Source organism: Polyodon spathula, chromosome 4, assembly GCF_017654505.1.
Source record: "Polyodon spathula isolate WHYD16114869_AA chromosome 4, ASM1765450v1, whole genome shotgun sequence".
NCBI lineage: Eukaryota > Metazoa > Chordata > Actinopteri > Acipenseriformes > Polyodontidae > Polyodon > Polyodon spathula.
Window position 1 is genome coordinate 21,085,392 of NC_054537.1, and position 144,179 is coordinate 21,229,570.

The following is a 144,179-nucleotide window of genomic DNA, read 5'->3' on the forward strand; positions in this document are numbered from 1 at the left end:
CATAACAAAGTCACAACTATACGTATAGTTTATATAACGTTGTGTTGGGTGCTGCTTAAGCAAGGAATTTCAATCCCACGAGATTCTGGTTTGCTCTAGTCTAAAGCAGCACAACTGTTTTAAGGGCTTAAGGGCACACGCTTGCATAATTTTCTAAAATTTTTCAATAGAAGCTCAAGAGCTGCTGTGTTAATTCTGTGTGTGTGTTATATATATATATATATATATATATATATATATATATATATATATATATATATATATAGTATATATATACATATCAATTGTGTGTATGAGCGCAGTTGTACAAGTGAGTGATAGACGCTGTCTGTGAGAGTGTGAGGTAGACTGGAATTTAGAACAGAATTTATTATTTTGTTTAGCTTTGGCATGGTCCTTAATTGTTTATTTGTCCTGTGCTAATAAACGGCTGAATTTGAGCACAAAGCTACTGCCTGTGTGGAGCCTGCTTTCATTTTAAACGCAACGTTACAATGTGTTATTTTAAAAATTCTGCTGTTTACTAGGGGTCGGAGGGCACAGGAAAAACAAAATACTTTTTGTTAATAATTTTTGGGTGCAGCAAAAAAAGTTTGGAAACCCCTGGTTTAGAGAGATGCAGGTATGTCCAATGGTATTTCCAGGACCCGTGGGCTCCTCTGCCTGCCCAGACTGCACCCCAACCTAAGTTGGATGTATCTGTCATCACCACCTGATGGCTGTGGATCACCCCCATCCTTACACCTTCGCGCATGTGACAGGTCTGCCTCCACCAGCGCATGGCTTCCCAGCATACACGTGGCACGGTCAGCCGACGGTGTCTGTCGCATTTGTAATGTAGCCAGAAGGCATTGAGCCACTCTTGAAGTGGGCACGTAAGGAGTAACCCCAGCTGTAGGGCTGATGAAGCCACAGCCATCAGACCAAGCAACTTTTGACAACACCAGAGACACTATAGATCCCTGTTGAAACAGGGATATTGTGGCAAAGTGGCTGGTAAGGGGAACAGGTGTAGCAGTGATGCGGTGCAGGAGTGACAGGCAGACAATGGTAATCCAGTGAAAAGTGCTTTATTTCTTTTCCAGGTCTGGTGATCGAAAAATAAACAAATCCCCGGCGATACACAACAATGAGTAACGCACGGGGATAACAATAAACAGGGCACAGTCCCGAACAAAACAAACAGATGGTCACCAGTCCTGGGTGAGTGCAGTCGTGATGGTGGTCAGTGCAAACACAGATAGTGTGGTGTGCAGGGGTGCTCCGGACAGTGCTGACCCTCGGCGACAGCTCTGGAGTAGTGCTTTAACTGTCTGGTGGTGAAAAACACTTTTTAACAACGAGAGCTCCTCTCTCAATCCTTCACTCTCCAAACGTTAACCCAAACGAAGGAAAAGATCAGCGTTACCCTGGCCCCTATATGTAATCCTGCATGATAACTAGGTAAACGGTTGCAGCTGCCTTATTACTTGCAGCTGCCCCTCGTTTACCTTTCAAGTCAATACGGTCTTACAACAGAGTCTCACTTCTTTCCAGGCTGACCCACTTCCCTGACCCGGAAACGAACTGTCAGGCCAGCCCTTCCAGATACTTCTCCTCTCGTTCTTTAGCACCCTCACAGGCCGGGAGGAAGATTTATCAGCAGAACTCATTGTATTTCTGTCACAGATATACTCTTCTGAATGGCAGCCACTCTGTCACCTGACAGGTAGGCCCGCATTGTGAGGGAGTCCAGCCGGAGTCCCAGGTAAACCCTATATTGCACTGGAACTAACTGGCTTTTGGAATCGGTGAGGGTGAGACCCAGACTCGACAGATGCTCCATCACAATAGCCATGTGGGCCACTGCTCCTTTCTGTGACTGGGAACAGATCAACCAGTCATCCAGGTAATTCAACACCCTGATCCCTTGTAGCTTTAAGGGGGCCAGGATGGCATCCACACACTTTGAAAACATGTGGGGGGCTAAGGGAGGCCGAATGGCAGCTCGGAAAACTTGAAGATGCATCCCAAGGGCACTGAACGTCTAAGCACCAATGGTGCCGAAGCACTGAGGCACAGACACTGTGATCCACCGAAGGCACTGAAGCACCAAGGGCTCACGCACTAAGGGTACTAGGGGCACTGAAGCACCGCAGGCACCAAGGCATGGAGCGTTTAAGCACCAAAGGCGACGAAGCACTAACGGCACCAAGCACCAAGGGCACTAGCACCAGTACTGGGTGGGTGCTTAGCCTTAACCGTGTGCAGTCACACAACCTGGGGTAACGCATAGCATACGCCAGGGTGGATACACAGGCTCAAGTGGCTGTGGTTAGACACAGGAAAGCAGTACAGAAAAGCACTGTGCTCCACCAAGGTGCAGGACGGGCAATGATTTGGACTGTGTGCAGCCACACACAACCAGAGCAGTGCATAGCATACGCCGGGATAGAGCACAGGCTGAAGATCTGCAGTAGCAAAGAGAGAATGTACCGCTTGTGACTTTTTTAATTAACTGCAAGAGCAGTTAAGAATAAAACACACACACATACACATACAACAGTCACCATGCCAGGCAGGAGAACTGAATTTTTTTTTTGTTTGTTTTGTTTTTTGTTTTTAGCCAAGTGCACTGAGCAGGTGGGCAATAACAGGAGAAAAACACACACACACACAATAGCAGATGCTGCGGACCTAGAAAGCAGACTACAATAGCAAAGCGATGCAGGCTGTTGAAAAGAGAAAAAAAAAATATTCATAGTTAAGTCTACAAATGCCGAGTTCCTGATTCCAAAGAAGTGGCAAGCCAACTTTCAGCAACGTAATATTGCAGGGGAACTACCAGAAAAACTAGAGTGAGAGCTCTTTCACACACTCAATCACAGCAAATGGAAAGGTTAGTATACTTGCCTGATTGTGAGAAGCAAAAGAGGAAGTGAGCTCTGAGCTCCGTGGAGTGACTTTGTTCCCTCGGGAGGCGGGACAGAGGACATCACTCCCTGGAGGGGCCTTTCGGCAGCTCTGACATAAAACGCTCAGTAAATGCTGTGGCAGGCATATCCCAAAAGTATTGGTTGGTGGTCGTCTTCGAATTGAAAGGGAAAGCAGCTCTTATTAATGTGGAAAAAAGCTTCGCTTTTAAATGGAAGCCTTCCATTGAGACATTTTTCTAGAGCCTTTTAATTGTAAATGTGGCATAAAATAAGTTCTTTCGGGTATGAGGTTCCAATATTTTCACCTCACCTACAGGTTACACAATTGACACCTTATGGAAGTATCTGCTTTCGAATGGAAGTCATTGAGATCCACAGTAACGTAACTGCTTTGCAAACCAATCGTAATATCTCTGTTATTTAAATGATTTAATTAATTCATTGATTTAATGCATTTTATTTGTATGCTTTCTCATAACGAAGTATACATTCGTGACTTAAATGTAATACATCTGTAGAAAATAGTTACCTGCTCGGCGAAAAAAAAAAAAAGGGGGGGGGGGGGGGGGGGGGGGGGGGGGGGGGGGTTACTATTTTGTGTTTTGCAAAGATCTGCATCTTCTATAATGGCTCAATGAGGAAATAAAAAAGTGCAGAATTACCAGAATGGTATTACAAACTTTAAAATGTCGTGGAGCTCTGTCTGTTTCTCGTGCACACACGCACAACGCACCTGCAAACTAACATCAAACACAAAAGTTTGATTCGTTTCTAGTCCTTATAAACGATAAATATTGCTAGATTCTTGGGGGATTGTATTTACTGCCACATAAAAACGGTGAAGAAATTATACATTATAACGTGTTACATTAATAATATATATTTATTTTTTTTAGCCTGGCCAAGTTGAGCAGAATGAAACGCTGCCTAATAATGTCTAATCTCTTAAGAAAACCGAGTTTCATGTCATAGTCATACCGAAGACTTTGCTAACACATAGATCTTGGTATCTAAGTTATCGCACCCATACAGATGTTTTTACATTTTCGGGGATCAAAGGGATGCTTTACCTGGGAGAGGAAAGCGTGTTGACATTGGAATTCCAAGAGTGAATAAATGGAATTAATGATGGGGCAAGGCGGTAGGCAGCTGCGCTGCTTTCATTGGATAGTGTTTGTGGCGCTTTACAGCTGAAGTATTGTGAGTGCATTTGTACTCTGGAAGAGAGATAAGAGACTGTAACAGACAGAAACACAGCGCACGTAAACGTAGTACGATAGAGATCTGGAATCTAAAAGAACACCAGCTTCGTATTGGATTACATATAATCTATACATATTTAAGTAATATTAAAAAAAAAAAAAATGGATGCTGCAATCTTACAAATCTTCATAGATGATTTTGATCCCAACTGCAGCCTAAATAATGCCTGGCAGGACAATTTCTTTGAAAGTGCATCTTTTTCCTTTGTGGATTTTGATGGTAAGAGCTGAAACTGAAGCTGTTTTTTTTCTGTATAATCTCTATTGTCGAGAATAGGGTTATAAAGGCATATTCAAGAATATCAACATGCTCTCGTTTTCTTGTATTTTCAAGGTCTATATTGTAATGCCACGACTGATCAGATAGGAACTTGCTGGCCAAAGAGTAATGTGGGTCAACTGGTTGAACGACCGTGCCCAGAGTTTTTCAATGGGGTTAAATACAACAGCACCAGTAAGTACATCACCTTGCTTTATTTCCTGATGCTATTCATAAAAAAAGCCTGATTTATATTTATTTATTTTAAATACACAGTTTCTACTTTTGTAGGATGAGGTGTATCAGAAATGCAGTACCCTGGTACTTTTTTTGCTCAGCAATAGCTAACATCATGCAACTTTTAAAAGTAACCTGACACAAGTTCTCTATGTTCACAGTGACATCTTTCGTAAATCAGTGTATTTACTGAATTGGACAAAATCACCCTGAAATTGAAACTTTAGTCGTACATTATTCTGTGTTTCCTTTATTATGACTTGCAAAATGTTGAAGTGTTTATTGGATTTGGATCTGTTGGTGGGACAGAAGCAGTACATGTTTATTACTCTAGTAGTGGTACTCGAATTATATATTTTTAACAGCAGTCCAAAAACCAATATGCATATGATTTTGTAAAACACAGTTTAAGTCATTGCGTAGGCTCTACTTTTTTTTTCCCTGAAAGTGTACGATATGCAGTAAATTTCCAGAAAATAAATAAGCATACATAGAGAGGATACAGTGGTTAACGTTATCTACATGTAAGTAATAACCTTCCCAAATTAAAAGTTGTCTACACAGTAATTCGAGAAATATCATAAGGGGTGTATCTTCAAATAGTTTAATCCAGTATTTAATTGATTCATTTTCTTAATGTATCTTAAACACTCTCCTGTTGTTAATTATGGGTTAATTAAAGACTGCTGTAAACGTATTGAAAATATAGACCATGACATTTTTTTTAAAAAACAAAAAATGTTATTCATTCATTGTATACTGTAGTGTATTTTATTTTTAGAATCATATAACCCCACTACTGTATCTACAATTACTGCAGCTTTTCCATTAGAGCATCTACACAGTTTAAGTTAATTCATTTTGACGACGAAATCCATATTCAGTAATGTCAGGATTGCATATCCAAACTGTTTGCCAAGTAGCACATTTAAAGCAGCTGTTGAAAAAATTAAACTACTTCAAGGAAAGCTACTTAGGTGATGAGACAATGAACATGTATAACAGATGAACATGAATATGTCACATTTGTTAATAGTGGAAAATATTATAAAGCTTTCTTGCTGTGGTTAATTTTCAGTTTTTGTAAGACTATTGATTTTGTAATGTTGATCTGTCATTTTGAACTCATTGATTTTTTTGCAGAATCATTTTTTAAAATTATTTTTATTTAAATAACTTACAAAGTAATGTTTATTTTGTTTACACCTGCTTTTATTTTGTATCTGTTCAGCTTGATTAATGTTTAATTCTTAAGTATTTGCTTTCACAGTGTAGATGATTTGTACCTGAGAAAACTCGCTCATTATAATATATATATATATATATATATATATATATATATATATATATATATATATATATATATATATATATATATATATATATAGTAAATGTTTAACACAATGCTGTTGTAGCTGGTCGATCAAGAAAACCACTTCCAGACAGATGTTTGCGAAACCAGTCCAGGTAACAGTCTTGTGTCTCCCGGATATACAGTAACTTGATTTTGCCTTTTCCAATTATACAAACAGGAATATGAATGGATATTCTTGCACGTTTGAAGCTGCCAAAGTAACTCACTGACTACGCGCTTATAGTTTTCCCAACCAGTTTCAAGCTTCAGTTTTTCCAGGTGGATTTAATATGCTATGTATTGCTAAAAGCTTGCATAGTATACTTTTTTATGTTTAATTTTATTCTAACAGCTTATCTTAATCAGTGCTTCATATATTAATTACATGGCTTTTTCAATAATTTATTTACAAAGGGCTAGATTCTCAAAGTATTTTACTCCTAAGAATCTAAATAATTTATCCAATAATTGAGTTTAGGAAATCTTTTTTTGTTGCTGTAATGGTCAGTGCTGTATGATGCACTGCAATAAGAACTCTGACCTCTGCTGGTGAGCTGGTGTTAAAAGCGTTATCTTTGCTGGTGCAAAAGATCTTGTCTGTTTTGTGCAGTGGTTAAGATGTTCACTTATGGTGTGTGGGGTTGCCGGTTTGCTCTCTGTCAATGCTCTGTTACACCTTTGAAGACAGTTAAATTGTTAAAATATTGGTTGTAAGAATAGGGGGCTGTTTTAGCTAATTCACAGGCTGTAGTCTTGTGAAATGTTGCAAGCAAAGCAGGTTTAAACAGGTTTAAAATGCATATGTGCAAATGAACAACAATGGTTCATCAGGATTCTCTGCTTTTGCAGTTATAAGAGAAAGTGACTGTATTTCTATTGACTCACTGCACTTGAAAACAATGGGGATGTAGGACAAACCAGTGGTATTGGCTACTCACTCACTTATTCACTCATTTGTTAAAATTATTTATTTTTTTTAAATAAAACAATATATTATATATATATATATATATATATATATATATATATATATATATATATATATATATATATATATATATATAATATAGATGTCTTTATATTAGAGAGATGAAATTGACAGTATAATCAAAAAATAATTAAGTCAGGCATAATCAAATAGCTTAGTGTGTAGTCGTAATCTGTAGCCTTGCGTTTACACTAAGGAGAACGACCGGACTCCTTAAAGAATACCAAATGAGTTACTTCATGAGTGAGCTTTTCAGCACCACCCGAGTTAATTACTTATGCGTTTAACTCAGGATTCCTGACTTGACCTTAATTATTTTGCTACACTTTCATCTGGGATTTTTAGTGGTCTGAGTATGTGGCGTCAATTTCATAACTAAATGGATTTTTGTTTCACACATGACAGGTCCCCTGAACTCTTTTTACATAAACAAAAGAAAAAACAGCCCATCTAATCTAAACACTGCCACTGTTTAAATAATTAATAAAGGTCCAAATTATAAAACTACAACATATAACAGTGTATGTATAGGATTTCTGGTTTCAATATTTCCAAATAGCGTTTGGCAAACTTCAGAAAAACCTTAGCTTACCACCATTAAGATCATAGCATTGAATCCTTGGAAAGTATTTTAAAACAATGATGCCTCTCTCTTACTATAATTATAGTTGTTCTAATTATAGTGTATTTAATATGAGTGAGCAGGAAGGTTAGTATTACAAATAAATAAGTAAATATATATGTATTTCACAGTGCATTCTTATTACAAGACCGCTGGGGATCTGATCATGTTTTCTTAAGTGGCTGTTTCTGCAGGTAATACTGAAACAGCATCAGTTAAGAAGCCTGAGTGATTGACAGACATGATGGTGAGTTTGTGATTGCTCTGTAGTACAGCCACGAGTGATTCTGCCTACCAATTTTAACCCACTATTATCCTCAGAGGCAAATAAAACATGAAAAAGATATTCCAATGAGATATTTCTCAAAAACAGATATAAAAAGTGTATGTTATTTGTTATAATGTTGTTCAAATTTAATTCTAGTGTAAAACATGCAGTCAGAAAAAAGGGTGCAGTGCAAATAAATATACAGCAAGCAGATTTATTCACAGATTTCATGTGTATATGAGACTTGAAAATCACTGCCACATTATTTTCTTTGTGTTAATGAAACAGACTGAGTGGTTGCTAGCTCAACAAAAACAAACAAGTGCTTAGTGACCTTACCATAAAGAAATAATCTGGTCCCAAGGTATTTAGATAAATGAGGTTATCCGGTTTTGCATGTCTAAATTTAGCTAAAAATACTTGAGAAAATGTTTCCCTGCCTTGCCTTCACGTGTGTTTCTTAAAGACTGCCTAATTAAAAACACAAATGCATGTTTTTTTTTTTTTAAATCTGCACAGCTTAAAATATTTTGTTTAAATTCTGTTATGTGAAAAAAAAAATCTTATATGATCCCCAATGTACACCTTTTGAATGCGTAGCAACCAAAGCAATGATATTGACTTAAATTATCTATCTGCCTATGGATTAGACTCAATATATTCTGTTTGTATAATACTGTAAATAATAAACTTTGGCAGTGCCAAAAATGGGTTACACTTTAAAAGAGAGTAAAGTGCTCTATTAACCTAATGTATGTAATAATAACAAGTTACTGTGTGTGTGTGTGTGTGTGTGTGTGTGTGTGTGTGTGTGTGTGTGTGTGTGTGTGTGTGTGTGTGTGTGTGTGTGTGTTTGTATGCGCCATGTGTCCCCGTGGGTGTCTATTAAGACATATTAAGCTCATAAAATGTGATGGCTCATTAGAATAAATCAGCATCTTTGTGATGGTAAAAGATTACTTATATAGGTCAAAAGGGTGTTGGACAAGAAGAAAAAAGAGGCATTATTGTGATTTCAACAAATGCTGCATGGTGAACTAACTACCCTGGATTTGAAAAGACATTGATTTGGTGTATCACTACTTTTATCTTCATTGGTGCATGGGCATATTTTTATGTCCTTGTTTATTAGAGGAACAGCTTTTGCCGTCAGGTTACATCACTCGTCATGAACATGTAGTTGTTGATTTATTTTATGACCCAGAAAGACTATGAGTCTTTTTGGATAAGTCTCTACTAGCTTTGCACAGTAGGATGGTGACATTTTTGCCCATTCTTCACGGGAAAATTGCTCCATTTCTGATAAGTTTGTTGGGGATCATCGATGGACTGCAATATTCAAGTCTCGTCATAAATTTTCGATTGGTTTCAAGTCAGGGCTTTGACTGGGCCACTCAAGAACATTAATTCTCATGTTCAACCACTCCAATGTGGCTTTGTGCTTCGGGTCATTGTCCTACTGAAAGTGAATTTCCTCCCCAGTTTCAGTGTCTTGGCTAACTCAAACAGGTTTTCTTCGCCTGTACTTTGCTCCATCCTCTATCCTGACAAGGTTCTCAGTCCCTGCTGAAGAGAAGCATCCCCATAACATGATGCTGCCACCACCATGCTTAACAGTTGGGATAGTGTTTACTGGGTGATGTGCAGTGTTGGGCTCATGCCAGATGTAAAGCTTGGAATTTAGACCGAAAAGTTCAATTTTTGTCCCGTCTGACCAAAAAACCTTTTTCCACATGTCTGCAGTATCATCTACATGATTTTTCGCAAACTCCATACGTGCTTTACCGGCTTATTGTTAATTTGAGAACAGACTCCCATCTCAGACACAGAACTTTGCAGATCTCTGAAGGTCATTGTTGGCTTCCGAGTGACATCCCAAACCAGTTTCCTGCGCTCAGTATGGGAGGGCGACTTGATCTGAGTAGTGTCTTTATGATATGATGCATCTTCTACTTCTTAATGATGGACTTTACTATGCTGAGAGGGATAACCAGCGCCTTTGAAATGTTCTTGTACCCTTCTCCTGCTCTGTGTCTCTCTACCACTTTTTCCCTGACTTGTTTCGAAAGCTTCTTGGTCTTCATGGTTGCTTTGTTGGATCATCGTTTGAGTTGCAGCTTGAAAGTCTTTATATACCTGAGGGAAATTATCTAAACGTTAAACCACTTTGAGTACAGACAGGCTGAAACCATTTCACAAATTGTGTGACCTTTCAAACAAATCATTTGCACTTGAGCTGATTTATGGCTGCAGTAGCAAAGGGGTTGAATACTTATGCAACTGAGATGAATCTGTTTTTCTCTGTAAATCTTACTTATTTATATCGTATATGCATTTTTTTAACTTTATCAATGTGGAGTAGTTTGTGTAGATTCTACACGTAAAGTCTAATTTGAAAGCATCGTGGAGTACGCTCAGGTGCCAACAAAATGAAAACTTTTCAGGGGGGTGAATATTCATTGTGTGTGTGTGTGTGTGTGTGTGTGTGTATGTATGTATGTATGTATGTATGTATGTATGTATGTATGTATATATATATATATATATATATATATATATATATATATATATATATATATATATATATATATATATAATATATGGGGATTGAAATATAACTCTAGTAAATAGCTGATTAAATAATAGCCTCTGCTTGTATCAGTATCACTAACACACCTTAAGCAGTGGGTATCATAAGTTACCAGTTAGTTAATAAGCTTAGCTCAATGTAGAGACATGATCAAGTGCTTTGGATGCAGTGAAATAACTGAATAAGTTAACTACACTATTGGTAAAAGCAAACATATAATGCAATTGTTTGCCATCATTTGATTTCTGATAGTTCAAAGTAAACAACAGCATTCTTTTAAAGCAGGTTGGTCTGGTGTATTTTGACTTGATACATTATGTTGAGACAAAACTCTTGTGATCCCATAAACCCGTTCAGTTGTCAAGGGATAATCAACTTAATACTAATGAAGAGTAATGAGCATACATATTAAACAACATCACTCCACATGAGCACGTGCAATGACACAATGAAAATGCATTGAAAATGCTGGTTTATGTCAATACTCTAATTTTGTAAAGCACATCCCTATACTAGTAAGTTCACTTCTGAGAGGAATGCCAAGCATTAGGCACCAGTGCAAAATTACATTTCTGGGGACTAAAGGATTTGTCCAATATGTCTATTTTACTGTATGCAAGGCAATGGTAAATGATACAAGATGAAGGTAAAATGAAGTTAGTTGGTAGATTATACTGTATGTGTTTAAATTAACAGTTTCTGCCTATTTAAGCTACATGTTAGGGACATTGTCAGCAAGCAATAACATGTCATTTGCACCAGACTTAACTTGTTTTACAAAAAAGCAATAATCCTAAACACATTGTCTCAATTTGTGAGATATATTTAGTAAAAACAAGCATGGTGCGGTGGAGGTAATGGTGAGGTCACCACTAACATATTACATTTACAGCCTTAGTAAAAAGCTATTAAATACTGCTCACATTCTGAAAACGTATAACCATCATATTATTTAGAAATCTGGTTTTAAGAATATTTATATTTGCAATGCATCCCAGGCATTTAGTGTTGGCACTGTGTTGGCCATGAGTGTCCACTCATGGTACTGTGTAACAATGACTGGTTGTGTTCCAGAACTATGTTTTAAAATGTTATGGTCTGACAATAACAATGTGTAGACTGCATGGTTTAGCAATGGTGCCATGGCCTGGCACAGGTTGAGAAATGGGTAATAAATCAGTGTTAATAGTTTGTGATTCTGAAGAGAGCAAATTATACACTTTTAGACTTAGAATATAATTTTAGTAAATGGTCAAACATATTTAACATTTTATTACAAGCTAGATTATTTTCATGATACTTAAGCAGTAACTTTATGGCTAGTGCAGTTGATAACCACCTTGTTTTATTCATTTAAAATTAAATACAGTAGACAGGCATTTTGAAAGTCCAGTTCAATGTCAGTTTCGTTCTGTGGCCAATTAGCCTTTGAGATGTACTGAGGCTTAACAAGGGATTGTTATTTCTAGATCTAAATGCTAGTTACTTTGGCTACTGTTGCAGCAGCTGTTGATTGAGTGATTCATACTATCTTTGCAAAGCTATTTAGTCTGCCAGAATCAATCAGGAGGGATTGATCATTTTAAACAAAGTCTCATTTTGGCTGAGGTTTAAAAAACTTAGTTCAGAATTATTTTTATTCTATACACGTCCACCAGAAACAGACATGTTTATAGTATAAGTATAACAGTTTGAATAATAAAATATTCAGTTGGGTTACATTGTCATCCAAGTTTTCAGAGGGTATTGTACAGCATGTTGGCCATATTAAAAAGTTAAAGTTTGTTACGTTTGGGACTGTTGATATTTGCCTTAATACTAAATACAGTGGTAGCCTTAAAGTACAAAAAAATAATTCCAGGAAATCCTACCTTATATGTTAAAAAATACAAACATTATTGAAAAGGTGAGAGGTGCTTTAAATCATATTTTTCATTTACTACCTATTTTATATAGTTTCTTAAGGAAAAAGACATGACAAATATATTTTAAAAACCTTTTATTAACACAGACATTTTAAACTCGTACTATCTATAAGTTGAAACTGTTAGGGTTGTATTCTGGTCACAGTGCGAGAGCAAGTGTGAACGGTGCAAAGACATAAAAAAAAAAAAAATACTGCATTGAAATGGTATTCTGAAGACATGTTTTGCTCCGCTATAGAGCGACTGCCCCATCATTAAAATATTCATCAAAGCGATTCTGATGACAGTGCAATGGGGTCCCAAATAGACAATTGATCACTGTGTTAAGACCCGCTGAAACCAGGTTTATTTAGCGGTACAATCAGGAACTTTAACAATTGAACACACTATAAAAAGCAAAGTAGTCCTAAGTAACAACTGTGTGTGTTTTGACTGACATAGAAAGAGGAAATCGAAGAAGGAAAAGTAAAAGAAAAGAATGACTGGGATGAGTGAGGGGTATTTTTCGCTGGCGTACTCCATCGCTAAATTCTTGTAGTTCACATTTAGAGGATGCCACAATGATAAATAATTTGCTTTATTTATGTATTCATTTAAGATTGAGTAAATTAGTTTGGTATGTAACTACTCACAAACCACCATTTCCAACATCCTTAAATTTACAGTTTAGTGGTACTGTAGAGCTACAACTAGGGTACTACAAAAAAACAAAAGAATCCATAATTAAAAATAAATACATACATAAATAAACAATAAATCGGCAATCCTGATGGAGTACTGTTGGACAACCTAAAAAAAAAAAACCAAAAAACTGCTGCACTTTCAAGTGAGCCCAAACAAGCCCACATCGTGCAGCTTGTCCTGGTAAAACAAAAAACACACAACAATTGAGGTAGTTTGTAAATAGATTCCAGTGATTACAAGTTGAAAAGGCTACACTTTGGATTTATTTTTTGAGTAGTTAGAATTGCTTGTGTTCTCTTGAGCTTGTTTCAACAAGTTATTTACAGCTTTCAAAACGTTTATGTGGACATATCTTTTTTTTTTTTTTTTTTTTTTGTAAAACTTCAAACGAGACAATCAAAAAATGAAATAATTTGACAGATGATAAATTTGCAAAGGCTACTGCATTCAGTCTCAAATATATCAATAAATAGATTTTAAACAATTTTATTTACAGTTAATAATAATAATAATAATAATAATAATAATAATAATAATAATAATAATAATAATAATAATAATAATAGCATCTGTAATAAAACAAATTTAAATTAGATGGATGTAGTATTTGTATCAATTTAATATGTGATTAAAATCACTAGGGGGTGCCACTTTAACCTACCTTTGAAATTACAAGTGTTCAATATGTGCGCCTGTATGATCCAGAATGAATTGCATTCGTGTGACAACGAACATTATGGCAGCATTACGCATCTCCGTTCCCCTTCGTCCTGTCTTCTCCTCCTCTGCTCTCTCGTACCTGTCCTTCTCCCAACTCTCTGTTGACTCAGCTACCTCAACCCTTTTCTTGTCCCTCACCTCCTGCCTCAACTCCCTTTGCCCTCTCACCCCTCAACCTGCTCGCCTCTCCAGCCACAGCCCTGGCTCTCCTCCGTGCTCCCCTTGGCTCGTACCGAACTGTGCACTGCTGAAAAGAAATGGAAGAAAGCCAATCTCCCTGCTGCCTTGGAGCTCTATCACTCACTCCTCGCTTCCTTCTCTTCTAAATTTACCTCTACTTCCACTCTAACATTCAGTCTTCCACTAGTAATCCCAGTAAACTTTTCTCTACCTTTTCCTTCCTCCTTAGCCCTTCCCCTCTTCCACCTTCCTCCTTCCTTCATCTCTGCTGATGACTTTGCCTCCTTCTCCTCCAAAATCACATATCTGCAAACGCTTCACTACCTCGCCTCCTTCCCCATGCACACCCTGTCCTCCACTCACTCACACCGAATCACCTTCTGCAACATTGTTAATACCTTTTAGAATTCTGAATGCTTGAATCAGGTCACTATGTAGTCTTCTTTGCCCAAGACTGAATAGATTCAATTATTTTAGCCTGTTTGCATTTGACATGCCTTTTAAACCCAGAATAATTCTGGTCGCTCCTCTTTGCACTCTTTCTAGAGCAGCAATTTCCTTTTTGTAGCAAGGTGACCAGAACTGCACACAATATTCTAGATGAGGTCTTACTAATGCATTGTACAGTTTTAACATTACTTCCCTTGATTTAAATTCAACACTTTTCACAATATATCCGAGCATCTTGTTGGCCTTTTATATAGCTTCCCCACAACTCCTAGGTCTTTTTCATAGATTACTTCTTCAATTTCAGTATCTCCCATATAATATTTATAGTGCACATTTGTATTGCCTGTGTGCAGTACCTTACACTTTTCTCTATTAAATGTCATTTGCCATGTGTCTGCCCAGTTCCGAATTTTGTCTAGATCATTTTGAATGAACTTTGCTGCTTGTTGTTTAGGAGTGGAGGTGGAGGGTGTTTGCAGTTCATACACAAATAGAATTGTACAAACTATTTGTTAAGGAAGACATTTATGGTCATGCAAAATCAATTTAAAAACAAACAAAAAAAATAAAATAAACATTTGCATTGCATGTGAATAAATACTAACATTGTTCTGCCTAAGGCAAGCAAAGATGTTACATTTCAAAGAAAGGTTAAACTGTTTAGTGAAAGAATCTATTCTGCATACTTTTCTTAATACATACAGCGGTTGATAGGATTTTTTAAATTGAGTTCATAGCAGCAGTATTGAGGAACTGAGAGTTATTTGAACACCCTTGAGAAAACCTTTCTAATTTTATCTTCAGGTTTCCCTAGGGATGAAACATGTTAGTTCCACATTATGGGTCATTAACTATTTTTTTTTCTTCTAAGTTAGATGAGTAGATCTGTTGAGATACAGGCTTCTGAATTGCATGAAGACATGTACAGAGTAGATCTGTTGTGGAAACAGAATGCGTCACGTAAAGTTTTTGTAATTGCAACAAATAGCGTGGATGGAGGGCATTTACAAACTGACATACCATAGTATTAAAATATAATCCCTGCTGCAATGCGACAGATTGGTGTTAACTCGTTTTAAATCCATCTCAGTTGGGATTGTTTTCTCCATATGTATTGAACACAATATTTGCTGGTTTGTAGGTGGAATAGTGTATAATTGGTACCTTTGAATAAATAATTATTTCTATCGAAATATATGCAAAGGGTTTTAATGGGCAAATTGTCTCAGGGGTTTGACTGCTAAAACTGAATGGTGGACCAATTTTGGCAGTCACTATTGCATAAACCCTTTTCTTTAGGGTAAAAAAAATATATTTCCCACTTTATTATTATTATTATTATTATTATTATTATTATTATATTATTATTATTATTATTATTATTATTATTATTGTTGTTGTTATTTAGCAGACCCTTTTACCCAAAGTGACTTACAGAGACTATGGGTTGAACTATACATCACAACTGCTGCTGCAGAGTCACGTACAATATAACCTCAGTTTTACAACTCATCTGAGACACATGTTTCCACTTTAAAAATATGCACTGTAGGCTTATAAAAGCCAACCTCTAATTGTTTGGTGTTACGTGGTGGTGCTGATTAAAAAAAAACAGTCAACCATGTGTCTTCCAATTTAGCTCATTACCTGTATTGGTCACTGTATCAAGAAATAGTTTACTGTGATCACAGTCATGTCTGTCAAGCCGTCATTTAGCCAGAATATAGGGGTGAGACGGGTCCTGTAGTTAAAAGAAATTAAAGCACCAAAGAAGAACTGACAGGCTTTTAGAAATTATTAATGAAGGGTTTTGCATGTATATGTAATGGCTTAATAAAGCATTCCATTACCATAGAATCATCATCTTAGCATCAAATAACAACGTTCACTTTAAAATGTACATGTACACAGATGTAATTTGGGAATAAATCACAGACTTGCCAAAATCCACATTTGCTGTACCTTGTTTAATCAAAGTTGTGGCACACTATTCATGGAGGTTTTTATATCTCCACATTGATCCCATCCCTTATCTTACCTGTGGATTTTAATCTTCTCTGCACTAAAATGCCAAGTTGCAGTAACCTGAAAGGCACATAACTCATGTGAATGATATCTGTGAAAATAAGAGTGGATTATTCTATTTTTTGTGGCTTGTCCTTAATTGGCATGGATAGGAGAGCATACACTGTAGAGTTAACAATGTATGGAGTGGAGCCGTTCAGAAGCCCTGGTTTGTCATTTTTATTAATGTGCTTTACCATACCTCGCTACTTTACAATGCTTAACTGTTCATTACCATTCTTGTGCTATGGTTTATTACACTTTGCTATGTTTTTACTATGGTCAACTTGTATGTGTACCTATGTTATTACATTGTTGAGCATGTCTCATAATTTAAAGGACTACTGAAAACACTTCAACTCAACCACTTTAACCCAATGTACATGGTGTCTGAGGATTTTCAGTATTTATGAATTTTTAGATTTATTTTAGGTAAAACTATAGCTGTGCTTTCTTTTTTTTATTATTATTAATGATTACTGAGAAGATTCAACTAGCTATTGATACTAATATATACAGTAAGTCAATTAAACGACCTGTTTCATACAATTTACTGTGAAAACCCCAGAATGTAAGGGAGGCATTATTACATTATTGTTGTGTTAATATGGGTCAAAGGTTGCATTCATCTGGCAACATGCCAAAAAAAATGCTATTAGGGTTTTTTAAAGTGCAACTACTTTGTGGGTTTTGCTTAATTCTGCTGCGATTTGGCTTCATCTGAAATGGTTCCACAGATAACAGGTACATGTGAAAATACGATGTATCTTTGATGCCTTGTCTAGTTCCTAGTATTGATTTTGTATAAAAGCTGCAGAGGGTAATCACCTCTGATGATGAAGGACACTTAGACTTTAGAATGAGGGGAAATTTGGCAAGATTATATTCGGTAAGGAAAGAAGAGAAACAGAAGGATACTAGTAAGCTGTTGTATAATTCACTGTCAGTTATATCATACGAGTAGACCAATGTGGTCTATTTATTTGGAACAGGTCATGCTATACTAAAAAGGAAAGGGAAGTTGTTTTTTAGAATGTTAGATAGTACCTTGGTGATATGATTCCATAATAATACATCTAAACCAGCTGTAAATGTCAAGCATTTTCCAGAAAAACCTGTAGTCCACAAATAGGTTTTCCTTATCAGGTAGAATTCTTGTTTCACCTTACTAGTGAAGAAGTGTATTACGTACTATTTCTAAACGTGAAGTGCAGTTTAATCCCTAATTGTTTGGCAATTGTCTACTTTTTATTTATTTATTTATTTTATTTATTATTTAAACTTTGCCATTAGCCACCCACTAAAATTCACATTTACTATAATGTTTATGCCATAATTGTAAGACTTGCTATACAAATAAAAAAATAAAAAAAATCACCTACAAACAATTTTATTTAGTTATTCTCTTATGATAGAGAATATGAAAAATTGTTTTCAGGAAATGTATACAGTAGGTTTGTTGTATTTTAAAGAGCTGGCTTTCAGAGGAAATGTAATTTTCAGAACGTCATCGGTTTGAATGGGAAGATGTGAATAAGCATATTACTAAGGAGGATCTAATTGACATCACAGAGTGTTACCCTTTCCATACAACTGGAATAATGGTAGATCAACCCCTGATGAAACCCTGTGATTGCCATTTACTTCATTCATAAATGTACTGTTTTTCACAATTATGTTTTCAAAGCAGGATGATTGTGCATTATTTAGGTTGTGCTAGTACCAGACTGTTAACTCAAGTTTCTGGTGTAATTTGCAAACACACACACACCTCAAGTGAGAGTCTTAACCACTATACACAAGAGCAATATTTTTTTTTTCATTTTAGGCCTCTTCACTCTTCAACATCCTTCTTTTCAATATCAATTATTAAATGGTTAAGACGACAGAGACATTGCTCAAAAAGAGGCTGGCGTATTTGTTTAATCTGAACTTTGTTAATATAGCCACAAAGTAACAACACATTTTAAAAATATCAATTAATAAGAACCAGTAAAAATATTTATCATTGGAATAGAAATCATAACGAAATGTTTTTTTCCTTAATCTGTTAAGGTATGTTATTTGTTGAGTGTGAATTATCAGAAAACGAGAGGACAGTCTTTCTAAAACATTTTTAGAAGTATAATAAACCAATTAATATTGATAAAGATGGACCATAATTAGGCCTTGTGACAGTGATGGCTGGTGGATGACATCAGACCAGGGAAATAAAACCACAAACAGGCAGTACTGCGGTTTGAATGGGTGCTGTGGCGCGTTTATTTCGTTTTTAAATAAAAAGGTTTAACAAAATTAAAGGACACGTGGGCCAAAACAGACAACTAATAATTCTCACAACTGTGTGGCTGAGTGTCCTGCCCCTTTTGTGTTTATTAGTGTTTTATGTTGTATGTAGTGTGTTAATGTTGGTGTTTTTGTATAAAATACACAGGATATAAATATGGGTTACGTGGGTGTTTAAAATGTAAATGTAAATGTTTCTTTTCAGTTATTTTTTTCTTTACCTCCTCACTCCCATTTTCGGCTCCTAGACAGTCCCCCCCTGAACATGGAAAGCTGCAGGATTTTATACCGATGACCATCTCCAGATTAGCAAGAAATTAATCAATTAATTAATCTGGAGATGGTCACCTTCTGTATAGGGTTTCTAATGTTTGCGTGGTCAACAGCAACTCTGTTTCTAATTAAGTCGCTGTCGATTTTCTCATTTTCACGAGATGTCTGGCAGAGACAAACTGCTAACAATCACCCCTGCCAGACCATATCCACAACAAACATTTTCAAATAACACAAAATACATTTAAACCATATATACCAAAACATACTCATTTTAAATAAACATAAAACACTGCAGTACTTGCAATGCATTTCCTTTTAAAATAATAATAATAATAATAATAATAATAATAATAATAATAATAATAATAATAATAATAATAATAATAATAATCAGCACAAGACATTTAAATATGCAGGGCTTTGCCCCGTCTCATTTATGCAGGGGTTCTCCTCTGCACTGCCACAGACCTAATGTCATGGTTTGACATGACAATAAAAGTTTAGTTTTTTTAAATAATTGCCCACTTTTAAAAAGGCAAGTGCATTTTTTTTTTCTAGAAAGAGAAAGGCAATAATAGTATTTTATTTGGTTGAGGAGAAGTTCAATAAAAGTGTGTCATCTTGTTAATGTAAACATAATAATAAATTAATTGAAAAGGCTAGATTTCCTATTGACTCCTATTGATGTCAATGTTGGCATCACTGTGAGCAGATTATGTGTGGCCATGGTATCCTTTGTCCCTATTTGACACCGCCTGGTGTCAGACATTTGCTAATAAGTAAGCCTTTGTTTTCTGTATTAGAGAGTTTGTCTGTCTGATGCCCCAATGTTTTTTTGTTTTTCCAGCAGAAAACATTTGGTGGGCTACATTGAAATGTCTCCTATGTCCAGACAATAACTTTACTGTGACCTGACTCTGCACTATAAAATAATCTGAAGGGACTAACAGTTGAGAACAAATGTATCAGTTGGAGAACAACCATTTTTAAAACATACATATATTCTCTTTAGGATAGAAACCTGAAGATACATCAAATATTAATACAGCAGTGTACTGAGGTTTGCCTTGACCATTCCAAAATAGTGAAATCAGGCAACAAGAACAATACTACCAGAGACTAGTAGGTCGTCCATCTTATTCACAGATTTCTTTGTTTTTCAAGGACACCCAGAGGGGCACTAGATTCTTACTATTTGAAAGCAATTGACTTCAAGTGTTTCCCAGCAATCAGATTGTTCCTGGTTTTGAGGTATGTAAATAGTTTTATACTAACATATGTACAGTATTTCCATTCGTAAGCAAGTCTCACTGTGTGCAGTGAGCTGGAGAAGACATTATCAGTGTGACGAGGCAGGACCGTCTGTCTACCCTGCTATACATGTGTTCAAAATAAAGATAATCATTGATGAACTACAGGGTGTAAATTAAGTCACAGGAAATTGGCAAACAATCAAACCCATGTTTTTTGTGCTGTCATCTGTAAGCAGTAGGTGCTGCACACTATTTTGCATGGTTGAATTTAGGGTTGGGCATGTACAATTATTTATTCAAATAATTAATTAATAGAAAATTAATCATTGTCTAATCTATCTTGTATTGCAACAAATATAAATGGTCTGAACAGACCCATGAACTACAATAAGCCTGCCATTGCAGTCCAATGTATTACTATAAATACATCATAATTTCTTCCTTGGGCTCTAAATTACTCAGGTGTTCTTAAAAGTGCAGGTTTGATACCAATACTGTATTGTACCTTTGCACTTACTAAAACTATATTTAATTATTCAATTTAATTAATACAAAAGACTACAAACTAGAGGTATTTTACAAAATAATTATTCTTAAACCGATGTGGTTAATAATATTAACAAGCAAACCGATACCAAACTGAACATGACCGAGATTGCAGCCAGTAAAGTTTTCTAAAATTACAGTCTAATTTGAAAAAATAACATTTTAAAAATAGCTTTGTTTGGGTTGCATTTTACCAGTCAGATTCACAATTTGCAATACAACCCTGAGCTACATGAACAGCACTGGGGCAATAATATCCACCTACGATACAAGCATGTATCCACATACCTGCAGAGAGAGGGCCAACTGCAAGCCTCGGGCTCTGTTGACTGCGAGACTGAGAGTATGCCTTGCACAAGCAGCAAAAGTACTGATAAATCCCAACTAACTGTTATTACAGCTTGCTGCAACGAACCTAACGGTTGAAATGCTTGCTAAAAGATACATTGACCATCAGCTTAATTATCAGGGTTAAGTAAATAAAAAATAAAACAAAATGACATTTTACAATCACTCATTTTATCACCAAACTCCTCAATAATCAATCAATCAATCAATCAATCTTTATTTTATATAGTGCCTTTCATAGTGGAACACCATCACACTGTAAATACAGGAAAATCCATAATACTTCATATAGAGAAATGCATAAAACATAATATACAGTGGAAAGTACATAATACATGATAGTAGCATAATACATGAAAATAATACACTAAATACAGTGGAAAGTGCATAATACATGAAATAGTGCAATACAGTGAAAAGTGCAGAATACGTACTAGTAACAGTACGTGAAATAATAGAAGCAGCTAATAACAGATATCAGGCTAAATGAGCATGGAAAGCAAGAAAGAACAGGTGGTAATGCCATCCAAGTCATTATTTTATTACTATAACATCTCAAAAAGCTCTGCAAATGTCTGTGATATTCTTTGAGCGCTGGATGTGGAAGCAGCTATCTTGTTTTTTTATGTCCGTGTTAGGTCTGTGGTGCAGGGCCTCTGTGTATTGCTCAGATCCGCCCCTTTTTTCTTCGGCTTCTCTTGGCTTATTGGTCTCACTCGGCCATTGAAAGGTTTTCTCGGCTTTTTCCAGAGGAAAAAAATGATTAGAGACCTGTGCTTGACGTCTTTTTGATGATGTCAGACAGGGTTCGACATCGGACCGGAAAGAAAAAAAAAATTGTAATGTCGGACCTGGTCTGCCATAGGACCGCAAAGGGTTAATCATGGTAATTGATTTCGCAAGTGCTAGGTGTATTGAGCCAGTAGATGTCAATCCAATAGCATAACGCTGAGCAAATTGCGGTCTGTGGACATCACTATTAGAAAGGAATGTAGGTCAGCCGCCCAATCCAAAGGTGCCACATAGGAAGGTAGGAGAGAGGAGGAACAGAACGGAAGTGTTTTGAATGGAACTGTAATTGTATACCTTATTATTCAAAACAGAAAGTTAAAAGAAGAAAGAAGGATGTAAAGTTACTTACAATAAAAGCAAGAGGGAACTGAGCCATGTTGTTTTTGTTGATTGTTGTTGAGGTTATTGAATAGCAGTAGCTGCTGTTGGGGGTCTAGTCGCAGGAAGTCATGTCAAGTGTGACAAAAATATAATGATTCTTGGTGGTAAATCTCCCTCCCGGCCTGTGAGGGTGCTAAGTATTGGGAACATAGTACCCTCGACTGGTTGGCCTGACAATTCATTCTCTGGGTTAAGGAAGTTGGTCATCTTGAAAGGGGGCAGAGCTTCGGTGCACTAACTCAACGACCTGGAAGGGAAACGATTTTGCAGCTGTGGATTGGAGGAGCAGCTGCAATCGTTTACCAAGGGGTCACGTGTGACTGTACAAGTAGGGGTCAAAGCGACATAATCTGTTCCTTTGTTTTGGTTAAAAAACAACCCGGAAGAACCTGTGTTTACTGATTGTGAAATATATCGTGAGTGTTTTGTTTGTTGTTATTAATATACTGTTATATTATTATCTAGATGGCTAACATGATCCAGAGCTGTCGCCAAAGGCCAGCACTAAACCTGGATTAACATCACTGCACTTTGTTGTCATGAAAGAACTGTATTCACTACGAGAAGTAGAGCACGCACTGTGGACTGGTGTTGGTGTTTGTGTATGTGTTACGTGTGGGTGAACTGAAACAGGACTGTCATTATTTTGGTGGGAAACCCACGGATTATAAATAAGCAATACACGCCGATGTATTGCTTCATTAACATTATTGTTTACTGCTGTTAGCCATCAGGCATTGGATTATACAATTAAACCTTCATTGCACCTGGATTATCGTTGTTTGTCTGATTATTGATCACCTGCACCTGCACACTGTTAACCACTTTGTCACATGGAGCAATATGCTTTATTAAATGAACAACTGTCTTTAGAAGACAAAACCAGGAATGAATTCAAAGATAATTCGGCATCTGTCTGCTGCAGCTGTGCACTTCGCCAACTACCCGGCAACAGTCCATAATATATATATATATATATATATATATATATATATATATATATATATATATATATATATATATATATATAACAAAATCCGTTACCGTATACTTATGTATTCCACGAAATAAAACTTCCCGTCGTTGTCAGAAACAATTAGTGTCAATTAAGGGCCATCACTGGTCTTAGTAAATTTATTTTGTTAGTTAAAACTTTCTCGTCAAAACTAGAAAGAGTGTCTAAAGAGTGGAGAGTACATTACTCAATGAACCAAAACTGTATCTGGATTGCTGGGTAAAATTATATAATTAAATACTTCAGGGTCTGGTTATAGGTTTAACTGGTTCAAGTAAACAATTTAGAACAGGGTTAGAACAAAGACCAGAAGTGGAGGGTCCAGCTTTGGCCACCCCTGGTATAGTTGATGTGAATGTGATTTGTTTGTGGTTTCTTGTGGCACACAGTACACACGACTGGTGCTTATTTATCAGAAAGAATCAAGACTTAAAACCTTATCATACTTCAGAGTCTATGTCATGAAACTCTGTTATGAATTTTCTTCTTATTCCCTCACTTTTCAACAAGGTCTCAATGGGGTTGGCTGTCAAACCACCTACAGTATGTAGGTATTCCTCTGGCTGGGAGAAGTAGATTATATTTACCAGATGATCTTTCTAAAGCAGACATGTATGTTCTGAAAGGTGTGGTACAATACCCGAAAATAATCTTAATGTTTTCAAATAAAAGTAGCTGATGCAAATGTAATTTTAGATGGTGGATTGTGCCGGTCGCCAGCTTATTTTGAAAACCCTGATTAGCTTATCCCATCCAACTATTCAAATGATGCTGACTTCAACAAACAGGCATATTGCCATTATATTATGGGGTGTAGAAAGATAACATTTGCGCAGGGTATAACAAAATCAGAATCTGTATATGTAACCTTGTTCTGACCGAAAAGTGGAGCGGTTATTGATTCTGTACCAACACCCACATATGGCACAACATACTACAAAAGAGTATTATTTACAATATTTGTCAGCAGACCCGGTGCATATTGGAGACTGGTGATTATTTGAGACTGGCGTTTATATTAGATAACTAGCTTCACATGCTTCATGTGGTCATTGAATAGCTGCTAACACACAACAATGTAATCATTCCAGCAACTTTGCTAAAAGGTTGTATGTCAGTGGAAACTAAGTAACAGTTTTGTTTTATAATAAAATTACATTGTATTGTACACACTTGTTTATATACACTGGTTAACAAGGATACCATATACAAAATGTTGGAAAATGAACAAGCAGAAGTACAAATTTGTATTGAAAAACATAATTGGATCTACCATTTTTAATAATAATAATAATAATAATAATAATAATAATAATAATAATAATAATAATAATAATAATAATAATAATAATAATAATAATAATAATAATAATAATAATAATACAAACTTCTAAAATATTTTTAAATATGAGCAATAAAAGAAATAAGTATCATTATCAAAAAGAATGTATTGTATAATCTCAAACTTGTACATTGTTAATACAACAAAACACATTAAAATACACCAAGAGGTTTGTATCCGGCCTACTTTCAGCATGCTTAGATTTATCAAAACTTTTAATAACGTAATAACTGCATTAAACATATATGCATTATGTATAGGCCAACCTTATGTTTTCTGTTATTTTTATTTATTAATCATGAAAGTCACTTTCATCTTCCACAGCTTCAGTGGCAATGACAGAGACCTGGTGTTTAATAGAGACCCGGTGGTTCATAGAAACTCTGTGTTTTATAGAGACCCGGTGTTTAGTAGAGACCTGGTGTTTAATAGAGAACCGGTGATTGTTTACAATATTAGCCAGTTGTGTTTTTTGATATTAACTAAATATACATGTTTTAAGAATGAAATGAGGCAGGATGAGATGAGCAGTGCATAGCCCTTCTCCATTGGCAACGCTGGCAGCGGAAATGCTGACAGCAGTGCGGCACACTCCGGCAGCGGAAATGCTGCTTCCTGGATCTGCAGCCAGCAGTGTAAATGCTGGCAGTGGCAATGCTGGCAGCAGCAATGTGGTCAGCGGAAATGCTGACAGCCAGATTTCTGGCTCCTCTGGATCTGTAGCCAACAGTGGCACTGCTGGTAGCGGCAATGCTGACTGCGGAAATGCTGATTCTTCTAGACCTTTAGCCAGCTGTGGCAATGCTGGCAGTGGAAATGGTGACACTGGGGCAGCGCACTCCAGCCCTGGCAATGCTGGAAGTTGACAGGCTGGCTCCTCCGGACCTGTCGGTGGCACTGGCAGCGGCAATAGCACTAAAAAACCCATGGGCGGTGACAACACGCATCCCCAGGCAGTGCAGGCTTGGCATCCCAAGGCAGTGCAGGAGAAGGCATCCACGGTCTCTCAGGAGGTGATGGCAGGAGCTGACCCATAGGAGGTGATGGTAGGAGTTGACCCTTGGGAGATAGAAGCTGGAGCAGCAGGTAGTTTGCCTCTGGCTCTGGAGACTGGAGAGGTGGCGCTGGGGTGAGGTATTGTAACCTGCTGCTCCACCTCCCCCTTCTCCAGGAGGGGACAGTTGACCAAAAAATTGCCACATTCCCCACAGATGGGGCATCAATTTGAGAACTCCAGGGCTTTGAAGCAGCTGTCCCAGCTGCCCTCCTGTCGTGCTGCCTCAAGGGATGCGGAGTATTCTGGCAGCGACGGTGGCTCCTTCCTCTTGGGCGCTGGACGCTCGGGCTCTCCCCTCTTGGGTGCTGGGTGCTCAGCCTCCCCCCTTTTGGGCGCTAGATCTTGGGCTCCCCCCTCGTGAGCTCTGGGCACTCAGGCTTCCCTCTCGTGGGCACTCGGGATCCTCAAGGTTCCCGTAGACAGGGGCTTTTTACAGGCGGAGGTGGGACATTTAAAAATAAAATTGTGCTTTTGTCTTCCTTCTTTTTTTGTTTCAAAATACACTCTGTTAACTATCACAGATGAACGGTGCTCTAAAAGGGAAACTTACTCCCCCAACTGTGCTTTGATTGGCTGGATGCATGATTCGCCATTTGATATGCGTTAGCCCATGCATGAGACCCGATTTCTAAATCACGTTTTCGTGCGCTATCGCAGCGGTTCGCTAACGCAGCGGTTCGCTAACGCTGTCATTTGTTCTCAAGCACACATATTTGCTAAATAGGGCCCTTAAAGTTTCAATGTTGCTCAGGGTCCATGGAAGAAATATATTAACCTGTGAATGATGACATAACGTAATTGATAAGATAAATGAACTTCTCTTATCACAGGTTTTCTAGCGCAGTAAAAATGTTTTTTGACTGCAGTATCACATTTATATGTAGCTAAATATTTTATTTACTGCAGTAGTAAACATAGATAAAACCATCTCAAAGCAACTCAACCCGGCACTGCTCCATTGACTCAATAGAAAAAAGTTCAGAGCTCTCTTTATATCCCTGGATGGTATAATAGAATATCTTTGGCTCCAAGGTTCCCGTAGACAGGGGCTTTTTACAGGCGGAGGTGGGACAGTAGAGAATCTTCCCAGTAGTGGCCGTCCTGCCAAAATCTCTCTAAGAGCAAGGCATAAAATCAACCAGGAAGTCACAAAGACCCCTAGAACAACATCCAGGGATCTGCAGGCCTCTCTCACCTCGGCTAAGGTCAGTGTTTGTGACTCCACCATCAGAAAGACACTGGGCAAAAATGGGATTCATGGAAGAGTAGCAAGGCGGAAACCACTGCTCACTAAGAAGAACGTGAGTGCCCATCTCAAGTTTGCCAAAAAGCACCTGGATGATCCTCAAGAGTTTTGGAACAATGTTCTATGGACATATGAGTCAAAAGTTGAACTTTTTGGCCAACATGGGCCCCGTTATGTCTGGCGAACACCAAACACTGCATTCCACGGCAAGAACCTCATACCAGTGGTCAAGCATATTGGTGGTAGTGTCACGATTTGGGGATGCTTTGCTGCATCAGGCCCGGGACGACTTGTCATCATTGACAGAACCATGAATTCTGCTCTGTATCAGAGAATTCTACAGGAGAATGTCAGGCCATCCTCTGTGAGCTGAAGCTGAAGCGTAGCTGGGTCATGCAGCAAGACAATGATCTGAAACAAACAAGCAAGTCTAAATTAGAATGGTTGAAGAACAAGAAATTTAAAGTTTTGGAATGGCTTAGTCCAGACCTAAACCCCATTGAGATTTGTGGCAGGACCTGAAACGTGCAGCTTATGCTCGAAAACCAGTTCTGCATGAAGGAGTGGGCCAAAATTCCTCCACTGTGCTGTAAGAGACTGATCAATAACTACAGGAAGCGTTTGGTTGCAGTTATTGCTGCTAAAGGTGGCATAACCAGTTATTGAGTCTAAGGGGGCGATTACTTTTTTACATGGGGGCATTGGGTGTTGCATAACTTTGTTTAATAAATAAATTTAAATAAGTATCAAAATGTTGTGTTATTTGTTCACTCAGGATCCCTTTTATCTAATATTAGATTCTGGTTGAAGATCTGATAACATTCAATGTCAGAAATATGCAAAAATGTAGAAAATCAGACCGGGGGTGAAAAATGCATACTAATGAACATCTGGTTTGCAAAGAGAGCTCCAGCATTAGTTTTCTATAGAGTGCCTATGCAGATGTGTTGGAGTGGACTTATTTTCTTAGTTTACAATTTTTTAAACATTTGGAGCCCTATTTAGCAACGTTTGAAAACCCCTAAGGCAATTGGAAAGTTAGCACACCAAAAGCAGGCGCACGTGTAGGCAAACAGACTTTGCCCACATATTTGATTTAGCAACCGTGTTTTAGTGCCCACTTGGCAAGTCAGCATTAGTGCTGGACATGGGCTGAATTTTGTCAGTGTCCTCATTTACATACAAATGTAGCGATTTAGCAGACCATCAACAGTGTTAGCATTTGCATTTCAGATGACATGTGAAAACCAGGTCCAAACTGAGCACAGATTACATGGTCGACTATAAATATAGGTGAAACTACCAGGAAAGCAGGCAAAGAAGAGAGAGAGAGAGAGAGAGAGAGAGAGAGAGAGAGAGAGAGAGAGAGAGAGAGAGAGAGAGAGAGAGAGAGAGAGAGAGAGAAATAAGATGTGCTGAATTAATGTGATACTTTGTAATGTGATTTTGTAACAATTGTATGTCACCCTGGACAAGGGCATCTGCTAAGAAATAATAATAATAATAATAATAATAATAATAATAATAATAATAATAATAATAATAATAATAATAATTTCTCATGACAAAGACAGGAGGAGGAGGAGACGTCCCCAAATATTTAGAAGTCATCTGTCTTTTCTGAGCCTGGCTGACAGGCACAATCTGTGCAGCAATTTCGCCTCAACAAACAATCACTGACATCTGTCTTCAGGCTGACCTGGAAGGAAACATGCGGAGAGCACACTGTTTGCTTGTAGTACTAAGGTACACACATCAGTACAGTCTGAGACAGTCTGAGAGGCTGGTTGATAGGGGACACTGAAGCAGTGGCTACTGACACTGCTGCTCAACCCCACCACCCCTGCCGAACAGAGGTATAGCGTACCTTTAAATGTGCTCGTACTGTAATTGAGAGAACACTACATGGATGTTGAACTTAGAGAGGAAAGATTACAGGGTTTGAGGGAATTACAGATTACAGATTCTGAACCTGCTAAAAAAAAATTGTGTAGCCTTCCTTGAGGAGCTTGGTCATCCTCTTTACTTGGGCTGCTGGACATTTAAAAATAAAATTGCGCTTTTGTCTTCCTTCTTTTTTTGTTTCAAAATACACTCTGTTCACTATCGCAGATGCACGGTGCTCTAAAAGGGAAACTTACTCCCCCCACTGTGCTTTGATTGGCTGGATGCATGATTCGCCATTTGATATGTGTTAGCCCATGCATGAGACAGCTAACGCTGTCATTTTTTCCCAAGCACACATATTTGCTAAATAGAGCCCTTAAAGTTTCAATGTTGCTCAGGGTCCATGGAAGAAATATATTAACCTGTGAATGATGACATAATGTAATTGATAAGATACATGAACTTCTCTTACCAGGTTTTCTAGCACAGTAAAAATGTTTTGTGACTGCAGTATCACATTTATATATAGCAAAATATTTTATTTACTGCAGTAGTAAACATAGATAAAACCATCTCAAAGCAACTCAACCTGGCACTGCTCCATTGACTCAATAGAAAAAAGTTCAGAGCTCTCTTTATATCCCTGGATGGTGTAATAGAATATCTTTGGCTAGCGCGTTTAAATTACCCATAATTACATTTTTTTTTCTTTTTTTTTCTTAACCAAATATAAGAACATAGTATACAGTAAGAGGCTTTACACTATGAAGTTTATACGAGGGAAGTTTGCATTTATATCAAAAATTCTGACTGGATCTTCATTAGTTATCATTGTTTATATCAAAAATAATGTTTAGAATTGCTGATATCAAAAGTTATAGTTTGATATCAACAAAATATTACTGATATAAGTAATAGAATTGCTGATATCTGAAATTGAGGATTACATATTCAAAGGGCTTGCAATACTTTTTGACAGTATTTTCTGCAGGCAGTGTTTCTTGTTGTTGGCCTCGCTCTGTCAATGTATGCCAAAGTAATTAATTGTATTGCTCTCCAAATTTACTGTGTTGTCTTTGGTTGAACAAAACTGGAAACACCAGTAGAATACAGCACACACTTGGTTAGATTCCTGAATGAAAATAAAATCAAATAAATATATAAAACAAATAAGAAACAACTTAATACATCATTCAAGCCCCTGCATTAAAAATCTTACTTGTTTATTGTTGGTTTTGTAAACTGTATTGGGTGTGTTTCTCGCTTCTAAACATACATTGTGCTAATGATGAATGAGTCAATACATTAGCTTTGAGAATCTAGCCCACCATACTGTATTTAATTAAGGCCTTTTAGGTACAGTTTTGTAATGTTCAATTTGTAAATTGAAAAACTTTTTTTTATATTTTGAAAACAAATGAACCATTCCACTAAAACACTACAATCTATTATGTTTTCATAAAGAGCCCATGTGGAGAGCTGATAGCATCATGTTTTGAAATTCTTGTAGGTTTAAATGAGCTAATGATAAACCAACAGAGTTCTATGCTGCAAGTCTCAGAAGTGATGACTCTTTATTCTAATCCAGAGAACAGACTTTGGGCTAGATGTAGTGAAGTGTTGCATCTGTTGCAGTTGTTGCAAACCACATGCAAACCGGAAGGAAGTGTAGCATGAAATGTATGAAACAAACACAATGCTGTTAGCATCATTTTAACGAATGCTTTGCAGCCATAGTTCTTATTTGCACTTTAGCCTTAAAAGAATATGTAATTTTGGGTGTTCCTGCAGAAATTCACAAAAACAGGGTGGAGATAATGCAAATGAGGGATCAAAGATATTGTAATGCGATGTACTAAAGCTGCAGGCAATTACAATTGCATCAATTTGTTAAGAACTTTTGAAAGCATGTATTAAACAGTCGCTTTTGTGGCTGGCATTTCACAGTTAGTATTCATATATAGGGCCCTACCCATTTTACTGCCATGAAAAATGTGACATGGACTGGGAAATACATTCTGCACCGTGAAATTTGGTCTGTTTTGTGTACTTGCACTAAAATCCAGTTAAGTTATATGTACAGTTAAAGGTTCCTGATGCGATTGTTAGCTTGTTTCAATTTAAAAAAAAGAAAGCATGATCAACTGGACAGGATTTACTGATTGACAACAGCCAATAACTGGGCTTTACTACCTGATTGGTAGACACGGGCATCCGGGGCGGGTTTAGTATGACCTACGGATCTAAACTGGTAGTAGTGAGGCAAGTCAGATTAGACTTACATTTTAAAATGTGTGTCCAAAATAAATCAAAAAGTGCTACAATCATTACTGCAGCGAATCATGAATTTGGAAGCCAAATATATACCAAGTAGTAGTATGAGCAGAATAATGCATTAAAAGCACCGCAGGACAAAATAAATAAATATGTCAGTAATTTCAGAGACTTCACATTTATAGTTTAGCCTCTGAATATGTTGTCCAGCTACAGACTCATCCCTAGCTTGGCGCTGTCTGTCAATTCCATCAAACTCCGTGGACACAGAGACATTTTTTTTTAATTAAATAATAACAATAACACAAACACAACAATCATAGAACGATTCTCTGGATTTCAGTTTTATTTTCTTTTAGGATTTCTGCTTTGTTAGTCACATGCTTTTGTTAACTTCAGGGCTTTAAATGTTTGTATTTTGCCGTTTTTAACTACATTTTCATACTTTGTTACACCACTGTGAAATTTAAGATTTAGATAGCTGAAACCGTGAAATTTAAGATTTTTAAAATGTTATGACCATGAAATTTACGAAAATGTACCGTGAATTTGGTAGGGCCCTATTCATATACAAATGTACATTTAGAAAGACAAAGGGGGATGTGTGTAAATAAATGCCATGCTCTTTTTATCCCAAATAAAGTAAGCCAGCTGGAAACTATAAACTGTCCTACCAAACAATTACCCAAAACAATTTAAACCTTCAGTAAAATTTACGTATACGCTATTTATTTATTTTTTTTTAATAATTTGCAGCTGCTCAGTTTCACATAATTATATTAGCACACAGATTTAAAAAGAAAATACATACATTACGGTAAAAATGTCCATCCACACAATCAAATTCCAAATTTCTAAAATGTGCTTTTGTTAAGCCAGGATATTTAGCTTTTCCTCTTTTTATTGCTTTTCATATTCTGAAATATTCTGGGGATGTGCATCAGTAACTTTATAGGCTAAAAAAAAAACCTCAAAAAAAGCATATTAAAATGATTTCATTAACTGTTCTATACAAGCTGCTAACACATATACACAGTGTCATTCTGAACACGCTAGGTTCATGTCAGTAGCTTTCCCATGAAAATGGGACAGCCTGAATTTTGAGGGGGACATGAAGGGTGCCTGAAAAAGTTAAGGGGGGCACGGTAGTTGTGCCTATGATCTGAAGTGCTGTCACTCTTTTTCCTGGCGGATAGACTATTGACCATTCTGAAGCAGACGGGAAGAAGGAAACTGCTGGAAATGTAAATGATCTACCACTTTGATGTTTGGAAAATGGGCACGATTCTCAGATCATTATATATTCCACCAAAAGTAAATCGTGTTCCAAACTAGTGGATAGATTTCCTGCCATTTTTTTTTCTGCACCTTTAGAAAATACAAAATTTGGTGGGAAAAACAGAGGTGCAGAAAATATTAATAGAAATAATGGCATATAGCACTATCCTCCAGTAGATCTCCTTTGAAAATAACCCCCACAGAGCCTCATTTACTAAAGGATAAGGCGCATGCTAGATAATCCCATATTTATTAACCACTTCATTCCCCTGTCGAAAAAGATAATTTTATAGATGGTCCTCTGAGAAGTAAGAAATTCTTCTATTTGACAGACATTGTAATAGGTGAGAAAATGGCACAACTTGCTTTTACACCTATTTTAACAGAAGCCCTGGAGCAATAGGTGTGAAGCCTCTTAAAAGTATCATGTTTTTATGAGGTTATCTTTATCTATTATTAAGACTTAGATTAAGATCTAATAACATTTTAGGTTTAAAATATGTGAAAATCCTAAGGGGTTCACAAACTTTTTCTCAGCACTATATATATATATATATATATATATATATATATATATATATATATATATATATATATATATATATATATATATATATATATAGGGTATAACAGTAAGAGCAGTTCATTCCCCTGCCAATAAAGATGATTTTGTAGCTGGTCCCCTGAGTAGTAAAAAATTCTGCTATTTGACAGACATTGTAATAGGTGAGAAAATGTCACAACTTGCTTTAACAGCTATTTTAACAGAAGCCCTGGTGCAACAGATGTGAAGGGCTCCGTAAGTGGCTGCAATTCTGTTAAAAGTGCCCAATTTCTAAAAGATGTACAAAATTGAGTTAGTTTTTTCACTATATATAAAGTATATCACATGCAACATCCATAGAGAATATATATTGCAAGCGTTTTAGAAATAATTATAGAAGTTTTTGTTTTCTTTCAAAATATAGAATCAGTACTAAATAAACCATATTAAAAAATGTGACAAAACATCCCCCTCACCTCTCTTTGTTTGCTTTGTATGTAGCCTGATTCCAGCTTATTAGAGACAAGATTGCGTTTACTTGGATAAGCAGTTTATTTCAACTTGATATTGTTGATCTGGTAGAAGAAGGATTTTTTTCGTATTAGTATATAGTATCCCCCCCGGAGTGGGGGACGTCAGACCAGAAACAGGAACCAGGAAATAAACGACAGAGAGAGGTGGAGTTTGGTGGAGCTGAGCGAATGGTTTCACTCAGCATTTAGTGAATGAACAGACAGTAAATAAAAGGTTTATAACAAAACAAAAACACAGGACACGGCACATTTGCCAATACAAAGAGACAAACAAAATGGACTATACAGACAAAACACGGTGAGCTTCTATTTTTCTTAATAAGATTAAAATTACCTCCGTCTCCAATCCCATTCTCCACTCACCGAACACACAACCCGAGTGGGTGAAAACATGTAGCTTTTATTCAGCTGTACCAAGATCGATTGCAAATCAATCATTCAATTGGAGTCGCAGTACCACTGCACGTGAATTAATAAAGTGCAATTCCCTGTGCTCTCATATTATTACGTTTTACTTGCACGTGAAGTGCTGTGCAATCCTTGTGACAAAATACAAATATACATTTTAAACACTTGTGTTACACAGACCGTTTATATCCTGTGTACCAATGACTATATACCAACATTAACACACAACATATAACAGAAAATACACACAGGGGCGGGCACTTTGCCACAAGGACACAGTTTGTTAAAACTGCATTCTGGCATGAGAAAGTGGAAAGCAGAATAAAAGATCAATGAACTTAATGAGCAACTGGGTCATCTGTGTTTTGTAGCTTGTTAGGAGAATTTATGCTGTCTAATTCTACACATGTATTTTGAACATTGACTGGATTCATATGATTTTGTAATATAAACCATGGTAGCTGTTTATAAGGTGTCATTTTTTACTGCGGTACAGGTTATAAGGCAGTATGATCATGGCTCCCGTTTGCATTCTTATGCCATTGCGCGGGACACAGATTGCCTCTTACCTAAGGGTCCTGGCTAAAATGTTATGGGGGAGGGGGGGGGGGTACTGTAATAACAATATTATAATAAAAAAATAATATAAAGTAGGTAATGCACTTAAGGTAAATATTTGCGATCATTAATTGCTTGCATATGTGGACCTGGCCCTTGTACACTATTATTAAGGTACTGGATTAGGAAGTACTAGGTATCAAGTTCACACAAAGCTCCCACCATGTGTCTGGTTGCTTGTTCTTGATCCCGTTTGGGAACAGGACACGATCACTGATGATCTTTCACAGCAGTTCAATCATATGTGGTAATGATTGCCACATTACCTAGCTATAAACGGATGTGGGTACTGTAAGGCTTTCCAGCAACTCACAAGATGTGGACTCCTATGCACTAAGGGTTACAGGATAAAGACATGTTGTTATTTTTGTTGTGCTGAAATTGATTACTGTTTGGAAAACTAATAGAATGAGATGCAACTGCTGAACCTCTTCCTTGACATGGCAAGAGTTTTTACCAAACTGTCAGACTGCAGATGACGACAAACATTCTTCATGAAAGTGGTTGTCATTTTCACACCATAGTCAGGTTGTTCTTGTTTCAGCCAGAAATTTAGTAAGGAAATGGTATGAAATGTGTAATGAGTTGATAAGGAGAAGGGACAAGGTTAATTTGAATCTGACCCCGTTATTAACATTGAACCTCTTGGCATTTGTACTGTTCATGGCGGTTGTCAGTCTAAACAATTTATGTAAGTCATTAGCAGACAGTGCCTTGGTGGTGTGAAGGAAACAAATTATGATTGATTTCAAGAAAAAAATCAAAAAATGTATCAGAACAATTTTTTCCTCATTCATTTAGGATACTTTATTTTTGTCTATAGGTTATAGGAGATAAAACTGATGGGTTTAATGTTCCCCATCGCCTATTAGGCTTAATACTTTGCAGTCCATTTAGTCAGCTCTTGTCAAGTGTGCCAGGTCCAGTTTATTTTCACATGCATGGTTTATTTTACACACGTTGTTTAATTTTTTTTTTTTCAGAGTAAAACAGGTTTAAAAGGCACAGCTTTTCCAACAGACACCAGTACTGCATCTCCAGTCAAGCCCCAACCCTTCTTCGCTGTATTTTTCACATACCTCTTTATAGACGTAGATACTCTGATCACTCACTTTTATAACCAAACTCCTCAATAATGTGATCCAAGTCATTATTTTATTACTATAACATCTCAAAGAGCTCTGCAAATGTCTGTGATATTCTTTCCACAGTAACCGACTGCACTGTCAACACACGCCTTATGCAATAAGTATAGTACCAACAGTGTTGCAAAAAATAAGATTGCCATATTTACGTATGAAAATTTCCCAGCTCATTCTCTTATGTTGACTTCCGGGAATGCAGTGTTTATGTCACTGTTTACATTCCCGACAAGCACTTCGCCGCAATATAGGCTTCCTTTTCAGCCACATATGTGAATGCACTTAGGCCCAAGTATATTTTTCACAGACTTCTTTATACGTAGATACTCTACCAATCACTCGTTTTATCACCAAACTCCTCAATAATGCGATCCAAGTCATTATTTATTCTTGAGCCACCACAGAAAAGGTGAGAAATGGAACAGCAGGAGAAAGGATGTCACCCCTTTCATTACCTCAGGAAAGAACACCAAAAGACATGGATGTTATAACAAAGTTTCCCGTTCTGATAAATGTAAAGCTGCTACAAGAGTTACTGAAGTTTGTCAACATCGCAATCCCTTTAAACAAAATAAGTGTTCTTGGGCCAATTTAGAGTAAATTCTGTAAATTTGTGTGGAATGCTTAACAAAAGAATGGCTACCAACAAGCATTGATGGGAGTCATGGATAAAACACTGTGCTGCTTTCATATCGTTCCAAACAAGACACTTAAAATAACGGGTAAGATCTGTCATCATGTGACATTTAACAGCCCCCACCAATGATAATCTTTAAATGAGAGTATGAACCCAAAGTCAGGGTACCACCTACATTTATTTTCACTTGCATTGCGAATGAGGAACTGATGGTGTGTTTTAAAAACAGATCTGGGATGGCCTCTGGATATATGTTTGAACAACTATGTAAACACGCACCAGTCTTGGATTGAATGGATTAGGCTAGCGGTTCTCAAACTTCGTTGTACTGCGACCCCCTTCTAGCATTAAAAATGACTATGCAACCCCACTGCCCTGTGTTAATGCAGACTGGTTATTACTGATGAGTAAAACATGCACTGCAAGGCAATATCGACAAAACTAATCCATAGCCATTGGTTATTTTTAATTCACAATACAAATCGCAAGATTTTTTTACAGCCAACAGTTAAAAAGTAAAAAGTAAAATACAAAAAAATACAAAATGACGTTATTAACTTAATGGGAGGGGTCACACGGATGGACACGGAAATGCATGAGCGCTTTCAGAGCTGCAGATGATAGCTCTGGGTATTCTTGTCCTACAGAAATCCAAACGAAAGCAAGAGGTTGTTGAGAAAATACATGCTTCAGTGTCTCCTTACAAGAAAGGTCCTTCATTCTTGTTCCGCTGTAATTGTCAAACGAGAAATTGCAGTTAGTTCTGCAATAAAGGGGTTTCTACTCCACCCCTCTGCTTTCCAATCCTTTTCAGGAAAGTACTCTCAAAACTGAACTTGAAGGCTGTCCAGATGGCTGGTGATAACCGGTTGTAAGACCCCATTCACACTTGCTTTTTAAGGCGGGTTCTTGTTTTTTACTGCTGACATACCTTTTTTTTTTTTAAACTAAAATGTATATTTTTTAATTGTGCATGTATTCAGGACCCCATTATAAGGCACTTGTGAAGCGACCCACAGTTTGAGAACTGCTGTATGAGGCAGCAGGCAGAGAAAAAGTGAAATCTCCTGAACCCCAGACAATTGATTGGATTGAGAAATCACTCCTTGTCTTTGGCATTTCTAATGCTTTGGATTCTTTGCAAGACAGTTTAATCTACGACAACAGTGCTCCTGAAGAAGAACAAATCCAATACATGAATCTTGAAATAGATTAACTGTTTCTGAGGAAGTTGAAGATATGGAGATTTTCTGATCTGGATAATAAATAACAACTCCAACCATTATAAGGAAATGGACAGTGCAATGTACTGTCTTTGTATCTACAAACTAACTTGCCTGTTTTGTGTTATTTTCTAATTGTGCATACATAACAGTTCTCCAAGGAACATTGTTTGCATTTTAACTTTATATGTCCCTTTCTTCTAACCACTGCTTTTTAGCTAAGCTTGAATTATATAATGTCACCAAAGTGATTCAATGTGACTGGTTACTGTGGTTAAGAAAAAACATTCATGTATTGTTCTAGTAGCATCTGTTTTATAAATGTTTTAACATTTAGGTATACTTGTAGTTCTTAAATATTAGTGGTTGGTATCATTTTTGTTAATTATTCTTGTCTTGTAATATCTACAATGTGGGATAATTCCAGGATATTTTAAAAGTATGCATTGAACAGTAACATTCATGAATATATATATATATATATATATATATATATATATATATATATATAGTGGAGAACATCAGTTCCTGTAGGCAGGGGTTTCTCACAGGCAGAGGTTGGATGTGAACCTGGGATCTTTTGCTTTGAAGCATAACGCCGATACCGCTGTACAAAACAGCCAGGCTCCCTTGCTTCAAATTTAAGATGCAGCCCAAATTGACCACCCTCAATTTGAGGAAAAAATAAAACATCAAATAAATATGCATTTACAAAGATACAACCTCAATTACGCTGTTGTATCGTACAAAACTGACATGAAACAGTGTTATACATTAACCATGGAGCTTACTTAAGATGGCATCTCTATCGTACACATACCACCACTCACGTACAGCATCACACAACCTGGCATCAGCAAGCACGACACAACACTTCACGGCATCAGGCATCATGTAACCCAGCAACCACAAAAGCATTGAACTGTGGTATTGCTTGGTATGTCGAAAAATCTGGGGGTCTGATCAGCTTTTCCAATCTCTCCAAGCTGGTACTGTTTGTTAGAAATGCTGAAAATGTAAATGTTTCTCTTGGAATTCCTCAGGAAACTTGGTTGGTCTTTTCTCAGCAGTCAGTCATGTTGCTGTTTTTGTGCTCGGGTTGTCACGTCTTTTGTTAGCAATTTTAATATACGCATCACTACACAGTACTCAAATTTAAAACACAGGCTATTTTTGAGAAGCAAAAAAGGGTTACAGATGTGTGTCTTAAATTAGAAGGAATATGATACGTCACCTACCAGCCCTGACCTCTACCCCCATGCATGCAACACTCTCCCCTGCCAGCCTCAAGTCTTCCCTTGGACTTGCTCACCAGGCTACAGGCTTCCAAATGCATGCTAGGGTTCCTGCATCCCACAGTTAACACCAGTGTAGCATTTAATTGAGTAGGGATCCTGCTGGAATCAGACTGATGAGATCTCTTGGGAAAGGGAGTAACAGCCTGTGTTTATTTAGAATAAATAAATTGAGGGTGAAAGAGCACAGTGTAAACAAAAGAATGGGGGAAGGATCATAACACATGCGCACACACACACAGACAAAGAAACTCTAGCCATAGTTTCTTCAGTCTTCCCTCTGTCAGACTCTTGACTGGCCTCCCTTCTCTCTCTCATAGTCGCTTCCTTTATTCTGTCTGTTTTTCTGCCCTCTCCTGGGGTCATGCAGCCTTGAATAAAGGTCTGTGTATTGGCTTGGCCGTGGTAATGATGGTTGCTTGGTGTTTTTCTCCCTCTGTTGATCTCTCTTTATTCGTCAGTCTGCCTGTCGTCTCCTTCTCCCAATGTATAGAGCCTGTAGCCCTTATATGCAGTCCCTCCCCCTCTTGCTTCCGAGAATCTGGTTAGCGGAGACAGTTGAGAAGTTTAGGGATTTAAAAACAATGTATTTAGTATAAACATGGTTAGTCATGGTGATTAGTTTAGGGATCTGTTAGTAGACATCTATAAGCATAGCTATTGTTGACCGTTTATGATGGAAATCACTTTTGCATGTTTACATCTGAGCAAACTGCTAGAGTTTCAGCCATCTCCACAGGACTGCTGTACAAACCATAGAATTTGCAATTTTTGACTGTTGAAGCGAGCAAAAATCTACAGAAAAAAACTATGAAAAACATTGAAAGAAGAAAAATCAGCACAGACTCAGCACAGCATAACACTTATTTTTTAGATATTTGCATTCGGAATAACACTGGGTTCAATATAAATCTGTTAATGGGTGTCTAATGAATTGTATCCAACAATTAACATAGGTTATATATTACTAGTATATATATATATAGATTATATATCCTATATATATATATTATATATATAATATATATATATCATATGTTATAACGTGGCACTTTTAAAAACGGCGCCGCCCTTGATAAGACTCCGTGTTTTCCAACACGATAAAAACATTATTGCTCCAGGGGAATTATAAAAAAGAATGGAACATGTGCGATTCACTACATGCAGAAGTGATCTTTTAAACTCTAGTTTTATCCGTTCATAGTATTTAATTTTAATTAAAAAATGTGACTTTAAAATCAAACAGCAGGAGTTTGAAGCAGTGCAAATGTGCAACTCAGGTGTTGCACCGTATAGAGGACTTATGTCAAAACGAATAATACAGATATGGCACTTATCTGAACAAGAATAAAACTATAAGCAAATTAGGACATTAAACAAAGAACAGAAATTCATTTAACAAGGTCCCCACAATAATGTTTGCACAACCGATAAACACCTCCAGTTGGCCACAAATACCTGCACAATCTAGTTGGAAATGAACACCATTGTGATCAATAACCCTTAAAAATATTTTATAGCAAGACATTATACTATAATACACAGTTTTTATTTGTATTAATAATAAAACTTAATACAAAAAATTAGAAGATGTTTATAGATTGTATATAACCCCTTCTGATGTCAGAGGGCAATCATTGTTATCTAAATTGACTAGTTTTGTAGGTAATTGAGCACATATGTATTGCTGTGTACTCCTATATCAGCCAGTATAGCTGTAGGTTGTGATCAAAGGCTTAAATAAATGTATCTATTGCCTTCAGTTTTTTTTTTTTTTTTTTTTTTTTTTTTTTTTCTGTAATTGCCTTGATGATGATGATGATGATAAAAAATAACATTCTTTTGTGGGTTTCAAAAATGTCTTAAAGGGGATCAATACAGTATTGCTGACACCTTGTATCTCTTAGTTGATTCAGAAGGTAAAAAATATGTCCTGTTTTTGCATCAAACGAATCTTTAGACATTAATCATTAGCAAAAACATTTCTTTACATAACTAAATATTACTGGGGTTTCCCTTTTCTTATAGATCATGACACAGGTTTTAGCAGTTTAAAACAGTTTGACACTAATTAAAATAAGTAAATATTGCTTGATGAACTCAATTGGAAAATTCTCCATTTCGATACACAGCCATAGGCGTCGTGTGAGTCTTTCTTTTGGGGAGACTAGTATTCCACACATTTCACCCAAACATGTACAGTAAGACACCCCCCCCCCCCCCCACTCACACACACACACACACACACACACACACACACACACACACACACACACACACACACACATATATATATATATATATATAGTGATGGAGTGTACATTCCAGAGCAAACCTGAGCAGCTGTGAGGCCGTGGCTGTAAAGAATGCACACTCCATCTGGGTAAAGGTTGTGGAGATGTTTCAAATAAAACAAAAGTAATAAAGTGTGAAAAGACAACATAAACCAACTGGGTAGTAAACATAGTGTGGATATAATTGAATATGTTTATAGTTAACAGATTAATGTAAAGTGGTTGTCAAAGGCTGATTTAAGAGGTTAAGGATAACAAGCTGCACTGTTTTTTTTTTAAAAAAAAACTTTAAGTCTGTTAACCTGTTCTGCAGTCCTACACAGTACTTACACCAATTTCAAACACCATTTCCATCACTTCACACCAATTTAAATCAATTATTAACACTGACTATTAAGCTTCTAAACACACACTTACTATCGTACTTATAATCAAGGGGAATTCAACGTATTTCATAAGATATATTTGCAAAAATAAATAAATAAATAAATACCTTCACTCTTACCGTAAACTTTTGAATATCTATATGAGGCTCAGATCGGCGGGAAGAATGGACATTAAACCAGCCAAGCAAAACTCTTGTCACAGAAACTAAACAATCATTAAAATATTCTTAAAATTAATAAATGGCAATGGATGATCTATTTAACTTATTTATTGGCATCAAGAACACGAGGAGAAGCTATTCGGCAGTTGTCTCCTGATTAATATTTCAGTTTTTTTTTTATTTTATTTTTTTGTATTATTTTAACCTTCAAAACAATGAATATGACAGAATTTGGAAAATATCGCTGGTTTCTGGAGCACTGAAATAAAATCTACTTTAAAGTAAAATATGTGTATCAGTGAATTCTGGGAACATTACTTTCTTAATGTATATAATGGAACTAGTAAGTTACTGAGTTTTTTAATGTTACTCCCATGAAGATACATAGATAAGTCATGCTTGTGTCCATGCTAGCAACATAAAGTTTTGTCGTCTTCATAATCCAGTTGGTTAATGATTCAGAAGTTGATTGAAGAGAAAAAATGACACTTATATTAATCAATTCTACGATTATAGTCTAGCTGGAACTTTTTATTTACGAGTTTAAATTTTTTATTTTTTTTAAAATTAGGAGCAGTTGTTGATCTTAATGTAACATTGTTTTTAATATTTTCGTTTGTATATCTGAATGCATTACATTGCTGTAAATCTTTATTTCACTTATCCATGTTGATTAAGGCTGTAGCAAAACTAGCAAATTTTTTACACCCAGCACTTTTTTGTTGAGAATTTCACCCCTGGCCTACACTATGCCATTCTAGGGCAGACCCCATACCTGTAAAGAAGAAATAACTGAAAACATGATGTTGTGACCCAAAATGTGCTGCAGCTGATTTTGCAAATGTTTTGGGAGACAATTTTGAAAAGTAGTGCCCCATTGTCCTTACGGTTGCTTGATGTTAAGATATTTCCAAAATTAATCAGCAGTCTTCTCTAGGGAAGGTCTGAATTTCACTCATGCATCTATTGGGGGACAATAGTAATTTGCTAGAGCAGGGTCCCAATTCATATCCTGTCATCAATGTACTGCCCCCCGCTCTGAGACAAAATGACTTGTGAACTTTCAGGAGAAAGTATAAATTGCTCAATAATAAGATCAACACCATCTTGCTTAATCAAGAGAACGATTTCTGTTCAAAGCTAACAGGCCTTGCTGTCAAAAGCAAATAACAGCAGTTTGAAGGAGGGTGCTGACAAAATTAATTTCCTGCTCCATTGACTTGGAGATTATCTGCTCAAGGTGTTCTCTTGGCAGCATTGTGGGAAAAATCCAGCTGTGAGACCTTTACAACATTCTTTGCAATAGTTATTTAGAAGAATTGGTACCTGTTGTTTTCTTTTTTTAAACTGAGCTTGTTTAAACATGATAATACTGTGTTATGCCATAATAGCAATGCCATACTGCCTGACCATGTTTATAACATTGCAAACAATGTGCTGTATTTGCCAATTTCAACTGTATTCTAATATACCAAGGTAGCATAGGTAACAAGATGCAGATGGGTGTGAACCAGTGACCACACACCTCCCAAACAAGCATCTTAGTAATTTACAGAATTATTCAATTTGCATGGCATAATGTAATATTTGTTTATTTGGCAGACACCTTTATCCAAGTCTAGGGTGTGTGAACTATGCATCAGCTGCAGAGTCACTTACAACAACGTCTCACCCCAAAGACGGAGCACAAGGAGTTTAAGTGACTTGCTCAGGGTCACACAGTGAGTCAGTGAGTGAGCCGTGATTTGAACCGGGGAGATCTGTTGACAAGACTAACAACAGCTAAAAAAAACACATGTTACAGAGCTGGATGGAGGCAGAGATACCCTTAGATTGCACTTGGTTGTATTCTTTTGCAGAAACTGAGCTTATGGAGAGAAGTACTGCCAAACTACATCATGCCAGTGTAAAAACAGTGACTGTCCGGTCTGCTGCTGCTTTTTTTTTTCTTTTATTAAGAATATGTTTTTATTAGGGCTCTCAACCGATTAAAATTTTTGATCAGTTCATTAATGGGCATTAGTTGATTAACCAATAGATTAATAGGTAGATTAATCTGTGCACATTTTAATAAAGGTAACAATATTATAGCAGCTGTTCTGTATAGTAATACTAACAAATCTATTCAATCTGAAAAAAATATATATTTTAAAAAAGCCAATGGGAATGTGGTCTTTGTAAAAGCATTTTATTATTATTTTTATTTTGGTAAATGTAACACATTTTCACAGGACATTGGTTATTTACATAGTTACATACTTGGCTTCTTTGTGCTTCTGAATCTGGCAGAACCTGCGGTACTGAAGAGATTAAGCCGTTCAGTTTCTTGTTAGAGGTGCCCAAGAATACTGTGGCTATTGACAAGGGATTGCTTAATATGCTGCCATAGTCAGAAATCAAAGACAGCAATTCCACATAATTACCTATATTTGAGGAATTGGAGCCTTCATTAGTTCAGGTATTCCTGTATTTATGTCCCGCCTCTGCTCATTAATGATTGGACACGCTGTAAAACTAGGGCAGCTCTTTGACTTTCCCATTGCTTAAACTCAAAATTAAGTAACACCTCTGCTCACTCATGATTGGATACCTGCATAACAAGGGGCGGATCTTTAACTATCCCATTGATTAAACTGACTAAAGACCTTCGATTTTTTTGTCCAACCTCCCCTCACTGCCGCAGAGAAAATCTTCTATTGGTTGACAAACAGCAAACACTATCAACTCTGCAAAGCCCAACAAGGTGAAGATCACAAGTGTGCTATTTCAGCATCTTAGATTACATTTTACCACAGATTTAAATATCATGTGGAATTATTTATGCAATCTGAAAATATGTCTTTTATTGTAACCCCCCCCCCCCCCCTGCTAAAATAAAACCTGCAAATCTATCTGACAGATATGACACAGCACAAATTCAAACACAAAAAATATGTTTTATTAAGGGGTTAATAAATAAGCAGGTAAGAAAAAAAAAACTGGTTGTGGTACCATGTCAACCTCTGTAAATATTTGCACAGTATGTTGCTGTTAATTTAAAAGATCCTAGTAGCTAGAAACGGGACAACATAAGGCAAACCTGATTCATAGGTATAGAGTAACAGAATAAATAGCATGGGAACATCAATTTAAAAGTTTTAAAAGAAAGTGGATCAAAAACAAAAACTAAAAAAGTGCTTTATTTAAAAACATGCAATATTTCACATTTCAATAATAAAACAAGAACTATCATAAAGTGTTTTGTGTTATTTTAACTGTGAAAGAAAATAATTGTTCTGAAATAAAGAAGGAATGTTCCAATAATTAACAAGCATCTATTAAATTAGTTAATTAAAAACTGCATTGTGGTAAATCATTAAATAAAATAATAGAAGTAGGGAGTTTTTATGTAAAATGTGTGTTTGACAATCTTGAAGTAAGAAAGGTTTGGTTTATTTTCCTATGTGGAGAGCAATACTGTGTTTGAACAAAGTTGGACTACAAAATAAAATAATAAAAAAAAAAAAAAAACTATTTCTGTGGCTGGTACAAATGATTGCTGAGGGGCATTTCATAAAGTGAGCAGTTGCAGGATAAAATCAATAAGGCGCCCACAAGTATGGACTTTATTTGAATGCAAAGCCAGAACTCCCTTCATGCAGTGTAACCTCAATATTTAAAGCCAGTAAGTGTTTGTTAGGTTTGTGGTGGTATGGCAATTTGCTATCCGTGATTGTCATTTACGTATACCCTGTCTGCCAATCAGAGAGCAGAATGTGTCCCCATTGTGATTAAATGCATGATAGTGGACAGAAAAGAATAAAAACAATTCATGGCACTCGTATGTTATTAAATTAATCAGATTAACCACATATTAGTCATAACCTTTCAGATAAAACTGCTTACATACATACTGTTTGATTTACTGAGTATGGCTACAGCTACTGTATAACAGAACAACTGAAGTACAAGAGACCTAAGATTCGAATGGGTGGAGGGCTTGGTTGACAAAGAGTACCATGAATCATGTGACCACCTAATGCCTAGAGGTGCAAATCATTCCTTCAGCAGTATTCATGATTTCTAGGGAAACTTAGTCTGCACTGCATGTGCTGTTGTTATGTTGTTCTGTATAGTTATGCATACATTTACACTGAGATTTAACACCTAAAGTTTTATAATTAGTGACTTATTTTTAGAAGCAGTCAGCCTCACGTTTGACTAGGTCTGAAAATGCACAGCTTCAGCACCAATATTGAGTCCCCACTCAAGATGCATAAACTGTGGGTTATGGGTGTAGCTGGTTCAGTAGTCATTGCATTCCCTTGGTGGTGCAATAAATCCTTGCACCTGAAGGTCTACATTTAAAATGAAGTTCTTGTGGTGGCCTCCCAGGGTGGATATTATGCAAATGCCCTGCCATACACTGTGGTGACAATGAAGTAAGTGCACAAAGCACTTTTGTTCTTAAGCAAATGTTATATATATATATATATAGTCCACTATATATATATATATATATAATATTATCTATAGATATAGGAAATTCAAACAGTTAATTTGTAAATTACAAGTATTGTCACATAACGGGGTGGAAAATTAAAAAAAGGTAAAAAGAAAAAGAAATGGCTTACCTCAAACAACTCAGGAGGCTAAGGCTTGTTGTTCAAAACCCCCACCAAGGCCTTTATTAGCAGCAGACGTAAAAGATTAAAGGCATCAGAGTCAAGCTAGCATCCCTACTCTGTTTTCCAAGCAGGCCAAATAATGGGGATCCAACCCAGAGCCAATCCACTCCCTTCTGAACAATATCACTCCTGCTTAGGTCCACTATTGAATCTCTCCTATATCTACTTTCTTAATAACCTGTGTCATGGCCAAGCCATCCTAAATCATCTCCAAATATGTGCTTACATGTGAGTGAAACCCAAAACAAACCCAGCAAACATACCCTTTAGATTATGCTGCTATACCAGGGACACTTTGATTTCGTTCATCCCATTTCCCATTTCCAGTTTTGTCTAGGTGAGAGTGCTGTGACTAAATTATACAGTAAGCAGTCTCACTTTCAAAATCACAGTTACTAATTGCACTGTTTTTTTCTTGACTCACTGTAGAATAATTTGTCAAACAGCAAATAGGTGTTTTCCACATATAGATAACGAAATAATTGTGTAAATCTTAATTGCCGTGTACTTCCATTTGTACCATTCTGAACTCCTGGAAAACATATTACACTTCCTCCCTTCTATAATTAACGAATCAACTGCTTTCCCAAATGATAAAGTCTGGAAGTAAGGCACTCAATCTGCAAGTTTAGTATGGGTTCATATATATATAGCATATGCTTCTTCCCAACTTGAGACTTGAAATAAAAGTGCACGACAAGTAAGAGTCATGAAATTATTTAATTAACATATCTATAAGCTCTTTAAGGTAACAGTTTCATAAGTCACAAGGAATAAATTTACATGCAACCCATGCTGCGAGAGACAACTTTAATAAGATTGTGAAATTTGGCAATAGAGTAATAAATCTAAATTGGACAAGGTCTGATAACCAAGTTTCAACCACATGATTAAATATGAATTGATTTTGGCTGTTATTCGTCAGGAAAATATTTCAGAACAATGTAACTGCACAAAGAACCCTCAATTTTCAAAATGAGATTTCCCATTGTTAGTACTGCATGTATTTAAATCTGAGATTAAATTAGCATTGCTCCATATGTAGGACACCCTTGGTTGTTTTAAAGAGAAATTGCCCTTCTGGTTTATAGAAGCTGATTGATCCCAGAACTTTGTCTAGTTAGGCTCTGAAAGTATCCCAGTGACTCAGTAGAAACAACATGGTTTAGTAACCCATTCCACAGAATTACTACTCTCTGCGTAAATAAATAAATAAACTGCCTTTTACTTCTGGTCTGAGTCCATCTCCACTCAGTTTTCCTCTGTTCTGGACTTAAAATAGTGACTATGGTTGGTTACTTAATCTGTTTGGATGTGGTACAGTAGATTGACCCCCTTAAGAGATCTGAGTCTGAGACTTTAGTCGGGGTGATCGAATTCAGCTGCTTCTTGCTGGAATTGGTGCTATATACAGTACCATACCCCTCAGAGTGTAATTGTTTCCCCATAGGAATGGATGTATACTGACAATAGCATCAGAGGCTCAGCCCTTTCTTCTGTATTCAATTAAAGGGACTGACATGCCAGTTCATTTCAAGAACGATTTTGTGTGCATTAATATACAAAACTTATTTTCTGTTACTTATATTCAAGAATTTATTTATTTATTTATTTATTTATTTAAGTAATTGTACTTATGCATCAGCACTTTTGAACTTGTTTGCATTTAGTTTTATCTCAAATGAATTACTGTTGTCTTGGTTAAACTTGTGTGCAGCTCCTCAAATGTCAACGCTAAAAAGAAGTACCCCTTAGGTGATTTATAATTGTTAGAAAATGATGTGCCATTGTAATTGTCTTTAGCAGTGGCTGTGCTTTACACACAGATCTATGTTGATGTGGTATTTGCTTATTTTTGTGGAAGCTCAGGATTCCTTGAAGCAACTATGGAACAACAGAATGAGAGTTTAGAATTAGATTTGTTAGCTGATTACGTTTATATTAATCATGTTATTAAAACCCCATGTCCTTAAATATATTTCCAAATATATTATCGTTGAATACTAATTATCAAGCATAGATTATATTTATTCATGTGTACCACTGTGACATTCAAGACTACAGTAAATTTGACATTTTAAGAAACTACTGGAAAGGTACATCAGTATGTTCAACACAATCTTGAGCTCAGTGACTCCGAGGTTCATTGACCACAATACGAAAAGAAGCAAGCTCCATTTAGGGAGCAGAGAGACACAACACTTATAATACTGAACTCAGTCAGGCACAAGAGAGTTCATTACAGTGTCATGGATGAATACTATGCAAAGATAATTATGAAAAATAAGTATTTTGTGTGATGATTTCCAGTGTTTTTTTTTTTATTTTTCATTTTCTATAGACAAACACAATATGCTGTACATATACTGTTCAAAAGCATGATTTTCCAGGATCATATCGGGAAACATCTTTAACCCAATCTTTAAAAATTCTTCACTTATGACAAGAACCTCTCTTTTTCTTAGTTGTTCATGCCATAAACAAAATAAATCAATGTATACATACTGTGCTTAACTTTCAGTTGTCAACATTTCAAATTGAAAATAACTTTGCATAATTATGTCTCCACAGGAAATGCATACAGGGAATGCATAGAAAATGGAACTTGGGCCTCAAGGATCAATTATTCACAGTGTGAACCCATCTTGGAGGATAAGGTTGGCCAATTAAAAAAAAAAAATTATATATATATACTCACCTGCAAGTGAACCATTGTATTTCAGAAGTAATCTGTGACATACCAGTTTGTAGTCCGATAACTTTGGAAGGCCATCTGGGTGAAAAATGAATTATTTATTACACATTTTCATTTTAATAACTACACATATTCATTTGGATAAATCAGAATACATAACATAGTATTTGTTCTAATTCAAATGAGTATGTGTTCTAAATAAATGGAAATGACTTACATATTTTCCATATATTCAGACCCCTGAACAATTCTCTCATATTACCGAATTACAAATGGTAGATTGAAAGTTTGTTCTGTTTGATATTTTATTTTTAAACACTGAAACTCAGAATCAATTATTGTAAGGTGACATTGGTTTTATGTTGGGAAATATTTAAAAAAAAATAAAAAACTGAAATATCTTGCTTGCATAAGTATTCAACCCCTGTGTTGTGGAAGCTCCCAGTTTGCACCGATGAAAGAAATTGCCCTAACGAGGACACAATTACCTTACTATTGGCCTCCACCTGTGAACCATTAAAGTTGCTGTCACATTTTCTGGATAAAAACCCCACTGTTGAAGGATCATTGGGAAGACCAAAGAGCATTCTACAGAAGTTAGAGATAAAGTAATACAAATGCATAGATTAGGGAAAGGGTACAAAATAATATCCAAGTGTTTGGATATCCCAGTGAGCACAGTTGGATCAATAATCAGGAAGTGGAAGCTGCATCACACCACCCAGGCGCTGCCAGGAAAAGGCCGTCCCTCAAAACTCAGCGCTCAAACAAGGAGACTTCTGAGAGAAGCCACAGAGAGGCCAACAATCACTTTGAAGGAGCTACAGAGTTCAGTGGCTGGGAGTGGAGTAATGGTGCACCAGTCAACCATATCAAGAGCTCTGCATAACACTGGCCTGTATGGGAGGGTGGCAAGAAAGAAGCCGTTACTCAAAAAGTACCATCTGAAAGCACATCTGGAGTTTGCCAGAAAGCATGAGAGTGACCCAGGTGCGATGTGGGAAAAGGTTTTGTGGTCAGATGAGACCAAGATATAGCTTTTTGGCCAAAACTCAAAGCGCTATGTGTGGCGCAAACATAACACTGCTCAAGCCTCAAGACACACCATCCCTACAGTGAAGTATGGTGGTGGCAGCATCATGTTGTGGCGATGCTTCTCATCAGCAGGGACTGGGCATCTTGTTACAGTTGAAGGAAGAATGGATGGAGAAAAATACAGAAAAATACTGCAAGAGAATCTCTCCTGTTTCCTGCCTCTTGCAAAATACTTTGCATACATTTTTTTTCAAAACAAAGTTATTAAGGCAGGAGAAAGGCAGACAAAAATCATCAGTTGGTGATTTCTAAATCAGAAAAGACACAACCTCAAACCTGTTGTTCAATCTGCAATGCAAAAAAAGAAGCTTCATTAATTTCTTTCTTGATCTCTTCCAGCACACTAAAGGAAATGGGTGAAATCAAGTCATTCTGTCTGGTTTTTGACATCCTAATAAATACGTTTGCTTGTTCAATGCCAGAAGAAATCATAGCGATCAATTATTTATCTGTGAATTCCGTCGTGCCAAATTTTGCATAGTAAATGGTACCACATTTGCAATTTAAGGCAGAATAATTTGATTAACATGTTTATTTATTTGTTCCTATTTATTTAATATATCATTTGTGTCACAGCAGTTTAAGACTGACGTACTACTGATTTAGGACAGAATACCAAACAATAATTCTTAAAACTTGTAATAAATCTTTGGATGTGCAGAATCAAAAGACAGTATTTGGGAATCTCTTCGGAAAAACGTATTCGCTTTCTATTCAGCAAATGTATTGTAAAATAATCCAAAACAGTCTGCATTGTAAATGTTTACCATTTACTTCCCATCTTAGCATAATTGTGTGCCATTTAAAATGTTTACAACGCTAAAAACATTAACCTCAAGAAAAAAAAAAAAAAGACTATAACATTGATAAAGGTTTTATTAAAGCTGACATAAAATGATCCAAAGGGACTGGGTATAGCTTTCTATTGCGCTGCACTTTCTGTAGACTCTCTTGTGTTTTCTTCCTTGGTTTTTCTTTTTCCGGTGTTTATTGTAAAAAGCTCCTTAACGGATTTGTAGAGGTGTGGAGGTGAGGAATGACAACTGAATCTGCATTGAATTGTTTTCTGCCTGCCATAGAAAAGCTTTTTATATCATAAATCTGGGATTTGATAAAATATTTATTTTTACTTCGTGAAAATCAAAAAAAAAAAAAAAAAAAAAGAAAGTTGATAGTAGTTTGGATTGGGGATATGGTTTACTAGATTTTGTTGATTTGTAAAGCTGAAGGAACACAAAGCCACTTTTTGAGGAACAGTGGCTTGAAACCTAGTTCCAGACCAGGAGACCTAGTCTGAGGAAACTTCCTGTACCAAACCCCAAGTCTCCAATGTTGTGCCATGCAGTGACCGGTAACCTTGTCTCTTGAAACCAAGTTTCAAGCCACAAAATGACTTTGTGTTCACTCAGCTTAAGAAAATGCTGTGATACAGCATATAATGAATAATGAATAATAAATAACAACATTTACTTTGAAATAATTTCTTTCTGAAATGTGTCACTGTGCATATATGCCTGTATTTGAGTTGCATTGGATGGTTTCCCTTAAAAACACACCCACACAATTGCCTTGTACTGTAATTCCACAGAATGTTGTGCTTTTGTTACAAGCATACTAAAGTGTCCTTAAAGTAACCCTAAGAGTTGCTCGTTAATAGTTTTATATCTTTAAATTTGTTTTCTTTTCACAGAATTTTGTGCAAACTACATTTTGGAGTAAAGACCTTGTGTCATACATAATTATAATAGCTCCATAATATAGTTGTATACTGTTCACAAATGCTTTATTATAACAAATCATATATTATGTGTGAAAATATTGCATTTTAATAAGATGTGATATTGCTAGCTTGATTTTTAAGGTGACTATCAACACAAAAACATATTAAAAAAAAAAAAAAACTTTACTCTCATTCTCTCTTTAGAGGAAATATCCAATGCACTACAATATCGCCCTGATAATCAACTACCTGGGACATTGTATATCGGTTGGGGCGCTTATTGTGGCCTTTGTGCTTTTCTTGTGCTTGAGGTAAGTAGCCTTCTTTTTGGCTAACATTTAATTACTGTACCCTGTTTAATCAAGTACCCTAAGGTAATGGCTAGCAACATGTCTGACGGCAATTCACATGGTTGCATGCTTGTCATCATTGTGTTAGCAGATTTAACATACAGGGCCATATTTATAAAATCTGTTCACAAACACAGTCACAAAACTGACTGTGAATACCCATCAACTGGCTTGTGAATAATATTTTACAACCAGTTTTTTGTGCATGCACTCGTAAGTTGCACAGCGTCAGCATTGGACATTGGAAAGAGAAACGTGATACCCAATTATATCAGTTGCTGATAACCCTTAGTGTTTTAAAATAAATCACTTACCAGACTAATACAATAATATTAATAACTAATGGCTCAATAAATCCTAGATGTAGTTTAAAAAAAAGTCTGAAGAGACTAGCTTGTAGCTTAGAGGGGTCAGCTAATATTATAGCTGGATTTTTTAATGAATATAATACACGAGGAAGCAAAACAAATAAAACAATATATTTGTGTGTTTAGTAAATTATATTCAAAATAAACGTTTGTAATTTGTCACATTGTCAAATCAACTTTAACACGCCAGTCCTAAACAAGGAGGCTGAGTTAGATTTTACTGTATGTAGGAATGGAAGTGCACAACTGGTAGGATTCATGAAATTATTCTTTTAGCGTAACTACTGCAAATGGGGTTACAGCTCATAAAATAACTACATTAAATGAAATGTGCAAGACAGATGATTCCTTAAATTCTTCACAGCAATGATAATAGATACTAGGCTGTGCCGAGCAACGAGTGCAAATAAGTATTTGTAACACCCATGGCAATATTTCAGAGTATGAGTAACACCCAAGTAATTTTGATATTACTCATATTCGGTGGGGATATGTAAAACAAATGCATTGAATCAGCTCCTGCTTCCAAAAGGACAATGATGGCAGTCAATTTCAAGTCTAGAGATAGAGAGCATATCCAGGGAGAAGGAGGAGGAACTGCCAAACCAGCAGTCTTTGAAACAAACTACAGTCCTTCATTATTGTTTCAGAGCAGAGCTGCTGTCATCTAATTCTTACATATGTTCACTTTGAAAAACTGATTTTCTAAGGATTCAGGGCCAGATATTCAAAGATTTTATGCAAATGCATACAACTTTTATGTAGCTCTGCTTGCATTATGTATATCTTGTATATATTTTAGGGCTGTTAATCACAGTTAACTTCTGCGATTAACGCATTAATTTTTTTGGGAGATATATTTTTTTAATGCATGTTAATTGCACTCCTTTGTCTTCTCTCTCTTAGCATACAATAATTATTTTCCTGTGGGACCATTTAAGAACATAAGAACATAAGAAAATTTACAAACGAGAGGAGGCCATTTTACCCATCTTTTTAGTTTGGTTGGTAGTACCTTATTGATCCCAGAATCTCATCAAGCAGCTTCTTGAAGGATCACAGGGTGTCAGCTTCAACAACATTACTGGGGAGTTGGTTCTAGACTCCCACAATTCTCTGTGTAAAAAAGTGTATCCTATTTTCTGTTCTGAATGCCTGTTTTGTGATCCCCCTTTTGTGATCTCCATTTTGATCCCTGGTCCTTGTTTCTTTTTTACGGGGTCGAAAAAGCCCCTTCGGTCGACATTGTCAATACCTTTCAGAATTTTGAATGCTTGAATCAGATTGTTGCATAGTCTTCTTTGTTCAAGACTAAATACATTAAATTGTAAAACCCAGAAAAATTCAGGTTGTCTTCTTTGCACTCTTTCCAGAGCAACAGTATCATTTTTGTAGCTAGTTGACCTGAACTGAACACAATATTCTAGATGAGGTCTTACTAATGCGTTGTAAAGTTTTAACATTACTTCCCTTGATTTCTTCACTATATATCCAAGCATTTTGTTTGCCTTTTTTATAGCTTCCCCACATTGTCTCGATGAAGATCTTTTTTCATAGATTTCTTCTTTATCTCTTTGAGTAGTACGAACGTGAATGTACCGGTACGTTCTGCAACTTTAAACTTGAATTACTGAGCCTACAAAATCTCTGATCACATGATATTGTAACACTAGGTTTCTGTAACACCTTTTATTGGTCCCTTGCTCCCTCTGCCAGATATTGACTGAATTACATGTAATTATCCCAGTCACAAAAATGTCAACAGTGTTTGTAAACTGGCAAAAATCGCTCAGAGAGAAAGAAGGATTAGTAATAATACTGAATTCAGATTCCGATTTAAATTCAAATACATACAGTTCTTCCACTGAATTGGGTGTCAGCGAGTGTGTCAGTGAAGACATAAATGAAGAACATTTACCATCAACATCAAGTGACAGGGATGAGGCGGAGCCAAGCTCTGTGCATTGCTCCATGCTTCAAGGAGAATTATACGCTGAAGCATTAGACACTCTCACTCCCTCCGCCCCCACAGCCTGTTTACCCTGATATGATTTATTCATCTCTCTCTCTCTCTCTCTCTCTCTAGTTCAGTCTTTTTTTTTTGTTTGGACGTGTTGTTGTGGTTGTTCCACCCCCTTTTTTTATTGTTTCTTGCCTACATGTTATTTTGTAGTCAAAACCTTTTGTTATGACTAAATAAAAAAATATATTTATTGGTTTTATTTATTTACGGTAAACATGATTTGTCTGTATTTTGTCAGTATTCATTACAAACATACAAATTTTAGAACTGACTACTCAAAGGGTTAAATTCAGTATCTCTCATATGGTATTTATAATGCACATTTTTTTATTGCCTGCATGCAGTACCTTACACTTTTCTATATTACATGCCATTTGCCATGTGTCTGCCCAGTTCTAATTTTAAATGACCTTTGCAGCAGCAACGGTGTTTGCCACTCCTTTTTTCTCTAAATATTTATTTTTAATTGATCTATTAAACCATTTAGCCACTTTTGTTTTAGATTTTGATTGGTCTACTTTTGGGGTGTAATCGTTTATAGCCATGTTAATAGACATCCTTTTTCTGTGTATGTTTTCTCGATTTTATTCCAGCATACTTCTATTAGTACACTTGGGTGCATGCCAGGATTGTAGTCATCGTTTGAATATAAAATTAGTCATGGAACTGCATTCTGTAGTAAAGCACTCAAACTGAAAGTTTATTTTTAAAAAACATTCTGACGGTTCATTGGGTAGAAAGAGGTTACTTCTATCTACTGTCAAAGTGAGTTCCAGTATAACAGAAGTGCATCTAGTGCTACAACGACACTTATGCCTTCTGCCAGTTCTGTCAATTCAACACTTGTCTTCTTTCTATTCCTTAACCACTTTAAAAAATGAAAACAAAATCACTGCTAGTAACGCTAATAACAATAATAATCAGTAAACAGTAATTATTAAATAAAAATCAAACAACATCAAAATGTGTGCCATTATCGACTTGCTCTATGCCATTTATTGAAATGTTCACTACAACAAAACCCGGGGTTGCCTTCGTAACCACTACACAATGTTCTTGTGTCTTTTGTTTTAATTTTCGTAGCAGACCCTGCACCTTTGTTGCAGTCTCTGCTTCCCTTGTGTTGGAGGGATAGTCACATATGCATGTACACAGATACTTTGCGCAGGCATTGTGATTAATCTGGCTGCCACAGATGCCTGCTTCATTGCCTGTACCCAGTGTTGTGTTTTGATAGTATTTTGTCATTTCAAACCAAACAGCTTCCCGTTTGCCGTCTAAGTCTTTTAAACTCCCAGGTAGATTGGAATCGCTACATGACACGCAATTGGATACAAATGTCACCTGACCCTCCCTAGAATTTCATTGCACATTCCACAGTACTAGTACTGCCTTAGAGAATGAAACTTGAAATGCTAGACTGAGAAACCGATTATAGAATAGAATGGGAAACTTGACGTACGGCATGGTACTGTAAGTGGGTTTTCATTTGATGTACGTGCGTACATCATGGTGTTGAAGTAGTTAAGGATATTATCTTAAAGTATTGCTCATCCGTGTTAGACAGATTTTTGGGTCTTCCAGTCCTGGGTTTGTCAATTACAGATGATGTTTCTCTGTACTTGTTGATTATGCTTCGGATACCACACCTTGACAATCGAGTGATGCGAGCTATTTCACTCAATGTTTTTCCTTCTTTATGCAAGTCAAGGTTGTTATAATAGTAGAAAACACTAGTGGAGGCTCATAATGCATCGGAGTAGAAAAATTCTGATGAGTGCTGGTGACGGATAAAATTTTTTGCTTATGGCTGACAGCTGCAACATGCCACTAACCTAGAATTTAAGAGCTATGCACACCGGGAGCAAAGCAAACGACACGAATACAGCATGAGTATATATATATATATATATATATATATATATTATATATATATATATATATATATATATATATATAAAACACAACTGTAGTATAAGGAAAATACAGTCTGATATTGTTCCTTTTGTGGCGACAAAATAAAGTAAATGAAACAAATAATAAGCCTGAGTATACCACACACTAAAGAAATGACATTTAACAGTGAATGTTAATATGTGATCTGGTTTAACATGTAAATTATTCAAAAAGAATACATCTACACATTTATTTGTAAACACTGAAAAAATTAGTTTAATGTACTTTTTTAGTGATTTTCAGTTTCAATAATATCTTCACTTAGTGTGTGAATGTGATTATTATTAGTGGTAAACATTATTAAAACAAAGAAGTGTCATTTTACAGAAATTCGAAACCAGTGTGTGGTGCTCCCCGTCACTTTGACTAAAATTAAGGTGAAATAAAGAGAGATAGACATACCATCAATTTCCAGTTGTTCTGTTATTTCTTACCATATGGCATCTTTCTTTTTATTGTCTTTATAACCACTGACACTGGCATCATAAAGAACATTATATTTTTCGACTTTAATAATTAAATTCCCATTGATGTCCATTTCTCTTTTATTTGTGTGGTAATTTCTGCGTTAACGAGACAGTGACAGTCTGACAGCCTCTCTGACGACTCTGTTCGGGTAATAACATCTTGTGTACAGAAACATAGGAGGCCTGTGCAGACAAATATAGAATGCTAATGTACACGTCTTCATGGTGACCCCTCCCCCAAAATGAAATAAGAACATAAGAACATAAGAAAGTTTACAAACGACAGGAGGCCATTCGGCCCATCTTGCTCGTTTGGTTGTTAGTAGCTTATTGATCCCAGAATCTCATCAAGCAGCTTCTTGAAGGATCCCAGGGTGTCAGCTTCAACAACATTATTGGGGAGTTGATTCCAGACCCTCACAATTCTCTGTGTAAAAAAGTACCTCCTATTTTCTGTTCTGAATGCCCCTTTGTCTAATCTCCATTTGTGACCCCTGGTCCTTGTTTCTTGTTTCAGGCTGAAAAAGTCCCTTGGATCGACACTGTCAATACCTTTTAGAATTTTGAATGCTTGAATTAGGTTGCCACGTAGTCTTCTTTGTTCAAGACTGAACAGATTCAATTATTTTAGCCTGTCTGCATATGACATGCCTTTTAAGCCTGGAATAATTCTGGTTGCTCTTCTTTGCACTCTTTCTAGAGCAGCAATATCTTTTTGATAGCGAGGTGACCAGAACTGCACACAATATTCTAGATGAGGTCTTACTAGTGCGTTGTACAGTTTTAACATTACTTCCCTTGATTTAAATTCAACACTTTTCACAATGTATCTGAGCATCTTGTTAGCCTTTTTTATAGCTTCCCCACATTGTCTAGGTGAAGACATTTCTGAGTCAACAAAAACTCCTAGGTCTTTTTCATAGATTCCTTCTCCGATTTCAGTATCTCCCATATGATATTTATGATGTACATTTTTATTTCCTGCGTGCAGTACCTTACACTTTTCTCCATTAAATGTCATTTGCCATGTGTCTGCCCAGTTCTGAATCTTGTCTAGATCATTTGAATGACCTTTGCTGCTACAACAGTGTTTGCCACTCCTCCTACTTTTGTGTCATCTGCAAATTTAACAAGTTTGCTTACTATACCAGAATATACATCATTAATGTAGATTAGGAATAGCAGAGGACCTAATACTGATCTCTGTGGTACACCACTGGTTACCATACTCCATTCTGAGGTTTCTCCTCTAATCAGTACTTTCTGTTATCTACATGTTAACCACTCCCTAATCCATGTACATGTGTTTCCTTGAATCCCAACTGCGTTCAGTTTGAGAATTAATCTCTTGTGCGGGACTTTGTCAAAAGCTTTCTGGAAATCTAAATAAACCATGTCATATGCTTTGCAATTATCCATTATCGATGTTGCATCCTCAAAAAAATCAAGCAAGTTAGTTAGACACGATCTCCCTTTCCTAAAACCATGTTGACTGTCTCCCAGGACCCTGTTACCATATAGGTAATTTTCCATTTTGGATCTTATTATAGTTTCCATAAGTTTGCATATAATAGAAGTCAGGCTTACTGGTCTGTAGTTACCTGGTTCAGTTTTGTTTCCCTTTTTGTGGATCGGTATTACGTTTGCAATTTTCCAGTCTGTCGGTACCACCCCTGTGTCAAGAGACTGCTGCATGATCTTGGTTAGCGGTTTGTAAATTACTTCTTTCATTTCTTTGAGTACTACTGGGAGGATCTCATCCGGCCCAGGGGATTTGTTTATTTTAAGAGCTCCTAGTCCCTTTAACACCTCTGCCTCAGTTATGCTAAAGTTATTTAAAACTGGATAGGAACTGGATGACATGTGGGGCATGTTGTCAGTATCTTCCTTTGTAAAAACTTGTGAAAAGTAATCATTTAATATATTTGCTATTTTTTTTTCTTCATCTACGATTTTGCCATTTGTATCTCTTAAACATTTAATCTCCTCTTTGAATGTTCTCTTGCTGTTGTAATATTGGAAAAACATTTTGGAATTGGTTTTAGCTCCCTTAGCAATGTTCATTTCTATTTCTCTCTCTGCCTTTCTAACTTCCTTTTTGACTTGCGTTTGCAGTTCTGTGTACTCTTTCTGCGTACTTTCTTTTTGGTCCTTTTTTAATGCTCTATAAAGTGCCTTTTTTCGTGAATATTTTTTTTTAATTGATCTATTAAACCATTTTGGCAATTTAGTTTTACATTTAGATTTGTCTACTTTAAGGATGTAATTGTTTTGTGCCTCTAGTACTACATTTTTGAAGAACAACCATCCTTCTTCTGTGGGTGTTTTCTCTATTTTACTCCAATCTACTTCTGTTAGTCTCTGTTTCATACCTTCATAGTTTGCTTTTCTAAAATTGTAAACCTTAGCTTTAGTCTTTACTTTTGGGGTTTTAAAAAACACTTTAAATGAGACCATGTTGTGGTCTGAGTTTGCCAGTGGTTCTCTGACCTCTGTTTTAGTTATTCTGTCTTCGTTATTTGAAAAGACTAAATCAAGGCATGCCTCCCCTCTAGTCGGTGCCTTGACAAATTGTGTTAGGAAGCAGTCATTTGTCATTTCCACCATGTCAATTTCATCCTTCGTGCTACCCACCGGGTTTTCCCATTTTATATGGGGGAAGTTGAAATCCCCCATTAGTATGGCTTCTCCTTTGCTACATGCATTTCTAGTGTCATTGTATAACAGATTATTTTGCTCACCATCTGAATTTGGCGGTCTATAGCATGCTCCTATTATTATGCCCTTTGATGCTGTCTCCCTTCTGTTTTTTTTGTTGATTTCTCCCCCCTTCCTTTCTAGTTTAAATGCTTCTGAACCTGCTGGAGGATTTTTTCTCCAAGTAGACTGGTTCCCTTGTTATTTAAGTGCAGTCCGTCCCGTCTATACAGATAGTCCTCATTGTAGAATGTGGTCCAATGATCAAGATAGGTGAAGCCTTCCCGTGTGCACCACGTCTTCAGCCATGCGTTTTGATTAATTATTTCCAACTGTCCATATGGTCCTTTGCAATTTGCCGGTAGTATACCAGAAAATACCAGTTTTGGTTTTCTCTTTTAATTTCCTTCCTAGCTCTCTGAATTTGTTTTGCAGGGATTTTGGTCTGTCTCTTCCAATATTATTCCAAATAATATGTATTGGATTTACCACTGTATCATGTATAAAGGGTTTCGCAGCCTCGCTAACAATAACAAACTTGTGCACAAATGTGAGAATCCATTGCACGGCCATGAGACTCTCAAAATTGTGAAAAACCATGAGTTTCATGGTTAAGTCTTGAGACTTGACATCCATGTGTTATACAAAGCAATAATATATTCTCTATCCTGTAAGAGGACAGTTGTTGTGAGATGTTGTATACAGTCAACATCCATTTTGTGTCTCATAAACACTTTCTTGCACAAAAAGAACCTACTTTTTTATTATTCATTCCATTTAAAACCAAAGCAATAGTATATTGTCCTGTAAGAGGACAGTGCTTTTTATATTAACTAAGGTAAGATATATTTCACGATGCTTGTGCCATGGTAGCTTCTTCCTTTTCTTGTTTTAAATGCTATTTAGCATCAGAAAAATATAAAGTTTGTAGGTGTTTTGCTGGGGATATTTTTTATGTTTTTTTATTTTCATTATTATTTTATTTGATTTCAGATGTATGATTTTAAGTTGTACTAGCTGCATTGGGATACACACAGACAAAAACTGCTAAGATACATGCCTGGAAAATAACTAATAACTCAGCTTTTACTTTACACATACAAGCTAGTGTCTGTTTTCTTGAAAAGGTAGCTTTTAGGAATATATATATATATATATATATATTTATTATATTATATATATTATATATCTATATATATAGATATATTATTATATATATTCAAATTGTTTGTAGTGTTTGTATGCACTGTTTAAAGGGCTACACACTATTTTATCAAGTTCTTTTTTTGTCAGTGATACTGTACATGGAACGTCACGGTTTTTGGAAAACATGCTTGTGTTTTTGTATTTTTGACGTTGCAGATTCAATAATAAGCCACCAGCCTAATAATGAAAAATAATCACTTCCACCACAATAAATCCCCAAATCTCCAAATAGCACTCAAATAATAAACAGTATATTTTGCAGATTTTATATCTTCTCTGATTGATCTAATCATACTTTACTATATATTGTACTCAAGCACCTTCAGGGGGTAGTCTTATTATGGTTTTTTTAATTAATTAATTAAATAATATAATAATTTTTATTATTATTAATTATTATTATTATTAATTCTTTAATAATATAATAATAATAATAATAATAATAATAATAATAATAATAATAATAATAACAAAATACATCTTGAAGATTTGCAGTCTGCTCTAAGTGGTCTCCACTTCAAGTGGGTACATTAATCACATCCTCCACCACAGACATTGCATATCATTTGGTAATAACTAATAACAACAAGAATTTAAAATGACATCTCTGGACTTCAAACCGATAACAAATCTTTGTAAACTACACATTAAAACACTGTATGGTCACTTTCTGAGTGACAGTCAAGGCCAGCAATTGATTTTTACTATACTTCCAGTGTTAACCCCACCCATCTGCGATGACGTTCCGCCGAGTACATATCCATAAGAGTATGACTATCAGTTTGAGCAAGGGGTTGTCTACATACCCCTAATGGATTCAGTAAGAAACGGAGCATAAATATACTTAATGCATGGTTGCAGAATTTAATTGCCTTTTATGCTTGTTTTTCTAGGAGCATCAGATGCCTCCGGAACATTATCCATTGGAACCTGATCACCACATTCATCCTACGGAATGTTATGTGGTTCCTTCTCCAGATGATTGACCATAATATACACGAGAGCAATGAGGTAACTTGGTTTGTATTTGCTGCTGCAGTTCTTGCTCCAATAAAGCCAATTAATATAGGATTGCAAGGCTTCTGTTGAAATTGAAAATACAGAGACATTTATCGCTGCTTTTTAAGTATATATTTATTTGTATTGAACAGTTTTCTAGTAGGAAGAGTTGCATTGATTTCCTGTATTTTATTTGTGTAGAATACCTTTGAGCAATATTTACGACACTTTCACAGAATAAATTCATTTTTTATTTGATCTTATTTTGGGAGTCTAGACAGATACATGTACAGTATCAACTAACCTTCACCGTGACTGTCATGAGTTGCATTGAACTGCCCCTAAAACCTTCTGCACACTGCTGCACCTGGTCCTAGTGCACCAGGGTAACTAAGTGATTTACATGGGTTACATTATAGACTTTACTTTCATAAAATTATTTTAAAAATTCATACACAATAACTATTATCGCAACCGTTTATTCTCTCCATACTCTCCATCTGGCCCACATCAAAATTTAGTTGCCTAGTGATCTTCCTCGTAAATGTTGTAACTGTGCAACCTTCAAAAAATAGATGTTGTCTCTTTAAAAAATAAGCTGTCTTTATCTGGCCATGTGGGGTCCTAATATGATCTTGTTTGAAAGTTTAAATCAATTTAGGCTTTAATGGAGGCAAGTTTAAAACAGAGCGGCATAAGCAAACTGCCGATTCTTTTCTAGCACTCTACTAAATAAACAGCTAAACAGTAAGTAATACTAACAAACACACATTAGAAATCCTATTACTCCTATAGAAATATTATACTGTAATTATATTTCTGGGGGTCGAGTGGTGGTGGTGGAGGGGGGTGGGAGTCAGGATAACATCAGGACATGATTAGGACAAGGATTAACAAAGTTGAGATCAACCAAATTACTCAGAATTGGACAAATCCTGATGGGCTAAATAAACTCCACTCATTTTTTTATTTTTTATTTTCTTATTGGTATGTTCTACTTTGACATGGTTTTATTCTAGTAATGACAACAATAAGGACCTTGATAAAACAAAGAACATTGTTAAAGTTAGTAGAATATGCTTTGTGAAGTTATGCAGAGTGATATCAGAGATACAAATCCTGTTTTGAATGAACATCTAAACAGAGTATTGTCTTATTTTAGTGGTGGTGGTGTCTGAATTAGTTATCTGTGAATCTTTTTTTAGTCTTGCTGGAGGTGCCTGGTTTTGATTGACTTCCTGCTCCTGGCAGATTAAGATACTTTGAGCAGACTTCGATTTTTGGAAGAAGGCTGATGGACCACCTTATTCAGCAATTAAATTACCTTACTGTTAAATGGTGCCAGCATTTGTGACGATCACAGCAAGCTGTGGTGGCTTACTTATTTTTTGATGGATGTTACATTATTAGTTCTGAACTGATCAAAGCCATTTGAAAACTCTGCACTCTATGAAACTCAGTGTCTGGGAATTTAGCAGATTTACCATGTTTTCTTTTATATGAGACAAAATGATAACTCACAAAATAGTTCTAACTTGTAACTAACTGACTTGCTTATTAGTACATTATTTTGTATAAAGATGACTCTTTCTCTATTTTTTTTCCAGCCCTGGTGTCGTCTTATCACAACTATATACAATTATTTTGTCGTGACAAATTTCTTTTGGATGTTTGTTGAAGGATGTTACCTACACACAGCTATAGTGATGACCTATTCCACAGACAAACTGAGAAAATGGGTGTTTCTCTTCATTGGATGGTGTGAGTAAAATGTAGTATTTATTACTTCAAAACAGGATGATGGCATCTGTGTTATGGTGACAAGCTACATCACCTGAAATTTAGAAATTATTAATATTAACAATGATTTTTATTACATTAGAATAACCTATTTACTTCATGCTAATATTTCACTCAGCTTTCAATGAGATAAAATGAGACAGTAGTGGTGGGAACCAACCAAGACATAGGTTTGCTGTAATATATTTTTCCTCCAGGTAATGTGGATTTCCTATTAGCTCCGGTGTTAGTGGTTGAATTTTAATGCTGTCTCCAGTGATCAGCTTATTTGCGGCCTCCACGGCGCATCAGCACGCACACTGGCAGGAATGCTGGCTCCAGGGATCAGCCAAAGTACAGCCTCCCTAGCACCTCAGCATGGCAACCATCTGGAATGGGCTGGGTTGGGCATTTCGCAGGGGTCATATGGTGGTCACCTCCCATCTTAGGAAGACTCGACAGTGATATTGACATCCCAGCACCACCCCCCCTCTATCCCCCACCCAACTCAGCCCAGTTTACTTACCTTAACAATCCATTATTTTTTATTGATGTTAACTTCCTTCATCACTTACCTTAGCCATCTATTCTTTTTAATTGATGTTAACTTCATTCATCAACTCTCTTTTGAGGTTCCCAATTGTCCTCTTTCCTCCTCAACTCTGCCTCTTTGGAGAGCCTTCAGTATACGTTGCAATATCCAATATTTCTGAGAAGCTGGGTCACGGCTGTTCCACTTCAGTGGCTAACTCAGCATATCAGTTTGTTATCTCCACGAGGAGAACAAGGCGTGCTGAGACTGACCACAGAGCAATGTCAGGTTGAAGGATATTCATCGCAAGCTTGTGGGAAAATAAAGTGCTGGTCAACGTCACCCTGAATTCTCTAATCTCTAGCAGCCTCTGATCTCTGGACGGAGGAATGTCATTCTCTGCAACATTGCTGATGTTGGCGGCAAGCTGTGGATCTTATTACACCATTCCTCCAGTGCTGAATGAAGCACCTAGTCATAACGCTAAGTGAAGCAACCCTGACTCAAAGCCATCCTACATCTTGTAAGAATGTGCTTCAGGGTAGTCAGTGATGAAAGGGTTCTGTCCTACCCACACATTCAGGTTCTGTCGTGGTGGAAGAACATCAGCTGTGGCTCCTATGTTCCATTATCTAGAAGTATTGCTAGCCAGTATTAGTCTATTCCATATTCTCCCATTTCATCAGTTCTTGCTGCTTAGCCTTAGACACCACCTTGACACACCTCATCCTGTCCTGCTTTTGCACTTCAGTGACTACCAACTTTCTCTTATCAGCTAGCTTTCTCACATTGTTGAATGGCCTTACCATCAATATGGAACACCTTATCCACATGTACACTCTGAGTGGTGGACATAAAACAAAAATAGACGACAAAGCAAAAAACGCAAAGTATATTTCAGCTGAAGGTCATGTCAAGAAATTTCCCCCAAAATATCTTTACAAGTAGATTGTAAATTGTTTGCACATCTTGTAATATGAGTTTATATTATTTCAGAACAAATACGATCGATAGCTATTTAGCTTCAGAATGACACATTACACAAAAGTTTACTACAGAGGCTACTAAACAGAATGTAAAACAAACAACAGCTTTCAGAAAAGCAATTTGAAAGTCAATGCAGACAAAAAGTATTCCTGTTGGTTGTAGCCAAGTTAAATCAATACTACAGGTATGATCTTGTACAGCCACCTCTATTCAAACAACCTGTGGCTTACTTTTTAAATGCAATTAGGATTTTAGACGCTGTGGCAGGGCAGAAGCCCTGCCGGTATAAGGTGTGTGTGTATGTGTGTGTGTGTGTGTGTGTGTGTGTGTGTGTGTGTGTGTGTGTGTGTGTGTGTGGAGAAAACCTGTGGGAATGCGGCTGGGGCCATACTTTAGCTACATAAGAAGGTTGAATCACGGATTTTAGAGAGGTTAATGTCGGTATTGGTGAAAGTGTATGATGCTGTGTGCTGTCCTGTTTATGTCCGTGAGTTTTTGCATAGACGTTTTGATTTGGCCCTTGTGCCTGTTTATTTTGTTAATGTGTTTTTGTTGTTCATACTGTATTAGTTAAGTAAGCATGTGTGATAATGCTTAAACTGCAGCTGTCTTGCCTCTAAGTCTCTCTTTGTGCTGGTAACATCTTGGCCCATGACACTACCCTGTCACAGACCAGAATTAGGCATGTTTTCTATCTTTTGACTCAGTACTAATAAAATAAATGTCTGGATGGGACAAACAACATGACAATGAATATGTGTTGCATATATGAACTTTATTAAAACTGCCAGATGCCCTTGGGTAACTGAGTTTTGGGATTGTTTCTAATAGATTTTCACATTTGTAATGCTTTGCCTTACACTTTCAACCAATTCAGTGGATGTAGAATGTGCAGTTTCAATGATTGGGCAAGTATTCACACTACAGAGACAGAAAATGTTGGCAGCAATGCTTGCCTTTAACAAATTGCGTCACTCTGTTTTAGTAAGGAAGCAAATACCACTATCTTTAAGGTTTTATAGTGCTCTGAAATATTATTTACTTAGGTTTATTTTATGTTTAAACAGGTCTGCGAAATGTCTGCAAAATCCTAATTTTATTCCATAACCTACCTGGGATAAAGATGTGATTTAAGTAGACCCCTAACTATAGGCACTGGGGAAAGTCTTCTATAAGGAATATCATTAAAATAAATCAATGAACTATCCTTTAGTAATGTAACCTCTATAGAGACAGAAAAATAATCCTGTATCCCAACAACTAACTAATCAGTGCTGGTTATAAAAAGGTATTCTGATTGTTTAGGATTATTTTTTTTTGTTTTGTTTTTGTTGTAGGGGAAAGCTTTCATGACATAGAAAGCATATTTCAGGTAGCCTGAAAACCATGTGTTTCTGTCAAATATGTTTTTATTTATCCTGTTTCTCATTTACAGGTATTCCTTGTCCAATCATAGTGGCCTGGGCTATTGGCAAGCTGTATTATGAAAATGAGCAGTAAGTTTGCTGTTTGTAATTTATAACATCCAGATGATTGTCACGCATGTTATCGATTTGTCCACTGAAAAAGAAACATCGGCAGCTCCATGAGTTGCTACACACAAATTGAACATGACTCAGACGTTTATTTTCATTATTGCTGTAAGTCTCAAATGTAACAAACGATGTTCGTTTTTGGAATTTACGAATTTTAAGGGTTTTTTGTTTGTTTGTCTTGGGTTTCATTGATTAACATCAGGGCTGAAAATATTCCAGAAGCATCATACACATTTGTACAATTATTTTGCTTACAGGAAAAAATATTTCAGAATAATTCTGTGGAAAGAGTGATCAGTTTATGCATAAAAGTATTGTAGATACATTCAGTTTGTGTGCAGATACTTCTGGAGCCATGGATGTTCCTCAAGCCTTTTCAAGTGGTTGAAACAATTACCTGTGATTATTTCATATTGCATCCAAACACATCTGCAATTCATATTGATGAATGTAACCATTATAAAACACTTAAATGAAAACCAATCAACTTTAAAAACAAATATATATTAAAGTGGCATCCAAGTTATTGTTGTCTTCTAGCTTTCTAGAGTGAATTAGGAAGTTAAATTTTTCCGTGAAATAATAGGTAATTCTGAAATTTATCTGGATGATACTTCATTGGGAAAATGCTCAGAGTAGATCTGTTTACATGGCTTTGTGCAAACCTCTTTGTCTAAGCACCACTTGGGAGGAGAAGTTGTGCCAACTTGATTCATTTTCCCACATACGTACATGCTGTGTTTGGATGTGAACTTTTAACGCCAAGCACTTAAAACCACTCACCGATTTGCATAAAATCTCAAGTTTTGTAAAAAAAAAAAAAAAAAAAGTGTAAACTGAAATTGCTTATATTCAGAAAGTTTGATTGAAGCTGGCTTTAATTTTATGAATGTCTTCATATACAAACATTGCAGAATAAATGATGAGCGAAATGTTACCTTCTAAGTACAGTCTCCCCTGGATTACATAAGAAATTGTCTTTGTATCAAGTTCGGTGTTAAAAAATGTAATTTTCTTTAGGCAAAATACCAATTGGTGGGAGGAGGAACCCAACAGATACAACAGGCTAGATTCTCAAAGCTGGTTATTTCAAATCCCCATTTGCACAGTTTGCTGAAAAAAAAAAAAAAAAAAAACAATAAAGTGTCCAAACCAGAAATAAGTTAAACGAGATGTTTCATTTAGATGAGTAAGACGCCTTAAGTTATTTCTTATTTGTTTAATAATGTTTTTTTTTGGTTGTTTTTTGTGCTACTGACGATTTGGAGTAATAGCTTTCAGAATCAGGCACAACATGTTCAATACAAGCAGTATGGCAGGATTACAAACAAAACAAAGGGCACGCGGGCCAAAACAAAAAGTTCATAAAACTGATTACAAAAAAGATCAAGTGAGTACCTTTGTAACAAAATCACACAAATACTAGCAATCCTTCTCCAAACAACCTCCTAATGAGCCCAGAGTGGGTCTTTCTATATGATGGCTAGAGCCTTAATTACCAGCCACATTCTTCACAAGGTTTTTCATGGATTGGGAATTAACCCCAATCTTGCCACAACACACAATTCAAAATAATGATACATAATGCAAATAAATACACAAAACTTTAATAACAGTAATAATAATAAATAAATACATAAATATAAAAAAGGGGCGGGCACCCCCCCCCCCTTTCCTCATGCACAGCATATGGCCCAGTGGCCACCTCAGGGCAAGCAGAGCCGGCGACCCCAGGTGACGGCAGTCCCGGACCCCCAGCCAGCTCCACACTCTTGGGCGGTGAACTGGTCAAGAAGGCGGCAGTGGGAGCTCCAGTTCTCCCACATATTCTGGCGTAGACAGTGGCGAGCTATTGTCCCTAGGTGGTGGCGAGCTGGTGTCCCTGGGCGAACAGGAGGCCCCAGGTGATGCAAGCTTGGCAGTCCAAGGTGATGCGGGACCGGCAACCCCAGGCGGTGCGGAACAGTGCAGCAGCGGTCCCTCCGTAAGCTACGGCAGCAACTGACCCTCAGGGGGTGATAGCAGGAGGGGAGCCCTGGCCAATAAGGCAGCAGCGGGAGTTCCACTTCTCCCCCTGGTGATGGAGGCGGGAGCAAAATGCAGTCTCCCTCTAGCGGTGGAGGTCGGAATGACAGGTAGTCCTTCCATGACGGTAGAGGTGCGAGCTGCAAGCAGTCTTCCTCCTGCCATAGAAAGGTGCAGCTGGCCATGATTACTCCCACCTGGAAGTAGTGCTCCATCTCCTCCTCTTCCTGGAGGGTGGGTCAGCTGACCACAAAGTGGCCCTGTTCCCCGCAGGCAGAGCACAGGTTCTAGGCCTCGAGAGCACTCGTCCCCCCACTCCGGACCAGGGGCAGTTAAGGATGGACTGGCTCCTCTCCTCACAGAAAGGGCACCGACTCGAGGCCTCCACCAGTGTTAGTATTCATCCCAGCAGCCCATCTTGGGCGTTGGGTGCTCATGCTGCTGCAGAGGTTGCTGTTGCTGTCGCTGCTGCTGCCTTCTGCGGCTGCTCTTTCCCATTGTCAGAAAAAAAAAAAAATGACTTTCTAAAAAGAAAATAAAATAAAATAAAGCACCTGTAGTATCCCTGGTCTGACTCCTGGAGGTGCTGCTATCCCAAGATGACACCATATGTGGTAAAGATGGCTTGAATGGCGTGGGTGGTGACGTCAACGTCCAGGAAGCAGCACACAAACAACCAGGGATACAGGGTTGAAATGGCTGCAGCCAGACATATTTATTAAATAATAAAAAGACATTACAAACAAAACAAAAGGGCACGTGGGCAAAAACTAATTACAAAAAAAGAACAAACGAGGACCTTTGTAACAAATTCACACAAATAGTAGCAATCGTCTGTTTGGCACTCTGTCTCGGGAAGTCTCTCTCCTTCTCCAACCAACTTCCTAATGAACCCAGAGTAGGTCTTTTTGTATGGTGGCTGGAGCATTAACTACCCATTAATCAATCAATGACCTCATTAAGCCACATTCTTCACAAGGTTTTTACTTTTTTTTTTTTTTTTATGGATGGGGAATTAACCCCATCCTAGCCACAACACACAATTCAAAATAAAATAATGATAAATAATGCAACTAAATACACAAAACTATAATAACAACAACAACAACAACAACAATAATAATAAATAATAAATAATAATAATAATAATAATAATAATAATAATAATAATAATAATAATAATAATAATAATAATAATATATACATACATAAATATACAAAAGGGGTGGGCACCCCGTCACACACAGAATCAAGGTGTTTTTTTTTTGTTTTTTTTTTCTTTAATGTTCCCAGTGTTTTAGATCCTACTACGTCACCTGGTAGAATATTCCATGCATTTAAACGCTCGGTGTGAATAAGGGCTTTATACCTTTTCTTCTCAACTTACCTTTAATCAGCTTCAATGCACTCCCTCATTTTCTACTCTCGGTGTTAAATTTTAAGTAGTGTCGTAGGTTTTTGTCTGTACCATTTATGATTTTATAGACTTCAATCATGTCCCCTCTTTCCCTTTTGTTTCTAGGTTGAAGAGATTTAATTGTTTTAACCTGTCCTCATAGCTCATGTCATTAAGTCCTGAGATTATCCTAGTTTCCCTTCTCTGTACCTTCTCGAGTGCAAAGGTGACTTTTTTGTAGTGAGATGACCAAAACTATACACAGTATTCTAGTTGGGATCCCTTTTTAAAGTCTACATTCTCTATTTCCACTCTGTTCAGTTTGTACTGATAACCTAGATTTGTACACCCTCTATCCAATACTTTGCATTTCTTCACACTCAAATGAATTTGCCAGTTACAGAGAATGTCTTCATCCCTTTGAATGAACTGGGCTACGGTCCGCTGCTCCCTGAAATGTGGTATCATCTGCAAATTAAAAAAAATCTTGCCAGCGGTGTCTTGGTCCAAGTAATTCATATAACTAAGGAACAGTAAGGGTCCAAATACAGATCCTTGTGGTACCCCACAAAGTACATCCCCCCAAACAGAGTTTACACCTCTCAAAATTATTTTGTGGTTTCTGTTTTTTAGTCAGTTCTGCATCCCATTATATATCCTCCGCTATATTTCTGATGATTTAAATTTAAGTATCAGTCTTTTCTATGGGACTTTGCCAAAGGTTTTTTTTTTTTTTTAAATGTAAATTATACCATGAGGACTGCAATCATCTACATTAGCTGTAACGTCCTCAAAAAAGTTGTGTAGGTTAGTTAAGCATGACCTCCCTCTTCTGAATACTGTACATACTGGCTATCCCCTATAACATTGTTGCTGTACAAGTAGTGTTCAAACTTACGTCCTGTAATTGCTTTCATCATTTTGCATGTTACGGAAGTTAAATTATAGGTCTGTGACGGAAATATGAGTTCTGGTGATGAATCTTCCTCCCGACCTGTGAGGGCGCTAAAGAACGGGAGGAGAAGTATCTGGAAGGGCTGGCCTGACAGTTCGTTTCCGGGTCAGGGAAGTGGGTCAGCCTGGAAAGAAGCGAGACTCTGTTGTAAGACCGTATTGATTTGAGAGGTAAACGAGAGGCAGCTGCAAGTAATAAGGCAGCTGCAACCGTTTACCTAGATATCATGCGGGATTACATATAGGGGCCAGGGTAACGCTGGTCTTTTCCTTCGTTTGGGTTAACGCTTGGAGAGAGAAGGAGCGAGAGAGGAGCTCTCGTTGTAAAGAGAATTACGTGTTGTGTTTTGTTGTGTTTGTTTGTAATTGTCTGCGTTTTGCACCACCAGACAGTTAACTCACCGGTCCGGAGCTGTCGACCAGGGTCAGCACAATCCGGATCACCACTGCACGGAACCGTCACGAAATACAGTGTCTTCACCCACCACAAGCACGTCTGCACTCACCCAGGACTGGTGACCGTGTGTTCGTTTTGTTCGGGACTGTGCCCTATTATTGCTATCCCCGTGCTTTACACATTGTTGTGTATAGCCGGGGATTTATTATTTAACGGTCACCAGACCTGGATTATAAATAAAAGCACCTTTTCACTGGAAACTGTTGTCTGCCTGTCACTCCTGCATCGCATCACCGTTATACCTGTTCCCCTCCACTAGCCACTTTGCCACACGTGGTGTCAGAACACGGGATTATGGACCGCAACGCGCTGGCGGAGTTGCTGCAGGCACTGGAGACCAGACGGGATGCAGAGGAGAGACGGAGGGAGGAGCGCTATACGGCGCTCATTGAACGGGTAGGGCTGATCGTTGCTGCAGGAGCGACCCCTACCGGAACATCATTGATGTCGGCCCCGAAGGCACGGGCCATGAAAATGACGGCGGAGGATGATCCGGAGGCATTTTTGGTGGCGTTCGAGCGGCTGGCAACCGCGGCGGGATGGCCTCGGGAGTTCTGGGCAAGCCAGCTAGGACCTTGCCTGATCGGGGAAGCGCAGGCAGCTTACCAAGCCCTGAGCGACCAGTACGCCACTGACTATGACCTAGTCAAGCAGGCTATCCTCCGTCGTCTCAACATCACCGCGGAGACCCACCGGACGCGGTTCCGCGAGTACCGGAGAGCCCCGGAGACACGCCCCAGGGTGGTGGCACAGCGGTTGTGCGACCACATGGTCCATTGGCTGACCCCAGAGAAGAAGACCGCTCAACAAATGGGGGAAGCCATTGTGGTGGAACAATTCTGCCATGTGGTCGGCGCCGAAACTCAGGCGTGGGTACGGCGCCACAACCCTGACACCCTGGAGGAGGCGGTCAAATTGGCCGAAGATTTTGAGGACTCTCTGACGTCAGCCCGGGTCGGGATCCTGTCAGCCCCTGCCCTGCTCAGGAACCAACCTCTCCCTCCCTCTCCTCCAACACCACCACCATCACCCTCGGTCCCGGCACCCAGACCTCCCAGACCGCCGACCCCGTTGGGCCCCCTTGCCTCCCCCCCATGGAGACCGAGGATGGCCCCCAGCTGGGGTAGAGGTGTTGCCCCTGCCCCGTTGCCCTACCAGCAGCGGGACAGATATTTAACCTATGCCCCCTCTGTCCCTCCACTCTGTTTTAGGTGTAACCAGCCAGGACATAGGGCCAGGTCATGCCCCGCTGCTATGGAGTGTGACGTGGCTGCATGCAACTGGACACCTGGAACGGGTAAGCAGGGGGAAAACGGTTGGGAGGGGCCCTGTCTGATTGACGTGGTTTTAGGGAATGTGAAAACCCACGCGTTAGTGGACACAGGGTGTGAGCAAACCTTGATCAGGACAGCTCTCTTGGGCGGTATGTCGTGGCGGCCACAAGGTCAGGTGGCCATCTCCTGTATCCATGGAGACACGGCGGCATACCCCACCCTAAAAGTATATTTATCGGTAGGACCGATAAAACGTCACCTTGTAGTCGGGGTGGCGGAAAGGTTGCCGCACCCAGTTATTCTGGGCCGAGACTGGCCAAAATTCAAAGAATTGGTGCAAATAATGGCAGTCTCAGCCACACACGTAAACGTGGCAGAAAAAGGGAAAAAGGAACGGATTGGTGATGTGTTTCCTTTTCATCCTGAAATGTTTTCCCCTCTGTTCCGTCCTAGAAAAACAAATAAGGAGAGACGGACCGCGAAATGGGAGGGAGCGTCTTTGAGACAAGGCTGGGGTCTGGTGGGAGAGTGCTGTAATGGTAACAAACGCCAGTCGAAGGGAGTGGGAACGCAGTGCGACCGAGAGAGCGAGGTTACTGGGCCGACTAGGGCAGAGGTTATTCCAGCCCCTCTCAATATACCGGACCCGTGGTACTCAAGCGCGGACCTAGTGTGGGGCCAAAAGAACGACCCGTCACTGGTGCACGCTTGGGGGCAGGTCCGGTCCATTGAAGGTAAGGATGTTGATGGCGCTGGGCCGCTAGTATATCCACATTTCAGTATAAAGGGGCAATTACTATATAGGGTAAACCTAGCCGCGGGCACAGGACAGCCTGTAACACAATTATTGGTTCCCCCGTCTTGTCGGACCGAGGTCATGAGGCTGGCGCATGATATCCCTTTTGCGGGGCACCTCGGAGCCGAGAAGACGAGGGAGCGAATATTGGCTCGATTCTATTGGCTCGGTCTTCATACTGATGTGTCGAAATATGTAGCCACATGCCCAGACTGCCAGCGAGTAGCGCCAGGTCGAGTGCGCCCCGCTCCTTTGGTCCCACTGCCGATTATTTCCACTCCGTTCGAGCGCATTGCAATGGACATAATGGGCCCGTTGCTACCTTCTGACTCTGGGTATACGCATATATTAGTAGTGGTGGATTATGCAACGCGATACCCAGAGGCAGTTCCATTGAGGTCCACTAGTGCAGCTGCAATAGCCACCGAGTTAGCGCAGATTATGGCTAGAGTAGGGATCCCCAAGGAGATTTTGACTGATCACGGAACCAATTTTTTGTCCAATACGTTACAGCAGGTGTACAAAATATTAAAAATACGTCCCATCAGGACGTCCGTTTATCATCCACAATCGGACGGTTTGGTTGAACGTTTTAATCAGACCTTAAAGTCGATGCTGAGGCGATTTGTAACACAGGAGCAGAAACATTGGGCATCGCTTCTTCCCTACCTCCTTTTTGCGGTGAGAGAAGTGCCGCAGAGTTCAACGGGGTTCTCCCCCTTTGAGCTCCTGTACGGCCGGCAGCCTCGCGGCATTCTCGACCTGCTGAGGGAGGGGTGGGAGGAGCACAAAGGCTCGTCTAAAAATGTAGTGAAGTATGTGCTCCTACTACGAGATCGGCTGGATTTGGTCGGTCGTTTGGCCCAAGACAACCTCAGATCGGCTCAGCACCGACAACAGCAGCATTACAACAAAAATGCACGGATTCGAACCTTTCGACCAGGGGACAAGGTAATGCTGCTACTTCCCTCATCTGAATCGAAACTGTGTGCTAAATGGCAGGGGCCGTATGAGGTGATTCGGGCTATAGGGAAAGTAAATTATGAAATTAGACAGCCCGATCGCCGAAATGAACGTGAAATTTATCATGTCAATTTATTAAAGCCCTGGCAGGCAAGGGAGGTCTTATTTATAGCCCCAGGCAATATGGAGGATGATTTAGGTCCCTGTCCAGAGACCCCGAGCACAAGAGCGATTTCTATGGGGGAACAATTGGTTCCGGATCAGCAAAGAGAGCTGCGTAAGCTTATTGAGGAGTTCAGCGATGTTTTTTCTGACGTGCCCGGCAGGACAAACTTAGTTGAATATGACATTATCTCTCCACCAGGTGTCACAGTGCGAGAGAGACCGTACCGGATCCCGGAAAGTCGACGAAGTGGCGTTCGCAAAGAGGTATGTGATATGCTCGAGCTTGGGGTGATTGAGCCTTCCAGGAGCGAGTGGTGCAGTCCGATCGTCATAGTGGCTAAGAAAGACGGCACCAACCGCTTCTGTGTGGATTTCAGAAAGGTGAACGCTATTGCTAAGTTCGATGCATATCCCATGCCTCGGGTCGACGAACTTTTAGACAGACTGGGAAAAGCGAGGTTTATTTCCACTCTGGACCTGACGAAGGGATATTGGCAAATCCCTTTAACCCGCAGCTCCAGAGAGAAAACCGCATTTTCAACACCAGAAGGGCTGTTCCACTTTAAAACCATGCCGTTTGGGCTACATGGTGCGCCCGCTGCCTTTCAGAGACTGATGGACCAGGTTTTACGCCCACATCATGAATATGCAGCAGCGTATATTGATGACGTGGTGATATACAGCTCCACCTGGCGAGAGCATTTGGCTAGGGTTGCAGCCGTTCTTCAGTCTCTAAGGGCAGCCCGGCTGACAGCTAACTTGAGGAAATGTGCGTTTGCCAAAACAGAGACTCAATATTTGGGATTTTTAATGGGGAATGGAAGGGTGAGACCTGTAGTCACCAAAATCCAGGCTTTGGTTGATGCAGCGATCCCCAAAACCAAGACTCAGGTGAGGTCACTACTGGGCTTAGCCGGTTATTACCGCCGCTTCATCCCCGAGTACGCCACAGTGGTTAACCCGTTAGTCGACCTCACCAAAAAGAGTGCTCCAAATTTAATTAAATGGTCAGCTGAGTGTCAGGGAGCGTTTGATACTATTAAGCGTACACTTTGCCAGGCCCCCACTCTTATTACTCCAGATTTCACCAAGAGATTCATCCTCCACACCGACGCATCGAATGTAGGTTTGGGTGCAGTCTTGTCCCAAAAAGTAGCTGGAGTAGAGCACCCGATATTATACCTCAGTAAAAAAATGTTACCTCGGGAACGCAACTACTCCGTAGTCGAAAAAGAGTGTTTGGCCATTAAATGGGCTACTCACTCTTTACGATACTACCTGCTGGGACACTCATTCGATCTGGTCACAGACCACGCCCCACTCAAGTGGTTAAGCACAATGAAGGACAGCAATGCCCGGATAACTCGGTGGTATCTGGCATTGCAGCCCTTCATGTACCACATGGTACACCGTGCGGGGAAAGACCACCAAAATGCGGATTATTTTTCCCGGGAGGGGGGAGTAATGGGGAAGGTAGATTTAGCCGAGTGTTCCTTCGGCTCCACTCTGAGCGGTGGGATATGTGACGGAAAGATGAGTTCTGGTGATAAATCTTCCTCCCAACCTGTGAGGGCGCTAAAGAACGGGAGGAGAAGTATCTGGAAGGGCTGGCCTGACAGTTCGTTTCCGGGTCAGGGAAGTGGGTCAGCCTGGATGGAAGCGCGACTCTGTTGTAAGACCGTATTGATTTGAAAGGTAAACGAGAGGCAGCTGCAAGTAATAAGGCAGCTGCAACCGTTTACCTAGATATCATGCGGGATTACATATAGGGGCCAGGGTAACGCTGGTCTTTTCCTTCGTTTGGGTTAACGCTTGGAGAGAGAAGGAGCGAGAGAGGAGCTCTCGTTGTAAAGAGAATTACGTGTTGTGTTTTGTTGTGTTTGTTTGTAATTGTCTGCGTTTTGCACCACCAGACAGTTAACTCACCGGTCCGGAGCTGTCGACCAGGGTCAGCACAATCCGGATCACCACTGCACGGAACCGTCACGAAATACAGTGTCTTCACCCACCACAAGCACGTCTGCACTCACCCAGGACTGGTGACCGTGTGTTCGTTTTGTTCGGGACTGTGTCTGTATTATTGCTATCCCCGTGCTTTACACATTGTTGTGTATAGCCGGGGATTTATTATTTAACGGTCACCAGACCTGGATTATAAATAAAAGCACCTTTTCACTGGAAACTGTTGTCTGCCTGTCACTCCTGCATCGCATCACCGTTATACCTGTTCCCCTCCACTAGCCACTTTGCCACAGTCTGTAATTATGTGGGTCTGTTTTACCTCTCTTTTTAAATGCAACATTTGCAAGCTTCCAGTCTTCAGAACCTCAGTTCTTACCCCTTATGGCAAGATGAAAGCTTTGCACTTGTTAGGAGACAGATGGCTGAGTTGACTGTTTAAGTGATGAGCAATTAACCTGCTATAAAAGCATGTGGCTAGGGAAGCCAGACAGGAAAGGGTGTGCCTTCAGGGAGTGACTAACAATTTATTTTGACTGGGAAGTAGATGTCTGTTAGTGTTCAAGTGAGCTTTTGATTTCTATTTTACTGTTGTTAAAAGTGTTTTGTTTTTTCTTAATTTTCATTAATAAAAGTGTTCACATGCACTTTAATTGCATATTTGTGTCATTTGCTTCCTGACACAGAACCTGACCATTAAGCCTGGTGTCAGAGTGGGATTGTTCCCCGTAGTGACCTGTGGGTGAACTATGCCAAAAAAAACTAGGATTCTCAGTCTCTTTGGAAATTGCTTGAGAGCAGCAAAGATTTGGAAGCTTTCATGTATGAGGTATTAGAAAATGATTGAGTGTGAACAACCAATCAGATTCCAGATCTAGCCGGCTTCTATTTTGCATAGATGCCCACTGGAACGTTGAAGTGCTTAACTGTGAATTACATTTTAAAATCAAGCCGCGTTTAAAAACCGGCTTTTTCCTTTAACATTCTAATCTACAACTAATCTGATCTAAAAACTACTTTAAACATATTTTCTGATGCTGGTCTAGAGACAAGGGAAATCATGTGTGTGACAGGACACCATAATGAAAGCTCAATTCACAGCTACTGGACAGCAAATCAACAGGGAAGACACGATTGGTACACAATTCTGTCATCGGCTGGATCCAAATAACACCCTCCCTCAAATCCAGCCAGTCAAACTCCCAACCCTGTTTCAGTTCTTTCCACATTAGCCAATCCACTCCCTGCTTGCTTGAATAACACCCCTCCTCCAACAAGTTTCAAGTCTGACTCAGTACTACACGAACTATTCAACAATTGTACATGTCCAGTTAAATTATAATAAGAAAGAGTAAGACCCCAATAAATAAATATGTTAGCAATAATAATAGTTTTAATAATAATAACTCTCTATGTGTATGTCATTTTTCTATTCTAATTATGTTAAGGACTATTTTCCGCAGCGGAATGTTACCTGGCGAAGTATCAGAAGTTCAAAGTAAATATAGGTTTTAAAGGGTTATTTTAAGATAAAATAAAGAAATAAATAGTTTTCTAATAGCGATAGAGCCCTCTCGATGCAGGTTCTACCATGTGGTAGATGACCTTGACTTTCATTAGCTCCCTCGCCTACTGTTCGGGACGCATAACTCCAGTTGCGGTCATCTTCCATACGGTAGAGACCACATTGATGGGCTTTTATTGCTTAAATGTGGACCCAGGTATGATGGGGCGGGATACATTGGATGTTATGCAAGTGTTCTTGACCAGGACATCAGAGATGACTTCCAGAACGTGGTGGTGAACTATGTGGCTGCAGACCTGGAGAAAGATGAGCAGAAATGTGAAGATGATCCCGACTTTCAGGAGGTGCTGGGAGCACCAACAACATCTTCCCAACCAAGTCTGCTGTCTTGGTGTTGATGAAAATTGTGGAGGAGGAGGAGGAGCCAACTCCTTGCAGGCACACCTTCTCCTAAACTGACTGAGTGGCTTCCCTAGCCAGGTGCTTTTATATCACATGTCGTTAATTGATCATCAGTGAAAAAATCAAGTTGCCTGCCAGTGTCCTACCAGAATGCTCGTCTTTGGGTTTCCTGTTTCCCAGTTGTTTATTTTATTTTATTTTTTTAATTCTTCTCCATCTTCATGACTAACTCATGTTTCAACAGCATACTTTTCAGTTGACATGTGTGCTTCTAACAATTTATTTCTGATGCTTTTGGCACTAACACCTTTAGAACCTGTTTTTTGTTCCCAATTTAAATCCTTTCTGTTCTCCCTGTGGGTTCTTTGTATGCTTCGTGCCAGAACAGCTGCACCACTATCAGGAAGATGTAAGCCATCTGTCTTGTAAGCTCACTTTTCCCCAAATGGTGCTCCAGTTATTTATGAACTCTGTATTTACTCTCTAACCATCTATTTAAACCAGTTATTCTTCTAAGCTTTTCTTTCCCTGCTCTCAGCACATTAATTATTTTGACAGTTCAGTGAACCTCACTTTTAGTACAGTACTTCTGACCTCTCAAGTATGTTATTTGTCCTTACATGGACAATTTATTGTTGGTTCTGTACCAGCTCTGTTTGTGACCTGATTTACTTTGTCAATCACACCTTCAATTCTGACATGAGGGAGACAGATAGCATAACTGTTTACTAGGTCCCTTCTACAAGAAGTCTAGGTCCCTTCTACTGTAATTGTCTGCTCTTTGTTGATCAGCAGGCTTGCCAGTAGCACTAATTCTATCCTCCACTATATTACTAACCTGCTCTGTTGCCTGCTGCAATCAGACCTGTTCTTGTGAATCAAGAGTTAGAAATCCATTTGCATGTTCTGGATTCTGCTCTCTGCTACTTGAACTGTCTTCTTTGTTATCCATCTTTTTTCTTTTCCCTCAATTACAGCTAAGAATCACCTAGAAGTTTAGAATTGAAACTGGATAAATATAATTTAGAGCAGCATGTAATCAAAGAAAAATTATGTTGCAGAAGACTACCACAAGCCATAATAGTAGTACAGCATTTCCTGTTAGATTTTGAAATGTCATATTTTTTAATTTTTGTCAGTTTTTCATTAAGTATATGGAAAACTACAAAGCGGTATGAACTAACGTTATTCGGCAGATTTCATTTGACTTTATGAAGCAAAATTAGTTAATTCCATAGGATGATGCAAACATGTTGGCCAAAGCTATTCTGCCCATTTCATGTCTGATACTTGTTCATACTGGTAATGCAGCCCTCTTTTTCTGCATATTTGAAACAACGTATCTGTTCAGCTATTGCTTAAATCGAATAAAAACCAGGCTGCACGTATCAGCAGCTCTTGTTGTATATTTATTTTGTTTTTTGCCTGCGACGGAGATTGTTCTCTTATTTGTTGCTGGATCACAAAGGAAAGGCAGTGAACACCCATCAGGTTCTGAGGTATTACAGCCCTGCCAGCAATTGTACTTCAGTCGAATTCATTGTTGTACCCAGCCATTTTGTTTGCTTAGATAGCTGTAAATCATGCTTGAGGATAAAGCTGCATGCAGGAATAATCAGTCTCTTCCATTAAAAGATTATTTGCCATAAAAAAACACATTAGTTGAAGCTATGCAACGATCTGTGTTCCTGGGGGCCACGCAAAGGGATAAAAAAAGGCAAAAACACAATAAAATTACAAGATATAAATGCTCCTTTTCCAGTAAAATGTGGTCATTGTGAGATTTCATAAATCGTTTAAACAATTAAAATACAATATGATACTTCTAATAATTCTAGACTGTTGGCTTTTTTTATAAAGATAATCAAGAACACATACAGTTTAGGCTTTGCGACTATGACCCACTGCAGTATAAAACAAATCATTAACATGCTATTAGGAGTCATTCACAGCTGGGTTGTTTGTACTGCCCATCAAACAGAGTGCAGTTTGGTTGCATATATGAATATCCAACACAGCAGTCATTACCTGCCACTTCAAGAATTAGGTGTATATATATATATTATATATATATATATATATATATATATATATATATATATATATATAGTAGATGCTGGTTATTATCAACACTGATATATACAACTTTCGGTTATTAACAACATTTTTCCAGGAACCAATCCCAGCCCATAGATTTTAATGTTAATGGACTTCTGATATTAGCAACTGCACACCGCTTATTGACTAGTTGCCAGTGTTATAGAGTGCACTTGCATGGTTTCTGCACATACTTCATGCAGCTTTTATAACACACTGACTTCGCAACTACATATTTCTGGTGGACTGAAGAAGAATCGTGGCTTTCAAACTGGCTAGAAGCTGCACGCAAAACTGAGATGGATTTACAGAGAGAGGGGGTACATTTCAAAAAGCAGACAATGTTAGACAATTTCTTATTTAAAAAGTGTGTTCTTTAGAATTGATTGTAAGTACAACACATTTTTTATGTTTGATTTACTCATTGTAAAAGCAATTCGTTGTGTTGTACTATTTAAGCCTACTCCCTTTTTTGTTTTACACACACGTGAAGTAAACTCTGTTTGGGTATTTCATGTTTCTCATATAAATTTTTTAACTGTAAGATTTAAAACACATGTATTTCAGTGGCATATTTATAGAACTACAGTATATTTCATTGTTCCATATAAATACACTGGAAAATGGGGGCTCTTTGCTTATTGGCAACTTCCGGTTAATGGCAACTTTTTACTGGGAACCGAGAGGTTGTTAATAAGCGGCATCTACTATATATATATATATATATATATATATATATATATATATATATATATATATATATATAGTCTATAATACACACACACACACATATATATATATATATATATATATATATATATATATATATATATATATATTCTATATATATATAAAAAGGACCAATCACATATCTAGAACGAATTCCAAAGGAATACCATAGAATACAGCTAACAGAATTCATATGCATTTACAGATGTTATTTTACGACAACTATTGATGATCCAAATAGTAAGTACCATTCATATGAAACCACACAGGACAGAAAGTGAAATAATGTGATGAATTTAATTTAAATAGATGTTGCTGAAAGGAAACAAGTTTGGTTTCTTTTGTCATCATCCCAGCTCATTTATATTCATGAAAAAAATGACTTCCTTTTGAGGATCAGATCCTAAGGGCTTGGTTATTTGATGTGTTTCTTTAAAGAACGCATTTTATTAAAAAAAAAAAACACAACAGTATCTAAAAGAATATTCTTGGGAACATATTGTAAAAACAATAGGGATAATTATGACATGTGAAGGTGTTACTGGATAACATACTTTAAAAAAAGGTTGTTTTTATACCAGTACCTTTTAAGCGTTTGTTGGGGAACATTATGCTGTTTGGCTGAGCGGGAGATATGTGGTGCTTAACTCCAACAGGGTTTAATCACAGCACAAAAATGATTGATCCTGCAGTAGCCTTAGAATAATACCTAAGCTGTTACATTTTCTGACCTTGTAATTTTGGCTAATTATTTCAAATGAAACTGTAGCCATTTTCTCTTGTACCTTGAGTGAATATATAGTTTCAAGTTTTCCAATTCCTTCTCATTCATGTGCAGCAAATTCACCATGACTGTAAATCCACATATGTTTAAAGAAGTGATGGGTGAACCTCAAAGCACACAGTGTTAAAGTGTACTCTATATCAAAAACAAATTGAGTAGAAAGAGACTTTCTGTGTGGAAAAGACACAGGGTATTTCAGAACTGTGTGTCAATTCAGTGAAGCATGGCCATGGCTTGCGTTTATTCACAGCTATCTAATTGTTTTACTCATATATGACAATTACCCATTGAAAAAGGTATTTGATAGATTTTGCTTAATTACATTTGTTTTAACCATGTATGCTTTTTTAATTGAAATCATTTTAAGTTTGCGGTTTCACTATTCATTGTTGATTGCAGCAGATATGTTAGATTGATCCACTGACTGAAGGGAAATATGAGCTGCTGGTAATCCTCTTTTGGCAAAAGGGGTTAACAATTTCAGCAAAATATTTCCTTACATATAAGAACATAAGAACATAAGAAAGTTTACAAACGAGAGGAGGCCATTCGGCCCATCTTGCTCATTTGGTTGTTACTAGCTTATTGATCCCAGAATCTCATCAAGCAGCTTCTTGAAGGATCCCAGGGTGTCAGCTTCAACAACATTATTGGGGAGTTGATTCCAGACCCTCACTATTCTCTGTGTAAAAAAGTGCCTCCTATTTTCTGTTTTGAATGCCCCTTTGTCTAACTTCCATTTGTGTCCCCTGGTCCTTGTTTCTTTTTTCATGTAGAAAAAGCCCCTTGGGTCGACATTGTCAATACCTTTTAGAATTTTGAATGCTTGAATTAGGTTGCGGTGTAGTCTTCTTTGTTCAAGACTGAACAGATTCAATTATTTTAATCTGTCTGCATATGACATGCCTTTTAAACCTGGAATAATTCTGGTCGATCTTCTTTGCATTCTTTCTAGAGCAGCAATATATTTTTTATAGCGAGGTGCCCAGAACTAAACACAATATTCAAGATGAGGTCTTACTAATGCATTGTACAGTTTTAACATTACTTCCATTGATTTAAATTCAACACTTTTCACAATGTATCCGAGCATCTTGTTAGCCTTTTTTATACCTTCCCCACATTGTCTAGATGAAGACATTTCTGAGCCAACAAAAACTCCTAGATCTTTTTCATAGATTCCTTCTCCAATTTCAGTATCTCCCATATGATATTTATAATGTACATTTTTATTTCCTGCGTGCAGTACCTTACACTTTTCTCTATTAAATGTCATTTGCCATGTGTCTGCCCAGTTTTGAGTCTTGTCTAGATCATTTTGAATGACCTTTGCTGCTGCAACAGTGTTTGCCACTCCTCCTACTTTTGTGTCATCTGCAAATTTAACAAGTTTGCTTACTATACCAGAATATACATCATTAATGTAGATTAGGAATAGCAGAGGACCTAATACTGATCCCTGTGGTACACCGCTGGTTACCACACTCCATTCTAAGGTTTCTCCTCTAATCAGTACTTTCTGTTTTCTATATGTTAACCACTCCCTAATCCATGTACATGTGTTTCCTTGAACCCTACTGCGTTCAGTTTGAGAATTTATGCATGACTTTGTCAAAAGCTTTCTGGAAAGCTAAATAAACCATGTCATATGTTTTGCAGTTATCCATTATCGATGTTGCATCCTTAAAGAAATCAAGCAGTTTAGTTAGACACAATCTCCTTTTCCTAAAACCATGCTGACTGTCTCCCAGGACACTGTTACCATATAGGTAATTTTCCATTTTGGATCTTATTATAGTTTCCATAAGTTTCCATATAGTAGAAGTCAGGCTTACTGGTCTGTAGTTAGCTAGTTCAATTTTGTTTCCCTTTTTGTGGATCGGTATTACGTTTGAAATTTTCCAGTCTGTCGGTACAACCCCTGTGTCAAGAGACTGCTGCATGATCTTGGTTAGCGGTTTGTAAATAACTTCTTTCATTTCTTTGAGTACTATTGGGAGGTTCTCATCCGGCCCAGGGGTTTGTTTATTTTAAGAGCTCCTAGTCCCTTTAACACTTCTTCCTCGGTTATGCTTAAGTTATTTAAAACTGAATAGGAACTGGATGACATGTGGGGCATGTTGTCTGTATCCTCCTTTGTAAAAACTTGTGAAAAGTAATCATTTAATATATTTGCAATTTTTTTTTCTTCATCTATGATTTTGCCATTTGTATCTCTTAAACATTTAATCTCCTCTTTGAATGTTCTCTTGCTGTTATAATATTGGAAAAAGATTTTGGAATTGATTTTACCCCCCTTAGCAGTGTTCATTTCTATTTCTCTCTTGGCCTTTCTAACTTCTTTTTTGACTTGCGTTTGCAGTTCTATGTACTCTTTCTGTGTATTTTCTTTTTGGTCCCTTTTTAACACTCTGTAAAGTGCCTTTTTTTTTGCTGAATATTTTTTTTAATTGATCTATTAAACCATTTTGGTAATTTAGTTTTACATTTAGATTTGTCTACTTTAGGGATGTAATTGTTTTGTGCCTCTAGTACTACATTTTTGAATAACAGACAGCCTTCTTCTGTGGATGTTTTCTCTATTTTACTCCAATCTACTTCTGTTAGTCTCTGTTTCATACCTTCATAGTTTGCTTTTCTAAAATTGTAAACCTTAGCTTTAGTCATTACTTTTGGGGTTTTAAAAATCACTTCAATCACTTGTGGTCTGAGTTTGCTAGTGGTTCTCTGACCTCTGTTTTAGTTATTCTGTCTTCGTTATTTGAAAAGACTAAATCAAGGCGGTGCCTTGACAAATTGTTTAAGGAAGCAGTCATTTGTCATTTCCATTTCATCCATCGTGCTCCCCACCGTGTTTTCCCATTTTATATTGGGGAATTCTAATGTCATTATTTTGCTCACCGTCTGAGTCTATAGCATGCTCCTGTTATTTGCCCTTTGAATTTTATCTGCTGGCTTGACACACCTAGTGATCCCTTGGCAATTGTAGAATACTGCAAGGACACAGAATGCAGTAAGCAATATTTACTATTACTGATTCACAATCAGGTGTATTTGTAGAGTGGGGTTAGAAGAGAAGTACTATAATAATCTTTATTTTTATATAGTACCTTTCAAAGCACTTTACAAGATAGGAGACCAGGGTGTGTGAACTATGCATCAGCTGCAGTGTCACTTACAACAATGTCTCACCCGAAAGACGGAGAACAAGGAGGTTAAGTGACCTGCTCAGGATCACACAATGACTCAATGGCTGAGCTGGGATTTGAACCGGGGACCTCCTTGTTACAAGCCTGTTTCTTTAACCACTGGACCACACAGCCTTCTGCAGTATAGTACAAATACGTATGTACACAGAACTCACTGGGGACATAAGTAGGAAGCAGGAATTAAATGTTTTCAGCACATGGTTAGAGAGGGTCTGATTTATTGTTTAAATAGGATCTGCTATTCTTAATCCTTTTATATATAAATGATAGTAATACATAACAGTTTATCTAGTAAAATGTACTCCCATAAAACTGTACTTATATATATATATATATATATATAATATATTATATAATATATATATATATATAGATATATATATATATTTATAAAAAAAACAAAAGCTCCTAAACACAACATGATTATAAAAGGTAACCTCTCACAAATGTTTTGATTTGAGATAGGCCTAACATCATGTTTAAATGCTCTTTTACCAGATTTTATTCCCAGAAAACATTAATTGCAGAACATGATCTTCATCTTCATATTTTTCATAGATGCTGGTTTGGGAAGGAACCTGGAAAATATATTGACTACATCTACCAAGGCCCAGTGATTCTTGTACTTTTGGTATGTATATATATATTCATATATCTTTTCAGTGATTACACAGTACAACACAATAAGACAATGTAGGCTGACACAGCAGGATTTACCTGTTAGATTAGTGTTCACTGTGGCAGTTAAGTGCCTCAAACTGAAAGCAGACGTCTAACAAAATATTAGGGAATATCGGTTACACTAAAAATAATACCTGCAAGATGAAGTGAATTTCAGTTAAATGACTACTACAGTATTTCTTTTGGGTTTTCACTTGATTTTGCCTTTTTTTAAATGTCTGAATAACTAGAACATGCTTTGTCATGTAAGTATGTTTTTATGGTTAAAATAAGGTTTTTGGGATGGTACTGAGTGAGGATCAAAATCCAGACCAAGGAAAAGCAATTCATGATTGGGACAGTGTTGACGACATTATTGACTGGATTCAGGCAAGATACTGTAAAGATATTATTTACATATTTACCTTTACATTTAATTTAAAAAAAAATTACCTGATGTGCAGTTCCAAGCTATATAGAACTCACTGGTGCAGTTTTGATAGAAGCGTGTTATAGTAAAAATGGCTTTTTAAAAAAATATTATCTGTTGCACTTTGGGTTATTTAACCTCAGTGGTGTCCATATGGAGTCAAAATGCAGTATGTCAATGGCTGCAAAGGGAAACAGCTGGTCGGCTAATGACAAGGAAGAAAGTGTTGATAATGAGGTAGGGATAACTTCACCACCAGTTGAAATGGCCTCGGGAGTACAAGACTACATGAAAGTAAAGTACCAGATATTGAAAAGTTTGGAAAAGGCATGTTTTTTTTTTTAAAACATGTCTACACCCCCTTGAACTTTTCACGTTTTGTTGTGTCAGTACTTCAAAGTTTCATGCATTTAAATGAGAATGTTTTATTGAGAAAAAAATTATATATAAAAAATACAAAACTGAAAGATCATAATTGGATAAGTCTCCACCCCCCCAGAGTTAATACTTGGTGGAGGCACCTTTGGCAGCAATTACAGCTGTGAGTCTGATGGGATAGGTCTCTACCAACTTTGCACACCTAGATTTGCAATATTTGAACAATTTTGTAAAGAAAAAAAAATGGTCAAGCTCTGTCAAGTTGATGGACAGCAATCTTCAAGTCATGCCACAAATTTTCAATTGGATTTAGGTCGGGGCTCTGACTGGGCCACTCAAGGACATTTACCTTTTTGTTCCTTAGCCACTCCATAGTAACTTTGGCTGTATTCTTTAGGTTGTTGTCATGCTGAAAGTTGAACTTCCATCCCAGTTTCAGCTTTCTTGCAGAGGGCAGCAGGTTTTCCTCAAAGACTTCTCTGTACTTTGCTCCATTCATTTTCCCTTCTATCCTGACATGTGCCCCAGTCCCTGCCGATGAGAAAAATACCCATAACAAGCTGCCACCACCATGCTTCACAGTAGGGGTGTTGTTCTTTGGCTGATGCGCTGTATTGGGTTTGTGCCAAACATAATATTTTGCATTTAGGCCAAAAAGTTCTGTTTTAGTTTCATCAGACCACAAAACTTTTTGCCACATGGCTACAGAATCTCGTGAGTGTTTTTTTTTGCATACTTCAAACTGGATTCAAGGTGGGCTTTCTTGAGTAATGGCTTCCTTCTTGCCACCCTACCATACAGGCCATATTTGTGGAGTGCTTGGGATATTGGTGGGGCCATAAACCTTCCAATTCTTAAAAATTGTCTTGACCATGCTCCAAGGGATATTCAAGGCCTTTGACATTTTTTATACCCATCCCCTGATCTGAGTCTTTGAAAAACTTTGTCCCGGAGTTCTTTTGAAAGTGCCTTGGTGCTCATGGTTGAGTCTTTGCTTTGAAATGCACTACCCAGCAGAACCTACAGGAACTGCTGAATTTATCCTGAAATCATGTGAATCACTACAATTTAACATAGGTGGAAGCCACTTAACTTGGTGTGTGATTTTGAAGGTGATTGGTTACACCTGAGCTAATTTAGGATTGCTATTACAAGGGGGGTGGACACTTATCCAACCAAGCTATTTCAGTTTTTATTTTTAATTAATTTTCTACAAATTTGTAGAATATTTTTTTCACTTGGAAGTTGTGGGGTAGGATGTGTATAAATAAAATAATAATAATAATAATAATAATAATAATAATAATAATAATAATAATAATAATAATAAAAACTATTTAAATGCATTTTAATTCCAGGCTATAAAGTAACAGAAGGTGAAAATTTTGAAAGGGGGTGTATACTTTCTACTGTTGAATTCAACTGTGACTCATACACTATTCCTCTTCAGTGTTCATCATATATTTCTATGTGGCTAACTAATAGCACTGATTATAATTCTACTCATAATTTCTGAGTAGTCTGTCCTCTTAGTGTGTTCACATAGAGCTAAGTGGATTTATCATAATTAAACTTTTTGTTCTTTGGTAGGTTTGTCAACTTCAACACTAATTAAAGGAAATTTTTAAAAGTCCACATAATTACACATGTGTTGTGTAAGGATGGGGTATGCACTACAGTTAAGGTTTTGGGATATTGAGTAATTTACTCTCTAATTTAAACACTATGGACCATATTCATAAAAGGTGGCTGTAATTTCCAGCCATTTAAAAAAAAAAATACCATTTTACCAGCCAGTAATGGGTTTAGATATGATTTACCAACATGGATTGTTACAGAGGGATTTTATCTAACTAATTGTCTGAGTATACAAATGAGTCGTGTCCCCTATTTAAGACTTCAGTGGCATACACCGTCTGTTTACACTGTCACGTTATAGCTATGGATCATGTCTGGAGACAGGCAGGTTGTCCAAAATATCGAGATGGGTTTTAAAAATAATATTAATTGCACACACAGGTGCAGGACATGAGTAAGGTGCAGTATATTTAAAAAACACTTTTTATTTAGCTTATATGCTCATGCCTTCCTGAAAAAGAACTGCAATAAAATAAACTACAAAAATGATATTGCAAAAGTGTACCGGAAGCCACAATGGCAGTATAGTATTCCATGTTAGATTTCAGAATGTTAAGTACAGTATATGGGGAAAACTACAAAGCGGTAGGAAATTAATTATGTTACCGTAACATTATTCAGCAGGTTTCATTTGACTTTATGAAGCAAAATTAATTCTGTAGGTTAATGCAACACTTTTAGTAACAGGCAGGTTTAATAAAACATAAATCATATCATACACTTTAAAATTAATTGAGCTGCCTCTATCGGTAGATGGAATGATATGAAAAATATGTAAAGCAAAGTAGCCTAGCTTTCTGCACACAGCAGTGATGAATATAAAGGTGAATAATTGCACTTGTTAAATCGATACCTCAAATCACATCAATAGAGTAATACAAAGCAAGTCACAGCTCAAATCTATGGGCTCTTTTTACTCTTCTGGGAGGATCGTGTTCCAAGATATCTCCCTCCTCCTGATGTACTTTTTATTATTACTATTGACTTAAATACATGTTGCAAACAGCAGACATTACACTAGGAAATTAAAATGTTAAGAGGCATCTCATTCTCCGCCTGGTCTGAGGCACATGTTAATTATGATGCCGGTAAGGGTCAATTAATGGCACAATACAGATTTATGAATCAGACGAATAATATACTAATGAGAAAATTTATCTCTAAGGGCACGTTAGATGAGTGATGTTTTTTGTATGGTAAATGGCGTTTAATCATCACCCGATGAAATATTGTCATGTTAAACACTTAGGGCACGATAAAGGAATATGGGCCTATGTGAGTAAAATGCAACATTGTCTTGAAGTTATGAGTACTTTCAATAAATGCTGTACATACTTAAATGCTAAGTTATGGGGTATGCCTTAACTACAACCATACATTTTAACGGCAGTGTTACTTTCAACTACTGTACAAAAAAAGTGGTCTTACAATAAAAACTAAAACTTGACAAAGTTCTGAGATCAATCAGCTACTAGGAACCGGACGAGCTATGATGAAGTGATAATTCCTCTAGAGGAAAATATACTTTGACCCATTCAACTCCTCGAGACCATCAGTTTCAATTCAAACACAAAATGTCTTGTTTTAAATCACTTGACAACACCCATAGACAGAAATGTTGATCAAATGATCAACAAAATGAGAATATGTTAAAAAGAGATTCATTGTGCATGGTGCATTCATATCTCAGAGAAATTGAAGAAATGGATAATGACATAGAATGTCTGTACAGCACTGAAACACTATGTTTAAAAAAACGAACTGTACTGCTGAACTTCGAGTTCTTTAATATTAGCATCACAAGGGTATCCATCTATTATAAAAAAAAAAGTGAGTTAGAAGAAAACAATTCCAACCCTAGATTAAATTATTTTCCTGTAACTCACTGAAGCCCATCTATCTATCTATCTATCTATCTATCTATCTATCTATCTATCTATCTATCTATCTATCTATATATATATATATATATATATATATATATATATATATATATATATATATTACTGTGCAAAAGTTTTAGGCAGGTGTGAAAAAATGCTGCAAAGTAAGAATGCTTTCAAAAATAGACATGTTAATAGTTTATATTTATCAATTAACTAAATGCAAAGTGAGTGAACAGAAGAAAAATCTACATCAAATCCATATTTGGTGTGACCACCCTTTGCCTTCAAAACAGCATCAGTTCTTCTAGGTACACTTGCACAAAGTCAGGGATTTTGTAGGCATATAGTCAGGTGTATGATTATGCAATTATACCAAACAGGTGTTAATGATCATCAATTCAATATGTAGGTTGAAACACAGCCATTAACTGAAACAGAAACAGCTGTGTAGGAGGAATAAAACTGGGTGAGGAACAGCCAAACTCAGCTAACAAGGTGAGGTTGCTGAAGACAGTTTACTGTCAAAAGTCATACACCATGGCAAGACTGAGCACAGCAACAAGACACAAGGTAGTTATACTGCATCAGCAAGGTCTCTCCCAAGCAGAAATTTCAAGGCAGACAGGGGTTTCCAGATGTGCTGTCCAAGCTCTTTTGAAGAAGCACAAAGAAACGAGCAACGTTGAGGACCGTAGACGCATTGGTGGGCCAAGGAAACTTACTGCAGCAGATGAAAGACACATCATGCTTACTTCCCTTCGCAATTGGAAGATGTCCAGCAGTGCCATCAGCTCAGAATTGGCAGAAAACAGTGGAACCCTGGTACACCCATCTACTGTCCGGAGAAGTCTGGTCAGAAGTGGCCTTCATGGAAGACTTGTGGCCAAAAAGCCATACCTCCGATGTGGAAACAAGGCCAAGCGACTCAGTTATGCACGAAAACACAGGAACTGGGGTGCAGCAAAATGGCAGCAGGTGCTCTGGACTGAACTTTTGCACATTACTGTATATATATATATATATATATATATATATATATATATATATATATATATATATATATATATAGCTCTGGAAAAAATTAAGAGACCACTGCAAAATTATCAGTTTCTCTGGTTTTACTATTTATAGGTATGTGTTTGGGTAAAATGAACATTTTTGTTTTATTCTATAAACTACTGACAACATTTCTCCCAAATTCCAAATAAAAATATTGTCATTTAGAGCATTTATTTGCAGAAAATGACAACTGGTCAAAATAACAAAAAAGATGCAGTGTTGTCAGGCCTCGAATAATGCAAAGAAAATAAGTTCATATTCATTTTTAAACAACACAACACTAATGTTTTAACTTAGGAAGAGTTCAGAAATCAATATTTGGTGGAATTACCCTGATTTTCAATCACAGCTTTCATGCGTCTTGGCATGCTCTCCACCAGTCTTTCACATTGATGTTGAGTGACTTTATGCCACTCCTGGCGCAAAAATTCAAGCAGCTCTGCTTTGTTTGATGGCTTGTGACCATCCATCTTCCTCTTGATCACATTCCAGAGGTTTTCAATGGAGTTCAGGTCTGGAGATTGGGCTGGCCATGACAGGGTCTTGATCTGGTGGTCCTCCATCCACACCTTGATTGACCTGGCTGTGTGGCATGGAGCATTGTCCTGCTGGAAAAACCAATCCTCAGAGTTGGGGAACATTGTCAGAGCAGAAGGAAGCAAGTTTTCTTCCAGGACAACCTTGTACTTGGCTTGATTCATGCGCCCTTCACAAAGACAAATCTGCCCAATTCCAGCCTTGCTGAAGCACCCCAGATGAGTCCAATTTTCAGCTTTGCCCAACACCTGGTCATCTAATGGTTAGACGGAGACCTGGAGAGGCCTACAAGCCACAGTGTCTCGCACCTACTGTGAAATGTGGTGGAGGATTGGTGATGATCTGGGGGTGCTTCAGCAAGGCTGGAATCGGGCAGCTTTGGCATGAATCAAGCCAAGTATAAGGTTGTCCTGGAAGAAAACTTGCTTCCTTCTGCACTGACAATGTTCCCCAACTCTGAGGATTGTTTTTTCCAGCAGGACAATGCTCCATGCCACACAGCCAGGCCAATCAAGCTGTGGATGGAGGACCACCAGATCAAGACCCTGTCATGGCCAGCCCAATCTCCAGACCTGAACTCCATTGAAAACCTCTGGAATGTGATCAAGAGGAAGATGGATGGTCACAAGCCATCAAACAAAGCCGAGCTGCTTGAATTTTTGCGCCAGGAGTGGCATAAAATCACCCAACATCAATGTGAAAGACTGGTGGAGAGCATGCCAAGACGCATGAAAGCTGTGATTGAAAATCAGGGTTATTCCACCAAATATTGATTTCTGAACTCTTCCTAAGTTAAAACATTAGTGTTGTGTTGTTTAAAAATGAATATGAACTTATTTTCTTTGCATTATTCGAGGTCTGACAACACTGCATCTTTTTTGTTATTTTGACCAGTTGTCATTTTCTGCAAATAAATGCTCTAAATGACAATATTTTTATTTGGAATTTGGGAGAAATGTTGTCAGTAGTTTATAGAATAAAACAAAAAAACACATACCTTTAAATAGTAAAACCACAGAAACTGATAATTTTTTCCAGAGCTGTGTGTGTATATATATATATATATATATATATATATATATATATATATATATATATATATACATATACACACACACACACACACACACACACACACACACACACACACACACAGATAATGAAAGCTGCTTGAAAAGTCTTTTTTTTTTTTTTTATTACACTCCATAAAATGGATGTATCACGAAGCTCAACCTTACACTTTCTGGTAGTCTTCATAGATATTTTTGTCCTGTAATTGTCCAACCAGCTGGTTCCACAGATGACTGGGATGCTTTGCAGCCAGACAGTGACATGCTTTGACTGCTAAAGTGAGGTATGTCTGTAGCCATGGCAGGAAAAGGAATAAAACTGCAAAAAGAAATCACTGCAGTTGGTTTCAAACCTTTAACATTAAACGATTATCCCTACTATTTATGAATACAGTATATTGCACAGTATATGTGACTGTGACTATTAATTAATTTGTAACTTTCATTCCTGATTAGATAAACTTTGTTTTCCTGTTTAACATTGTGAGGATTCTCATGACAAAGCTGAGAGCATCAACCACTTCTGAAACAATACAATACAGGCAAGTACAAAACTGCATCCTGTGTGTCACTCTTATTTTATTCAGTGCCTCAGAGTGACATATGGAACACTGACAGCTCTGACTAAACAGTTGCAAGCAAACCTTTGTCAAGTACAGTGCAGTGGCAGTATTCTGTAGAAGGTTATGATATAAATGAAAAGTAATGTTGCTGGTAATAATCAAACCAAACAGAAATTAATTAAATGAAAACATGATAGCGTGTGTTTATTTACAAACAAAACAAACTCCTAATCACTTTCTGGCGACATAACTAAATACCTTTTCTTCTCTCTAGCAAGAGGGCAAGGTAAGCTAAATCCATTTTTTTTTTTTGTCAGCAACGCAGTGCCACAGGGTCCAGTTTATCGGAATACCTTTGTGTTTACTGGATTCTCTCCTAACACATGTTTTACACAGAGTTCTTCTCTCACCGTCCTTCCCATGTTCACACAAAATGGGCACCTTTTAAATGATTGTTTAATTAATGCAATTGGCCAAAATCAAGTAATCAGGCATACAATTAGAGCCACTTTTCCCTGATGGAGTACCTTAACCCCAGGGTCCTATAGCCTCTATATTACCATTTCGAACATATACCCCATCACATACCCTTCCCCTCTGCGCAATCCTGTGGGCTCTGGCATACAAAGTTTCTACACTCTGTGGAAATTAAGTCAGCTAAAGAAGTATGCTATTTTCCTTTTCTGTGCTCAGCATTAAAACAGTATGGTTGTAATACCAAGAACCACCTACTTATTCTGGCGTTCTTGTCTTTCTGTCTTTACATCCATTTTAATTGGGAAAAGTCCTTAATTAAAGTCAATCTTCTGCCACACAGATAATACCTGATTGATTATATTGCCAACTTTACTGCTAAGCACTCCTTTTTCACTGTTGCATATTTTTTCTCTCTGGGCAGGAGTTTTCTCAATAACCCTTTTCGGACTCAGAATTCTACCATTTTGAGGGCCGACAGACATGACTCAACTTTAGAGCATGTATCACTGAAGTACATAATATTATACATTTCTAAAAAGCTGTTGCTCTGTGACAAAAAAGTAAAAAAAAAAAAAAATCCACTTGAAAATGTCTTTTTCTTTAGAAATGTCCTTAAAAGTGGAATTTACTGATCACCTACTGAAAATATGTAAAATTGGTAGTGGTAGCCACAACCCGCAGGAACTAGAAACAAAAATTGATTGGCAGGTGCGTGTTATTGCCTTTTTAAGAAGTGATTGGCAGGATTTTAGCTTATTATGTGAGTTAATGTATATATCCATTTAAAGCATACCTTATACCTTTTTGAAAAGCTGACATTAAGTCAAATCTAAATTTACCCAACTAGAAATCAAAACAAAAGTAGAAAAACACGCACATTTTTGTCTCTTTGTTTTGTATTGCTTTAAAAATATATTTAAATCATAACAAATATCATCAGTATACTTATGCACGTACATATGTTAGAATATGAATAATGTCCGAGGAACAGCAAACATAAAAAAAAAAACTTTTGTTTTAAAAAAATACTTAAAGTGCACATTGTCCATAAAATATTTAAACAACACATTTTCAATTTAAATAAATAAACCAATAAATAAATAAATAAATACACACCTTTTGCACATTAGTCTATTTATAACCAGGGCTTATTTCACATAACTAACTCCTAAACAAGCAAAATGAGAACTTTCAAAGGCTCCAGTAGACTACATTGGACCAAATTTATAAATGGCAAAATGAAAAAGTAACCAATAATACACTAAACAATTGGACAGTGTACAATCCTTTTGCACATTAGTCTATTTATAACCAGGGCTTATTTCACATAACTAACTGAAAAAATGCTGCAACTAAACTCTATCGGTTTGTCATGTTTGAAGTTGAAGCAAAATGAGAACTTTCAAAGGCTCATCCTCTTCAGAATCTTCATATCATTGTGAAGAAGCTCGTAATTCAGGGGATATTCTTCTTCTGGCATTCCATCAACATCTCTTGAAAAATGAATCTTGAAAAAGGGCAGAGGGTACTTCCAAAGATATTCTGTGTTACCAAGATACTCAACTTCACCATTAGGGATATAAAGAGAACTCCAAGGGTATTTTTTTATTATCTATGGAGAGGGGTCAGATTGGGCTCATTTAAAAAAATGTTTAAATTTTTGAAGTCTGTTTCACTGTTACCAGGGGTCCAAAGAAGATACAGATTAACCTGGTGAAAGATGACATAAGAAAAATTTTACTTTAATGATTACAATCCTTTCATTCTCACATGCAATTAAAAATCACAGGTTTTCCAGAGCTGTGTTGTGATTGAAATATCATATTTACATGTAACAAAATACTTTATTTATAGCAGTAGTATGGTAATTAGCATTATGTTTTGCTGCACTAGTATACTACCGTAATTAAATATTATGTGTAATGCATTAAATAATTAGCTTTATTGACTCCGGAATTGACAATTATCTTATTTATCTTATTTAATTATATAGAAAATGTATCCAGTGCAGTTTAGTTAAATACATATTGCAAAACAATAATCGATTAATAAGGGTCTTTGTTCCATCACGCACGATTTCTGATGTAAAGCCCATCTCTGTTCAGAAATGTTGCTCGGAAACAAAAGGAAGAAGAGTTTATCTTCAAACTGGGAACTTTGGAACCTCTGGGAATGAACATTCTATTCTAATAAATATGACACCATCCACAGAATGTTTGTATAATTACAAGTCTTGAATAATAACAAGTTTACTGCACTGTGTTTGCTTTTCTTTTTAAACAGCTGAGAAGGGCTTTTGCCCAAAATGTCCTGAAAATATAAATATGTATTAATCTTTTAAACCTTTTGTGTACATTTTTTTAAAAAAACATTGTCTTTCATATGCCTTCAGTTTTGTACACTGCAGTATATATATATATATATATATATATATATATATATATATATATATATATATATATATATATATATATATATATATATTTACTATAGACAGCACCACACAACAGCAATTCAGACAACAACTGAACTCAGGGACTACAGATATACGACACAGGCGGACCTTGTTGAAACCCCCCTTAGTCCTAAAGCTGGTCTTCTGCATTGCCAGCTAAGAGTCCAAGGCAATGGCATAGTGGTGATTTTCTTAACTCATATATAACTCATTCAGCACTCACTCAAGACTACTTTTTTGCTATGACAATCAAACATTATAATAACCACTGACAACCCTAAAACATCCCTTTATAACAACTACTGAATAACCTTAGACAATTACATATTGTCGTTTGATTTTATTAGAGAAGCAAATGTATGAGAATGGTCTATTCAATTGTCTTGATGCAGTGTGCAAATATTTAAAACAAGTCATAGTACTGTAATAGTTTTCATGATTCATTCAAAACATGTTCAACATCCTATTCACTTCACTTGACAGAGTGTAAAGAGGTATTTATTATCCCTGGTGATGGGTTATAAAGGGGGAGCAGTCAGCCCTGTCTGCATTCTTGTTGCACATACTGTATTCCTTCAAATTTAAGACGTACTTTTTAAACCAAATTGTTCTTCTTTAAAATGACCTGCGTCTTAAATTTGAGTGTAGTGATGCATGTATTAACAAACAGTACCAGCTTGGAAAGATCGGAAATGCTGATCAGACAACCGTATTTTTCAACATGGCAAGCAACACCACAGTTCACAAAAAGGGAGAACAACAGGTGTGAGTAATCACGGCTGGAAATGAGAAGGAACACATAACTGTAATGCTCTGTGTGACAGCAGGTGGCAGTAAACTGCCTCCATATGACATTTTCTGATATGCATAATCAAGGATGTATCTTTGTAAATACATCTTTATTTGATGTTTTATTCTAAGGAATACGGTATATGTTCATGTGATGAAACTTTATAAGGACATACTTTAGTACAAAGTATTGAGAGCATCTTGGATATACGTCTCTGCCAGTTTGAATGTTTGTCATACTTACATTTTTAGATGTAAATACTTTAGATATAGGTCATGTTAATATACTTTTTTCATGATATTCATAGCTCCAATTTTTGTATTTATAGCAGTGGTTTGGCCATATGCATTTACTGAGGCTATAATTCAAATAACTGCCCATCACAGGACTGAAACAATAAAGATTGTTTTACAAAATTAGAGATGGGGATAAGTAACTGTCACAAAGACAGCCGGAGTGGGGGATGTTCGATCAGAAACAGGAAATAAACGACAGAGAGAGGTGGAGTTTGGTGGAGTTGAGCGAATGGTTTCGCTCAGCATTTAATAAATAAACAGAACAGAAAATAAAAAGGTTGTAACAAAAACAGCACACGGCACGTGAAGCCAAAATAAAAAGACAAACAAAACGGACTAACACTTGAACAAACAGTGGACTAACAGACAAGCACAGTGAGTGAAAACAACGGTTTATATATATATATATATATATATATATATATATATATATATATATATATATATATATATATATATATATATATATATATAACTTTTGTTTAGTTTAGTTTTAATTCTCTCCTCTCCACACCTGTTCTCCACTCACCGAACACACAACCCCGAGTATGTGAAAACATGTTGCTTTTATGCAGCTGTACCGAGACTCGACTGCTAAACAATCATTCTGTTGGAGTCTCGGTACAACTGCACGTGAATTAATAAAATGCAATTCCCCGTGCTTACATATTATTACTTTTTACTTGCACATGAAGTGCTGTGCAATCCTCGTGCCTAAATACAAATATACATTTTAAACACTCATGTTACACAGACCCGTTTATATCCCGTGTACCAATGACTATACACCAACATTAACACACAGCACATAACACAAAATACATACAGGGGCAGGCACTTTGCCACAGTAACTTACAAACATTTAATTAACATTTTAATAAGAAAGCTAACATATATCCCTAAAAGAAATGCTAAAGCCTAACATGTTGGTGTTTTTTTAATTTAACATTTGAAATCCTCTTCTATCCTCAGGAAAGCGGTGAAGGCCACTTTAGTCCTTTTGCCACTGCTTGGAATTACCTACATGCTATTCTTTGTGAATCCAGGGGAAGATGATATCTCACAAATAGTTTTCATATATTTTAATTCCTTTCTACAGTCCTTTCAGGTAAGGAGAATATAATTATAGTTTGGCAGGTAGAGGTGTGCAAGCCTAGCTCCTCAGCAACCAGATTAAAGCAGTACTTTTTTTAGAACAGATTTGAAGCGTTTAATGATCTAATCACAATAATTACACAGTTGCAAATGTGTAATTCCCAAGACCTCAAAGCAGTTCAGAAGAAGAATATTCATTATTGATTTATTTTCATGAACTCGAAACTTTTTAGGCCTTATAAAAACATAAATATAGCCTACTGTAGTAGAAGGGGCACTGATGTGGTGGGCAACGGTGAAGTGGTAACAAGACTACTGGGCAGAGTAACTGGGACAGTTTGTCCTGTTCAATTCAGTTGTGCCAGATCTGGGGACCTAAAAAAAGATATGGTATAATTTAGCTTTGTTATTGGCTAATATGGGAATGCGACTAGCAAATCAAGACAGAGACCCTTGAAGCAGTTCCTTAACACAAATACCTTGATGAATTGTAACACCCTTAGATTATCTGTACGACTGTTTGCATGTACAGTTAATTGTGTTCTTCATTTTAGCACTGCACAACATTGAATGAATTTTTGTCTTGCTGCTTTAATTATGCAATCTTGGGGCAGATCAGAATGTTGTGCTCTGCCTTAAACAAAGCAGCATAAATGTGATAGTAAAACAACAAATTGACAATGACACCCAATCCATTGTTAGAGGTTTTTTTTTTTTTTTTTTTTGTAAATATTGGGACATTCCAACTGTAACCTTTAGTTGGTAGGTATTCGCTGAGCATTTTATGTCAGAGCTGCCGATAGCCCCCTTCGTGGAGTGATGTCCTCGGTCCTGCCTGCCGAGGGAATAAGTAGTCGCTCCACGGAGCTCACTTCCTCTTTTGCTCGCACCTACAGTAAGGTACGTTTCTGTATTACTAACCCGGGTGTGTTTTTGAAAGAGCTCCTCTGAGTCGACTGCAGTTCCCTTGCATTTGTGCTGAGAGCTGGCTTGCCGCTCTCGTGGAATCAACGGCTCTATTTGAGTCTTCTTCACTGCCTGCTTCACTTGTGTTGCAGGTCGTCTTTTCTACAGCTGTCTGTCATATGAGTTTGACTGCCTGTGCAGTATTGGTGTGTTGTCTTTCAACCTACACCTTCAGGGAGAACACCATTCCGTCGGCAGGGCTTGGCTTGCCACCCCCACCCTTGAATGACTGCCGGCTGTCGTTTGGGCAGCTTGGACAAAATGAATAACAACAACAGCCAGTCAGCTGTGTGTTCCTCCACCAGGGCTGTGTTCTAGCCTGCCTCGCTGTCGAGTAGACCTTACCGGCTGCCTTGGCTGGCCCAAAAAAGTGTGTTCTCCTTTCTTCTTTTTTTCTCTGACTAACTGAGCTCTTGCCCACCACAGCTTCAGCCTGTGTGTCTGACCTGGTGCGTGCTGCATGCTGACCAGGTGGCTAACTACATGTGGTTAGGGTAGGCACCACTGCATTAGCTGCCCCCTGGTACTTTGGTGCAACGGTGCACACGGTACTCGATGCACTAGGTGCTTGGTGCACACGATACTCGCACTCAATTTACATGGCGCCTCGGTGCACTCAGTGATCGGTACAGTCGGTGAAAACAGTACTCAGTGCTCAGTGAGCACAGCAACTTGGTGCTCGGTGTGCATAGCACCTTGGTCCACTCAGCGCATATAGTGCTTGGTGTGGTGCTTAGGCGTTCCCGTCCCTTGGACTCCATTCAAGACGGTGTGCAGTGCACAGGGTTTATACCCCAGCCAGCATGTCCTGGTCCATGCTTGTGTGTCCTGCAGGGTGAACATGCCATAGGTGGATAGGCATACTTTGTTTGCACAGTGATTGGGTGTCTCAGTGCCTTTCGGCTACACCCCAAGAGTGACAGACACTCTCAAATGGTGCAGCGCATTTGGGATAGCTTCAGGGAAGCCCAAGTCGATCTCTTTGACTCAGCAGAGATGACTCATTACCCCCTGTGGTTCTCCCTCCACTGTTGCAGAGGTCCGCTAGGCATCGAAGCCCTAGCCAATGAATGATCCAAAGCGCTTGTGTATGCTTTCCAACCAATACCGCTGCTCTCTGCATGCCTCGAGAAGGTTAGGAGAGACAAAGCGACAGTTCTCCAGCTGTGGATCTGGCCCCTGAACGGGACCGTCTGCCCGCCTTAGGGCTCTCAGATGCGATTATTAGTACACTGCATAACGCTAGGGCTTCCTCCACAAGTGCACATATATTGTAAGTGGAGGTATTTTCAAAAGTGGTGTATGGCCAGAGGTCATAGGTTGAGGTTGTGGAACACTAGTTGGCGGCAGTGAGGCGTCTCTCGTATGCTGCCCGCTCCACGGACGGGCCTATTGGCAGCTCTGACATAAAATGCTCAGCAAATACCTACGTAAGGCAGGCATATCCCAAAAGTATTGGTTGGTGGTCACCTTCTCTTTCAGGGAACCGGGGTTACAGTAAGTAACCTAACGTTTAAGCAACTTCTTTTGTTTCAGTAAAAGTGGACCTGATTACTTAAATTTCCTTCAAAACAGTAAAATGTGCCTGTGCTATACATCTGACACTGTGTAAGAGAAACAGGAACACATGCTTTTAGATTGAATATACCTCCTTGTAATCTTTGTTTAATCAATTGAGTAATTGTTAATCATCATGTTTTCCAGGGTTTCTTTGTGTCAGTATTTTACTGCTTTCTCAACGGGGAGGTGAGTTGAGTTTATTCTTGCATGAAATTATCCAATATGGCTCGCTTGGAAGATTTTGTTTTTTTCTCAACATTTACATAAAAAAGGCTGGATGAATTTATTTCAAATTGTATTGGATGATGGTCCTTGATATACAGATGTGCAGACATATTTGTTAATTTTAGTTTCATGTGTTATTTATTGCATTTCAGAAGAACATATTATGCCAATGCCTGTTTAAGAATATCTTGGATGATAATTGAAACATAAAGTTTACTGTTGTATACCAAGGTAAAAATAATACTAAAGTTTAGTAAAGTATATTACACTAGTAGGTGTATCCAAGATAAATAAGCTACACATTCAGAAATAAAAGTTTTCTAGGTCTAATCTTTAGACTCAACATAAAGACACCTATTATACAGAGGGTTGACTGAGTAATAAAGGGATGTGGATTTTATGTAATATTTGGGATAGATAACTTTGTGCCAGATATACTTTTATTCAATTCAGGTTTACTGTTTAGAGAGTTGTGTTATCATAAAAACACTCAGAGACGAAACCTAATTTTCAGTGTCTCTAGAAGTGATACAGTATGTTAATGAGGTAGGTATTTTCAGTATATAATATAAAGCAATTTTAATTTTGTGATATGTAAATCCTCGGGGTGAAAATTCAACAACTTTTGTGCTAGAAATCATTTGCATAAGTAAGGGCAATATACCCCATTGTGTAAATAAGGAATACCTCTGTGATTTTAAAGATATATCGCATTGAAAACATTAACTTTAATGTAGTTTACAATTAATCTCATATACTGTATATTGAACGTCTTTTTTTTCCTTGGATTCTATGTTTGGAGTTTTCTTGTATCAAACATTTCAAGATGACCTTCAGTTCTGAGAAGAAACCTTGCTGAAGGTTTTCAAATAATTTAGACAATTGTTAGTGTGTGTGTGTGTGTGTGTATATATATATATATATATATATATATATATATATATATATATATATATATATATATATATATAGCTCATAGCTCAAAGAGCCAGGTGCCCTACATACGCCTATCATATCACCCAGCAAGATCTCATAGCAGCCCATGGAGTACAGCCGCTTCACCTCCTATATGTTTTACACTTCTGCAGAAATAAAGCAGTTTGGCAACAGGGCCATCGCAGATCAAACTAGTGTGCCACAGGGCAAATTGTTTGATTATCTCATGAGCATTCAAACATATACAGCGGCTTATCTAGTGACAAAGAGAAGGGAGATAAAGGCAGAATACAGTATGTCAGCACAGACAAGACACCAGACGGTACCTTGGGTCTACGTGACATATTCACCTGAAGACAAACCCAACAAGAGATAGAGCTCTGCTCCTGTATGTAGGTCTGACATATGTGGTAACAAAGGGATGTCTTAAATGTTTCACCCAAGAAATAGATGCCATTGAACAGGGGCAAAGAGAGGTGAGAAATATGTCAGATCACATTTAGTTTAAACTCTGAAAGGAAGCAGCACTCCATCCATGCCAGCTGTGGATACAACTAACAATCCCCTTGTGTTTTCCTTTGCGATGGAAGATTTGTAATGCATTGGTTACCCTTATTACCATTTAGATAAGTCACTTAGTGCGCCTCCATGAAAATGTCAGAATGACCTTTGTACAAAGTGATGAGAGGGCAAAAAAGTTAAGCATCCATTCTGTATATACACTTTATGTGCACATGATCTTATTAAATCCATGCAAGTCTTCTTAAACCATTTAAGCACCATTTATTTGTATTATTCCTGATATACAGTTTTTATATAATTGAAATATGGCTATTGAACCTTAGGGACACTGCAGCTTTGTATCTCCAGTGCAGGGTTAACAATTTATTTGTAACACTCAATCAAAAATTTAAGATAAAACTTTTTTTTTTTTTTTCTGAAAAAAGTAGAAAAACAATAGACGTGTTTTCTTCAGATGCGCTAACCATTCATTTAAATCATGTTGAAGGGAAAATGATAACTCATGCAATTACAGAGACATCGTGGATCAATATGTATTTAGTTTTTCTTTTAATTGTACTTTTTTGGTCCTGGACAATGGCACTGGCTACGATTTAAAAAAAAAAAAAAAAATGTAACAAGTTCCAATATACTAAATATTCACTTCTACTTCAAAATCATTTTCTGCATCCCCTGCAGATGTAACAAACAATATATTGCCAATTACATAAATAAAAAAGTCGCTAAAAATGTTGCTAACCCTTACTATAAGTTATCATAAAATAATGGCTTCAGTTTTTCAGTGTTTATTTTTTAGGAGTGCCCAAAATACCATAATATATCAGTGACCTTTCAGAGGAACTTGTTTGTTTTGAGACAACCCGGTTCTTCTTTGAAAAATCACAAAACTTGTTAATTGTGCAACAAGTTTCACAGGCTTTGCTACATAACGTGATAACTTTAAGCACCTAGGAGGCTCTTGTCTAACCTGTTTATAATAACAAATCTGAAGTACCTTCAGTACCTTCAGTGATTTCATCTTTTAAGTCTTTCTATTAACTGCGACATCTAGATCCTGTTTGAATAATTGTGCTGATAAAGCGGTTGTAACATCCCATCTTCACACAACTAATATTGGCTATGTTTACAACTAGTTTTGGTACCTTTTCCATAACTTTTCTAGATTTTTGATTTCATCATACAGTCATTGTACATGTAGTTAAAAAAAATAAATAATGGAATTAGCCATAGCAGTAGCCTATTGGTACATTTTTAAAACAGCACATTAACAAATCCTTGTTGTGCTTGGCGGGAACCTTATAGGGTGACATTTAGCAAATTACATTAAAAAAAATAAAATAAAAGCAAAGATGACAAATAGAATACTCCTGTTACATCCTGTTGCTCCTGTACAGTACAATTGAAATGTTTCTGTAATATCAGTTTACAATCTTACAAAGCCATTGTAAACACCATTGTTAATGCAATACATGTTTAATTCATAGTATGTTTCTTATGATGCGTGACATCAAAAATATTAGCATAGCCCCTCATTACTACTGGGTAAACACTTAGAAGTTTGCTATAAACCCATGTCAAAATAAAAAGGGCAGGGTCTAGTGGATTTATTTCAGGAATAATAGCACTACTATCTTTGCATTCTACCTGTATTTGTATTGTAAACATTGCTATTGTTTGTGTCAGCCCACTCACTCTGGCATTCTTTAGTGCAGCTGATAAAAAAGTAAATGAAGTTATCAAATTAGGTGTCAAAGCCGCTAAAACTTATAGCCCAATTACCAGGTTTTTATTACATTTTTTTTTTCTGAAGAGTTTGAGTTGCCTCAAAAGGAATACAGTACCTCCCTTTAAAAGGTAAGTAATTTATTATAGAATTAAAACACAAGCACTTACAATTCCAATCCCTATATATAATTACACCCTTATTTTACCTTCTACTTTGTGAAAAATATGTGAAACCTGTGAATTGAGAAAATGAATTAGTAAAGTTGATTTCCTGATTGCATTTAATGTCAGAGTGATTCAGATCTTAAAATATTGCAATTTAAAATACGGTAATGTACTATTTTTTGTATTACATGTTTTGTTTTTTCTTATAAAGGCAACACACAAATATAAAATTATGAAAACAGCAAAAAAAAAAAAAAAATCATGATTACCCCTACACTCTACAAAAAGAAGCAATTTGATTGCTGGGACTGGAAGATGCCCCCTGGGCTTTAATTCACCTTACCTGTTGGATGAGTTAAAATTATTTACCACTAGAAATTGCTGTATACATCTGTATGAATTTGCATGCTTTGTTTAATCTGAAAAACAACAATTTTTCTGATTTCATTACTTTATCCTCTTCTGAAATAAATACAGGTTCGTTCAGCTGCAAGAAAAAGATGGCACCGATGGCAAGACAACCATGCCCTTCGAGTGAGAGTGGCCAGGGCGATGTCCATCCCCACTTCACCAACCCGGATCAGCTTCCACAGCATAAAGCAGACGACAGCTGTTTGATCCTCTGATCCGCCAATGGCCTTTAGAGTGTTTTTTCACTGTCTTCTGGTTATAACCTGTTGTGTTTGTGAACTACTGTGCATTGTGTAAAATGAATGAGGGAAAAAAAAGCATACAGGGAACCAAGAATAGGGTTAATATATGAGAAATTAAAAAAAAAAAAAAAGAAAGAAAAATCAGCTGGAACGTAGTTAAATGGTGAAGCACAGAAATTCCAGGGTGCTGGAGGTTATTCTTATATTTTAACCTTTTCTTGTCTCACTTCACTACGCTGTATATTTTTGTTTGGCATCTCAGTGTGAGGGAGTGTTTACTGATATCTGTTGTAATAGCTATTTGATATTAGGCTTTATTCACAAAGCTAAAACTCGTTAGGTATTTAAAGTTTGTTTTTATGAAAAAAAAACAAGGTTGATATACATGAAACTGTTCTGGATTATTAATGATGTAGTTAACAACAGTAAAGAACAAATTCACACATATCAAAATTTATTTTATTCATTAAAACTTTATTTAAACAACTTTTGACTTAAAGCTTTGTGAATAGAGCCCATCATCATTTACAAGTAGATGGTATCCAGATTTACAGTGGGGTTTGGATGATCAGATTTCTTATCTGCTTGAGCTACATGACAACATGACAATTCTTAGAGGAAGTGTAAATTACCTTTTTTATTTGACTAGTTTGAAATTGGTTGGTCCTCACAAGAGCTCTTTTGAGTCCATGCATTTCTAGCAGAGATATAACTTATTGTAAATAACCAATACATTTTCTGTCATGTTTGTTTGGCAGCAGACAAAGGTACCATTATGTTTAATTGAGATGGTCAACCCTCAAACTGTAGAAAAAGTGAGAACAACATCAAAAAACAATGTTGAGCAAGCCAACTGCTGACTAAGTTGAACATCCTGTTGCAAGTCGAATTTTAATCTGCAAATGGAACAGGCGGCCTCCCAGATTATACATTAAAATCAGTCGAGATCCCCTTTCTTTTGCTCAGATTCATGGAGATGTTTTTATAGGTTAATGCAGTGTGTGTAGGATGGCTTTTAAAGCTACATTGTGTAGGTTGGGACAGAAGACCACAAAGTGAAGCTGAGATCAAATTGTGTGAAATGATGTCTCTTACAATAAGTGACACCCTAGACAATGTAATTTATACATTATAGAAAAACATATTGTTTTAAAAAACTACTATCAACATTAAAACAGTGTTTAGAATTGCACCAAATATTCCTTGAACAGGGTGATATCTGTACATGGTAAGATGTACTGGAATTTGTTTAGATAATGGAGAAAGTACAATTAAAATAAATACAGTACAATCCCTAAATTACAGGGTATACCTGGACACTATTCATACTGTATGTACTGTAATAGAGTGTTCAAATAGTTTGTCATTTATAATAGTATTTGATTTTACAGTACCTCTGTATACCAGCTCAGTGTATTGTCCAGCACACTTTTATGGGTCCAAGCGATGCAGGGTTAGACAAGTTTTACTATACTCTTTTGGATGCTACACCTTTTGTAACACATTTTACAAATGCTCCATTGTTAAGTGACTGTGTGTAATCTTTGTATTTAGTTGAGTGTGTGAATAATAATAGATGGGCTTCAGTGAGTTACAGGAAAATAATTCCATCTAGGGTTTATGTGACATCATAATCACATGGCTTATTTAAAAGAAAAAAAAAAAAAAAAAACAGTTAAACTTAAACAAATGCGCATTCTTGTTTTTCTTTATTATAATGAGACAAAATAGTGTGTTGTTGTCCAACAGGAGCACTGCTAAAGATATGTGCACCCAAGATATTTGGCAATTTTATTTTCTCTATACCACTGCACAGAAGGCAAAAGACACATGTTAATCTTAACACAGGCATTCTTGAATGAATGGGAAAATATTTCAGGTTTTATTATATTAAGCAAACATAACACAAAATATTTCATAGATTGATTCAAATTGAGTGTTACGCTTACACACCACATATACTGAATGAGGACTAGAGTTATCTACATAGTATAGTTAAACATTCCCTGTAAGAAACACAGTCAAATATTGCAGATCATTCTTCTTGTGTTGGCTTTGGAATATCCCAGATTATACTGCCAGTCCTAAATGGACATCTCAGGAATAACATACTTTGTTTTCACATGAACATGACACTCTTGTATAAAAATATTGGTATGGCAATGCTGTAGTGCTTGTTTATGTACCTTTCTTTTCATGATTTTGGTATTCATTCAATGAATTACATTGTATTTAAGTATTTTATTGTATTTAAATTGTATTTAAAAAAAAAAGAAAAAAAACATTTATTCTGGTAAAGAATGCAGTCATTATTCTCCTTTCAGTTAACTAATCTGTATGCTAATTGTTCCATACATGAGTTATAATAAACCACATAGTATAACTAAAAAGTCCCAATAGCTGTTATTGATCTATGGCAAATTCTAAGGCAAATGGTGATAGATATCAAATCTGTGGAATGCAGTGTTTTTTTTGGAGCATAACAGTAGTGGGCAATTCGGTGATCAGTTTATATGTGTAAATAACTTTGCCTGAATAAAGATGAGAAATCCAGTGTGTTGTATTTTAAAAGTCATCATGCATGTAGATGTTTAACTTTGTTCTTTTTGCTACTGTTTTTCTAATCCTACAGTATATCTGGCAATACAGTATCTAATAGGTTCTAATAGGTGGTTGGACTGTAATTAGACTGTGCATTAGCTTTCACTAACATTGTATGATCTCAGATTTTTCCCCCTGAAAAGGCAATATGAACATCTAATGAAAGCACTAAGCATCTTGTTTAGACAAAGAAACTTGTGTAATTTTATTAGAGCTTGTTAAACCACGCATCTGGTTTTAATAGCTCTCCGTTTTTATATACTTAGTACTATATAATGACACCTACAGAATAGAAGGGTAAATAATTATTCAAATAATGGCACACAAGACTTTATCTAAAGCATTTAAACTGCTAAAACAGTAGCCATGGTTCTGAGTCTGAATGCTATAAATCAGAAAATCAGATCAAAACCAAAGAAGCTTTTAAAGCTGGAAGACATTCCAATATATGCATTACTTATAAAGACCTAGCAATTTGGTCTTAACACTGCCTATCTGAATAGGCTGTTGGAGCAGAGTTATCTCTGTCTTAATAACCCTGCAAGAATATCAGCTTTTATAAAATAATTAAAATAGAGCCCAGTAACTCCTATGTATCCAATTTGTTTAATCCAGTACATTTTGTGACATCTGAAAAAAAAAAAGAAATTACCAGAAAGCAAAATGTGGGAAAGTAAAATTAACATGTATTCTGAAGGGAACTGGTCAATAGTTTGACTGTTTGGGCCTAATTTATGAAAGGGCGCTAAACTTTATGGTGCACGATAATTGCAATTACTATGCACGGTAATAATTTCCGCAATTACCCCTTGCAATTTTATTAATTATCGCGTGAAATAGTGGGCATATTATGGCGCACACTGATTTTATTGTGCCTCACTATGGTAATCAGAATGAATAAGTGGTTTGTATGGTAATGCAGGATAACCACTGATAGACGCACTATTTAAACTTATTTTTTCTGGCCTAAAAACTAGAGATGTGAAATAAATACATGTTGCTGAATTATTTGGTTATCAAAATTAGTTTGAACGGAAAAATTTGGCAGCAAGGGCATCACCATAAAAAAGTCCATAAGACTGTTCACTTGGTGGGCCTCACAGTAAAAACAAAACAAAAAACTATATATATATATATATATATATATATATATATATATATATATATATATATATATATATATATATATATATATATACACACACACACACACACACACACACACACACACACTGTAATGACAATGTACATGAACATAAATTTTATGTAGGCCAATATACTCAAATATACTACTTAAAACACATTACCCCCAATGTACAATTCCTAGTTAATAAGTATGCAGGCATGGTTTCAATCAATTAATCAATATATTGTTTAATGTATTTTATAGTACAGAAATAGGCAGATATAAAAGCAGCTTTCTTAGAACACTGACAAAAAAACTCTCACAAATGTAATATAATGGAGGAAATAAAGTATTTTATTTCAATGGAAATCTCAAACAGTAAAAACAAAACAAAAATATCATAGTATATAATACTAAGTCTCAATATTTAACTTATATTCCAAAATATAAAGCTTTTAACAGCACTGAAAAATAAAGATACCGACAAGCCGTGAAAATTTTAAATAATAAACCGTACCACATTTTGTGTTCTAATTTTGCAACTTTTCCACATAATGCCTGTTGATGCAAAATCCAGTGTAGGACAATTGGTACTTCTGCATTTCTTTCTTTAATTTTTAGTCCACTCTAGTCATGTGGTGCACCCACTGTTTTATTCCCAGCTACTTTTTCTTGAAGTTAAAGAAAATTCTTTTCCCGTGCTTGTGTTATTCATGGCATCCAGAGCACTTTTCAGAAAAAAAAAAAAAAAAACTGTTGTTGTCTCTCTCCATAGAGTCTTTCTTTCCAGTAAACTCAAAATATGTTGCTTTGTGCAGTGTGTCATAGCGATGTATGTGTGGCAGAGCGGATCTCTCCCTGGAAGCAATCTGTTGGGTATTGGCAGGGATAGAGTTAAATTCTTTCACAGCCAGAGAAATGTGGGTTGTGGCTGTATATAATGGAATTTCATACACTTTTAACATACAACATCAAACATGGGCAGCTATAATTTAAACAATCGTTTCAGTGTAAAGGAACATTTCAGTGCTTTTTCTAAAGACAGAGCTCGGAAATATTCTATAAATATAAAAGTGTCGTCCAATCGAAAACAAGCTCTTGTTGCTCGAAAGAAAAGACAGCGTAATATGATGAGACTGTAGCAACTGTAGTGTGTAAGATGGTGTGACAAACAGGATATTTTGATTCATGCTTACAAGCAGGTTCTTCTGTGGTGCATGTAGTATAACTCCAGCTATAAAGTAGAGGTGGAAAATAGTGAGTTCCAATCCCTGCCCTTTCCATTTTAAAGAAATTGTGTACTCTATCCTTTATACACTTATAATAGATCAGAGAATCTTTATTTTTTACCAGTAATGTTTAAAAAGAACTCTGTTTGTACATACATAATGCTTTTTTGTTTGTGGTTATTTTCATAAAAAACATGTGTTTATGAAATATAAAACAAAGCAGCATCTTCATTTAAAAAAAAAAAAAATCCTTTCAGCTTGACTGAAACACCACAGTGTGAGCACTGTTGACAAAAGTTAGCCTTTACCTTTACTTTGTAAAACTGTTTGTTCAGTTGGTTCGTGTGGGGTCGAATCAGCTGAGACTTCAGTCCAATTATTAGTGTAAACCTAGTGTAAAATAAGTAAAATCTTTCACATATGTTATAATCTTTCATAACTGCAATCGTTGCACTGCGAATCAGACATATTAATTGAACAAATAATCATGTGGCTAACGATTTTGGAGTCTTCTGTGTTCTGCCTCCACATTTCAGTTCCGTGACATCTCCAACTACTTTTTTGCAACTGATTTTAAATTTTACACAAAAATAAATAGCTTAAACAAGCCTTTGCTTCATCCTAATCACAATTATGTGTGCTGTGTGTGTGTGAGGAAACAAATTCTGTGTGCCATTTGATTGGCTGTTTTACTACCTCTATGAGCTATAATTGGCTTAATGGGAATGTCACTCATACAATGCAAACTGCACATGTTGAATACACATCTTATATTAAAGAGGTGGGTTGTTTCAAAGAAGAATTCCAAAACTTCACTTTACGTTGGCTCTGCCTGTCCCCTGCTGAGTGCTGTGTCTGTTGATCGCTCGTTTTCGGTCAACGTAAGCCACCTCCACCTTCACAATAAGCTACTGACCAAAAGATACACCTGGACTGCGGGGGCTGTTGATATCACCGGGGTCACGGGTAAGTCTCTGACATTATTGTGCACATTAAATTAAAGCTCACAATACATGTATGTTATGTAAATTAGCCAAATACTGTGAACGTAAATAAATGCATTCTCTATTAATAAAAGGGGCAGTAAATTTAGATTTATTGCGCACTATTTTATGTGCGCGCTAACTCCAAATTTAGTGCCCCTTTTTAAATTAGGCCCTTTGTATTATTAGATAAAAATGCACACTGCTCAGGTGATCAGATGTGGCCAATTAAAGGGAACAAACATAACTTTTTTTTTGTGAAATATTAAACATTGTGATTTTGTTTATCATTGCAAGTGCTGTATGTGTGATATATTTAGAAATTACCAGTACAGTATATAAAAAAGGATGTCATATTTATTTTCATATCTTAGTTGTATTATATGTGGCACATAATAAAACAATATTGTGTTTTATAAAATAAACAATGTACTTTTTTGTGTCTCAAGGCTTGCATGTTTGTGCAGAAAAAGAAAAGGCCCAAATAAAAGTTCTGTTTTGATAGTAAAAGGCGATTACACTGGTTGGTTTTAATTATAATTCGCATTCATTCTCAGACTTGCACTTCTTTTACTTATACATATATCAAATGATTTAAATATTATAAAGACAAACATGCATGTTCTATTACATTAAAAGCATATACAGTACCTAACAATTAGTAACTGTTTTTGTTGTTTTCTGTATTGTTCTTTCTATTTCAATTCTTGTATCATGAATTTATATAATATAGCATGATATAACTTTCTATTGATGTCTTTAATTCTCTAATAGATTGGTTAGAGAATGTGCAAAGTGCAAGAAGAAAAACTCTTAGCATTGTTCACATTAATTGGATTTTATGCTCTTAATGTCATACATTTCTGTCAGGAAATTGATGGTAGACCTTCCTTTTAAAACCCATTCCATTGTATTTTTTGTTCAGAGAAGGCGTGCCATATATGTTGACCTTGAAAATGTCTTTCCATCTATCATAGCCCTGAAAGTAATGACCAAAAAAACAAGCACATGTGAAACTGAAAGAAAATTGTACACCATGAAATACATATGAAAGTCTGCTATACTACTACTGCGGTGTGATAGAGTATTTTTATATCTTTAAAGGCTCCATAATGTTTTCCAAGTACTGGTACTGTAGAATGGTGAGATCATGAAATTAATGGTTTGGTTAAACTCACTCATAAGGACATGTCATTTGCCTAGTATTTAAGACATACACACCGGACAAATTTAACCCTTCAGGATGGAAATTGTTCTGAGGGGTCAATCAAGGTCAGAAGATCTATATGGAGTAATACTTGAAACCATTTTGCAATGTTAAAGCTATGACAAAGATAACATGCACCATGGCAACGATGTTCAGTGATGTACAACCTGTGTGGTAGGCTATGTGCTTCTGGTACAAATAGTGTTTATCTTTGTGGGTGCACCAAGATAATGGGGTATACTGTAATTGGCACTGAATAAACACATGTATATATATATATATATATATATAGGGGATATTCAAAAACTGCCGATGGCTTCTTTATTTGCTTATTCCAGGCATACACTATCTTAACACAGGCTCTTGGCCAGGTCCCCTATATACTTTTGTGTTCCCCAACTAACACTTTTGGGTGGAACTGAAACCCCAATACTAAAGGTTTCTCCCTTATTGACCATACACTGCAACATAAACTACAACTGGAAACAAGTCTGAGCTTGTTTACAGTGGCTAAGAAACTCAGGTAGCATTTTACTGTGCATTATATAATATTACCTTTGACGAAACATATTTTGGACTTTTTTGGATTATTTTCTCATGAATGTGTTAATCTATGAAGTCAATTACCTTGCGTCCTCTGTGGGATCCACATATCCACACTGCTGACCTTCTAATGTTACACTTGAAAGAAGTAAAACACCTCTGTGGAAGGTAGGACTCAGCTTAAAATGTCCCTGGCTGAACAGCCTGCAGTCAAGCTAAAACAGATGATTCAATTATTAATGGAAGAATAAGTACCTCTGTAAATAGGAGTTGTAAAAATAGAATGGAATAGTCATGTTTTTTTTTATGTTACAAGCCTAGAAGGTACAATCACAACATGTTCTTTTTGTGTTAAGTGGTATGCATTATGTAGATGATGGAAATGTCAGTGAACTTGAGCATACCTTTTAATTAAAACAAAACCATACCTCTTGGTCTATTGTAATTCTCTAAAAAGTCAGGAATATAAACACGCTTTTCCCCATTTTTTTTTTTTTTTTAATTGACTCCTCTTATTAACATCCTGCCAAATCATGTACTGGGCAGCACACACACACAAACTGAAAGGCATTTCAGCAAGTTTACTTGTGCTTCACAGTTTGCTAGGGACTAGATCACTAATATATATATATATATATATATATATATATATATATATATATATATATATATATATATATAGTTATAATTTTACCTAATATAAAGCAGCAAAAATGTAAACATTTGCATGTAAATTTTTTGGTTTGCTTCTGAGATGAAACAGATTGCATTTAGTATTTGTGCTGCAGGCTGTAGAGTGTACTGAAGACAAACTATGAAAGAATGTGTGAAACATTCACTAGGAGTTGTATTTTTTTCTAAAGATCTGAATGTTATATCTGTTTAACTCTTTGCTCTTTGTAAATGTAGTCGTTGTTTACCACAATTGAACTGTTTTGGGATTCTGCTATTTTGTGAACGTTAGGGTTGAAAGACAATCTATCAATAAAGATTGAAATACCTTAATAATTTTCTCTCAATTTCCCATTCAACCATTGTTAATTTCAATATCAAATTGCCATTGCCAGTTGTGGAAATTAGGTAAGTAGACAAATATTTTAATTTTACATGATAAAAATCTATTTTCAATCCCCCACAGGGATAAATTTTTTACAAACAGTGGCACCAAACATTATTCAGACTTACATCTAGTTTTAATTTAAATATATCAGTAAAAAAGCAGTTCATTTTTTTTAAGAACACGTTTGACTAAAAAGCTTGGTCAGCTAAATATCTTGAGTAGTTGTATTCCTGTTTATTTTTCTGTAGTGGAATGCACCGTTATACTTGAAATCTGACCAAGTTTATTTTTTTTCCATCAGAATATGTTGGCAGAAGGGCCGACGCTAGGTTAACTAGCGCCCTTGGCAGCGTTTGAGGTGGTGCCCCCGCAGAGATAAAACTAATGAACTCTTGACTGTTGTGTATAGTACCCATTAGTTATCAGAAAATCTTGGTAAATAGATTTAACTATAACATTAAAAATATTATTATTTATATTGATTTAGAATAATAAGTGATGTTAATAATGATTTCACTGTGGTTTTTCGGTTCTGAAACTTTCCTGGATAGTTCAAGCAGATTTATACACAGAACAAACAGCAGGTAGAGTCACCATCTTTGTTCTCATCCCCATTGCACTTTCTCTAGCCTAAATTAATCAATCCCTTAGTTGATCACTCAGACATGGCAAGTCAAACACTACTTATTGAATTAAGCACTTTAATTATTTTAAAATTTTACCACACTGTAGGAACACAAATGCCAGAAACAGGTTTTACTAATTGATGAGACTTTAGTTATGGATCTGTATCAAAGGACAATATTATTTACACATGATTTTTGCCTGGATGGCCTGACAATTCGTTCCCAGGGTTAGGTGAAAGTCAGACAAGGGTACAAAAGGGGACGTAGTGAGGTGATCGGTTCCTTTGTATGGTTAAGCTGAACCAGAAGGAGTACTCTGAATTACCGTAAGTGTTTAACTTGTTTTGTCGTGTCTAAAAATCTACTTGTTTGTTATTATTAGATGGCTAACACGATCAGAAGTTGTCACTAAAGGCCAGCACTAAACGTGGACAACACTGCACCATTGTACACAAACAAATTGCATTTCACCTTGAGCACTATAGCACTCACTCTGGACTTGTGAATGTGTGTGTGTGTTCTACTGTCATTATTATTTACAAATGGTGTCTTATTATTTTGGGACTGCAACCCGTTGTTTTGGAACAGTGCAATACACATTGCTGTGTATTGTCTGGGATTATTCTTTGTGGTAACGAGACCAGGATTATAAAAATAAAACCCCCTTTGGATCGTGAACTTTGTTGTCTGCCTTCTGTTTCATAATCACATCACCACTACACCTGCGCACTGCAAACCACTTTTCTGTATTTTTATTGTTTTCAGGCAGAGGGAGAACATCAGTGGGGTAACCACGGAATTAAATTACTGTGATATTTAGATAATTGCTCTTAATGTTTTAAGATAAAAAAAGACCCCAATGTACCCCAATTGCATTTATGTAATTAATCTATACAGCACCCCTGTAACTTGTGTCGTAATTGTTTGAACCACAGTAATGATTTATTTGTTAATTTATAATAATAAGAACAAGCAAAGTTAACTATTTTATTTTGTTTGTGTAATTTGTGTAGACTTCTACAGAAGGACAGACTTCTAAGGCCAGATTAAAATAATTCAGTTCCTTCTGGGTTTGGAAGTAGGGCAGAAAATCCCACAAATAAAACAACCTTTCTCATGTACTACATTGCATTTGTCTGACAATTACTGGAATCATTCATAGAACTCTGAAAAGCAAACTGACAAACAAAGCTATTGTTACGTGACATCTCTGATCCTCTACTGTAAACGTACCAGGAGGGAGGGGGACGGGTGTTATCCATGTGTTTTACTGATCATCTACTGTAAATTTACTGGGAGGGAGGGGAAGGGGTGTTATTCCATGTTTTTTACATCCAAGAAATCCATATCTGATAAATGATTGTGTTTTCAAAATAGCTCAATCAAAACAGTAACACCTGAGAATAAAACCATGCATACATTTAGAAACAAATACTTTATTGTATTTCGCTATTAGAACGTTGATGTGACTCTTCACAGGACACAATTTCAAAAGTGATGATTCTATACAAATTGAAATTCATACAGTACCTCCAAAACACCAGAAGAATCTTGCAGAACTGTCACATCGAATTAGTGACATCCTGGCTGTCTTTGTTGTCCAAACACACTATTAACAGTGTTTTTAAATTGAGTTTATCCAATCAAGTGAATGTGCTGGAGCCAGGGGGTCAGAGGGGCCAAAAGAATCATGTGCACAATGATAAAAAAGGCAGTTGTATAGCGGGCCGGTCTTAGACCTATGCAGCCTATGTGACTGCATAGAGCCCCACATATTGTTTCCTTTGGTCTTTAATTTAGATGCTCTCTCGCACAGTACCATTGTCAAAGTGTTGTATGTATATTAGATGAATGCCCATTAACAAACAACCCATACTTTGTTTTGGTTTATGGAGACTGCACATCTGTAACCATTGCTTGTATTATTAAAATATACTTGTGTATGTATTATAAGTATGGCTGTATTTTTTCAGAGCATTTAATGGTCTAAAAAAGGGTATTTCAAGATATTTTACGATTAACTGTATCAAGATCAATTGCAGCACCCGATGTGGCGGAGTGTAAAGTAACGTTCTGCGGAGGCACAAATTTTACCCCACCTCGAATATATTAACTGACCCAAAATTAATGAGGCACATCATAAGCTTACACATTTAAATGCTTAAATGGGCAATCGGTTAGACAGATTAACAGACTAATCTGAAAAATAGCACCTCTCCTCCAAATGGACTACCTCAACTCAGGTCATTTGGAGGGGCAGAAATGTCAGTCCAAAATGGGCTAATCTGTATTTTAAATAAAATGTACAGGTTTTAACCCACTAAAGCCCAGGTAGCTCATCTGGAGAGGCAGAAATACCTTGTCTTGACTTTATAATACATTATTATTAGACGATGGATAAAACAAAATATAGATAATGAAAAGGATAACTTAATAAACTAAGTTTATTATACAATGAATACAAACAATATAATAAACAATATAAGTACATAATAAAATAGCTGGTACAGAGTTCTAATTTCATCCTCAGGGAGATTCTGCATCTGTACAAGCACAGAATAATATGGGGAATAATGTGGGGAAAAGCTTTTATGTTACCTATTAAGCCCTCACTGTGATTAGGTTACAAGGTAAAAATAGTGCATTTTTAGTAAAAAGGTGCATTTACAAATATACAGCCTCAATTGTGCATATAAGAAAATGCCGTATCAAGACAGTTTACGGCCATCTGCTGTCACACAGAGCATTACAGTTATACGTTGCTTTTCATTCCAGTCGTAATTACTCGCACCTGTTTTTCTCCCTTTTTGTGAACTGTGGTATTGCTTCTTCATTTGTCCAAGCTGGTACTGTTTCTTAGAATGAAGCCTAATAACGAAACACTGAAATTGTTAATTCTTCTCCTTGAATTTCTCAGGAAACTAATGATGCTTCTTTAAAAATGGCTGCCTGTATGTCATGGATGATTCGAAATCATGCTGTTTTTGTTTTTGTTCGTCTTTTCTTGGGCAGTCAGTCAGGTTCCTGTTTTTGTACTCGGACAATCACGTCTTTTGTTGGCAATTTTAATACACTTATCACTATATTCAAATTTAAGATTTAGGCTATTTTTTTGAAGAAAAATTTAGTTTAAAAAGTGGGTCTTATATTATTATTGTTATTTGTTTATTTAGCAGATTCCTTTATCCAAGGTGACTTGCAGAGACTAGGGTGTGTGAACTATGCATCAGCTGCTGAGTCACTTACAACAATGTCTCACCTGAAAGACAGCACACAAGTAAGTTAAGTGGCTCAAGGTCACAGAGTGAGTCAGTGAGTGAGCAGGGATTTGAACCCTGAGGCCACACAGCATCCTTTCATTTTTTGAAGGGGACTAAAACAAAAATGGTCAAAGTATGAGTGTTGTGGTTATTCTGTATGTTTACCAGAGCATTTATACTTCTTAAATACAGAAAGATTGTGCTTCACTGATTAGTATGCAATTATATAACAAATGAGTAGCACAGCTCTCTGAGCAGAACTCTCCATAGGCAGAATCGCCAGCTTCGCCAACCCTATTTTAATACTGTTCTAACATTTTGTACACATTTGGGAATATCATCGAATAATGTGCACCGATAAAAATATTCTTGGCCGATACCAATAGCCAGTCGTTATCTACCCATATTGGCCAATACCGGTTGGATACCGATAATAATAGTTAGTGCAGGAAAGCTATTGTAACAAGACATAGGGCCTATATTTAACTTTTATAATTATAAATGTTAAAAAATGAACAGCTATCATTTATTGTTATATTTATGACAAAGATGAACCGGTATTGTTTACGTTGCATTTACTTCAGAAAATGAATAAAAAGAATTACGTAGTATTATATTGTATGCTTTACAGCAATGTATACATTTTTTTTATAACAGTGACACAAAAATAACATTTTGCATTTGTACAAGTAAAATCACTTCTGTAGAAATAAGGAAATAAAATGTGACATTAACTTCTATAGCCACTTGCTGTCAACTACAACAGCTTTTAGTTAAATTATTATTTTAAGCAAACACTGCTTAAAAATGCAGCACAACTTAAATTGTTCACTTAACAAAAAATTAAAATATTATATTTCAAGTTACAAAATTCATTCTAAATTGACAACACAATAATCAACTCTGCATCAAAATGCCACTGAATTCATCCGCAACCAATGCAGATTAAGCAAGATAAACAAAAATTACAAAAGGTAATTTTGAAGTACATTGTGTAATAATAATAATAATAATAATAATAAATAATAATAATAATAATAATAATAATAATAATAATATTGTACAAAACTAACATGAAACAATGATGTTGTAGATTAACCATGGAGCTCATTTATTGTGCTCCGTACTATAATGCTAACGCTCACTTATGGCATCACGAATCCCAGCAACAGCAAGCATGACATGCCACTCCACAACATCAGGCAACATGTAACTTAGCAACCACAACAGCATTGATCACATTGAAACATAAAAGTCAGAACCATAGGCACAATTCCAAATAACAGCAAGTAAATAATATAATAATAACTTAAACCATCAGTGTTATTTAGGATTCAACCAAAAAAAAAAAAAAAAAAAAAAAAAAAAAACACATCAGAATAATATTCCATAAAAGAATAAAACAAAATCCATACAGAGAAAGTATATGCTTACAAAATCAAAGTCAATACACCACCTCCTCTCAACATACTGCAGTTCAAAGGTCATATGCACAAACATAGCCCCACTGCCAACCTGGGAAGTGACGTACTTGGCCCTGACAATAGCACAGTTGTTCAACTAATGGAAGAGTAACATTCTGTCCCTCCATTCCACTTGCAGAAGGAGGTAAAGGTTTGGCTGGGGGTATAACTATCTGTCCTTGTGTCCCTCCAGAAGAGGCAGGAGGAGGCTTGGCTGGAATGGCGGGCATATTGTCCACTGGTACCGTGGCATCTTGTGGCATCTTACTAGAAATCCTACCAAGGAGCCACCAAACCATAGACCACAGATGGCCATCAGCCAAAACAGGAGCTGGAATAAAAGCACTTACACACGGTTTCAATCTATCATAATGCATAACCCATGTTTCAACATTCAACATGATACAGAACTTCAGAAACTTTCTGTTGAATGATATAAGGCCACCAGGTGCAGGGGATACAGTTTAAGATTGCATTTAAAAGAATTGCTTTGTAACTGCAGTTTAACATCAAAAAAGCAGTAAAAAAAAACACATTGCAACTGCAGTTTAACAGCAGCATGTAATATAATCTCATTCTACAGATTAACACTAGACTGTAATAAAATGACATTGCAAAGGCAGTTTTACAATGACTGAAATAATCATTGTAACTGCAATTGAACACCACAATATAGTAAAAAAAATAACATTGCATTTAATAGAATCACTTAAAAAAGCTCTAACTTTAGTGAAGAATGAGCAATATGTTAAATTACTCTCAATTGTAAAAACTATTATTTACATTTATGTTTCATTTTCATGATTTATTTGTTGTACTGTTAATGAAGATTGTATTATAAATTTAATAATTAAGGGTTTTTATGGACAAAATATCAGGCATTTTGAGACCTTGTGAAATGAACCTTACGTCTTGTCCATTAGAACCTGTTTAATGTAAAGGCCTACTACATTACATTAAGCCACACTTGTTGTCTAGTGTGATTCCACCTTAAGAGACACTTCGCTTCTTATCTTACAATTGTGCATCATATATTTCAAAAACTATGTGAATACAAATGATCAGCATTGTTTTACTATTTTGCTAGAATTACTGAGTTTGCCCTCTTTGCATTAACATGTCTAATAAGATGTGTTAAAATGCAGCAGTCATGTATGGAACACCTTCACAGAAGTGGTGTAGTTTATAATAAATAAAAACAGTCTCCTCAAAAAGCAAGGAAATTAATTGCAAAAAATGCAGTATGTTAATGCAGCAGTAAGGGTTGAACTCATCGTCACAAAAGCAAGAATATGTGGCCTTAGGGTTTTTAACCATTTTTTGGGAAATGTGGCACTAAGGTTTTTTGCAATTCCCACTCACATACAAGCAGCCAAAGGAACCAGAAAAGACAAGCACTGGCAACACTGCCGCAATCAGGTGGGACATAGAACATGCAACTTTTTCCAGCTAACAAAAGAGACATCCATTATCATGGTCCACCAGTGGTGTAGCAATGGATATACATGTACACTTCAACATATACACACACTTCATGCTGCAGAACAGTATCAATTTTACAAAAAACAGAATTATATTTGCAGCCCATGCCTGGTATCAAAGGATGGCTGCCAAGTGCACTTCAAGGGTCATCAACTGTAAGGCTGACTGGGAGGGTCCTAGGTAATCCAGGATGTTTTAATTTTAATTTAATGTGTGATGTTTGTGTGAAACAAGTTGTTGTATATTTGTAGCTGATACAGAGATTAAGTATTGATTGGCTGAACTGACCATCAATAGCAATTAGAATTCATATCCCTGTCATTTTAGAATTGAACACTCCTATGTATGTTAATATGAGTATACTGAGACTCAACCAGTTTAAATATAAAAAAAAAGTATATTCATAAATGCATGCAGTGCAGTGTGTGTGTGTGTGTGTGTGTGTGTGTGTGTGTGTGTGTGTGTGTGAAATGTGTGGTTTAACTATTACTTAAAAGGTTAGACTATATACAATACTGAGTAATACAAACATAACAAAACATCTTCAGAAGAGACATAAGAAAAACTCCCCCTCAATGATTTTTTCCAACTTTTACTCAGGTTAAATGTTGCAGCATCATTAGGTTTTAATCACACATAGCTAATTGAAAATCACAAGTTTTTTTTCTGCTCTGTTATCTTTGTAAACAAACATCTCAGAAGGGATGAGTTATCCTATTGTACATGAAACCAGCACGCACACACAGGAAGAGCTGCAAGGAAATAGAAAATTAATAACCACTGATCATGGAGCCCATTTACAACACGAAAGCATGAAGAATATGCAAAAAGTTAATTTAATTTTTAGTGCTGTACAGTACAGCTACAAAAGCTTTTTTTTAATCCATTATGACATTGTTTTAATATGTAATGTTGAAAGGATATTGAGTGCATGGGACAAAAATAAGACTACCTTAAAGCAGCGGAGCTGGACAGAATTAAACCATTTACAATCAGCTCAGCTCACACACACACGCATTTATTGTTGCATTGTTGTTTTTATTGGGTATATGTAGCCCTAAATAAGTCAAGACTGAAAAAAAAAAAAAAAATACTAGGCTTTTGTGACTACAGCACCTTGCACACAATATCTTCCCAATAAAAAAAGCAAAGCTGACGAAACACTCAAGCTACATGTAGCCTAAATCATTTGAAAACAATAGAATTTGCTTTAAAACCACACTTAAAAAGAAAAATGACAGGAGACAAGAGTCAATAAAAATGATGTGTATGAATATTTATTCCAGGTCACCTATTCAAACCTGAATCAGCAGAACAGACTAACAGGTTCATAATAGTAATACTATACTTACAAAAATATAGCATTTTACAAGAAATTACTTGCCATAAATATGACATTTTTTACACTATCGGAAAAAAAAAAGGATTTACAAGATAGGTTCCTTGACCATCAGCTTAGTACAAAATATCTTTCAGGTGCACATAATGCACCTCACTGGTTTACCCTTTATCCTGAACCAGAAGCCCATTTCATAAAAGCGATTTGCACTGAATTGCAGTCGCAGGCACCTCGCAGATTAAAATATGGGTTTCATAAAACTTTCACAGGGCTACGATGTCGCCGATTTTGACTGAAGTTTGAGACAGGTAGACAACAACTCCAAATAAGTGGTTTTCCAACATCTGCCAGCATTTTCCAGTCTTTAGTATCTTCTAGTTGTCCTAGGTGAGTTTTGGCGATTTTTCTTGGCAATTGCTCCCCTGGATAGAGGAATGTTGTTCTTCGTCTTTCATATATTTCTGGCATTGGTGGCAACCTCTTGGTCATGCTGTGCTTGTCTTCCATACTAAGGCCAAAAATCGCAGTACCTGGTCATGACACCAAGTAAACCATCCTTGGCTAAGACCCCATTTATATCCTGTCAAAATGTAATTTAATGTAGCTACGACGAACACAAAGGACACCACGGATCCTCTCCTATCCATAGATTAAGGTTCTGTGGTAATGGGAGTAAGTCATATGTTGACCCGATGAGGAAACTGATCCTGCTCTGTTCCATTGTCCAGAGATCTTGCCAGCCGATCTTGCGTTGTTCCACACTCTCCCATCTCGTCCATTTTTCCTGCTTGGCCTGGGAAACTGCCTTTATGCACCTCATCCTCTCCTCCTGATTTTGCACCTTGTTGACTACCAGCTTCCTCCGTTGAGCTAGGGCTGCTTTGTGCCGCGTAAGAGGAGCTGAATTGAGACCAAGGCCTCCACTTCCATGCTGTATTTGCCCCATGATATCACTGTTAAGAAGGGCAGCCTTTGCATCTTCCACAGCTTCCTTTGTGCCCACTTTTTTCCAATCTTAAACACAGGTGCTGCCTCCCTCACATTCATTGTATGACTACCAATGTCGTTTCTAATCAAACCTTGGGTCACTTAAACTCCTCGGTTAGAGCTGATACTGGCAGCTGCAGTATCCTTCTACCATACAGTTCCACTTTGCTGAGGCATGGTGGAACTCCTAACCATTTCCTGACATATGAACTGATTAATGCTTCCAGCTTCTCTTCTGTTGTCAAGGAAACCTCATACACAGTGAGTGGCCACAGAAGACTTGGCAGAAGACCAAACTGAAAGCACCAGAGTTTACATTTGCCTGTTAAAAAGTGCTGCTTGGTATTTGTGAAGCTTAAGTATGCTCTTCAACCCTGCAGGTTCGGAAGCATTTAAAACTAGAAAGGAAGGGGGGAGAAATCAACCAAAAACAGAAGGGAGACCGCATCAAAAACAAAAACAACAACTCAGGTAAGACAACCATTAAATGTATTCATCTAAATGCTAAAAGTATCGGAAACAAATTATCAGAAGGACTTGACACCTTATTCTAAAACTTGAAGCTACTGCACTAAACAGGTAACTATGATGTGATAGGTGTTACAGAAACTTGGTTCTCTGAGAGTGATGGGGACGAATATAATATTTGTGGGTATACAATGTATAGGAAAGACAGGCAGGACAGAAAAGGAGGAGGGGTAGCGCTATACATAAGAAACAGTCTTGAAACCCAGGTGTTAAACCTGGACAAAGAAAACAAAGCCGAATCAATATGGGTCAGAATAACAGACAAAAATTCAAAAGGCATAATAATAGGAGCATGCTATAGACCGCAATTCAGACGGTGAGCAAAATAATCTGTTATACAATGACATTAGAAATGTTGTAGCAAAAGAGAAGCCATACTAATGGAGGATTTCAACTTCCCCCATATAAAATGGGAAAACCCGGTGGGTAGCACGAAGGATGAAATAGAAATGGTGGAAATGACAAATGACTGCTTCCTAACACAATTTGTGAAGGCACCCACTAGAGGGGAGGCATGCCTTGATTTAGTCTTTTCAAATAACGAAGATAGAATAACTAAAACAGAGGTCAGAGAACCACTGGCAAACTCAGACCACAACATGGTCTCATTTGAAGTGTTTTTTAAATCCTCAAAAGTAAAGACTAAAGCTAAGGTTTACAATTTTAGAAAAGCAAACTATGAAGGTATGAAACAGAGACTAACAGAAGTAGATTGGAGTAAAATAGAGAAAACACCCACAGAAAAAGGATGGTTGTTCTTCAAAAACGTAGTACTAGAGGCGCAAAACAATTATATCCCTAAAGTAGACAAATCTAAATGTAAAACTAAATTGCCAAAATGGTTTAATAGATCAATTAAAAAAAAAAAAAAAAAATATTCAGCGAAAAAAGGCACTTTACAGAGCATTAAAAAAGGACCAAAAAGAAAGTATGCAGAAAGAGTACACAGAACTGAAAATGCAAGTCAAAAAGGAAGTTAGAAAGGCCAATAGAGAAATAGAAATGAACATTGCTAAGGGAGCTAAAACCAATTCCAAAATGTTTTTCCAATATTACAACAGCAAGAGAACATTCAAAGAGGAGATTAAATGTTTAAGAGATACAAATGGCAAAATCGTAGAGGAAGAAAAAAAAAATAGCAAATATGTTAAATGATTACTTTTCACAAGTTTTTACAAAGGAAGATACTGACAACATGCCCCACATGTCATCCAGTTCCTATCCAGTTTTAAATAACTTTAGCATAACTGAGGCAGAAGTGTTAAAGGGACTAGGAGCTCTTAAAATAAACAAATCCCCTGGGCCGGATGAGATCCTCCCAGTAGTACTCAAAGAAATGAAAGAAGTTATTTACAAACCGCTAACCAAGATCATGCAACAGTCTCTTGACACAGGGGTGGTACCGACAGACTGGAAAATTGCAAACGTAATACCGATCCACAAAAAGGGAAACAAAACTGAACCAGGTAACTACAGACCAGTAAGCCTGATTTCTATTATATGCAAACTTATGGAAACTATAATAAGATCCAAAATGGAAAATTACCTATATGGTAACAGGGTACTGGGAGACAGTCAACATGGTTTTAGGAAAGGGAGATCGTGCCTAACTAACTTGCTTGATTTTTTTGAGGATGCAACATCGATAATGGATAATTGCAAAGCATATGACATGGTTTATTTAGATTTCCAGAAAGCTTTTGACTGTCCTGCATTAAAAGATTAATTCTCAAACTGAACGCAGTTGGGATTCAAGGAAACACATGTACATGGATTAGGGAGTGGTTAACATGTAGAAAACAAAAAGTACTGATTAGAGGAAAAAACCTCAGAACTGAGTGTTGTAACCAGCGGTGTACCACAGGGATCAGTATTAGGTCCTCTGCTATTCCTAATCTACATTAATGATTTAGATTCTGGTATAGTAAGCAAACTTGTTAAATTTGCAGACGACACAAAAGTAGGAGGAGTGGCAAACACTGTTGCAGCAGCAAAGGTCATTCAAAATGATCTAGACAAGATTCAGAACTGGGCAGACACATGGCAAATGACATTTAATAGAGAAAAGTGTAAGGTACTGCACGCAGGAAATAAAAATGTACATTATAAATATCATATGGGAGATATTGAAATTGGAGAAGGAATCTATGAAAAAGACCTAGGAGTTTTTGTTGACTCAGAAATGTCTTCATCTAGACAATGTGGGGAAGCTATAAAAAAGGCTAACAAGATGCTCGGATACATTGTGAAAAGTGTTGAATTTAAATCAAGGGAAGTAATGTTAAAACTGTACAATGCACTAGTAAGACCTCATCTTGAATATTATGTTCAGTTCTGGTCACCTCGCTATAAAAAAGATATTGCTGCTCTAGAAAGAGTGCAAAGAAGAGCGACCAGAATTATTCCGGGTTTAAAAAGGCATGTCATATGCAGACAGGCTAAAAGAATTGAATCTGTTCAGTCTTGAACAAAGAAGACTACGTGGCGACCTAATTCAAGCATTCAAAATTCTAAAAGGTATTGACAGTGTCGACCCAAGGGACTTTTTCGACCTGAAAAAAGAAACAAGGACCAGGGGTCACAAATGGAGTTTAGAAAAAGGGGCATTCAGAACAGAAAATAGGAGACACTTTTTTACACAGAGAATTGTGAGGGTCTGGAATCAACTCCCCAGTAATGTTTTTGAAGCTGACACCCTGGGATCCTTCAAGAAGCTGCTTGATGAGATTTTGGGATCAATAAGCTACTAACAACCAAACGAGCAAGATGGGCCGAATGGCCTCCTCTCGTTTGTAAACTTTCTTATGTTCTTATGTTCTAATACTTGTAGAATGCGGAATTTGTTCATGTGTAATAGCTTGTTGTCTAACTTCTCCCACACAAACTGTGTCCTTTAGGTCCCCATCATGCCATCTCCCAATACTTTTCACAGGCTTCTCAGACACTGTTAGTATTGCCTCACCATTAATGTAGAACCTCTTAAATCCTACTTTACCTTTAATTATAGAGATGTTCTTTGACTTAGTGGGCTTGAATTACATTTGTGCCCATTCAGTGTTGTTGATTAGTTTGCCCAATAACCAATTAGTGCAGGCTACTGTTGTAGTCATGAATGATCTCCTCCCACTACCCATTTTGATGCCCTAATTTTATATATATATTTATATATATTTATATATATATATATATATATATATATATATATATATATATATAGTCAACTTGTTGCTCGCCACACAGGCGCTCACGGGTTCTTCTCCCTTCGAAGTCACGACCCAACACAAAGGATTGAACTGAAACAGCGCTCACGTGCACTTTTAATAAACAAATGAAATAAACACAAAACAAACAAACACCTAGCTCCTACTCAGAGCACTAACTAAACACCAGCAAATCCCTAACTCACACACCGGACGGCTAGGCCGTTTACCTGATCCGATTATAAAACTTTCACAGGCTTCACACAATACCTTATTTTGAATACGACTGCTCACACACACACATCGGGATCTTCTCTCAGCAGCAGCCTGGAACAGACTGGCTGCCTCTCTTAAATACCCTGCACCTGGCTCCAACTTACAATTACCACAAGGTGCAGGGGATTACTAAACAATAAAACAATTAATCAATTAAACCCCATAACACCCAAATGTGCATTCTCACATGGTTTTAGCAGGGAGGGATTTTAACCCCCTCCCTGCTATCTCACTGTGTGTGTGTATATATATATATATATATATATATATATATATATATATATATATCTATATATATATATATATATATATATACTGTGTAGTGTTAAGTTATTTTTGTAAACATACACGACGTAAAACATTGGAACGATAAATAATTCTACCCGTCGCTATTTTTATAATTATTAATATTATTTCCATATTGCGCTATTGTGGGATAAAAGAAAATTTTCACAGTGTACCTCTCGCAGAAGAAGTCTTTCTATCAAAAATAGTACATCCGCCGTATCGTTTCTTTGCCACCACACACTAAAGTATAATCTAAGCAATTTATTCCATTGATTTGCATTTAGGTACCAAATGCTATTTGCATGATGCATTGAGTTTGGAAGAATTGACCATCCGTAAAGCGTTGACGGGGTTGTGTCGAATTTTGCACCCTGTCTTATGTTGAGATATGTGGATGCATCATATTCCTTTTATTTTGTCTGTGTGCTTACTTATGCTACTACTCATTTATTCATCGCCATGAACTTTCGCTATTATAAGAGAGATCTACTTTTTAGACATCAAAACACATCTCATAATAATGCAGAATTCGGCATGACACCATACTTTATATTGTGAGTCAGCATGTACGTGCACAGCAGTGTAAGATTCAATTACTTCCACAATGGCTAGAAATGAACAACCCTGAAGTCTGTGCACAGTGAAGTATGGAAATATTTTGGTTTTGAGGTGGATGATGGAATCATAAAAGATAACAAGACCTTATTTTTCTCCATGGATATTATGAAGCAAAGCAGCACTGAGTTAAAGTAATTTAGTGCTTTTCATATGTAAACATCTGTTAATGTCTATGTTATGTTAATGTTTATAATTTAATGTATACATTTGATATTGCAGCTGTGTGGTTATATTTTCCTGTGTTTTGGAAGACTTTGATATTATCGATATCGAAGTACATGCACAATGTTGATATAACATTTTCATACTGTTGTCCACCACTATCAAATACCAGTTTTGTCCCCTGCTGTGAAAGAGCACCTGTATATATGCAGGAAAGGCTTTAATTCTGCTAATATTCAAGCCATCTTAAATGCCAACATGTCTGTGTTGTTAGATGCTGTCATTCGATACCCTGAGAGTACAAATTGGCAGTTTTATTTGAGATATTGATGATAAGATATTGGGAGACAATGGGTAAGATACTTATTATTATTATCAAGTTATGTAACTTATAAGTATTTATCTATTTACAGTATTGCTTACTTACACCCCGTTCACACTTACGGTTTAGGCCAGCCCAGGGCATGTGTGAACCCAACGCAAGCCTTGGGCCGGCCTTAACGTGTCAATCCGGTGATGTACCTCAAACCACTCCCCTATTAAATCAAGCGTAGTAGATCAAACAATGTTGGTTTTAAGAGGTAGCAGCTGGGACAATGCAGAAATGAACCCTTAGCGGTCCATTTATTCAGCGCTTGTCAAGCCCGTCAGGTCCAATTTATTTTCACACGCGCTGTTTTAAATATTTCTTTTCCAGAGTAAAGTAGGTTTAAAAGGTATTGAATTGCAAAAGGACAGTCCTGCATCTCCAGTCAAGCCCCACCCCTTGTTCGCTGTATTTTTCACATACCTCTTTATAGACGTAGATACTCTCCCGATCACTCGTTTTATCACCAAACTCCTCAATAATGCGATCCAAGTCATTATTTTATTACTATAACATCTCAAAAAGCTCTGCAAATGTCTGTGATATTCTTTGAGCGCTGGATGCAGAAGCAGCTATCTCTTTTGTGTTCTCTCTGGTGTCTCTGGTGAAAACCTGTAAGTTTGTCTGAGAACTCTCAGTAGGGTGATCTCCAGCACGGAAAATAGCAATGGGGAATGTACTGAATACACCGACAGGTGGACAATGATGATGCGGTCAGGACCATCGAAATTTAAAACTTTAAAATTTATTTATTTATTCTATCTTATTCTCTCTCTCTCTCTCTCTCTCTCTCTCTCTCTCTCGTGGAGGATTGTGGGAAGGGCTTGCAGAGAGGTGGAACGCCGGTGCGGTAGGATTTATTTTGATAGTTACTTAGTTGTTCTTTTTTGGTTTGTTTGTTTGTTCGTAGGTTAGTGGTGTGTGTGTGTTTGTTTGTTTGTTTGTTGGTGTGTGTGTGGAGAGATCCCGTTATGGGGTCTCGTTCAGGAGGGCTGGGGGCTCTCACCCGCCGACACGGGGTCCGTTGCCTGCCTGACCCCGGGGTTTCGGTGGAGGAGTGCCTGCTGGCAGTAGGAGAGGTGGTGGGGTTTGAAAATATTATGTCGGCGTCAAGAATGAATAAAGCGCTGGTAATATTTTTAGTGGAGGTGTCTCTGGTACACAAGCTGGTAGAGGAAGGATTTACAGTAAAAGGTGAATTTGTTCAGGTTTCCCCTCTAGTAACCCCGGTTACGAAAGTTATTATTTCTAATGTGCCTCCGTTTTTAAAAAATGAGCAATTAGAAAAGAATTTAGCTCGTTTTGGTAAACTGGTGTCCCCGATTAAGGGAATCCCGCTGGGGTGCAAAAATAACAGTGTTAGGCACGTCATGTCGTTTAGAAGGCAGGCGTTTGTCTTACTAAATGATCCTAATCAAGTCATTAATGTTGCCTGGAATTTTAACGTGGAAGGGATGAATTGTGTGGTTTTTGTCAGTTCCGAAACGATGAGGTGTTTTTACTGTGGAGAACAGGGACACCAGAGGAAAGCCTGCCCGAGAAAGGAGGCTAGAGCGGAGACAGGGCAGGATCAGGGCGATGCTGGCGGGGAGGAAGTCGGGGGTGTTGGGGGTGAGCGGGAGGAAGAGTCGGCTCCTGCACCGCAGCCGCAGAGCGAGCCCGTGCTGACCGAGGAGGGGGCGATCCAGAAGGAAACCGGAGCAGAACCACCAACACCACGGCCTCGCACAAAGAGACCCAGCCGCAGCCTGTCACTGACGGGTTCGGAGGATAATACCGCTACTACTGAGAATGGTGAAGAATCATTCAAGGTAGTAGCGAAAAAGACACGAATTCAACGGAAGGCTGCAGAGCTGCCGGATGGCAGAGCGCAGCCAGTGCAGAACTCCGAACCCGTGCAGACAGGGAGACTGCGGGCTCCAGGCGGGGCGTCAGTCCCTCCCAACGCGGAGGAAGAGAGCACAGCGCAGGGTGAGCCGGGCGCGGTGCAAGACTCTCCGCTAGCTGAATCTCAGCCGCCTGAAATAGTGACGGCTGTGGCAGAGACCGGTGTCGAGGAGTCGGAGGGAGCTGCGGAGGAACGGATTCTCGGGGGCGAGCGAGAGGACAGCGCGGATGAGATGGAGGGGGAGCTCTCTGACTCCTCGCTTATCTCAGACATCCCTGATAGCCAACCCGTCAGTAAGAAAAAGTTATACACGCTTGAGCAGGTAAATGATTTTATGATAGAAACAAAAGGGAAAAGGGGAGTAGAAATAGAGAGTTTTTTCCCTGATCTAAGGTTATTTCTCCACTCCGCTCACGTTATAACAAGGAAAGCCACAATAGAAGAATTTGATCAGCCAAAACGTTATAGATTAAAAAAAATTGTTCAGAAAATTAAAAAGGATCTTAAAAGTGGTTCAAAATCTCTTGTTTAAAAATGGCTGTGTTTTATGAAACTTCTTTTATTACTTGTTTTAGTGTGTTAGTTTTTTTAGCTATGATGGAAAGGTGCGTTTTTATTTCTTTTAATCTAAACGGCTGCAGACAGTCTTTTAAGAGGGCGCAGCTAGTCGAGTTTTTAGAGCAGAAGCAGGCGGGGGTGGTGTTTCTGCAGGAAACGCACTCGGATCAGGAGAATGAGGAGGCGTGGCGAGCGGAGTGGAAGGGGCTGTGCGTGATGAGTCACGGCGCTAGTACTAGTGCAGGAGTAGCCGTGCTTTTTAAACCCAGCCTGGGGGCAGTTTTACTAGATATGGATGAAATCGAGAAAGGGAGGATTTTAAAAGTAAGAGCTAGGCTGGGCAGTACAGTGTATGTTTTTATTAATATTTATGCCCCCAATAGAGGGGGGGAACGAATTTTATTTTTTAAGAAATTAAAGCAAGCTCTTTTTAATATTAATAATAATGATGTGGTGGTACTAGGAGGAGATTTTAATTGTACTGTTAATTTTAATATTGATAGAAATAATGATGAACCACACCCTCAGTCCTCCAGAGAGTTGGCTGCATTGTTAGAGTCCAGTGACCTGGTTGACATATGGAGATGCCTGCACCCCAGTTCAAGACAATACACCTGGTCTCAGTATCACACAGACTGTGTATATAGAGCAAGACTAGACCGGTTTTATACTTCTAAAAACGATTTAAATAAATTTATCAAAGCAAGAATCATCCCCAGTAGTCTCTCTGACCACCACTGTCTATTAATTACAGTAATAATTCAATCAGAACCCCACAGAGCATCTTACTGGCATTTCAATGTAAAATTATTACAAGATGTAAAATTTAAGCAACAATTCAAACTTTTTTGGATAATTTGGAAAAAAGAAAAAGCACAATATAAAGATTTAAGACAGTGGTGGGACATTGGCAAAATACAAATTAAATGTTTTTGTCAACAATATACTATAAATGCAACCAGGTCACTGAACACAGCCGTGAGAGAACTGGAGTCCAAAATCCTCCTCCTAGAGGAAAGTTTAAATTCAGAATTTAAAGAACAGACCCTGGAGAACCTAAAGGAGCAGAAAATCGCGCTGGGGAGCTTGCTGAAGGAAAGAGTGAAGGGGGCGATTGTGCGTTCCAGATTCATGGAGTTGAGAGACATGGATGCCCCCACTAGTTTCTTCTTCAACCTGGAGAGGAAGAGAGCGGACAGTAGACAGCTGTGTTGTATCAGGACTCCTGGTGGGAAAGAACTGCACACCCGGGAGGAAATCAGCAGAGAGGCGGTGCGTTTTTACAAGGAACTTTATAATAAAGAACTGTGCAACATAGAGGACACTGAGCGGCTGCTCCAGGGGTTACCCAGCCTCAGTGAGAAGGAGCAGATTCAGCTGGACGCACCGCTGACCCACCAGGAGATGACCGCCGCTGTCAAGCAGCTCTCCAGCGGAAAGGTTCCCGGGATCGATGGACTGCCAGCAGAATTTTATAATAATTTCTGGGATATAATGGGGGAGGATTTGCTCCAGGTTCTGAGAGAGAGCCTCAGCCACAAGGAACTGCCTCTTAGCTGCCGTAGGGCAGTGGTTACACTGCTGCCCAAGAAGGGAGACCTATGCCAGCTTAAAAATTGGAGACCTGTGTCAATTTTATGTTCTGATTTAAAGATTTTATCCAAAACAATCGCTAATAGATTAAAAAGTGTTATTGGAACTGTAATACATATGGATCAAACATATTGTATACCGGGTCGCTCTATTTTTGATAACTTGTTTTTTATTCGAGATTTTTTAACTGTAAGTGATATTTGTGATTTTAATGTAGGAATGGTCTCCCTGGATCAAGAGAAGGCTTTCGACAGAGTCGACCACACCTACCTCTTTCATACACTGGAAGCCTTCGGGTTCGGTCCTGGTTTTATTTCTTATATTCGGCTTTTATATTCCAACATTTTTAGTATTTTAAAGATCAACAATGGGCTGAGTCAGCCCTTCCCAGTGTGCAGGGGTATAAGGCAGGGCTGTGCCCTGTCTGGTATGCTGTATTCACTGGTTATAGAGCCCCTGCTGCACCTGCTGAGGGTCAGGCTAGCTGGATGGACAGTGCCCTCCTCGCCCTCCACACCCTCCTCTGCCACAGTGAAGGTGTCTGCCTACGCAGACGATGTGACTGTGTTTGTGAGGGGGGATGCAGATGTCCAAGCGCTGCAGCAGACTCTAAATGAGTTCCAGAGAGCATCTTCTGCCAGAGTAAACTGGGCAAAATGTGACACCTTCCTGTCAGGCAGCTGGGATGAGGGCACCCCTCCTTTCCTGCCTGAGGGGCTGAAATGGAACAGAACAGGTATTAAAGTGTTGGGGGTGCACCTCGGAACAGAAAACTACATGAAAAAGAACTGGGAGGGTTTGTTGGATAGGGTGAGGGGGCGGCTGCAGAGGTGGAAGGGACTGCTGGCTCAACTGTCCTTCAAGGGCCGGGTGCTTGTTATTAATAATCTGGTGGCCTCTAGCTTGTGGCACAAGCTGGTATGCCTGGACCCACCCCAGGGCCTGGTGAAGGAGATCCAGAGAGTGTTGCTGGAGTTCTTTTGGAGCGGGAGACACAGTTTGAGGCCGGCAGTCCTCTACCTCCCTAGTGATGAGGGGGGGCAGGGGCTAGTCAGCATTGCCAGCAGGGTGGCAGCCTTCAGACTGCAGGCGGTTCAGAGACTCCTGTACACTGAGGAGGAGGCTCATTGGAAGAGGCTGGCCTGTTTCCTTCTCAATAGATTTGGGGGGCTGGGGTTAGGAAAACACCTGTTTTTAATTGAGAACACCAGTTTTAGTAAAGCAGGACTTCCTCCTTTTTATCAAAGTATTTTAAAAGCCTGGCAGCTGGTGAGGGTGGAAAGGGATGTGGAGTCCTTGACAGGGCAGGACCTGTTTGAGGAGCCCCTATTTTTTAATCCACTCTTTCCAGTTAAGTTCCTCCAGTCGATGACGCTCTGTGCCAGTTTTTTAAAAGCAGGTGTAACCAGGATGGTCCACCTGTTAAACCTTGAGCTCTCCTGCTGGCTAACTGCCTCCCAGCTAACTGCACAGCTAGGCTGGCACTCAGAGAGGCTTGCAGAAAGACTGATGGGTGAGTTGAGGGGCTGCCTCTCCCCGCGGCTCAAGGCAGTCCTGAGGGAGGAGTTGTCCAGAGGCACAGAGCAGAGACAGCTTTCCTTATTTCCAGGGATGATCGTGTCACCAGCAGTAGGTGAGGAAGGTGAGGGCGGTGGAGAGAATGGAGGGACTTTGCTTAAATTGCAGAATGTGGAGGAAATTATCTTTCACACAATGAATGGAAAACATATATACAAATTGTGTGTTAAAGCCACAGAGTATAGTAGGCTAAGGGGTCTGGTAGACTCTAAGTGGCGAGCTTACTTGGCTGTAGAGGAGGGGCACAGGCCGGTGTGGAGGGTGCTGTACAAGCCGCCTCTCGCCAAGAGAGTGGGGGACCTGCAGTGGAAGATTCTACACTGCATTGTGTCCACAGGCAGGTTTCTCCATAGAGTGGACCCCAGCATCAGTGAGCAGTGCGCTTTTTGCTCAGCAGAGGAAACTCTCTTTCATGCCTACAGTGAGTGTGAGAGGCTGCGGCCACTTTTTAATTTACTGCAGGGAATCCTGAATAATTTAGGGGTCGTTTTTAGTAAGGAGCTTTTTATTTTTGGGGTTCTATACAGTTTTAAAATGAAAAACAGGTGTGTTCTTATTAATTTTTTAATTGGACAGGCAAAATTGGCTATTTTAAAGACAAGGAAAAATCAACTCTCTGGTTCTGGACTGACCAGTTTAGTGGTTCAGTTCAGGGTGCTCGTGGTCAGCCAGATCAGAGTAGAGTTTGAGTATTTTAAACTGGAGGACTTTCAGGAGAGGTGGTGTGTGGGAGACGCCTTGTGTGCTGTGAGTGAGGAGGGGGAGCTCCAGTTTTTGTTCTAATTTTATTTAATTTTTGTTTTACAGTGTTTTATTTTGGCTTTTATCTGTTTTCAACAAAGAAAAAAACACTGTTTAATATTGATTTTTTAATGATCCTTTTATTTTGTTTAAAATCTGTTTTTAAGGAGAACACGATATATTTTAGGATTTTTTAAATTTTGCTCAGGCAGTAGGAATCTTAACTTTTGTTGTGTTTTACCTTTATTTGAATTTTAATGGATTTTATTTGGAATATTTAAATAAAGGATCTAAAAAGTCAAAGTCTCTCTCTCTTCTCTCTCTCTCTGTATGTGTGTGTGTGTGTGTGTGTGTATATTATATATATATATATATATATATACACACACACACACACACACATACATACATACATACATACATACATTTCAGATTGTAGCTAAGATTGTAAATCTCAATATTGATAAATAATGCATACAACATTACATATTCAGTCACCATTAATATAATAATCTGTATTGTGACTAATGTAATGTACACGTCCTTGTTTTCTGCATTTACGCATGATCCAACACGATTGCTTCTTTCTACAGTAACCGACTGCACTGTCAACACATGCCTTATGCAATAAGTACAGTACCAACAGTGTTGCAAAAAATAAGATTGCCATATTTACGTATGCAAATTTCCCAGCTCATTCTCTTATGTTGACTTCCGGGAATGCGGTGTTTGCGTCACTGTTTACATTCCTGACAAGCATTTCACCGCAATTTAGGCTTCCTTTTCATCCACATATGTGAACGCACTTAGGCCCTCTAAAACCTCAATCGTGAATGGAAATTTTGAGGAGGCCCAGAGACGGCCCAAGGCCGGCTCAGTAAGTGTGAACGGGGTGTTAGATGGATAACAAAAGATGTGTTTATTAAAGTTAGTTGAAAAGCAGCAGAAAAAGCTTCGCTACCTGCTCTACTTTTTTTGCTTATTACAAACCTCTCTTAATACCAACAACACCTACTTAACCAATTGCACCATTTTTCCTCCTAGTTTGAGATATTTTTCATCTGCTGCCTTTTTTCCCCCTTTTTTTTCATTTTGTTTTGCTTGGTAGATCTATCAATTTCTACAACTGTTCTGTGTTCCACCCTGACAGTGTTTACTGCATCCATGATCATCTGCCACTTTTTTCTTTTCTTTTTGACTAAACTTCCTGACAACGTGGCTAATAGAACAGATTTGTGTTAACCAACCATTTCAATAATTATATCATTTTATTCTTTTGAAAAATTGGCTTTCCCTGGCATACCTGCCATTGTATGTAATTACGTAATCAATTACTGAGTTACTGATTTTTCTCAACGCAGATCGCAATAGTGATCGTGAGCGACAGCACTTGCGATGTATTTTATGAAACGCTCACAGCGACGACCTCTGCGTCCTCGCAGTCACATCGCAAGCACACTGCAATTGCAGAACTTTTATAAAATGGGCCGGTTTTGGTGCTTCTAGGTAAACATGCTTACGATTATCAATTTCTTGTGAATATGCGGCTCAAACGCCATCAGTATCTTTAATACATATATTTAGGAACAGTCATGAACGGGCATGCCCATTACATTCCGGAACACCGAATAATTTCAATTTTAAAAACAGTCAAATTGACCCGCTTGGCACTTCTAGTGTTAAATGTATTCATCTAAATGCTAGAAGTCTCAAAAACTAAATGTTAGAACTTGAAGCCACTGCACTAACAAGCTGGTAGATGTTACATAAACTTGGTTATCCGAGAGTGATGGAGATGAATATAACATTAGTGGGTATACACTGTATAGGAAAGGGGTAGTGCTATACATCAAAAGTAGTCTTGAAGCCCAGGTGTTAAATCTGGAAGAAAGAAACAATGCAAAATCAATGGGTCACAATAATGGATAAACATTCAAAGGGCATAATAAGACGGGCATATGCTATACACCGTGAAATTCAGACACCGAGCAAAATAATCTGTTATACAATGACATAAAAAATGTATTTAGCAAAGGACAAGCCATACTAGTATAAAACTGGAAAACCCAGTGGGGAGCACGACAAACAAAACTGAAATGGTAGAAATGAGAAATGACTGCTTCCTAATGCAATTTGTCAATGCACTGACTAGAAGGGAGGCATGCCTTGATTTAGCCTTTTCAAAATAATGAAAATAATGAAATAAGGTTAGAGGAACAGAGGTTAGAGAACCATTGGCGCACACAGATCACAACATGGTCTCATTTGAAGTGCTAGTTAACACTAGAAGGACCGGAGATACACTTAGAAGCCCTGCAGCAGTCTTTCTGTTTTTTTTTTATTGAGTATGCCACAATCATCTAAACAACCGAAGCATGTATATATATATATATATATATATATATATATATATATATATATATATATATATATATATATATATATATATATATATATTATATATATAAACAAGAACATGCAAATAAATAAACATCTGAACAGACATTGGTTTACAACATACAGTACATATTTATAAAATGATAGCAATACATTTTTTTTTTTACTTTTCAACAGAATTCGGTTTATTATCAGATGAGCAAAGTAAATGAACAACGCAGATAAACAAACTTAAAAAAAAATCATTTTACAGAAGCTCACAGCACAAGAAGTATAACAAAAAGTGTTACTTATTTTTCTTTTCTTCGACAAAAGGGTATTCCTTTACCGTGAAGGCTGTTCATGCCGCCTTTCTGCAAAGGGCACTGCTGTCCAAAGTTTTATTTTTATTGCACTTGTCAACCTGGTATTGGTGTCTCTTGCGGCCCTCAACGGGGTTGCCAGCTTCAGCTGTGGGTATGCGCTTGGCAGTCTTCCTCTGTTCCAAATACTTCTTGTGAGGTTCTTGTGCTAACTGTAAAATATGTTCTCTCCTTGGTAAATTCTTCTCCATGCATTCTGTGTAAAGTACCCAGGAGTTGATGGCTGCTAGGTCCAATACATTGTAAAACACCTGAACAGACCACCATCTGATCCAAAACATATTTTGTTGCGTAGTAAAACTCCACGGTCTCTGGTATTTATTTTCACTAGTCCCGATGCTAATCGAAGCGCAGCTGGCAAGCAGTTGTCAGCCTTCAAAAGGCTGATTTGAAAACAATGGACATTCATTCACTCAGACAGAGAATAGAGACTAATTTGATTACAGCTAAACACATTACAGACTGGTAAATAAAAATAATAAAGTAGAATACCGTTCTGTATAATCAAAATACACTTGTTTTCTGTGTGGCCGTCAATGTGACTGATTCCGGGGCTTTTATGTATAATGCAATATATCTCCTTTATTTCTGCACTCCCGCATTTCATTTTTTATTTTTTTTTTATATAGTGCCTTTCATAGTGAACCACCATCACAAAGCGCTTTACAAGATATGAGACTAGGGTGTATGAACTATGCATCAGCTGCAGAGTCACTTACAACAACGTCTCACCCGAAAGACGAAGCACAAGGAGGTTCAGTGACTTGCTCAGGGTCACACGTGACTGAGTCAGTGGCAACATCGACAATGGATAATTGCAAAACATATGAAATGGTTTATTTAGATTTCCAGAAAGCTTTTGTCAAACTCCTGCATAAAGGATTAATTCTCAAACTGAGCACAGTAGGGATTCGAGGAAATGCATTCACATGGATTAGGGAGTGGTTAACAAGTAGAAAACAGAAAGTACTGATTAGAAACCTCAAAATGGAGCAAGATAACCAGTAGAGTACCACAGGGCTCAGTATTAGGGCCCCTGCTCTTCCTAATCTACATTAATGAGTTAGGTTCTGGTATAGTAGGCAAACGTGTTAAATTTGTAGACTACACAAAAATAGGAGGAGTGGCAGACACCGCTGCATCAGCAAAGGTCATTCAAAATTGTCTAGACAGCATTCAGAATTGAGCATAGCATTGGCAAATGACATTTAGTATAGAGAAATGTAAGTTACTGCATGCTGGCAATAAAAATGTGGATTATAAATACAATATGGGAGATACTGAAATTGAAGGAATCGATGAAAAATATCTAGGAGTTTATGTTGATTTAGAAATGTCTTCATCTAGACAATGTAGGGAAGCTATAAAAAAGGCCAATAAAATGCTATAGTGAAAAGTGTTGAATTTAAATGAAGGGAAGTAATGTTAAAACTTTACAATGCATTAGTAAGACCTCATCTAGAATATTATGTTCAGTTCTGTTCAGTTCAGAAAGGATATTGCTGCTGTAGAAAGAGTGTAAAGAAGAGCAACCAGAATTACCTGGATTTAAAAGGCATGTCATATGCAGACAGGCTAAAATAACTGAATCTATTCAGTCTTGAACAAAGAAGATAAAGCTGTGATCTGATTCAAGCATTCAAAATTCTAAAAGGTATTGACAATGTCGACCCAGGGGACTTTTTCGACCTGAAAAAAGAAACAAGGACCAGGGCTCACAAATGAAAATTAGAAAAAGCGTCATTCAGAACAGAAAATAAGAGGCCAAAAGACCAAACAAACAAGATGGGCCGTATGTTTTACTTTTGTCCTATTTATAGAACATAGTTCAGTGAGAAAACTGTGGTGGTTGATACTCCAGAGTACTGGCCACGGGCTAAGCTGAAATGTCTAACTAAAACAAAGAATAATAAATGTAATAAATCAGATAACATTTATTATTTGCTACACATTTGTGTTTTATTGGTGAGTGGCTCATTTCTGAAACACACATGGGTAATATTGTGTAAAATTAAAACATAAACATTTCATGACTCTTGCTTAAGGCTTAACTTTTCTTATCTTAATGCATTCCTTCTAGTACTTTAAGTATAATCTTCTTGGTTTATATTTTTAGGTTTTGATTCAGAGAAATTTATTCTTGTATTTCTCTACTCAAATATGAATACCTGTTAATGCAGACAATTGTATGATGAAAAGGATGCAGATTTTCACTTCACTTAGAATACATTTAAATAGCTGATTACTATAATTTATAATAACACAGTCGTCTAACACTTAATATTTTCACAACTTGTAGAAACTAATAAAGTATATTTTCGAATGAATATCATTATTCAAATATTTTTTGTCAAATCCTGTATTGTGGTACTTGCCCTTGATATTCCAGGTAAAGCACATAGATTGAGAAAAGCTTTGAGAATTATATATATATATATATATATATATATATATATATATATATATATATATATATATATATATATATATATTTTTTTTTTTTTTATTGCATTTCATTTACAGGTTACTGAAAAAAATAATATTGATAATAATTTTGAGAAAACAACAATATAAATCATGATAGTTGAAAATACAAAAGAACACTACACAAATACAGTGTCCAGTGATGCCAGAATATGTGAATCACAGTTATCAGTAGACTAAACACTGACAAAATGTCGAAGGTAAAATATAACATCTTGCATGCAAGCCAGGAGTAACCCTCTCCACAATATGCACAGAGCAGCCCAAGTGCCCCAACATGTATCATACGTGAGCTCTTTCAGTAGAAGGATCTCTACAGCCTGAGTGATCCACATATCAACAGATGGAATTGAGTCAGAGCCCTATAGTAATAAAAACATTTTTGTTAGCTAATAATAAAGTCAAGCAGCCTTTCTCTATTTGAATCTAACACTAGCCCAGGGTTTTTCATTAAGGAGGTGCAAACATTTCAAAATCCAGATTTAGGATATTTAGGTATAATCAAGGTAGAAATTTAATTTTAGGTTATTATTATTTGATTATAAAATACATAAATATTTCAATCCTGTTGAACCCCACTGCAAAGGAGAGATTAGCATTACGTTTGGAAGGGGTGGGGAGAAAAGGTGACAGATTTAGATTTATCTACATTTATTATGTAGCCAGAGAACTTATTGTATTTATCTTTAGAAAATTTGATTTTTATTTCCTGGAATATCATTGGCTAGTACCCTTGGCAGGGGGGTATATTAACTTTCAATAGATGACCTTTTCACCTGGGCAGATATCCTTGAGCCACCTAATTTAAACTGTAAAACATTTTGTTGTCTTTTTTTTCATAACAGTTTCGTAACATTTTCATTTTCGCAATAAGACCCTCCAGGATGGGTGGCATTGGGAAATACCGGGCCTTCCAGGGGCTATAAGGTCTGAGTGTTATCCAATACCGCCCACCCTGTCGGGTCTTATTGCTTACATAATATCCAGAGTGGCGGGAACAGACATCTCAGTATCAGTCCTGTGTAAAAGAATATCATCAGTATAAAGTGATATTTTATACTGTGTCCCCACATGAATACCACTGATTGCTGAAAGAGGAATATTCTTGAGGGTTTATCTTTTTTTAGTAAAAGACTGATTGAGGCAGATTTCATTGAACCAGCCATAGAGGATGCTCTACAAAGTCATCCAACATAGGTATAAATAGTGGGTTTAATTCAGGCCAAAATTGTTTATAAAACTCAGCTAGGTAACCACCTAAGCCAGGGGATTAATGCCAATTTACAAAACAGCATTCCAAAAACAGTTCTTACTGTACTTTCTCAGGCCATGCCAAAGTAATCCGACAATGTAGCCTTTTTGTTCACTAAAAGTGCATGGTAACCCAGTAAGTTTAAAAAATAAAAACACAATAACAAAAAAAGAAGCATGAACAGAAAGATAAACTGCTTTTGAAGGCCAGGGATGTTGTAAAAAATAAAATGTTTGAGCTTTTTAAAGGTACAGCAGTTATATTAATCCCTTGCATTCGTGTTCTGTTTTAAACATTCACGTGAACTTAGTGACAGCTAACATGTAAAAGGTAAAAATGCACTCCCAAGGGCATCTTTTTCAAATGACTCTGGGTCTCAAGCAATACCCCTCTAGTCTTTTCTAGTGCCTGTTTTTTATATGCAACTGAATCCATTCTGTCCTGCTAAAAGCTGAATTTATTGTTTTAGACACACAATATAATGTGCATTGATCAGTTTCCATCTACTGTACAACTGATAGCAGCATGTGTAAATGACACATGCCAGAGGTCCGTTGGTTAATAAAGGGCATCATATCTTACGGGATGGTTTTACTGTATTACATTTCACGGCATATGCATTATAACGGACACTGGCGCTGCCAAAAGCTAGCAGCTGGTTAATAAGATTATGTAATTGGCTTTGAGCTTTGAGGCAATTTTTGTAGGGCTGAAGACCCCAGGGCCACAGGTTGAGATGCACCTCAAGTACCTGTGATTGTGAGAGAAACTGACACACAGTTTAAAGTAGGAATAGTCTGGAAATCTCCACTGCAATATCTCACAAAAAAAAAAAAACAGGCATATGTTTGTGGTGCTTGTGTATCTCAGCTGAGCCTGTAACTACCCCAAGTTTTGCTAAAGAACATTGCAGTTAACATTCAGCCTATGTCATAATGCCAGCACATGTCTAAAGAATTTAAAAGGCTTTTGTTTATATATATATATATATATATATATTATATATATTATATACTATATAATATATATATATATATATATACACTGAGTGACAAAACATTAGAAACACCTGCTCTTTCCATGAAATATACTGATGAGGTGGAATCCAGGTGAAAGCTATGATCCCTTATTGATGTAACCTGTTAAATCCACTTCAATCAGTGTACATGAAGGGGAGACAGGTTAAAGAAGGATTTTTAAGCCTTGACACAATTGAGACATGGATTGTGTATATGTGCCATTCAGAGGGTAAATGGACAAGACAAAAGATTTAAGTGCCTTTCAACGGAATATGGTAGTAGGTGCCAGGTGCGCCAGTCAAGAACTGCAACACTGCTGGGTTTTTCACGCTCTAACAGTTTCCCGTGTGTATCAAGGATGGTCCTCCACCCAAAGGATATCCAGTCAACGGCAGGCCAGTGGTCAAAAACAGCTTATTGATGAAAGAGGCCAAAGGAGGGTGACACAAATTGTGCAGAGCAACAGACGGGCTACAGATAGTCAACTGACAGTCCAGTACAACATTGGTGCCGAAAGACCCATAAGAGAATACACAACTCATCGTACCTTAACACCAATGGAGAATGGCAGCCGACGACCTAACAGAGTTCCACTTCTTTCAGCAAAACACAAAAAACTGCGGTTGCAGAGGGTTAAGGAAAAAAAACACTGGACACTTGAGGATTAGAAAAACATTGCCTGGTCTGATGAATCCCGGTTCCTGCAGTTTCACGCTGATGGGAGGACTAGGGTATGGAGAAAACCACAGAGTACATGTATCCATCATGCTGCATGTCAACACTGCAGGCTGGTGGTGGTGGTGTGGGGTGTGTTTTCATGGCTCACATTTGGCCCTTGTTAAAAGTGGAGCAACGTTTGAATGCCACAGGATATCTGAACATCATTGCCAATCAGGTGCATCCCTTCATAAGTAGTGTATCCACCTCCCCATGGATTTTTTCAGCAGGATAATGTCCCATGCCACAAGGCTAGGATTGTCCAGGAATGGTTCCACGAACATGACGGTGAATTCAGCTTACTGCAGTGGCCTGCCCAGTCACCAAATCTCAATCCAATTGAGTATCTGTGGGATGGGATGGAACGAGTTATTCGGAGTAGAGATCCACTATCATCCAACTTGACACGACTGTGGGAAGTATTGGAGTCAACATGGGCCAGCATCGCTGTGGAACGCTTTCGACACCTTGTAGAGTCCATGCCCCAACGAACTGAGGCTGTTCTGAGGGCAAAAGTGTGTGTGTGTGTGTGTGTGTGTGTGTGTGTGTGTGTGTGTGTGTATATATATATATATATATATATATATATATATATATATATATATATA

General features: G+C 37.3%; 1 protein-coding gene across 2 annotated transcripts; it reads left to right on the forward strand.

Annotated features, from left to right (window-relative positions):
- Positions 1-4,144: 4,144 nt before the first annotated feature.
- LOC121314306 (corticotropin-releasing factor receptor 2) lies at positions 4,145-107,279 on the forward strand. 2 transcript variants are annotated; one of them, XM_041247416.1, is made up of 12 exons: positions 4,145-4,397; positions 4,512-4,631; positions 48,979-49,064; positions 52,122-52,228; positions 61,878-61,995; positions 63,591-63,744; positions 66,717-66,777; positions 86,110-86,182; positions 93,666-93,751; positions 98,763-98,898; positions 101,556-101,597; positions 105,462-107,279. In XM_041247416.1, the coding sequence occupies exons 1-12, from the start codon at positions 4,280-4,282 to the stop codon at positions 105,600-105,602; spliced, it is 1,242 nt and encodes a 413-aa protein (XP_041103350.1). In that variant the 5' UTR covers positions 4,145-4,279; the 3' UTR covers positions 105,603-107,279. The 2 variants fall into 2 exon arrangements, with proteins under 2 accessions (XP_041103350.1, XP_041103351.1); XM_041247417.1 differs by lacking the exons at positions 4,145-4,397; positions 4,512-4,631 and adding an exon at positions 20,058-20,331.
- Positions 107,280-144,179: the final 36,900 nt, after the last annotated feature.

Coding starts and splice junctions, on each gene's coding strand:
- LOC121314306 (XM_041247416.1), top strand. CDS start 4,280: ATGGATGCTGCAATCTTACAAATCTTCATAGATGATTTTGATCCCAAC. Junction 66,778..86,109: donor CTGTATTATGAAAATGAGCA/GTAAGTTTGCTG, acceptor TATTTTTCATAG/ATGCTGGTTTGGGAAGGAAC. Junction 101,598..105,461: donor ACTGCTTTCTCAACGGGGAG/GTGAGTTGAGTT, acceptor AAATAAATACAG/GTTCGTTCAGCTGCAAGAAA.